This window comes from Hibiscus syriacus, unplaced genomic scaffold, assembly GCF_006381635.1.
Source record: "Hibiscus syriacus cultivar Baekdansim isolate YM2019G1 unplaced genomic scaffold, ASM638163v2 tig00112249_pilon, whole genome shotgun sequence".
NCBI lineage: Eukaryota > Viridiplantae > Streptophyta > Magnoliopsida > Malvales > Malvaceae > Hibiscus > Hibiscus syriacus.
In genome coordinates, this window is record NW_024063281.1 from 2,099,123 (window position 1) to 2,219,263 (window position 120,141).

The 120,141-nt window shown below is 35.2% G+C and overlaps 8 protein-coding genes, 2 long non-coding RNA genes, 1 other non-coding gene and 3 pseudogenes across 11 annotated transcripts; 5 read left to right on the forward strand and 9 right to left on the reverse strand.

The window, feature by feature from the left end:
• Positions 1-2,961: 2,961 nt before the first annotated feature.
• LOC120176471 (pectinesterase PPME1-like) lies at positions 2,962-4,772 on the forward strand. Its single transcript, XM_039182899.1, has 4 exons — positions 2,962-3,459; positions 3,995-4,201; positions 4,281-4,546; positions 4,613-4,772. Exons 1-4 carry the CDS (start codon positions 2,962-2,964, stop codon positions 4,770-4,772), a joined length of 1,131 nt encoding a protein of 376 aa, XP_039038830.1.
• A 794-nt stretch (positions 4,773-5,566) lies between these two features.
• LOC120176504 lies at positions 5,567-10,433 on the forward strand. The gene is made up of 3 exons (XR_005521332.1): positions 5,567-5,795; positions 9,547-9,552; positions 10,421-10,433. It is a non-coding gene; the product is annotated as an uncharacterized LOC120176504 (long non-coding RNA).
• An 11,279-nt stretch (positions 10,434-21,712) lies between these two features.
• On the reverse strand, positions 21,713-23,856 carry LOC120176624 (disease resistance-like protein DSC1). The gene is made up of 4 exons (XM_039183019.1): positions 23,758-23,856; positions 23,173-23,457; positions 22,616-22,966; positions 21,713-22,438 (listed from the first exon to the last, which is right to left on the reverse strand). Exons 1-4 carry the CDS (start codon positions 23,854-23,856, stop codon positions 21,713-21,715), a joined length of 1,461 nt encoding a protein of 486 aa, XP_039038950.1.
• Positions 23,857-29,068: 5,212 nt separating this feature from the next.
• On the reverse strand, positions 29,069-29,698 carry LOC120176625 (disease resistance-like protein DSC1). The gene is made up of 2 exons (XM_039183020.1): positions 29,258-29,698; positions 29,069-29,161 (listed from the first exon to the last, which is right to left on the reverse strand). The coding sequence occupies exons 1-2, from the start codon at positions 29,696-29,698 to the stop codon at positions 29,069-29,071; spliced, it is 534 nt and encodes a 177-aa protein (XP_039038951.1).
• A 3,877-nt stretch (positions 29,699-33,575) lies between these two features.
• On the forward strand, positions 33,576-34,786 carry LOC120176626 (ankyrin repeat-containing protein BDA1-like). Its single transcript, XM_039183021.1, has 3 exons — positions 33,576-33,756; positions 33,801-33,943; positions 34,055-34,786. The coding sequence occupies exons 1-3, from the start codon at positions 33,576-33,578 to the stop codon at positions 34,784-34,786; spliced, it is 1,056 nt and encodes a 351-aa protein (XP_039038952.1).
• Positions 34,787-36,583: 1,797 nt separating this feature from the next.
• Positions 36,584-36,801, reverse strand: LOC120176553. Its single transcript, XR_005521338.1, has 2 exons — positions 36,716-36,801; positions 36,584-36,622 (listed from the first exon to the last, which is right to left on the reverse strand). It is a non-coding gene; the product is annotated as an uncharacterized LOC120176553 (long non-coding RNA).
• Positions 36,802-37,452: 651 nt separating this feature from the next.
• LOC120176552 (disease resistance protein RPP2B-like) lies at positions 37,453-38,305 on the reverse strand. The gene is made up of 2 exons (XM_039182968.1): positions 37,759-38,305; positions 37,453-37,676 (listed from the first exon to the last, which is right to left on the reverse strand). The coding sequence occupies exons 1-2, from the start codon at positions 38,242-38,244 to the stop codon at positions 37,482-37,484; spliced, it is 681 nt and encodes a 226-aa protein (XP_039038899.1). The 5' UTR covers positions 38,245-38,305; the 3' UTR covers positions 37,453-37,481.
• Positions 38,306-41,508: 3,203 nt separating this feature from the next.
• LOC120176551 (pectinesterase PPME1-like) lies at positions 41,509-43,312 on the forward strand. Its single transcript, XM_039182966.1, has 4 exons — positions 41,509-42,006; positions 42,553-42,759; positions 42,844-43,085; positions 43,152-43,312. Exons 1-4 carry the CDS (start codon positions 41,509-41,511, stop codon positions 43,309-43,311), a joined length of 1,107 nt encoding a protein of 368 aa, XP_039038897.1. The 3' UTR covers position 43,312.
• Positions 43,313-49,163: 5,851 nt separating this feature from the next.
• On the reverse strand, positions 49,164-51,356 carry LOC120176550 (TMV resistance protein N-like). Its single transcript, XM_039182965.1, has 3 exons — positions 50,797-51,356; positions 49,658-50,719; positions 49,164-49,315 (listed from the first exon to the last, which is right to left on the reverse strand). The coding sequence occupies exons 1-2, from the start codon at positions 51,276-51,278 to the stop codon at positions 50,002-50,004; spliced, it is 1,200 nt and encodes a 399-aa protein (XP_039038896.1). The 5' UTR covers positions 51,279-51,356; the 3' UTR covers positions 49,164-49,315; positions 49,658-50,001.
• Positions 51,357-57,305: 5,949 nt separating this feature from the next.
• Positions 57,306-71,305, forward strand: LOC120176627 (probable LRR receptor-like serine/threonine-protein kinase At3g47570). The gene is made up of 3 exons (XM_039183022.1): positions 57,306-57,311; positions 69,899-70,626; positions 70,842-71,305. Exons 2-3 carry the CDS (start codon positions 70,065-70,067, stop codon positions 71,303-71,305), a joined length of 1,026 nt encoding a protein of 341 aa, XP_039038953.1. The 5' UTR covers positions 57,306-57,311; positions 69,899-70,064.
• On the reverse strand, positions 67,098-67,171 carry TRNAN-GUU. Its single transcript has one exon. It is a non-coding gene; the product is annotated as a tRNA-Asn (tRNA).
• Positions 71,306-74,321: 3,016 nt separating the features above from the next.
• LOC120176631 lies at positions 74,322-81,157 on the reverse strand (annotated as a pseudogene).
• Positions 81,158-82,985: 1,828 nt separating this feature from the next.
• On the reverse strand, positions 82,986-87,129 carry LOC120176675 (annotated as a pseudogene).
• Positions 87,130-107,836: 20,707 nt separating this feature from the next.
• Positions 107,837-110,450, reverse strand: LOC120176674 (annotated as a pseudogene).
• Between the last annotated feature and the right edge of the window lie 9,691 nt (positions 110,451-120,141).

The window sequence follows — 120,141 nt, forward strand, 5'->3', positions numbered from 1 at the left end:
TTTATTCGAACTGACGCTACGTAATGTAAGGCGCGAATGGTCATCCATCTACTATTTAATCTAAAATCTAAAATTTAATCTATTTAATTGAAAAAAGGTAAAAGTGAAATTGATAAAAGAAAAATAAAAACATTAAAAACTGAATTTATATTTTTTTAAAAAAACATATTTAAATCTTGAGAAGGAAATGACTTTATATTAAGGTAAATTACATGGATGACCATTTATCTATAGGGTTGTGTCAATATAGTCATTATTTTGAAAATTTCACCAATATAATCACTTAACTATTTAATTGGTTTTAATATAGCTGTTAATATTGATGGAAGTGCTGACATAGTAGTTAATAAGATTGGTATAGTTACATATTTAATCCTCAATAGTTACACATTCTATTAATGTATAGTCATAGTTTTAATTTAATTAAAAAAATAAATCATTTAATCAGGAGGTGTCACATGTCAATAAGTTATTTTAACACATTTTAATAGTGACATGTGTCACACCTTATTAGAGAGTTTTTTTAATTAAATTTAATATTTAATTCAATTAATTTTCCCACCAATTAAGTGGTGAGGTGTGACCCTGAAAGCTTGATGCATTTGGTTCAATTCCTCTGAACAATAAATGTTTACTCTCATTTTTCTCTTTAAATTGGCGGTGATATATGTCACCACCTAATTGATGAGAAAATTAATTAAATTAAATAACAAAATTAATTAAAAACTTCAATTAGATGGTTACACATGTCATTATTTAAATGTGTCAAAATAACCAATTGTATGACTTTCTTTTTGAATTAAATTAAAACTAAGACAATTTTTTTTGCTCGGCAATTATAATTTTTATTAATATAACTATAAAGACAATAGTCAATGAGAGTGTCTCGTTAAAAACCTCTCTAATTCTAAAAAGATGAAAAAAAAATACATTCTCCCCGACAATATAAAAAGAGTCAACACCAAACAACAAAATCACCCAACAAAACACAACCCCAAGCTTACAACACAATCAAGCATTGGAACAACGTTCAAAACAAACACAATCAAAATCTGCTGAACGTGAAGGCACCCTGCAACAACCTGCTGCAATCAATATACCTTGCAACACAAACAGAGATAACAGATTGCAACTAAAAACACCTGTAAACCCATCAAAACCTATTCACCCATGCCAACAGAGCAAAAACAAAACCCCAAAAAACCACCCTAAACCACTAAAACATGAAAGCAGAACCAAAGGTTAACTGCAAGTATTCAAATCAACCTCAACCAAAACCTAAAGCAGCCACAAACCAGACCATGAATCGCCACAACATAAGACAACGAACAAAAAGAAAATTCTTCAGAACCGTTCTCCCCACTTTCCACCACGCTTTGATTAATTCTTGTCTACAAAGACCCGCATTTGCAAGAAGATCAGCCATTGCAATTTTCGATCTTGAGACATGAACAAATTTCAAAGTATCGAAGCAGCATAAATAAACCAAAAAAGATTTTGCTTCTCCTCGCAATCGGACTTGAAAGCAGAATTCTAATAATTCATCTATTGTCCTAAGTTACAACCAAATCACCCGCCACCAAACTCTTGTTGACATGACCAATTTATTAACCACTCCCAGACAGTGTTTTTCTCGTTCCAGCAAGCATCTTGCAACTAATCTCCCATACAACGTCCTGCCAGCTTCCATTGCCAACAATTATTTCTACAACAACCAATTTCCTTTGAAGCATCCTGTACAAACGGGGAAAGACATATCTAATATCCTTAGAGCCACACTAACAATCCTCTCATAACATCACTGTTATCTCAGCTGAAGCCATTCATCCTCAACAAAACAAGGCGGTTCCTACTATTTTCCTGTCTGAACCATGTAAAATTCCTCCCCGCTAAAGGCATACCAAAAAGATCACACTCTGCAACGAACGTGTTGAAAGCTGCAATCTCAGTTTGACTAAAAGAGCAGCCAATTCTCTCACTATGGTTTCGAATGGCATTAAAGTCACCAGCCATGAATCAATTATTAATTAAATTTCCCCTCTCAACCATATTCTCATTCCATAGTGAGCCTACATGACAAGGAGCATAAGCATTCAACACTGAGCAATTCGAAAACTGTGAAGCATACCTCCTAATAAAAGAAAGAATATGTCCTTTAAAAAACGACTCTTATCCCACACAGTCAGCAGACCCCAAAAATTACCCACAGCTTTCGAGAATCTAAAATCGACAACATCATCGCACCAAAACCTCGCTATATTCGATTCAGTCAAATCTCTTTTTTAGTTACTTGAATCAAAACAATCACACTTATACATCCTAACAATCCTCCGCAATACAGAAATTATATTGGAGTCATTAAATTTTAATATTGCTTTAATTAAGGTTATTATCGTCATATGATATTTTATGTGTATTTTTCCTAGTAAGTTTGTATCTTTGGATAAGATAATAACACATGATATAATTAATGAACTATATATATATTATATATATATATATATATATATATATATATATATATATGATAGATTATGATGTAATTTGAACCTAAAATTCTAAAATTCTTAAGGAGAGTATAATATTTAATCATAAGATTATACATTATTATTTTAATTTTAATAAAAATATTATTTAAGTTAAAGTATAATTAAAATTAATTTTATTTATTCTATTTTATAAAAGTATATTAATTCTAATATAAATTACAAAATGATATAATAATATATTTTGAACATTCCAGAAGTTTTAATGCCGTGTGTCAAGTCACTAGTGGGACCATCTTAAAGTATTGATTTGAATTACACAACAAGCTTAATGGTGCATGCAAGAACTATAAAAAATGATAGGCGGAGCGAGGATCACTCTAAATCTCATGTTTACATATTTTTCTTCACAAATTTATCTTATAAATTAGAGTCACCGAAAAAATAAACACAATATCAACAATAAAAAATACAAATGACAGGAACAAAAGGAATCGAAAACGGTGGAGTTTATGCAGCAATATGCATGATTGTCTTTTTTGCTCCGATCGTTCAGTCTCAGAGTACACAGATACCAGAGGACAAATCCAAGGTAAATGATTGGTTCAGTAGCGTTATCAAGCCTCTCAGTCAAAGGGCTGGCACTTTAGACCCAGAATTAGTTCAGGCCGAGGCTGAACCTAAAATCATAAAGGTTAAGCAAGGTGACGGTGGAGATTTCGCTACCATAATGAAAGCCATTGACAGCGTTCCAGCCGGGAACAGCAAACGCGTTATAATATCTATCGGACCCGGATCTTACCAAGAGAAAATCACGATCCCTCGAGACAAGCCTTACGTTACATTGGTGGGGGACCCCAAAAACATGCCCAATTTGACATTTGATGCCACCGCTAAGGACTATGGAACTGTAGACAGCGGCACTCTCACTACCTTGTCTAATTACTTTGTGGGTGCTTATCTCAACATAATAGTAAGCTCCAGAATTTAACCAGCACATATGCTTATATTTTAACTCAAATTATAATTGATGTTTAACTTTATAGAGATAGTAAGAGAATATTTTGAGATATTTTAAATAAATAAATAAATATCAAACTTTAGTACACATGAGATATTATGTATATGTATCCTTAGCATGTGCATGTATATGTTATCTAGGGTAGACATTGAAATCTAAATTTCTTTAGATTAATTGTTTATTTTATTGATGATGTCTAATCTGAATTTTATTTGTATACGTCCATACAAAAATTTCTATTATTAATACATATGTACATACCCTAGAATATATTTCATGATGAACATGATGATCTATACGTTTATAATGGATTATTATTCTTTTCACCAGTAGAAATAAAAAAAATTGAACATCGTTAAATCTCATCTTTTACACGTATTACATGTTTATCGTTTTATTTATTTTCTCCACTTATAAATTCTTAACAACATGTTCTTCCTTGAATTGAATACATTGTTAACTTTCAATAATTTGTTATTATACATAGAACAGTGCTCCGAAGCCTGATGGGAAAAGGGAAGGAGCACAAGCGGTTGCCTTGAGAATATCCGGTGACAGATCGGCATTTTATGGCTGCAACATATTCGGTTTTCAGGATACAGTGTGCGATGACAGGGGGAACCACTTCTTCAAGGATTGCTATATTCGAGGCACCGTTGATTTCATTTTTGGAAGTGGGAAATCTTTATATCTGGTATACAGTTAGAAAACACATGAAATACGATATATATATATATATATATATATATATATATATAGATATGATATGCCAGAATTTGATTGGAAAGTGGGATGCAGGACACGGAAATATTGTAGAAATAGAACCGAAACTTACAGTAATCACGGCACATGCTAGAGAAAGTTCATCGGAGGACACCGGGTACTCCATTGTGCACGGAAAAATCACCGGAACGGCAAAGGGTTCATTTTTGGGGAGGGCATGGAAGAGCAGTCCGAGAGTTGTTTATGCTTATACTGAAATGACCGACGTTGTGAATCCTGCCGGCTGGTCTCATGACATGCAACCAGAAAGAGCCAAGTAAGTTGATGGTCACACACTAATCTTATTGATTAATTATGATAATGATAATTATTTTTTTTGTAGAACTGTTTACTATGGAGAATACAAGTGCACTGGGGTAGGCGCATCTTCCAGTGGGCGGGAGCCATTCACCAAGCAGCTAACCGAAAAGGAAGCCGAACCATTCTTGTCGCTTGACTACGTTGTTGCCACCAAATGGCTGCTCCCTCCTCCGATGATCTAATTAATCTATTGTTAGAGTATACCTAAAGACCAATCATATGATGATTATAATAATATATTTATTTACCGATTTTATTGAATAAAGGCATTGCCACTATTATTATCAGTTATGTCTGTGTTTAACAAAAACTGAAAGATAATAAAGTCCATATAATAACATTATTATTATTAAAAGTTTCATAGTCAAATATTATTATGGCATGAACAATAATAATACGCTTAAGACTAACATGTTATTTAAAACTAACAGTTAAAAAAGGCCATAAAGAGGTGCCTTGCTTTTTGGAGATCGAAAAAGATCTTGTTCGTGTCAGAGGAAGGAAGAGTAAGACTCCTTTGCACTATGTAAGTAAAGTTGCAAACCAGGACTTCTTTCTGGATAGGTTTCTAGAGGCTTGCCCTGATAGTATCCTGGATGTTACAACTCAAATAGCACTGCTTTGCATATAGCCGTGGAAAACAGAAGGCTAGATGTTCTCCAAGTCCTACTTAGGACACTTATGAAGACAGCCTATCATCGAGAAGTGGTGAATCGAAAGGATGAAAATGGCAACACAGCACTGCACATAGCAGCTAGCAGCAATGAGGCCCAGGTTTGACTCCTTAGTGTTAATAATTAAACTACATTGATTGTTTTGTACTTTATAGAGACGATTAATTGATTAATGTAGCTTTTTTATCTCAAACTATCAATTAAACAGATGCTTAAACTACTATTAAACTGCAAGGCTGATAAGCATGCCATGATCAAGCTGGTTTGACGGCACTGGGTGTTTCCCAACAACATGGTTACACAGAAAGCATTACTGGTTTGCGTGGTTGCTTTATTCAAGTTGTTTCAAAGTTTATACCTAAGTTGGAGAAATAAACCGCCAGTTATGTCACCAAAGCATCGTCACTGATTTTCCGTGATATGGATAATATATCAGGCGAGAACCGTAATGCATTACTGGTAATTTTAGGATTAATGCTTCTAACTGCAACCTACCAAGCCACACTTAGCCCGCCTGGTGGTGTTTGGCAGGTGGAAACGCCTCAAAGAAATTGGGGATATCTATCATGGACCCTTCCCAGTTTCTTCTTTTCTATATTCCGACCTATGTCGTCTTCATCGTAACCTTTTCCTAACACTATCCCTGCTTAAACCTTTTCCCTATGGTTTCAGGACAGCACTTCAAGTGCTACTTGCTTTTCTTGCAGTATGCTTTCACCAATCAATATCTTTCATTGTCCCAACCTCTTCAGCATCAATAATTCTCTCTCCTCTCGGGGATCGTTTCATCTTAATGGCGTTCATGTGTATCGCATATCAAGTGTCGAATTCAGTGTTTCGATAGTGGGATGTTGGATTTACCATTTCACTTCTCAGGTGCTGCAATTCAAGTGTTGTTTTTATTTGTTTTTATGTATGATGACTTTGACCCCATAAACTATATCATGCACCCTATAGAATCAATAGGATCGTGGTTAGTCTTTCATCTATGTCGATTCTGCATAAAGCGGAGCACTAAATTGTGTAACTATTTTAAACTTTAAATTTGTAATTAATCCAAGTTTAAGGTGACACTTCTGGTTTATAACGTATCTGCTTGAAATATGTTGAATGTTTTTGTATCATCTTTGTCGTGGAATAAAAGCAGATATTGTTCAAGAACATATTCCGAATCTCCTTGCAGCCACCATTGCTCCTATGAATAAAACCAAGCCAATTTCCTTCTTGGACGATCTATTTTATGTGGTTGGATTTATCACATCTCATGACATCAGTGATGGTGTCTTCACCTCCATATATTCTTCTTCATTGAATGTGCCATGTTTGATGCAGAATTGAAACGATGCCTCCTCATAATTCTTGTCTTCTCTAACCATATCCTTACCACACAGAATGTACACATGATCACCCATGCAAATACCATTCGTCCAATGCTTTGCCTCGCAAAATAACTCGCTTTTGTACTTTTCAAAACCACCGTCACCATCACTACCACTGGCGGCTACCAGTTATATTCACAGATAAATTCAAGATCTTTAATGCGACCGCTGTCAGTGAGATCGGCCACAAGACATATAGCAAAAACCAAGAATCTGCTCCCACTACGCCCACTTGGGGCTATCTTCAAATTCAAGGAAGATTTCATGCTATGATTCTCAAACCTATTTGCTGAAATTTTGTTTCCCGGGAAACAACAAATCAGTTTTGGTAGGGGATCCGGCGAGAACTCCTTATAATATCTTGATGCCCATTTCTCACTTAGGGATTGAATATTGAGCATGGCATTTGCCTCAATGTTATCAATTGAATCTTGATTCAAGCTGAAGCAATTAGAGAATATCATAAACATGTAATGAATTAGGACACCATCATATTTAAATTTACAATTTAAAAAGATAACATCCAATATAATCCTTATATGAATGCAAATTTTGCGAAGGATGCCCTCCTCTCAAGATTAATTAAAAAGATAACATCCAATGAATTAGGACACCATCACATTACTACCATAATAAAATAACATTATCTTATTTGAAAAAACGACGAGAAATTTGAGAAATTTGAAAAAACGTGGCTGTTGTGTGTCGTGACGTTGTTGATGTGGTTGCCTCACCAAAACGTTTTTTAACGTAACTCTTTGATGCTTAAAAAGCCAAAAACAACGTCGTTGTTTATGAAAAACTATACTTTTAAAGAGATTCAAACTAAAGACCTCTATGAAGTAATACTAAACACTCAACCACCAAACTACTTAAGAATTTATCATAATATTAACAAAATTAATATATGCTAAATAGCACCGATTCAGTTATATAACAAGAATAACACCTCACAAAAGATTTTACAAATTGAATTGTATCCTTTATTTTTCTATTAGTAGTTTGATTAGTTTATAATTAATTGGTCGTTACATAATATGTGAGAAATTAGTGAATAAAGTATTTCGGCGTTGTCCTCTCGAGGTTCAGTGAGAAATTTTTCTCGCTGATCTTATGGAGCTTCCTTTAGAGGAGTTCGATCTAATTCTTGGGATGGATTGGTTGAATAAACACAAGGTAAATCTGGATTGCGAATACAAGCGAGCTACTCTAAAGACTTCAGATGGTCGGACTGTTGTGTTAATTGGTGAACGGCGTGGCTATCTCTCCAATATAGTTTCAGCGATGGAAATTGATCGTATGATCCGGAAGGGATATGAGACTTTCATTGCTTGTATTTTGAACACTAAAGGTTCATTGTCCACGATCGAAGAGATCCGTACAATTAGCGAGTTTCCTGATGTCTTTCCAGAGGAGTTGCCTGGTTTACCTCCTGATAGAGAGGTAGAGTTCGAGATAGAGACTTATCCTGGATCTGCACCTATTTCTATGGAACCTTATCACATGGCTCCAAAAGAACTTAAGGATTTGAAGGTTCAATTGCAAGAATTATTCGATCGAGGATTTATTCGGCATAGTACTTCACCATGGGGAGCTCCAGTTCTGTTCGTGAAAAATAAGGATGGGTCGCTAAGATTATGTATTGACTATCGGAAGTTGAACCAGATGACGGTCAAGAATAAATATCCACTACCCAGGATTGATGACTTATTTGATCAGTTGCGAGGAGCTACTGTATTCTCTAAGATTGATATTTGTTCGGGGTATTATCAATTGAAAGTTAAAGGATATGATGTTGCAAAGACGACCATTCGCACTAGATATGGTCAATATGAATTCTTAGTGATGCCTTTTGGTTTGATGAATGCTCCTGCAGTTTTTATGGATTTGATGAATCAGGTGTTCCGACCATATTTGGATTAATTTGTGGTGGTCTTTATTGATGATATTCTGATCTATTCTCGTACTGAGGCAGAGCATGACTAGCATTTGAAGATCGTTCTGCGGACTTTGAGAGAGCATCGTCTATATGCCAAACTAAGCAAGTGTGAGTTTTGGCTTCAAGAAGTGTCGTTTCTGGGGCATATTATTTCTGCGCGAGGTATTCAGGTCTATCCAAGCAAGATTGAAGCTATTGTGAATTGGAAAAGACCCAAGAATATCTTTGAGATTCGCAGTTTCTTGGGCTTGGCTGGTTATTATCGACGTTTTGTTGAGGGCTTTTCTATCATTGCTTCTCCTTTGACAAAGTTGTTAAGGAAGAATGTGTTGTTTGACTGGGGTGAGGCACAACAAGAGAGCTTTGAGAAATTAAAGGCGGTATTGACTCAAGCACCAGTATTGATTCAACCAGAGTCTGGAAGGATTTTACAGTGTATAGTGATGCGTCACACTCAGGACTCGGCTGTGTTCTAATGCAGGAAAGTAAGGTGGTGGCTTATGCATCCTGTCAGCTGCGACCACATGAGTGTAATTATCCTACTCATGATTTGGAGTTAGCAGTAGTGATTTTTGCCTTGAAGATTTGGAGACACTATCTTTATGGAGAGAAGTGTTACATTTTCACGGATCATAAGAGCTTAAAGTATCTTCTGACCCAAAAGGAGCTTAATTTAAGATAGCGACGCTGGCTAGAGCTTCTAAAGGATTATGATTGCGTGATTGATTATCACCCTGGTAAAGCTAACATTGTAACGGATGCTTTGAGTCGAAAGGCGGTAACAGAGTTGAGATCTTTAATGGCCAGGATGAATTTATATGACGATGGCACTCTGTTAGCAGAATTACAAGTTAAGCCGACCTTGGTTGATGAGATCAAAGCTAAGCAGCCCCTTGATAGCTCCTTGCTTTCCATCTTTGAGAAAGTAGAGCAAGGGACAAGCTCAGATTACGCCCTTGATCAGGATGAAGTTTTATGCTTCAAAGGTCGGTATTGTGTGCCTGATGATGCTGAGTTGAGGCAGACTATCCTTACTGAGGCTCATAGTAGTCCATATGCTATGCACCCCGGTGGAGATAAGATGTCGGAATTGAGAGAGAGGTATCATTGGGTCGGCATGAAGAAGGACATCTCGAATTTTGTGGCGAGGTGTTTGACTTGTCAGCAAGTTAAGGCAGAACATCAACATCCATCAGGTTTGTTACAACCTATCAAGATTCCTGAATGGAAATGGGAGCGTATTACTATGGATTTTGTTACTGGTTTACCTATGACTCCTTCGAAAAAGAACTCAATTTGGGTGATTGTTGACAGACTTACAAAGTCAGCTCACTTCATTCCTGTACGGATAAATTATACGTTAGACAAGTTGGCGAGGTTGTATATTTCAGAGATTGTCAGATTGCATGGTGTTCCGTTATCTATCATTTCAGATCGAGATTCGAGATTTACTTCGAGATTTTGGAAGGCGATACATACGGCTTTGGGTACGAGATTGGATTATAGTACCTCCTTCCACCCACAAACTGATGGTCAATCTGAGAGAGTAATTCAGATTCTAGAGGATATGTTACGGGGTTGTGTAATTGATTTTCGTGGTAGCTGGGAGAACTTTTTGCCTTTGGCTGAATTCACTTATAATAACAGTTACCAGACCAGCATTCGTATGGCACCCTATGAAGCACTCTATGGGCGTAGGTGTCGCACCCCGATTTGTTGGACTGAGTTGCGTGATAGGAAGACTTTGGGATCTGAGTTAGTATGGGAGACGGAATACACAGTCAGATTGATCCGTGACCGTCTGAAAGAGGCATTTGATAGGCAGAAATCTTATGCAGATCAAAGGAGGAAGGATATACAGTTTGACGTTGAAGATCAGGTTTTTCTCAAGGTATCTCCATGGAAGAAAGTATTGAGATTTGGACGTAAGGGTAAATTGAGTCCGCGATTTATTGGGTCGTATCGTATTCTGAAGAAAGTTGGACCTGTTGCTTATCAGCTTGAGTTGCCTTCCCATCTTAGTCGTATTCATGATGTTTTTCATGTGTCTATGTTAAGGCGATACCGTTCAGATCCAGTTCACATCATTCAAGTTGATGAGGTAGAGCTGAGACCTGATTTGTCATATGAGGAGGAGCCCATCCAGATCTTAGAAAGAGATGAGCGAGTTCTTCGGAATAGGCGTATTCCAATGGTCAAAGTTCAATGGAGTAATCGAGGGCCCCTCAGAAGCTACTTGGGAGACATTGGAGTCAATGGAGGCTCAGTTTCCTCAACTATTCTCATAAGGTAAATTTCAAGGACGAAATTTCTTGTAGAGGGCCAAACTAACTTAAGAATTTATTATAATCTTTAAAAAATTAATATATATGTTAAATAGCACCGATTAAGTTATATAACAAGAATAACAACATTGTCGTCATCAAAGTTGAACCTTGTAGGACAGCGTTGATAATGGTATTTTTAAAGAGAGTAGCTGGTGATGATAATGGAAAGTAGGGAACCTCGGTTTCAAATGGAAATAGATTACTCTCTGACTTCAACCAAGTCTCATCGCATTTCCCAGATGGAATTTCTACTTCATATTCACACGTTTCTTGAGGATGATAATGGCCATTTTCAAGAGGATGATTCGTAGGAGGATGTTGTACTTTTTATAACATTTTCTGTTGTATCTATTATTTGTCGTTCCTTAACCTTAAATTAGTCAACCGTTACTTAAACCCTCCCAAATTTTTTTCTCTTATTCTTACACAAGAATAATTTATATCAGTTCAAAGATAACTCTCAACTTTTTTACATTGAACGCTCATATCCCTAACATTTATGGTGCTCGAACCCAAATACTCAAGAGGTAACAACAATTCTATTACTATAGAGGTCACATGATTCGTGCTTAAATAAATTATTTATATCATTATTAAGACTAGTGTTGGCATACTTGTATTTTGGAAATATATTAAGGTATGGTTGAGGTTTTGAGAATTCTTTTGATATAATAAATTATTTATACCACATTAAAGAAATTTAAGATTTTGGGGTTGAATTTCATTTTATATAAATTATATATGAATTTTTAATTAAAATTCTTTATGATTTCAAATCAAATTTTGTATCATCATAATTAATCTAAATCAATGAAGTTTTCGTTGTTTATTAATTCCAAAGTGTATTGATAATATGATGGCAATGCAATTCTCAAAGCCAACCTGAGAGATCATTCCTATCACAATGAGTCGCCCACGGATAGCCAAAGCATTAAGGCACAAATAAAAAATGTTACCATCAACACATTCGTACACAATGTCGAGTCCTTTAGGAAACTCCTTGAGAGCCTGGAAGACTACGAAGTCAGATGTTCCTTCCATGAAACAAGCCAAATGCAGAAATTATCAAATGACAGCATTACAAAGTCTTTAATCCGATGGCGGTCAAGATCTTAGTTATGCAAAATGTGGTGGGATCAGTCTCAGATGATGGGACATGGCATGGATGATGATAAAATGATGCCGACTAAGATCTTTAGTCACCTAAGTGGCATCGAGATTAATCACAGAAGTTAGGCTATGGGTGCAGATTAAAAAGGATGCAACAATTTAAAAACTAGCAAAGTAGGTTAAATAGACTAAAACACATCTTAATTGAGAGTTCAAATTTATGTTAGTCGGTTAAGTTGTGAGTATTGGATACAGTATCAAGTATGCGTCTACATGAAAAAAAAAAAGCAGAACAATTGATAAAAAGAATTTCAGATACAGTTTTGACATCTTCAAAAATTATATCCGGATAATTTAAGTAATTCGGATTCAAAAATAATTTGCATGATAAACAAATTCAGAAATGCATGTATTCAACAAGCTACCATCCCTATAAAATTAGAAATATCTCTCAAAATTTTAATCCTAAATACCTTTGCTCAGAAGAATCGTAACCAGCAGAATCGGTAAAATTGACGGGAACATCCGTATGATCAAAACTGTAGAGATCATTGCTAGTGACATCGAGGGTCTGATCGCTCATGCATTTGGCACGAAGATGGAACTAGACGGAGTAGAACTCACACTGCCCGTCACCGTCGCAAGTGTCGCAGTCACGGGAGAATTGCATCGACATGGCGCATTCGCTGGTGAGTGGAATGAGGTCGAGCCGATGGGCAATCAACTCGTCGTTGAGGACGGATGAGTTGCCTTTGATTTCGATGAGGTCGATTGCGATGGTGGGGACCTCGGCGATCATAACGCGGCAGAGGGCGTTGGCTATGGAGGCGTCGGTGTCGCAAAGCTCAAACTTCACATAGTCATCATTAAGCTCGGAGATCATAATCGCTGCTACGATGCTCCTTCCATTCAAAAACCCTAAAATGGAATAGACAAAGAGAAAGCTTTGACAATAGTGTGTGAGTTCTTAAAATCTGCGTTGGGAGGGTTTCTATTGGCTATGCATTTATAGCAGCGTTTTTTTACACAAACACCACTATATATCCGGCTGTCACGATGTTTTTATATAAACGCCACTAAACTACGCGTGTTTAGCGGCGTTTGTTGAAAAAAATGCCATTATAGATGAACCCTATTACGACATTTGTATAAAAAATCCGCTAAAGAACTACTCTGTTACAGCGTTTGTTGAAAAACACTACTATAGATGAACCCTATTGTTGTGTTTTTATACAAACACCGCTAAAGTACTACTCTGTCGCGACGTTTGTTGAGAAACGCTACTATGGATGAACCTATTGTGGCGTTTGTATAAAAACTCCACTATAGATGAACCCTATTACGACTTTATTGAAAAAACACTACTATAGATGAACCCTATTGCGGCATTTTTTATACAAACGCCGCTAAAGGAATACTCTGTCGTGACATTTTGTATAAAAAATGCCGCTAAAGTTACCATTTTGTGGCATTTGGAATGTAAACACCGCTATATGTTTAAAGTTAGTGGCGTTTACTCTCTAAACGCCGTAGTAGAACAATTTTGTTGTAGTGCTTAAGTTGTGTGCCTTATTGAAAACCTAATTTAAATGGAGAAAAAGAGTACAACACAACCTAGAAAAAGCTACAACTCAAAAAAAACAAAATCAGTATGGCTTGTTCGAGTTGTATCCGATAGAGGTATGACATACAATTTTTCCTCCATGTAGGATTAAGGAAGTTTTTTGATGAAGCACATATCTTTTGTCGTGTTTTGTATGCGCTCGCAACTAATAACATGTAGAACTCGCACTTTCAAAACAAAGGTGTAACCCCTTAGACCCGGCCTATGCGTTTCGACTAAGTCTAGTGGATCACATTATGATTATTAAAGACATTTTCCGAAACCGTTATTCCATCAATATAAAATCACATTATAAATAACATGAAATTATAAACAAATTATACTATCAAAATCCAACTCGTAAATATAGTACAAATAAATAATAATTTAATTTAAAACATGTCTTCAAATTCAAAATCACAATAAACCGAGCAGTATTAGCAAAAGAGTCATCATTATAAAATTCGATATTTTAAAATAAGGTCCATGTCACCAAAATAAAGTCAACTTGCAAGATAAAAACATTACAATCTGATTTACTTCAAGAGATATGTTGATCCTCCAAGTGCTCGAACCGAGGTATCTAACCAACAGTATCTGAAAGGGGGAAAACATTTTCAAAAGGTGAGCTAGGCTCAGTGTCCCAACATTTCCATAAAATCACAATAGGTACAAATCATAGTCCAGTAATCTCACAAATTCGTAAAAGAGTTTAACTTTTGGAAATCATAGTTTAAACCCTTTTCTGGTACACCATCAGTAGTTCTCAAAATTATTTTCCATATAGCTTACTTTATGCACATAGTAAAAAGAAAGCCGACTTAAGGATAGGCTCTGAAGCTTGTATCCTTAAGCCCAAGTCAATAAGTCCATATAGCTTACACTAAGCACACAGCAAAGGAAAGCCGACCTAATGAAACATCTTGGGGCCCTCAAGAGTCACATTAGGCCCAGTTAGCTTGATCAGAGCTATTCTATCGTAATTCAATTCCAAAATTCAATTGCACCGTGACATAAATTCCATAAATCCAAAACATGGTAATCATATACCATTTCAAAACAAAAATTAGATAGCAGCCATATTCCATAAATTGTCACATTAAATTGGTGCATCCATAAAACAATAACCAATAAATTCAGTGTACCACATATTAAAACCAATAAAAAGTTCAATAATAAGTATGGAACACACCTCGACAATAGATTCAAATAGCAAATCTACTGATTGCTGGTTTCACCACGCTCTGCTACAGTTTTCGAACGGGTGAATACTGGCACACATGGTTTAACTGATCTAGAAGAGCTGGGTCGAGCTGTCGAACGATCCGGAGAGTCTCTTGTACCTTCAAACAATATTTATCAGTCCCAAATCCTATTTAATTGTTCAAAGCTAAACTTCTTAAGTATATAAGCATTTGTCGGGTTTGACTATCAATTTGAGGTATTTCGAGTCTGAATTTGGCCAAACGGATTGCGGAATCGGAATCAGGGCGTCGAAAAACATAAATTATGACTTTTCCAAAATTCAAATTCTTGGTCAAAGTCAAAGTCAACCACTTTGACCGTTGATTTGGAGATCTTTGGGTTCGAATTTGACAAAACGGACCACGGAAACGGATTCGGCACGTCGAAAACTATCAGGATAGGTATACTCGGAAAAGATTAACGATCGTTTAATAGCCGGTCAAAGCCGGTCAAAGTTCTGGTCAAAGGAGGTCAACAAACTGTTGAACATTTTACACAAATAGCACCCCTTTTTTTAAATTTTTACCAAAATAGCACCCATTTCGAATTAATTACCAGAATAGCACCAAAACCAAATTATTTACCATAATAGCACCAAAACTGAATTATTTACCAGAATAGCATCAAAACTGAATTATTTACCCGAATAGCACCGATCAACGGTCAACGATCGGGTCGGGTCAACGGGTCGGGTCGTGACCGGTCAAACCGGTCAAATCCTTAAGAAAACCGGTTGAACCGGTCACTCACTCGCCCTACGGCGGTGCGTGTGGTGCGTGAGGTTTCCTCCGGGGCTCTAAAAATTACGGAAAAATTTCTAAAAATTATTTTGAGCGTTTTCGAGATACTTACAAAGCTCGGTTCAAATTTTTGAACGTCGGAGAGCTCAAATTCATCAAATCGGGAAGTTTGACCAGTTCACCTCCCCACGCGCCGCCGCCGCCGGAGAAAAAGGGGAACACCGGTGGACTTGGAACGGCACAAGGAACACGATGGTGCGGGAGGTGTCGTAAACGAAGCAACGATCAGCGGTGAATTTAAGATTTTCTCGGCGATAGAGCTAACAAAACTGTTGCTACTTTGACTGGAAATTCCCGACGTTTGGTCGCGTTTCGCTTCAATTAATTTGAAGGGTTTGTTCCTCGGTCGATGATGAACACAACGGTGGTTTCAAAACAACGATCGGAATTTGGACGGCTTCGGAATCGAGTTGGAAGTTGTGTGCGTGAGGAAGGATTTGTGAAATTGATTTCTGTTTTTCAAAACAGAAATCACGCATATAACAATTGCCTGCCGACACTCCAAGGTTAAATTCAGGGCTTGGTCCCTGAATTTTATTTAACTTTAAAACAAGCTCCAAGTTTTAAAATCTTTCAATTCAGTCCTAAATTTTCGCCAAATTTTCACAATTAAACCCTCCAATTTCAATTAAATATTATTTTGAAAATCGGGTTGTTACAAAAGGTGGTTTTTTATCTCAAAATTTAAACTAGGTTTTGAATCGGATGGGACATTTCTAAATTTAAGTCGAATTGGGTTGGATTCGGGTGAAGAGCTATGTTTTTATTGTCAAATTAGATTGATAAAAAAATTAATCCAATTTAACTTGTCATCATCTTTAAATAAGAAACTACTTTAAAGGTCCTGAGTTCGATCATCTACGTTTGTAAGGGGTGTGCGTTGTCAATGATTAAAAAAAGATTATAAACAGATACTATCTTGACCCAACTACTCGAATTTAGGACGATAACAATATTTTATTTTACTACTAAGGTCATTCGATGAATTCCCCTCCATTATAAATTTATTGTATAAGAATAATATTTTAACAAATTAGATCTTCATATCCTAAATATTTTGAACCATTTCTCTTGTTTTCATATAAAACAAAGATAATTAGATACCCCAAGGGGATGATATTTTTACTTCAAATCTCAGGAATCTATCAAAGGCAATAGAAATATTGGATTTATGCATAAGAAAAGCCCACATATGCGAGATTTGCATGCCTCTCCTCCATCATCCAATCCCATAACCCAATTCTCTTCTTATTTGTCATTTAGTTTTCAAATTTCACTCATATATATTCTTTTGATGATATCTGATATAAATGACTCAAATTTAAAATGATACATATATATATACACAAAAAAATAGAATTAGCTAGTATCATTTAAACAAAATTCAAAATTTCAATGAAAAGATTTACAATTATAAGCGTAAACTAAACACATAATTAGAACGTTTTTCTACAACTATTATACAAGAAACTAGCAACTTGAGTTCATACAAGGATAATAATGTATACACGATTAAATGTCAAGGGTGTGTATATATGATATTTTTAAAGAATTGATTTGAATCTTTTATGTTGAATATAATAATAATAATAATAATAATAATAATAATAATAATAATAATAATAATTTGACTTAGAATAAGCTCTGTTCAATCTCAATAACATCCTCAAGATTCTACGACAAAATCAAAACATTTCCATGCAAAAATACTAAGAATCTCAGTTGTTTTCAGCTAATCACGAACTGTCTCTTCTGATTTTCATCAAAATTTTAATAATATTACGATAATAACGATAGCTTATACAGTTGAAAGTCGGTTAATTAAGTTACGAAAGAATCTCTACAAAACCGACATTTCTGATTTGTCGGCGTCTGAGATTATTATTTAATATTTGTATTATAATTGTTTTTTTTTAATAATTCTTTAATTTGAGTTCAATTGCATGTTTGTAGCTTACTTAATTGTTTGACTTATATTAATTATTATTTTAATTCTAATTATAAACAAAAAGGGACTTGACAATTTGCCACGTGTATGACAGTTCAGTATATACAGGCCATAGAGGATTACATTGTTTTAATCAATTAATTTTGTTAATTTATTGTTTCAGTGCATTTAAGTGAGTGTTGTTGCAGTGAACTTAATGGGAACAGTTCAAGAACAACTAGGGATGGCAACTCAACCCGAATCCGACGGGTTCCGACCCGACCCGACCCGCGGGTCGGATTTTTTTAAAAAAATTCGGGTTCGTGGTGGGTCGGGTCGGGTTTTTTTTTTAAATGCACTGTTCGGGTCGGGTGGGTGGGGGGTTTAGGGTAAAAAAAATCGACCCGACCCGACCCGAAAAATATATATTATTTATCTTATATTTAGGGATAATTACAATAATATCCCTCCATATATATTTTTTTTCAATTAAGTCACTGTTTTCATTGAATTAATTTTTTTTTTTATTTCGGGTCGGGTCGGGTCGGGTTCTAAGTCATATATTCGGATCGGGTCGGGGGGTGAAACATTAATTTTTTCGGGTCGGGTCGGGTCGGGTGGAGAACCCTTTCTTCTCGGGTCGGGTCGGGTGGCCCAAAAACCCGACCCGACCCGACCCATTACCATCCCTAAGAACAACCCTGGTCGGTGAACAATTAATCTGGGTACATTCAGGTATCTGCTGGAATTTTCAGTTTTCGGGAGTCGATTACATGTGGGGAAGGGTGAGTAATTTTTTCGGGTCGGGTCGGGTCACGGGTGGAGAACCCTTTCTTCTCGGGTCGGGTCGGGTGGCCCAAAAACCCGACCCGACCCGACCCATTACCATCCCTAAGAACAACCCTGGTCGGTGAACAATTAATCTGGGTACATTCAGGTATCTGCTGGAATTTTCAGTTTTCGGGAGTCGATTACATGTGGGGAAGGGTGAGCACCCCACAACGCCCAAATTTTGGTACTCTATTATATGTTGTTTAAAGATTAAAAATTACAAACTTGAAAACATATTTAAATTACAATCCTTCTATTTATTCGAATTTATTTAAAAATGTAATTTCAAAGGCAACTAAAATAATAGATGTCACAATTCAAAAGATTAAAAAGACCAAAATATATTTTTATAGAATAAGATTATTTATTATTAAAAATTATAATTATTTTTATAATAGAAAAATACATCATTTTGTACGAACAATCCCTGAAAATACACTTCCTTTATTGTTAGGAGATTTTTTCATAGATTTCCCTCACAAAATAATGTTTCTTTAATTTTAGTTTTTTTCTCTTTTTTTTAATATATGATTTGGTGATCAAATTTAGTAGATGCATAATAAGAATTCAATAAAAAAAATAAAAAATAATGACGCCAACATGGGATCATAATAAATGTATGAGCATTGTCAAGTTTATATGGTAAACTACGCTTCATTTTTTATAGCATTGTCAAGTTTACTTGGTAAATACGCTTCTTTATTATACAAATTAAGCATTAGTTTAATTTTTAATATATGGTTTAATCCAAAAACGATTTGCAACCTTTCAAGTCAAAGGTTGCCACGTCAATAATAAAAAATAAGTGAACTATCAGAGTCATTTCGAACATTTTCAGGATCCTGAATGAAACTAAAAAATTGGTCCTTATAGAACGAAAGTATATAGCATTACTTTGAACAATTAATCTAATGTTACATTAATAAAGCATAGGAAAATGGCTAAATTAAGGACCTAAATTATAAAAATAAAATGTGAGATTAAAAAATTAAGGGCATCAATTATAAAGGTTAAAAGCTTCATAGTAGCAAAATTTTCAAGTCAAAGCTTAATACCTTCAAATTAGCCAACTATCACAAGTTATTGAACAAATTTCCCATTTTATGTAGAAGTATCACAAAAGTTTCCAGTTGCTCAAAATGGTACATTACTTTGTAAATGACAAGCAATTTATAATGCAGAGCAAGTGAGACTCATCCTGCTTGATTGCGTATACCACTAACAGGACGATTAACTTGCGGAGTTCTCGGAAATTACAGCAATGCTTCCAAACAGCCGAGGGTAGATACCTGCATGTAGAACGATTGCATATCATCCTTGATTGCTTCTTTGAGATCTTCCACATCCTCATCAGTAACAACGACATAGGTACTAGTGCCAGCAATGGCATGTTCAACGCCCTGCATAATGACATAACAGGAGATTAACTAATAATTTATTTGTGCAGGTATCAGATGCAATAGAGAAGCCAATATTTTGCTAAGTTTCAATCACCTGTGCAGCGGTCTTCGTACCCTGTGCCTCTTTTATCTCTTTGTGATGCATATACGGCTCCCTAGACCCTACAGTCATCCAACCAGAAAACCCCATGAAAGTTGTTTCCTGGCCTTACCTTGTGGTAATATCCATTCGTATTAAGAGAAAACGAAGGACATCATCAAATCATATTAACATCCATAAAGAGCAATACATAGGATGTCAATACAAGATATTTCTATAACCTCCATCCAGATAGAGAGTTTAAACAGATATGAGAGAGGAAACCATACTTTCACTCGGATCTCCTTCATAGGGTGAGGTGTACACGTTGCTTTTATATTGGTCACAATAGACCCCTGAAATAAGAAATAAATACTTGAGAATTTAACATCCACTAATCCCAAAAAAAATCAGCGAAATGAGAAGCTTAAATGCTTACCTGCAAACCATAACCACAAACCACAATTTGATCTCCTTCATGGTGAACACCGTTAACCAATACTGCATCAATACTTGTGAAATCAATCTCACCGTTAATGACTTAACAGGACGATAACGTGGCAGCTGTGTGTCGTGACGTTGTTGATGTGATTGCCTCACTAAAACAACGTTGTTTTAACGTGACTTTTTGATGCTTAAAAAGCCCAAAACAATGTCGTTTTGTTTATGAAAAACTATACTTTTAAATAGATTCAAACTAAAAACCTTTATGAAGTAATACTAAACACCCAACCACCAAACTAACTTAAGAATTTATTATAATCTTAACAAAATTAATATATATGTTGGATAGCACCGATTAAGTTATATAACAAGAATAACAACATCGCTGTCATCAAAGTTGAACCTTGTAGGACAGCGTTGATAATGGTTTTCAAGAGAGTAGCTAGTGTTGATAATTGTACTTAAAAGTAAATGTTAGTATAAAATTGACAACATTAAATACTTGATGTTATAATGAGTCAAGGCTTAAAGTTTACTAATATCTGTTGTAGTTTACCCTTAAAAAATGATGAGAAGTTTATGAATGATATCTGTGTCATGAATAATTAACAAAATAATATCTAATGAGTTAGGACATTATCACGTTAGCTAACGTGACACGATAACAATACCTTGATTTTTTAAATCACAAAAATAACTTTGTGATGCACGCCTTTATATTCATTGAAACACAAAAATATGTTAGTAAAACTATAATAATAATATAAACATGTTGTACCTAATGTAGGAAAAAGAAAATTAAATAGGTTACCTATCAATTAATACATGTGATTAAGATTAAATTGAGTAACTTACGAAATCAGAAGGGCCAGACGAGAATTTAACCAAAATAAAAATATACTGCGCAGATCATCACCAGGACCAACAACATGGATGCTAGTGCCAGCAACAACATGATCAATGCCCTGTATAATGATATAACAAGAGATTAACTAATACTAATTTATTTGTGCATTTATCAGATGTAATAGAGAAGCAAATGTATTTCTGATTTCCAATCACCTGTGTCCCTGTGCCGGTTTGATCCCCTTCTTGTTGTTTCTGCATCTGATATAACAAGAGATTAACTAATAATTTATTTGTGCAGTTATCAGATGTGAAAGAGAAGCAAATGTATTTCTAAGTTCCAATCACTCGAACCTGTGCCGCTTTGATCTCCTTGTGCTTGTTTCTGTAGCTGAATGGTGATGGGGTTCCATAGTATTAGCATCTCCTTGAGAATCAAAATAGAGGTTGGATTTATCACATCTCTTAACATCAGTGATGGTGCAACTCTCTGCATCCACGTAAATTACATGAACTCATCATTTCTTCGCCTTGAAATGTTCTCTTTTATTGTTAATGTACAATTGAAACGATGCCTCCTCATAATCCTGGTCTTCTTTAACCATATCCTTCCCACATAGAATGAAAACATGGTCACCCCTGCAATCCCAAGCAATACCCCCCAAAATCAATTCACTTTTGAACTTTTTAAAACCACCGTCACCATCATTACCACTGGCGGCTAACAGTTGATATTCACAGACAAATTGAAGATTTCGAACGGAAACATGGTCAGTGAGATGGACCACAAGACATATAGCAAAAACTAATAATCTTCTCCCACTACTCCCCCTTGTGGCTATCTTAAAACTTAATGAAGAATTCCTGCTCTGATACTCAAATCTATCTGCTGAAATTTTGTTTCCCGGAAAACAATATAACAAATTTGGTTCGGGATCAATCGAGAACTCATGATCATATCGTGATGCCCATTTCTTCGCTAGGAATTGAATTTGAAGCATGGCATTTGCCTCGATGTTATCAACTGAATCTTGATTCAAGCTGAAGCAATTAGAGAATATCATTGCATAGTTTCTTTCACCATCAAAAGAAAGAAAATTTCGATCAGTGAAGGATACACTTTCTAATGATATGCAACGTCGAGTATCCAAGTACTTCAGGTTTGATGGAAGCTCTGAGAGTAATTTGAGGCTCTTGCAATTAATCACAAAACTCACAGTTAAGTCTTTTGAGGTTGATGGCTCCTAATAGATTAGGGATCTTCCTTAACTTCACGCAAGCAGAAACGTCGATTTTCCTTAAATTAACAAGATCATGTACAAACGACATATAAAATAATTGTATTACTTGTAAGCATTATCTATTTACCTTAGTCGCATAACATATTTACTTGTAGATGAAGAAAGCATAAAAGCATATACCTCAAAATCTTCATTCCAAAGTTGTTCCATATTGCCCCATGATAAATTCAACACTACAAGATTCTTTGGATTAAAATTTAGTGGTAAAGATTTGAAGGGATAACCGTTCCACTCAAGATACCTCAACTCATTTGGAAGAATATTTGAAAGGTCTGAAGAAAAGGGAACTTCTTTTATTCCAGTGGACGATAAATTTAAGCGATTCAACATCTTTGGGAGTTCAGGAAGTTCGACCAAACTTTCACAAAACTTACAGTTAAGGATTTCGAGGTTGATGGCTCCTAATAGATTAGGGATCTTCCTTAACTTATCGCAAAAAGAAACGTCGATTTCCCTTAAATTAACAAGATCCTGTACAAAAACATATAAATAATTGTATTACTTGTAAGCATATTTACTTTAGTCGCAACATAATTAGAAATATTAGATTTGATGATCGTGAATTCACTAAACAAATTTTCTTCTTTAAAAGAAGTCGAATATATTTATTTTAAAAACCTTTTATACTTAATTATACATATTTTTTTCCTAGATGAAGGCAACATAAAAGCATATACCTGAAAATCTTCATTCCAGAGTTGTTCCATATTGGGCCCTGATAATTTCAACACTACCAGATTCTTTGGATTAAAATTTAGTGATAAAGATTTGAAGGGGTAACACTTCCACTGAAGCCACTTTAACTCATTTGGAAGATATGCAATATCAATATCATTGTCAATATCAATACGACCAAATTTGATATATCTAAGATTAGGCATGCTCTCAAAACATGTAGGACGTAACTTTAGGATATCACTATGAGACATGTCGAACTTTATTCCTTCAATTCGGTCAGTTCCCTGATATAAAAAACAATTTACCAAAGTATTAGTATAAGAAAGATTACATGCATTCTAGTTAAATCGTAAATAAATGCAATATAGGAAATGCTTACGCTAATTGGACATATAAAATGTTTGTTTTATTGTCTTTCTAAGGCATGCAGATATGTAACTAACCCAACAAACACTAGAAAAGATCCTATTATATTTTACATAATATCAAGTGTGTGTGCGTGTGTGTGTATATATAGTGTGATACTGAACCATAGGACATCAAACGAAAGGGCAAAATAAATATAAATATAAATAACTCTTTACTTTATTATTGATGAGCACTCGGTACACGTCTTCAGGATTCCATAGCCTTTTACGCTTTTCAGGGTATTTAGATTCTTGATCAACAATATCTTTACCCATTTCTTCAAGCATATCATGCATAGAAATCTGCCCATAAGAATTGATGTCAAATAGACACTTGTCGAGCAAGCTGCTTAGTCCACTCGCTGCACCTCTATACACGCAACTTAGAACGTTTTCTACTTGTTCCTTGGATTCCCCTTTAAAGAAGCATGCTAAGTCCAGAAATACACCCTTCTGTAACTTATCCAGCCCATCAAAGCTAATCTTCAAAATGTGTGAAATTTTTGGTTCATCGTGTTGAAAATTAATAAAACACATGGGCTGCTAAGGGGGGCTGCTAAGGGGGCTGCTAAGGGGGGGCTGCTGTAATTTTTTATTTTTTATAATAGGGTTAATTACAATATTAGTCCTTAAGCTTCAGCTATAAATACCCTAGCTCATTTAGCTTCAAAATCATCCCAAAAATCATTTCTTTCTCCCAATACTAGAGAGCTTTCTTGTGAGTAGTGAGTGTTTTGTAAACACCTGTAAAATTTCTCTCTTAGTAAAAGATCTGCAGCAGTCCGGAGACGTAAGCAAAATTGGCTGAACTCCGTTATCAATTTTTCGGGTATTATTTTTCCGATTTTATTTCGTATTCTCACTAATCTGGCTATAGGGAAATTACTTGTTCTCGTTATATTTCCTAACAACTGGTATCAGAGCTTTTGGTTGTGAATTTTGTCAATTTTCTGCGAGGTTACTATTCATTACTATTCACGTGAATAGTGAATTTCGTGAATAGTGAATTCGGTCGGCGATACGAGTTTGTCGACGGAGGTGTTCTAATACACGGCGGTTCGCAGAAATTGTCAGAAACGATCCAAACGAAGCCAGATTCGAGTGGGAGCGATGGCTGCAGACGAAGGAAGGTGAAAATTGAAAAGTTCGATGGTGCGGACTTTGGCTTTTGGAAGATGCAGATCGAAGATTTTCTGTACCAGAAAAATCTATATCAACCCCTCTCAGGAAAGCAACCAGAGGGCATGAAGGATGAAGATTGGGCTCTTCTCGACAGACAAGCCCTCGGAGTTATCCGACTGACGTTATCCCGAAATGTTGCTTTCAACATAGCAAAGGAAAAGACCACGGCAGGTCTTATGGCAGCTCTCTCCAGTATGTATGAGAAGCCATCGGCCTCAAACAAGTTCACTTGATGAGGCGATTATTCAATTTGCGGATGACGGAAGGGGCATCAGTGGCTCAACACCTGAATGAACTCAACACAATCACAACCCAGTTGAGTTCTGTAGAAATTGAATTCGATGATGAAGTTCGAGCTTTAATTCTCTTATCATCTCTACCAGACAGTTGGAATGCTACTGTTACAGCAGTTAGCAGCTCGTCGGGAAATAGTAAATTGAAATTCGATGATGTTCGGGATCTGGTACTGAGCGAAGAAATTCGACGGAGAGAATCGGGTGAAGCATCAACCTCCTCAGCCTTGCACACGGAGTCCAGAGGGAGAACTTCAGAAAGAAATTCAAATCGTGGCAGATCCAAATCCAGACGGGAAAAATCCAGAACGGGAAAGAAAGATTTTACCTGTTATAATTGTGGCAAGAAAGGTCACTTTAAAAGAGATTGCCGAGCACTGAAGAAAGATACCGGTGCACAGGAATCTGCCAACGTGACAGAGGAGACAGGTGATGCCATGATTCTAAGCGTCAACAGTCCGATTGAATCATGGATCTTGGATTCAGGGGCATCTTTCCACTCCACCCCATGCCAAGAAATCATGGAGAACTATATCAGTGGTGATTTTGGGAAGGTTCATCTTGCTGATGATGAAACCTTGAAGATCGTCGGAAAAGGAGATATCCGACTAAAGCTGCCAAACCAGACCACCTGGAAGCTGACAGGAGTGAGACATATTCCTGGCCTCAAAAGAAATCTGATTTCTGTTGGACAGCTTGATGGAGAAGGATATAGCACAACCTTTTCAGGTTGTGAATGGAAGATTACCAAAGGAGCACTCGTTATTGCTCGTGGTAAAAAGACTGGTACTCTCTATGTAACCTCAAATTTAGAGAATATCATTGCAGTAGCAGATGCTGATGGAAAATCAAACCTATGGCACCAAAGGCTTGGCCATATGAGCGAGAAAGGAATGAAGATACTTCTGTCAAAAGGGAAGTTGCCGGATCTAAAGAATGTGGATGTCGGACTATGCGAGGATTGCATCTTTGGCAAACAAAAGAAAGTCAGTTTTGCAAAGATTGGCAAGGCACCCAAGGCAGAAAGGTTAGAATTGATTCATACTGATGTATGGGGACCATCCCCAGTTCCATCTCTTGCAGGCTCACTATATTATGTCACCTTCATCGATGATTCAACAAGGAAGGTGTGGGTTTATTTTCTGAAGAAGAAATCAGAAGTCTTTGATACCTTCAGAAAATGGAAGGCCATGGTGGAAAATGAGACTGGTTTGAAAGTCAAGAGGTTGAGGTCAGACAATGGAGGAGAGAACAGAGACAGTAGATTCAGAGATTTCTGCGCAAACAATGGGATTAAGATGGAGAAAACAGTTCCCATAACACCGCAGCAGAATGGCGTAGCAGAGCGCATGAACAGAACTCTGAATGAACGTGCTAGAAGCATGAGGATACATGCCGGATTGCCCAAATTTCTATGGGCTGAAGCTATCAACACTGCAGCTTACCTGATCAACCGTGGGCCCTCTGTTCCTTTGGATGGCGGAATACCAGAGGAAGCTTGGAGCAAGAAAGAAATAAACCTTTCATACTTAAGAGTGTTTGGTTGTATTTCTTATGTACACATAGACTCTGCTGAAAGAAGTAAACTTGATGCTAAGTCCAACAAATGTGCCTTTGTTGGTTATGGCGGTGATGAGTTCGGTTACCGGTTTTGGGACTACGAAAATCGAAAGATCATCAGAAGCAGAGACGTCATTTTCAATGAAAATGTGATGTACAAAGACAGGTCAACCGCAGAATCAAGTAATACCGAGGCTGAAACAAAGGAATTTGCTGAGTTCGAGGAGATTTCTGAAAATGATGTTCAGATCAGTCCTGAAGCAGTTCAAGAGGAAGAACCAGGCACACCAGAACTGAGACGCTCCTCCAGAATTCCTAAACCAACCCAACGGTATTCACCTTCTTTACACTACTTGTTGCTAACTGACAATGGTGAACCAGAGTGCTATGATGAAGCAATGCAAGTGGAGGATTCAGTCAAGTGGGAGTCTTCCATGAAAGATGAGATGGACTCGCTTATGTCAAATCAGACGTGGGAATTAGCTGAATTACCACCAGGCAAGAGAGCGCTCCATAACAAGTGGATTTACAGGATCAAAGAAGAGCACGATGGGAGCAAACGTTACAAAGCAAGATTGGTTGTCAAAGGCTTTCAGCAAAAAGAAGGTATTGATTACAATGAAATTTTCTCTCCAGTCGTGAAACTGTCTACAATCAGACTGGTGTTGAAAATTGTAGCTGCAGAAAATTTACATCTTGAGCAGTTAGATGTAAAGACAGCTTTCCTTCATGGTGATTTGGAGGAAGAAATCTATATGAGGCAGCCAGAAGGCTTCATAGAGGCAGGCAAGAAAAACCTGGTATGCAGGTTGAAGAAGAGCTTGTATGGTTTAAAACAAGCTCCTAGACAGTGGTACAAGAAGTTCGATAGTTTCATGGGTAGCAGTGGTTTTACCAGATGCCAAGCAGATCATTGTTGCTACATCAAGAGGTTCAACAACAACTTCATTATTTTATTATTGTACGTTGATGACATGCTCGTTGCAGGCTCAGACATGCAAGAGATTATACACTTGAAGCAAAAATTGTCGAAGCAGTTTGCTATGAAGGATCTGGGCACTGCAAAGCAGATTCTTGGGATGAGGATCAAGAGAGACACAAAGTCGGGGACTTTGATGTTATCACAGGCTGAGTACATCAACAAAGTACTCTCCAGGTTCAACATGCAAGATGCTAAACCAGTAAGTACACCTTTAGGTGTTCATTTCAGACTCTCCAAAGAACAGTCACCAAAGACGGAGGAAGAACGTGCACACATGGTGAAGGTGCCGTATGCCTCAGCAATTGGAAGTCTGATGTATGTCATGGTTTGTACCAGACCAGATATTGCTCAAGCAGTGGGAGTTGTTAGCAGGTACATGAATAATCCAGGCAAAATACACTGGGAAGCAGTCAAATGGATCCTCAGATATCTGCGAGGTACCACAAACAAAGCACTTTGTTTCAAAGGTGGAGATACGATACTGACAGGCTATGTAGATGCTGACTTAGCCGGAAATGTTGACATCAGAAGAAGCACTACAGGGTATGTCTATACTCTAGGAGGAACCGCAGTGAGTTGGGTTTCTCAACTACAGAAGATAGTTGCTCTCTCTACAACCGAAGCAGAATATGTCGCTGTTACGGAAGCCAGCAAAGAAATGGTCTGGCTCCAAAGTTTCTTGGAAGAGTTAGGCAAGAAACAAGAAAACAATGTCTTGTATTGCGACAGTCAAAGTGCTATCCATCTAGCGAAGAATTCGTCTTTTCATTCCAGGACGAAGCACATACAATTGAGATATCATTTTATCCGGTCTCTTCTGGAAGATGGGATTTTGAAACTTGAAAAGATTAGTGGAGCTCAAAATCCAGCAGACATGTTAACAAAGACGGTGACCACAGAAAAACTGAAGTTGTGTTCAGCTTCAGTTGGCATGCTAGAATAAAAGACCAGAAATGCTGCTGCATTGATCGAGGTGTGAAGACAGATTAAAATCAGTCTTCAAGTGGGAGATTGTTGAAAATTAATAAAACACATGGGCTGCTAAGGGGGGGCTGCTAAGGGGGCTGCTAAGGGGGGGCTGCTGTAATTTTTTATTTTTTATAATAGGGTTAATTACAATATTAGTCCTTAAGCTTCAGCTATAAATACCCTAGCTCATTTAGCTTCAAAATCATCCCAAAAATCATTTCTTTCTCCCAATACTAGAGAGCTTTCTTGTGAGTAGTGAGTGTTTTGTAAACACCTGTAAAATTTCTCTCTTAGTAAAAGATCTGCAGCAGTCCGGAGACGTAAGCAAAATTGGCTGAACTCCGTTATCAATTTTTCGGGTATTATTTTTCCGATTTTATTTCGTATTCTCACTAATCTGGCTATAGGGAAATTACTTGTTCTCGTTATATTTCCTAACACATCGAACTTGTTTACTTTTTCCACCTCACTTTTCCACTCTTCTATAGACTTTGAATATAGCTTAGCACCCAAAATCTTTAAGAGCAAGTGGACTGCCATGGGCTAACCGTACAAACTCGTAGGATAGATGTAGAAAATCAACAGAAGGATTCAACTGCTTAAATGCAGTAACAGAAAAAAGTTGAAGAGAATACTTCTTATTTAACTCTTTCACCTTATGTATTTGGGTAGCTCATCCATTCTTCAGCACTTGTCTATCTCTAGCCGTTAGAATAATTTTACTTCCATCACCAAAATGTTTAACACCCATCCAGTCTACTTGTTCTGGGTCTTTAACGTCATCGAGGACAACAATTACTCGTATATTGTTCAGCCTCTCCCTGTAAGGGTACCCTATGGAAGGGGTGTCTATACGAATTTCTTTGTCCTTTAAAAGTATGGAAATAAATTCGTTTCGCACGGATTCCTTCCCTTTTTTTTCTATTTTCTCTCTAACATTTTGAAGAAAGTAACAACTTTCAAACGTGTTAGAGACTTCCTTATAAACAACATCAGCAAGGGTGGTTTTGCCTATACCACCCATGCCCCAGAGTCCTATTACTCGATTTTGCTTAATCAGCTCCAAAATCTTCTTTTTCTGATAATCTATTCCGATAAATTCTTCAGAAGCACTTCCAGAATAACTATTCATCAACTTCTTTAATACATATTTAACGATATCATTAATGTACTGGTATTCAGATCTGGCAGATAATAAGAAAAATAAAAGTTAAACCAAAGATAAAGTCAAATAAAGAAGATGAGTAAGAATATAGTTTACCTGTCAAATTGGATATGCCACCCTTTTAATTTACCGGCTTCAGCAAAGGCAGCTTTCCATCGCTCCACTTCACGAGGCCTATCTGATTCATGGACAACAAAGGATGCTTTGAAACTGCCACCAAAATTCCGAACGTCAGAGGGATCAACATGATAAAAGATGGGAAGGACAATTTGACCATGAGTTTTCTTGCGGTTCATGATATCGGAGAGTTCAGCCAAGCATGATTTTGAAGAAGCATAGTCTTTAGACAAAACGATGATGGAGAGTCTCGATGCTTCAATTGCTCGAGAAAGTGCTGGTGATATAGGCTCCCCTCTTTCCAACTCTTCTTCATCGAAGAAGACACCAAATCCCTTCCCCTTCAAAGCTTGGTGTAGATGAGAGGTGAAGTTAAGACGTGTGTCTTCACCCCTAAAGCTCAAGAAAACTTGATACTTCATTGGAGGAGAAGAGGAAGAAGAAGCCATGAAAGAGTTCCATCTTTTTTTTATGGGCAAAGCCATGAAAGAGTACTGACTGTGTGATTGAAGCAAAAGAGAGAAAACAACAGGGGCGCTTGGGTTGGCTTTTTTTATTCTGGCATGAAAATAAGAGTAACATTAATATTGGTGCCTTTTATTGACCCTGAAAGAGACTGGACTGTGACAGCTGTCTCTTCTTCAACCTTTCCCCATTCTTCACCTACAAAATAAATGAGCGGAGGTCTTTAAATTCTACCATATATACGTAGAGAGAATTTTAATAATATACTTTATATATTATTTTTTAATTAAATTTATATCTTTATTTAAAAAGTTTTATAAATATATTTATTTCAGATCATTTAACTACTTAATTGATTTTAATATAACTACTTAAGTTAATATTTTATTGAAGTGTTGGCATGGTAGTTAATAAAATTAGTATTATTACATATTTAGTCTTCAATAGTTGCACATTCTATTAATTTAGTCTTATTTTAAATTTTATTCAAAAAAATAAATCATCTAATCAGGAAATGTCACATGTCAACCAATTATTTTTTATACATTTCAATAATGACATATGTCACTATCTTATTAGAGAATTTTTTAATTAAATTTAATAGTTAATTCAATTAATTTTTTCACTAATTAGGAGGTGAGGTGTGACCCCGAAAGCTTTATACCTGAAGTAAAATGGGCCACTGATGAAGTAGATGCTAGAGGTTTTTAGCTCAATAGGACATACGAGTAAATTATTTGGGAAAATATGATAAGTAGGAGTTTATTTTGGGATCTAAGATATTTTTTATAGTGTTTATGAAACTAGGCACGTTGAGGTAATATTTTCAATAAAAAATATTTTTATTCAAATTCATTAAGTCGATGTGATAATTTTTAATAAAATATAATTTTTTATTATTTTTTATCAAATCTAAATAAAAATATTTTATATTGGAACTCAGATACAATAAAGAGGGATTCAACTGAAGTTGTTGCACGTGAGGGAAAACCAGACCACGTATCTCTTCTTCAACCTTTCTCCATTCTTCACCTCAGTTTCCTTGAAATTCACATGACTGTGACAGCACATATTAAGAGGTTAGAAATAAAGAAATTGATTGCAGTGGGGTTTCTAAGGTCCACACGCATATTGATTGATCATTCTCATGGTTTTCAGAATCGGATCGATTATCGAACCGGTCATGCTATCGGTTCACTGATTTAATCGGTCGAACTGGTCCGATCGGTCGGAAGAACTGGACGACTTCATAATTATTTAAAAAATTAAATAAAAATATCAAAAATATTTAATAAAAAATATTTTTTTATATCACAAGTCATATTCAAAGCAAGTCATAACATATATAAGTTAAAAATCATAAAATCAAGTGAAACAAAATGATTCAAATTAACTACAACATAATATTTAAGGTAAAAATATTAAATAATAAGTATAATTATATAATTATAATTAAAAAATAAATTTAGGGTTAAAAAAATCATAACAAAATGATATTGTTTGGTTTAATTTTTTTTAAAAAAATAATCCCACATGGCTAAGAAACATAGAAGAGCCTCCCAAAAGTCTAAAGAGTAAAAATATGAGAACAAAACAATCTCACATTGCTAAGAAACATAGATGAGCATCACAAATAACTTCTATAAATAATAGAGGTAATTTGGCATTCAAAATCATGGAGCCTTTTGGTGAACATTGAGTGAACTATTCTTTCACTTCAATCAAGCTCGAATTTTAAGCTTCAATCGAGCTTCTAAATTTTTTTGAGTTCAAGTTTCAATATTATATTTCGAGTTTGAGTTGAACTTGATAATTTTTAGCTTGTGAGTTTGAGTTGAGTTGAACTTACTTTTAAAGTTTTCAAGTTCGAGTCGAGCTCAGCAATACTCGAGTTCGACTTGGCTCGTTTAACAAACGACGTTGTTTGGTTTAATTTTTTTTTTTTTAAATCTCGATTTTTCCCGGTTTTTTTCGGTTTTCAGCCGGTCCTGTTCGAACGATTCAGCGGTTCTGGCCAGTTCACTAGTAGCGGTTCTGGCCGGTTCACTAGTAGCGGTTCAACCGGTTTAGATTGAACCAGACTAAGCAATGGTTCCCGGTTGAACCGGCCGGTCCGGTTTTCAAAACAGAGGTCCTTCTCAGTTTTGTCGATAAAAGCAGCAAATAAAAGGGTAAACTACACGGATAGTCCCCTATTTTTCAGTTTGATTGTCACCAATTTAAAAATTAAAAGGAAATTATCTCTAACATTATCTATTCGTTCGATTTTATTCCTTCGACCATTAATTTTCGTTAAACCCCTTTTGTTTAAGTCCCTTTGATCTAAGTCCCTACATGGCCAAGGGACTAAAATCAAAATGGAGTTAATGACAGAGAGACTAAAATCGAACGGATCGATAATGTTAGAGACTTAAATCGAACAGATCAATAGGGACCATTCCCCCTTAATTTTCAAATTGATGACCAAAGTCAATCAAACCAATAACATAGGGGACTATCTGCATAGTTTACCTAAATAAAATTGATTCTCTTATGTCCTCATGTAACAACTATCTTGACTCGTTGATAATGGCTAAGCTCAAGTCATCGCCAATGTTTAAGTCTAGCTAAAGAGTGAAAAGCTGGTTAAAGACTTTTCAAATGGATTAATTTCATGGCTCCACACGCAAACATCCGTCTCATAAAATATGTCGTCATGTACTACTTTATTAAAATGAGATCTATAAAATAGATTATAATAAAATAAAATTATAAAATATCAAAATTTAAGAAGATTGAAATTAGAATGAACATAAATAAGAATTTTTTTATTCGTTAAACACCATAAATTTGATGATCTTTTAGAAAGAATTTATTATAATTAAATTGTTGAGATAATAATAGAGAAAATTAGAATTTTTTTGGGTTAAATCTTACAAAGGAAATTTTTTAATCTAAGTTTGCATATTATTTTTTAAGTATGAGCCCCAAATTTTGAAGTCATATGACATTTCGCATTCTACACTTGCTAGTGAACGAGCTTGCACACGTACATGCACGATGAACATGTTTTATATCCCAATTTTGATCTTTTTGCCTTAACCACACAATCCATTCAAAGCTTTAACACAGAAATAACGACAATCTTGTGTAAGATTGAAACATTTGAGGATATATTTATTTACTTTTTACTAACTAAAAAATGTGTGATGGTACAATAGAAACATTTTCTTATTAACCTTAATTTCTCTCTTCCTATATTCAATTGATCCTACCTCCAGATATGGATGAAAGTTTGAAAAGTGCTGCTCGTATGGGAAATGCTAGTGATTTGTATTCACTAATTCAGAGAAATGGGAATGTGTTGAGGCACTTGGATGAGGTGGAGTTTATCGACACTCCATTACATATAGCTGCAGAAGAAGGATGCACGCGGTTCACAATGGAGATGATCAACCCTGATAGTATCCGGGTGTTACAACTCAAAATAACACTGCTTTGCATATAGCCGTGGAAAACAGAAGGCTAGATGCTCTCCAAGTCCTACTTAGGACACTTACGAAGACAGCCTATCATCTAGAAGTGGTGAATCGAAAGGATGAAAATGGCAACACTGCACTGCACATAGCTGCTAGCAGCAATGAGGCCCAGGTTTGACTCCTTAGTGTTAATAATTAATACTACATTGATTGTTTTGTACTTTATAGAGATGATTACTTGACTAATGTAGCTTTTTTATATCTCAAACTATCAATTAAACAGATGCTTAAACTACTATTAAACTGCAAGGCTGATAAGCGTGCCACTGATCAAGCAGGTTTGACGGCACTGGGTGTTGCCCAACAACATGGTTACACAGAAAGCATTACAGTTTTGCGTGGTTGCTTTATTCCAGTTGTTTCAAAGTTTATACCTAAGTTGGAGAAACAAACCGCCAGTTATGCCACCAAAGCATCGTCACTGATTTTCCGTGATATGGATAATATATCAGGCGAGAACCGTAATGCATTACTGGTAATTTTAGGATTGCTTCTAACTGCAACGTACCAAGCCACACTTAGCCCACCTGGTGGTGTTTGGCAGGGTGGAAACGCCTCAAAGAAACTGGGGACATATGTCATGGACCCTTCCCAGTTTCTTCTTTTCTATATTCCGACCTATGTCGTGTTCATCGTAACCTTTTTCCTAACACTAGCCCTGCTTAAACCTTTTCCCTATGGTTTCAGGACAGCACTGCAAGTGCTACTTGCGTTTCTTGCTGTATGCTTTCACCAATCAATAACTTTCATTGTCCCAACCTCTTCAGCATCAATAATTCTTTCTCTCCTCTCGGGGATCGTTTTCATCTTAATGGCGTTCATGTGTATCGCATATCAAGTGTCGAAATTCAGTGTTTCGATCGTGGGATGTTGGATTTTACCATTTCACTTCTCAGCTGCTGCAATTCAAGTGTTGTTTTTATGTATGATAAGTTCTGGAAAGGCACCATTGTAGTTGTAGGTTATTGTTTATCATTTGCAGTTTATGCTATGGTTGATGATGACTTTGACCCAATAAACTATATCATGTACCCTATAGTATCAATAGGATCGTGGCTAGTCTTCCAATAAACTAAATCATGTACCCTATACTTTCTTTATACTCTTTACCTACAAAATAAATGAGCTGAGGTCTTTAAATTCTACCATATATATGTAGAGAGAATTTTAATAATATCCTTTATATATTATTTTTTAATTAAATTTATATCTTTATTTAAAAAAATATATAAATATATTTATTTCAGATCATTTAACTATTTAATTAGTTTTAATATAACTACTTAAGTTAATATTTGATGGAAGTATTGATATGGTAATTAATAAAATTGATATAGTTAAATATTTAGTCTTTAATAGTTATATATTCTATTAATTTATAATATTATTTTTAATTTAATTAAAAAAATAACTTTAATTTTGACACATTTCGATGGTGACCGGAATCAACTAAGTTGTTGCACATGAGGAAAAACCAGACCACCTGTCTCTTCTTCAACCTTTCTCTATTCTTTACCTCAGTTTTGTCGGTAAAAAGCAGTAAATAAAAGGGTAAATTATGCGGATAATCCCTTATATTTTCAGTTTAATTGGTCACCAATTTAAAAATTAAAGGGAAATGATCTCTAATATTATCGATTCGTTCGATTTTAGTCCTTTGACCATTACTTTTCATTAAACACCTTTTGTTTAAGTCCCTAAGATGGTTAAAGGACTAAAATCAAACTGTAGTTAACGACTGAGAGACTAAAATCGAACGGATTGATAATGTCAGAGACTTAAATCGAGCAAATCAATAAAGGTAAGGACCATTCCCCCTTTAATTTTCAAATTGATGACCAAAGTCATTCAAACCAATAACATAGGGACTATCCGCATAGTTTACCCTAAATAAAATTGATTCTCTTATGTCCTCATGTAACACTATCTTGACTCGTTGATAATGGCTAAGCTCAAGTCGTCGCCAATGTTTAAGTCTAGCTAAAGAGTGAAAAGCTGGTTAAAGATTTTTCAAATGGATTAATTTCATGGCTCCACAAGCACATATGTCTCATAAAATATATTATAATAAAATAAAATTATAAAATATTAAAATTTAAGAAAATTGAAATTAGGATGGATATAAATAAGAATTCTTTTGTTCGTTAAACACCATAAATTTGGTGTACAAATATCACAAAAGGTTGCAGTTTCTGAAAATGGAACAAATATTTTTATCTAAGTTCACACATTTTAAGTATGAGCCCCAAATTTTGAAGTCATGTGAAGAAATTATTGAACAAATTTCCCATTTTATGTACAAATATCAAAAGGTTGCAGTTTCTGAAAATGGAATATCGCTTTGTAAATGACAAGCAATTTACAGTGCAGAGCAATTCAGATTCATACTGCTTGGTTTTAATTAAATCACTTCATTTTCTATTATAAGCAATTAACTTTGAGGCTGTAAATTTTATAATTAACAGTGGTAGCATACTCCTTTTTCCCTTCATTGTGTCTTATTTGTGTACAGGGCCTATATCGATACCAGTACAATATTTTTACTTCTGTTTTCATTATGTCATATACCTGCATGTACAACACTTTCCCACTTTTGTCAATCCTACTCATGACCAACGACATGGATGCTAGTGCCAGCAACAACATGCTCAATTCCGTGCATACGATATAACAAGAGATTAACTAATACTAATTTATTTGTGCAGTTGTCAGATGTGATAGAGAAGCAAATGTATTTCTAAGTTCCAATCACCTGTGACCCTGTGCCGCTTTGATCTCCTTGTTCTTGTTTCTGCATCTGATATAACAAGAGATTAACTAATAATTTATTTGTGCAGTTATCAGATGTCATAGAGAAGCAAATGTACTGCTAAGCTCCAATCACCTGTGATCCTGTGCCGCTTTGATCTCCTTGTGCTTGTTTCTGTAGCAGAATGGTGATGGGGTTCCTCAGTATTAGCATCCTCTTGAATTAAAATTGTGGTTGGATTTATCACATCTCATGACATCAGTAATGGTGCAACTCTCTGCATCCACGTAAATTACATCAACTCCACATTTCCTCATAATTCTAGTCTTCTCTAACCATATCCTTACCACACAGAATGTACACATGATCACCCATGCAAATACCATTTGTCCAATGCTTTGCCTCGCAAAATAACTCACTTTTGTACTTTTCAAAACCACCGTCATCATCACTACCACTGGCGGCTACCAGTTGATATTCACAGATAAATTCATGATCTTCAATGCGACCGCTGTCAGTGAGATCGACCACAAGACATATAGCAAAAACCAAGAATCTGCTCCCACTACGCCCACTTAGGGCTATCTTCAAATTGACAAGTCCCTGTGCAATGAGATCTTCCTTAACTTCATGCAATGAGAAAGATCAATTGTCCTTAAATTGACAAGTCCCTGTGCAATGAAAACATAAAATATGTATATTACTTCTAAGTATCATCTGTTTACTTAGGGCCTTATCAAAAATGTTTTGGTTGAAGAAAGTATGGAAGAATATACCTGATTATCATCTTCGTTCCAAAGTCGTTCAATGTTGGCATTTCGTAATTTCAGCACAACAAGATTCTTCAAATTAGAACTTGAAGATAAAGATTTGAAAGGATAATAATCCCACCAAAAATACTTTATCTCATCAGGTAGATACACAATATCAAGTCGGTTGGAAGTAGCTTCTTATTCCAAGACTTGGTAAAATAGTACCGAGGATGATAGAATTGGATATATCTAAGGTTAAGCATGTTCTCAAAGAAGGTAGGATGTATGTTATCAATTTCAATTTGAGACATGTCTAACTTTATTCCTTCAATTGATTCGGTCCCCTAATAACAGACAAAAAAACTTTTGTTAAGGTCACGCACAACACATAAGTGGTTGAATTTATATTATTTAATTAGAGCTTACTTTATTATATTTGAGCACTTGAACCACATCTTTAGAACTCCATAATGTCTTACGCATTCCGGGAATTTTTGGTTCTTTATGAATGATATCCTTGCCCATCTCTTCAAGCATGTCACGCATAGAAATACGTTGTGAAGGTATGATTTCAACAAGGCACTTGTCGATCAAATTGCCTATTCCACGCTTTGCACCCTTATAACAGCTACTTAGAATTGCTTCTACATCTTCCTTGGGTTCCCCATTAAAGAATATTGCAGTATCAAGGAAGATATTCTTCTCTAAGTCATCAAGCCCAAGAAAGCTCGTCTTCAAAAGCTTGGAGATTTCTGGTTGGGGATATTCCTTTTGCATATCCAACTCACTCTCCCAATCTTTTCTAGACTTTTTATGGAGTTGAGAACCCAAAACTTTAAGAGCATGTGGATTGCCTTGGGCGTACTTTAGAAATTCGTACGATAGATCCCGAAAACCAGCAGCAGGATTCATCAGCTTAAATGTAAATGTAAAGAATAGTTGAAGAGACTCGCTCTCGTTTAACTTGTTTACTTCGTATTAAATCTTGAGAAGGAAATGACTTTATATTAAGGTAAATTACATGGATGACCATCTATCTATAGGGTTGTGTCAATATAGTCATTATTTTAAAAATTTCACCAATATAATCACTTAACTATTTAATTGGTTTTAATATAGCTGTTAATATTTGATGGAAGTGCTGACATTGACATAGTAGTTAATAAGATTGGTATAGTTACATATTTAATCCTCAATAGTTACACATTCTATTAATGTATAGTCATAGTTTTAATTTAATTAAAAAAATAAATCATTTAATCAGGAGGTGTCACATGTCAATAAGTTATTTTAACACATTTTAATAGTGACATGTGTCACACCTTATTAGAGAGTTTTTTAATTAAATTTAATATTTAATTCAATTAATTTTTCCACCAATTAAGTGGTGAGGTGTGACCCTGAAAGCTTGATGCATTTGGTTCAATTCCTCTTAACAATAAATGTTTCCTCTCATTTTTCTCTTTAAATTGGCGGTGATATATGTCACCACCTAATTGATGAGAAAATTATTTAAATTAAATAATAAAATTAATTAAAAACTCTTCAATTAGATGGTTACACATGTCATTATTTAAATGTGTCAAAATAACCAATTGTATGACTTTCTTTTTGAATTAAATTAAAACTAAGACAATTTTTTTTGCTCGGCAATTATAATTTTTATTAATATAACTATAAAGACAATAGACAATGAGAGTATCTCGTTAAAAACCTCTTTAATCTTAAAAGGATGAAAAAAAGTACATTCTCCCCGACAATATAAAAAGAGTCAACACCAAACAACAAAATCACCCAACAAAACACAACCCCAAGCTTACAAAATCACTCCTGCAAAAAGGAATCACTGAAGTGCACGACAATACCCATTCTAAAAGCTCACCTAACAATTGCATGAAGCATAGAATAACTTGATGAGATCCTTTGCTAATGACCTTGCATGTTTCACATTGTGGTTGGGCTTATTATCACATTAAAACCCACAAGCTTGCTTGATCGTAAACAACTGAGATAGCTCTACAAAAGCCTTGTTTCATGCCAGAAAACTGCATTACACGAAACTCAAATCAAGCACGACACTCAACAGTTAACACGCCTCCTACAAATTAGACCTTCCAAAACGTTCACAGTTTTTTTTTTGCTCGGCATAAATATTTTATTGATAAAGTCAACATGTCCACGCCTAAACTGTGTGCCTCATTAAAAACCTCCTTAAACCTATATGGAGGAAAAGAGTACAACACAATCAAGCATTGGAACAACGTTCAAAACAAACACAATCAAAATCTGCTGAACGTGAAGGCACCCTGCAACAACCTGTTGCAATCAATATACCTTGCAACACAAACATAGACAACAGATTGCAACTAAAAACACCTGTAAACCCATCAAAACCTATTCACCCATGCCAACAGAGCAAAAACAAAACCCCAAAAAACCACCCTAAACCACTAAAACATGAAAGCAGAACCAAAGGTTAACTGCAAGTATTCAAATCAACCTCAACAAAAACCTAAAGCAGCCACAAACCAGACCATGAATCGCCACAACATAAGACAACGAACAAAAAAAAAATTCTTCAGAACCGTTCTCCCCACTTTCCACCACGCTTTGATTAATTCTTGTCTACAAAGACCCGCATTTGCAAGAAGATCAACCATTGCAATTTTCGATCTTGAGACATGAACAAATTTCAAAGTATCGAAGCAGCACAAATAAACCAAAAACGATTTTTCTTCTCCTCGCAATCGGACTTGAAAGCAGAATTCTAATAATTCATCTATTGTCCTAAGTTACAACCAATTCACCCGCCACCAAACTCTTGTTGACATGACCAATTTATTAACCACTCCCAGACAGTGTTTTTCTTGTTCCAGCAAGCATCTTGCAACTAATCTCCCATACAACGTCCTGCCAGCTTCCATTGCCAACAATTATTTCTACAACAACCAATTTCCTTTGAAGCATCCTGTACAAACGGGGAAAGACATATCTAATATCCTTAGAGCCACACTAACAATCCTCTCATAACATCACTGTTATCTCAGCTGAAGCCATTCATCCTCAACAAAACAAGGCGGTTCCTACTATTTTCCTGTCTGAACCATGTAAAATTCCTCCCCGCTAAAGGCATACCAAAAAGATCACACTCTGCAATGAACGTGTTGAAAGCTGCAATCTCAGTTTGACTAAAAGAGCAGCCAATTCTCTCACTATGGTTTCGAATGGCATTAAAGTCACCAGCCATGAATCAATTATTAATTAAATTTCCCCTCTCAACCATATTCTCATTCCATAGTGAGCCTACATGACAAGGAGCATAAGCATTCAACACTGAGCAATTCGAAAACTGTGAAGCATACCTCCCTAATAAAAGAAAGAATATGTCCTTTAAAAAATGACTCTTATCCCACACAGTCAGCAGACCCCCAACATTGCCCACAGCTTTCGAGAATCTAAAATCGACAACATCATCGCACCAAAACCTCGCTATATTCGATTCAGTCAAATCTCTTTTTTAGTTACTTGAATCAAAACAATCACACACTTATACATCCTAACAATCCTCCGCAATACAGAAATTATATTGGAGTCATTAAATTTTAATATTGCTTTAATTAAGGTTATTATCGCCATATGATATTTTATGTGTATTTTTCCTAGTAAGTTTGTATCTTTGGATAAGATAATAACACATGATATAATTTAATGAAAACTATATATATATATATATATATATATATATATATATGATGTAATTTGAACCTAAAATTCTAAAATTCTTAAGGAGAGTATAATATTTAATCATAAGATTATACATTATTATTTTAATTTTAATAAAAATATTATTTAAGTTAAAGTATAATTAAAATTAATTTTATTTATTCTATTTTATAAAAGTATATTAATTCTAATATAAATTACAAAATGATATAATAATATATTTTGAACATTCCAGAAATTTTAATGCCGTGTGTCAAGTCACTAGTGGGACCATCTTAAAGTATTGATTTAAATTACACAACAAACTTAATGGTGCATGCAAGAACTATAAAAAATGATAGGCGGAGCGAGGATCACTCTAAATCTCATGTTTACAGATTTTTCTTCACAAATTTATCTTATAAATTAGAGTAACAGAAAAAATAAACACAATATCAACAATAAAAAATAAAAATGACAGGAAAAAAAGGAATCGAAAACGGTGGAGTTTATGCAGCAATCTGCATGATTGTCTTTTTTGCTCCGATCGTTCAGTCTCAGAGTACACAGATACCAGAGGACAAATCCAAGGTAAATGATTGGTTCAGTAGCGTTATCAAGCCTCTCAGTCAAAGGACTGGCACTTTAGACCCAGAATTGGTTCAGGCCGAGGCTGAACCTAAAATCATAAAGGTTAAGCAAGGTGACGGTGGAGATTTCGCTACCATAATGAAAGCCATTGACAGCGTTCCAGCCGGGAACAGCAAACGCGTTATAATATCTATCGGACCCGGATCTTACCAAGAGAAAATCACGATCCCTCGAGACAAGCCTTACGTTACACTGGTGGGGGACCCCAAAAACATGCCCAATTTGACATTTGATGCCACCGCCAAGGACTATGGAACTGTAGACAGCGGCACTCTCACCACCTTGTCTAATTACTTTGTGGGTGCTTATCTCAACATAATAGTAAGCTCCAGAATTTAACCAGCACATATACTTATATTTTAACTCAAATTATAATTGATGTTTAACTTTATAGAGATAGTAAGAGAATATTTTGAGATATTTTAAATAAATAAATAAATATCAAACTTTAGCACACATGAGATATTATGTATATGTATCCTTAGCATGTGGTTGCATGTATATGTTATCTAGGGTAGACATTGAAATCTAAATTTCTTTAGATTAATTGTTTATTTTATTGATGATGTCTAATCTGAATTTTATTTGTATACGTCCATACAAAAATTTCTATTATTAATACATATGTACATACCCTAGAATATATTTTCATGATGAACATGATGATCTATACGTTTATAATGGATTATTATTCTTTTTACCAGTAGAAATAAAAAAAAAATTGAACATCGTTAAATCTCATCTTTTACACGTATTATACATGTTGATATCGTTTTATTTATTTTCTCCACTTATAAATTCTTAACAACATGTTCTTCCTTGAATTGAATACATTGTTAACTTTCAATAATTTGTTATTATACATAGAACAGTGCTCCGAAGCCTGATGGGAAAAGGGAAGGAGCACAAGCAGTTGCCTTGAGAGTATCCGGTGACAGATCGGCATTTTATGGCTGCAACATATTCGGTTTTCAGGATACAGTGTGCGATGACAGGGGGAACCACTTCTTCAAGGATTGCTATATTCGAGGCACCGTTGATTTCATTTTTGGAAGTGGGAAATCTTTATATCTGGTATACATTTAGAAAACACATGAAATACGATATATATATATATATATAGATATGCCAGAATTTGATTGGAAAAGTGGGATGCAGGACACGGAAATATTTGTAGAAATAGAACCGAAACTTACAGTAATCACGGCACAAGCTAGAGAAAGTTCATCGGAGGACACCGGGTACTCCATTGTGCACGGAAAAATCACCGGAACGGCAAAGGGTTCATTTTTGGGGAGGGCATGGAAGAGCAGTCCGAGAGTTGTTTATGCTTATACTGAAATGACCGACGTTGTGAATCCTGCCGGCTGGTCTCATGACATGCAACCAGAAAGAGCCAAGTAAGTTGATGGTCACACACTAATCTTATTGATTAATTATGATAATGATAATTATTTTTTTTGTAGAACTGTTTACTATGGAGAATACAAGTGCACTGGGGTAGGCGCATCTTCCAGTGGGCGGGAGCCATTCACCAAGCAGCTAACCGAAAAGGAAGCCGAACCATTCTTGTCGCTTGACTACGTTGTTGCCACCAAATGGCTGCTCCCTCCTCCGATGATCTGATCAATCTATTGTTAGAGTATACCTAAAGACCAATCATATGATGATTGTAATAATACATTTATTTACCGATTTTATTGAATAAAGGCATTGCCACTATTATTATCAGTTATATGTCTGTGTTTAACAAAAACTGAAAGATAATAAAATCCATATAATAACATTATTATTATTAAAAGTTTCATAGTCAAATATTATTATGGGCATGAACAATAATAATACGCTTAAGACTAACATGTTATTTAAGACTAACAGTTAAAAAAAGGCCATAAAGAGGTGGCGCCTTGCTTTTTGGAGATCGAAAAAGATCTTGCTCGTGTCAGAGGAAGGAAGAGTAAGACTCCTTTGCACTATGTAAGTAAAGTTGCAAACCAGGACTTCTTTCTGGATAGGTTTCTAGAGGCTTGCCCTGATAGTATCCTGGATTTTACAACTCAAAATAGCACTGCTTTGCATATAGCCGTGGAAAACAGAAGGCTAGATGTTCTCCAAGTCCTACTTAGGACACTTATGAAGACAGCCTATCATCGAGAAGTGGTGAATCGAAAGGATGAAAATGGCAACACAGCACTGCACATAGCAGCTAGCAGCAATGAGGCCCAGGTTTGACTCCTTAGTGTTAATAATTAATACTACATTGATTGTTTTGTACTTTATAGAGACGATTAATTGATTAATGTAGCTTTTTTATATCTCAAACTATCAATTAAACAGATGCTTAAACTACTATTAAACTGCAAGGCTGATAAGCATGCCACTGATCAAGCTGGTTTGACGGCACTGGGTGTTTCCCAACAACATGGTTACACAGAAAGCATTACTGGTTTGCGTGGTTGCTTTATTCAAGTTGTTTCAAAGTTTATACCTAAGTTGGAGAAACAAACCGCCAGTTATGTTACCAAAGCATCGTTACTGATTTTCCGTGATATGGATAATATATCAGGCGAGAACAACTATCACAGATTATTGAACAAATTGCCCATTTTATGTGGTTGGATTTATCACATCTCATGACATCAGTGATGGTGCACCTCTCTGCATCCACGTAAATTACATCAACTCCACATTTCTTCACCTCCATATATTCTTCTTCATTGAATGTGCCATGTTTGATGCAGAATTGAAACGATGCCTCCTCATAATTCTTGTCTTCTCTAACCATATCCTTACCACACAGAATGTACACATGATCACCCATGCAAATACCATTCGTCCAATGCTTTGCCTCGCAAAATAACTCACTTTTGTACTTTTCAAAACCACCGTCACCATCACTACCACTGGCGGCTACCAGTTGATATTCACAGATAAATTCAAGATCTTTAATGCGACCGCTGTCAGTGAGATCGGCCACAAGACATATAGCAAAAACCAAGAATCTGCTCCCACTACGCCCACTTGGGGCTATCTTCAAATTCAAGGAAGATTTCATGCTATGATTCTCAAACCTATTTGCTGAAATTTTGTTTCCCGGGAAACAACAAATCAGTTTTGGTAGGGGATCCGGAGAGAACTCCTTATAATATCTTGATGCCCATTTCTCACTTAGGGATTGAATATTGAGCATGGCATTTGCCTCAATGTTATCAATTGAATCTTGATTCAAGCTGAAGCAATTAGAGAATATCATAAACATGTGATGAATTAGGACACCATCATATTTAAATTTACAATTTAAAAAGATAACATCCAATATAATCCTTATATGAATGCAAATTTTGCGAAGGATGCCCTCCTCTCAAGATTAATTAAAAAGATAACATCCAATGAATTAGGACACCATCACATTACTACCATAATAAAATAACATTATCTTATTTGAAAAAACGACGAGAAATTTGAGAATGATACCCGCATATCACGAATAATTAATAAGATAACATCTAGAGCTAGGACACCATCGCGTTAGCTAACATGACCTGAGACCATTGTCTTGGTTTTTAAAAACACAAAAATAACTTTTTGATGAAAAAACATGTAAACACCGTTAACCAATACTGCTTCAATAGTTCTGAAATCAATCTCACCATTAAATGCCCTAGACAATTTAAAAAAAAAATTAAGTGCAATTATGTTACTCCGCCGTTAATGGTTTAACAGGATGATAACGTGGCTGTTGTGTGTCGTGACGTTGTTGATGTGGTTGCCTCACCAAAACGACGTTTTTTGACTTGACTCTTTTGATGCTTAAAAAGCCAAAAACAACGTCGTTTGTTTATGAAAAACTATACTTTTAAAGAGATTCAAACTAAAGACCTCTATGAAGTAATATTAAACACTCAACCACCAAACTAACTTAAGAATTTATCATAATATTAACAAAATTAATATATATGCAAAATAGCACCGATTCAGTTATATAACAAGAATAACACCTCACAAAAGATTTTACAAATTGAATTGTATCCTTTATTTTTCTATTAGTAGTTTGATTAGTTTATAATTAATTGGTCGTTACATAATATGTGATAAGCATTGAATGATTTTCATTTAGAATTGAATTTTTAGTCACTTTATTTCTTTAGTCATTGATGCCTAAAGTAAAATGGGCCACCGATGAAGTAGATGCTAGCGGTTTTTAGTCCAATAGGACATACAAGTAAATAATTTGGAAAAATATGGCAAGTAGGAGTTTATTTTGGGATCTAAATTTTTTTTATAGTGCTTATGAAACTAGGCACGTTGAGGTGTCATGTTTGAATAAAAATATTTTTATTTAAACTCATCACGTCGATGTGATAATTTTTAATAAAATATAATTTTTTTATTAATTTTTAATAAAAATATTTTTATTAATTTTTAATAAAATATAATTTTTTTTATTAATTTTCATTAAATCCCTTTTGTTTAAGTCCCTTTGATCTAAGTCCCTAACATGGCTAAGGGACTAAAATTAAAATGGAGTTAACGACTGAGAGACTAAAATCGAACGGATCGATAATGTCAGGGACTTAAATCGAACAGATCAATAACGTTAGGAACCATTCTCCTTTAATTTTCAAATTGATGACCAAAGTCAAGCAAACCAATAACATGGGGACTATCCGCATAGTTTACCTAAATAAAATTGATTCTCTTATGTCCTCATGTAACAACTCTCTTGACTCGTTGATAATGGCTAAGCTCAAGTCATCGCCAATGTTTAAGTCATCCATTCATCCTTGATTGCTTCTTTGCACATCCTCATCAGTAACAACGACATAGGTACTAGTGCCAGCAATGGCATGTTCAACGCCCTGCATAATGATGTAACAGGAGATTAACTAATAATTTATTTGTGCAGGTATCAGATGCAATAGAGAAGCCAATATTTTGCTAAGTTTCAATCACCTGTGCAGCGGTCTTGGTACCCTGTGCCTCTTTTATCTCTTTGTGCTGCATATACGGCTCCCCAGTCCCTACTGTCATCCAACCAGAAAGACCCATGAAAGTTGTTTCCTAGCCTTACCTTGTGGTAATATCCATTCATATTAAGAAAAAACAAAGGACATCATCAAATCATGGCTTAACAGGACGATAACATGGCAGAGGTGTGTTGTGGTAATACTAAACACCCAGCCACCAAACTAACTTAAGAATTTATTATAATCTTAACAAAATTAATATATATGTTGAATAGCACCGATTAAATTGTATAACAAGAGACTAGCTAGTGTTGATAATTGTACTTAAAAGTAAAAGTTAGTATTAAAATTGACAACATTAAATACTTGATGTTGTAAATGAGTCCGGGCTTAAAGTTCAACAATATTTGTTGTAGTTTACGCTTAAAAAAGGATGAGAAGTTTATGAATGATATCTATGTGTCACCACTAATTAACAAAATAATATCTAATGAGTTAGGACATTAACACGTTAGCTAACGTGACACGATAACATTACCTTGATTTTTTAAATCACAAAAATAACTTTGTGATGCACGCCCTTATATTCTTTGAAACACAAAAATACGTTAGTAAAACTATAATAATTAATAAATAAACATGTTGTACCTAATTGTAGGAAAAATAATTAAATAGGTTACCTAACAATTAATACATGTGATTTAAAGATTAAATTGAGTAACTTACGAAATCAGAAGGGCCAGACGTGAATTTAACCAAAATAAAAATATACTACACAGATCATCATCGGGACCAACGACATGGATTCTAGTGCCAGCGACAACATGATCAATGACCTGTATAATGATATAACAAGAGATTAACTAATACTAATTTATTTCTGCATTTATCAGATGTAATAGAGAAGCAAATGTATTTCTAATTTCCAATCACCTGTGACCCTGTGCCGCTTTGATCCCCTTCTTGTTGTTTCTGCATCTGATATAACAAGAGATTAACTAATAATTTATTTGTGCAGTTATCAGATGTGATAGAGAAGCAAATGTATTTCTAAGTTCCAATCACTCGACCCTGTGCCGCTTTGATCTCCTTGTGCTTGTTTCTGTAGCTGAATGGTGATGGGGTTCCATTGTATTAGCATCTCCTTGAGAATCAAAATTGAGGTTGGATTTATCACATCTCATCACATCAGTAATGGTGCAACTCTCTGCATCCACGTAAATCACATGAACTCCACATTTCTTCACCTTGATATGTTCTGCATTCTTGATGTAGAATTGAAACGATGCCTCCTCATAATTCTGGTCTTCTTTAACCATATCCTTCCCACATAGAATGTGAACATGATAACCCTTGCACTTAAAAAAATTCCTAGCAGTTCCCCGGGAAATTAATTAACTTTTGAACTTTTTAAAACCACCGTCGCCGTCATTACCACTGGCGGCTAACAGTTGATATTCACAGATAAATTTAAGATTTCCCACTACTCCCCCTTGTGGCTATCTTCAAACTTAATGAAGAATTCATGCTTTGATACTCAAATCTATCTGCTGAAATTTTGTTTCCCGGAAAACAATATACCAAAATTGGTTTGGGATCAATCGAGAACTCATGATCATATCGTGATGCCCACTTCTCCGCTAGGAATTGAACTTGAAGCATGGCATTTGCCTCGATGTTATCAACTGAATCTTGATTCAAGCTGAAGCAATTAAAGAATATCATTGTATAGTCTCTTTCACCATCAAAAGAATGGAAATTTCGATCAGTGAAGTATACACTTTCTAATGATTCACAACAATATGCATCCAAGTACTTCAGGTCTGATGGAAGCTCTGAGAGTAATTTGAGGCTCAGGCAATCAGTCATTATCAACCGTTGAAGATTATTTGAAGGCTCTAAAGAAAAGGACACTTCTACAATTCGACACCAGCTCAAATCCAATGTTTCAAGTCTGTCCAGATGCTCAAATTAATCAGGCACTTCTTTTATGTTAGTGTACGATAAATCTAAGTGATTCAACATCTTTGGGAGTTCAGAAAGTTCGACCAAACTACTACACGACGAACAGTTAAGGCTTTCGAGGTTGATGGCTCCTAATAGATTAGGGATCTTCCTTAACTTATTGCAAAAGAAAACGTTGATTTCCCTTAAATTAACAAGATCATGTACAAAAAACATATAAAATAATTGTATTACTTGTAAGCATTATCTATTTACTTTAGTCGCATAACATATAATTATAAAATATTAGATTTGATGATCGTGAATTCACTAAACAAATTTTCTTCTTTAGAATAAGTAGAATATATTTATTTTAAAAATCTTTTATACTTAATTATACATATTTTTTTCCTAGATGAAGGAAGCATAAAAGCATATACCTGAGAATCTTCATTCCAGAGTTGTAGGACTACAAGATTCTTTGGATTAAAATTTAGTGATAAAGATTTGAAGGGATAATAGTCCCACTCAAGATACCTCAACTCATTTGGAAGATATGCAATATCAACTCCATTTGTAGTTTGTTCCTCCGTCCGACTCCATGTAACTTCGAATTTGACATATCTAAGATTAGACATGTTCTCAAAACATGTAGGACTTAAATTTAGGCTATCACTATGAGACAACTTGAACTTTATTCCTTCAATTCGGTCAGTTCCCTGACATAAAAAAACAATTTACCAAAGTATTAGTATAAAAAAGATTACATGCATTCTAGTTAAATCGTAAATAAAATGCAATTATATTAGGAGATGCTTACGCTAATTGAACATATCATTAAACATGTTTGTTTTTATTGTCTTTCTATATAAAAGCAGTGCATTAGATATGTAACTAACCCAACAAACACTTGAGCAGATCCTATGCTATATCCTAAAACATATATTTTACATAATATCAAGTGTGTGCGCGTGCGTGTATATATATATAAATAGTGTGATACTGAACCATAGGACATCATACGAAAGGAAAAAATGAATATAAATACAAACAACTCTTACTTTAGTATTGTTGAGCACTTAACACACGTCCTTAGGATTCCACAGCCTTGTACGCTTTTCAGGGTATTTAGATTCTTGATCAACAATATCTTTACCCATTTCTTCAAGCATATCATGCATAGAAATCCGCCCATAAGAATTGATGTCAAATAGGCATTTGTCGAGCAAGCTGCTTAGTCCACTCACAGCACCTTTATACAAGCAACTTAGAAATTTTTCAACTTCTTCTTTTGATTCCCCTTTAAAGAAGCATACTAAGTCGAGAAATATATCCTTCTGTAGTTTATCCAACCCATCAAAGCTACTCTTCAAAATCTGTGAAATTTTTGGTTCATCAAACTTGTTTACTTTTTCCACTCTTCTATAGACTTTGAATATAGCTTAGCACCCAAAATCTTAAGAGCAAGTGGACTGCCATCGGCTAACCGTACAAACTCGTAGGGTAGATCTTGAAAATCAACAGAAGGATTCAACTGCTTAAATGCAGTAATAGAAAAAAGTTGAAGAGAATACTTCTCATTTAACTCTTCCACCTTATGTATTTGGGTAGCTCCTCCATTCTTAAGCACTTGTCTATCTCTAGACGTTAGAATGATTTTACTTCCATCACCAAAATGTTTAACACCCATCCAGTCTACTTGTTCTGGGTCATTAACGTCATCGAGGACAACAATTACTCGTATATTGTTCAGCCTCTCCCTGTAAGGGTACCCTATGGAAGGGGTGTCTATACGAATTTCTTTGTCCTTTAAAAGTATGGACAGAAATTCGTTTCGCACGGATTCCCTCCCTTGTTTTTCTATTTTCCCTCTAACATTTTGAAGAAAGCAACAACTTTCAAACGTGTTAGAGACTTCCATATAAACAACATCAGCAAAGGTGGTTTTGCCAATACCACCCATGCCCCAGAGTCCTATTACTCGATTTTGCTTAATCAGCTCCAAAATCTTCTTTTTCTGATAATCTATTCCGATAAATTCTTCAGAAGCACTTCCAGAATAACTATTCATCAACTTATTTAATACATATTCAACAATATCATTAATGTAATCGGTTTCAGATCTGGCGGATAATGAGAAAAATAAAAGTTAAACCAAAGATAAGTGAAGTAAAAGAAGATGAGAAAAAATATAGTTTACCTGTCAAATTGGACTCCAGCTATATGCCACCCTTTTAATTTACCGGCTTCAGCAAAGGCAGCTTTCCATCGCTTCACTTCATCACGAGGCCTATCTGATTCATGGACATCAAAAGATGCTTTGAAACTGCCACCAAAATTCCGAACGTCAGAGGGATCGACATGATAAAAGATGGGAAGAACAATTTGACCATGAGTTTTCTTGCGGTTCATAATATCGGAGAGTTCAGCCAAGCATGATTTTGAAGAAGCATAGTCTTTAGACAAAACGATGATGGAGAGTCTTGATGCTTCAATTGCTCGAGAAAGTGCAGGTGAAATACGCTCCCCTCTTTCCAATTCTTCTTCATCGAAGAAGACACCAAATCCCTTCCCCTTCAAAGCTTGGTGTAGATGAGAGGTGAAGTTAAGACGTGTGTCTTCACCCCTAAAGCTCAAGAAAACTTGATACTTCATTGGAGGAGAAGAGGAAGAAGAAGCCATGAAAGGGTACTGATTGAAGCAAAAGAGAGAAAATAACAGGGGAGCTTGGCTTGGCTTGTTTTATTCTGGTAAGAAAATAAAGAGTAACATTATTATTGGTGCCTGAAAGAGACTGGACGCGTTTTCGTTAGACTTGTAGCATTGGGAACGCCTTTCTTTATACTCTTATATCTAAAATTTTTTTTATAAATATATTTGTTTCAGCCTTTCTCTATTCTTCACCTCAGTCTCCTTTCTTTTCATTAGAAATTCACATCTTGACTGTGACAGCGGTGGGTTTCGAAGGTCCACACAGATATTGATTGGTTTTTCTCAGTTTTGTCGGTAAAAACGGTGGGATTTCTAAGATCCACACGCATATTGATTGGTTCTTCTCATGTCGGTAAAAACAGTAAATAAAGGGGTAAATTATGCGGATAGTTTCTTATGTTTTCAGTTTGATTAGTCATCAATTTAAAAATTAAAAGGAAATTTTCTCTCACATTATCGATCCATTCGATTTTAGTTCTTCAATTATTAATTTTTATTAAACTCCTTTTGTTTAAGTCCCTTTAGTCTAAGTCCCTAACATGGCTAAGGGACTAAAATCAAATTGAAGTTAATGACTGAGAGACTAAAATCGAACGGATCAATAATATTAAGAACTTTTCCCTCTTAATTTTTAAATTAATGATAAAGTCAATCAAACCAATAACATAGGGAACTATCCGCATAGTTTACCCTAAATAAAATTGATTCTCTTATGTCCTCATGTAACAACTATCTTGACTCGTTGATAATGGGTAAGCTCAAGTCATCGCCAATGTTTAAGTCTAGCTAAAGAGTGAAAAGCTGGTTAAAGACTTTTCAAATGGATTAATTTCATGGCTCCACTCGCACATATTGTCTCATAAAATATGTCGTCATGCTACTTTATTAAAATGAGATCTATAAAATATATTATAATAAAATAAAATATTAAAATATTAAAATTTAAGAAAATTGAAATTAGGATGGACATAAATAAGAATTCTTTTGTTCGTTAAAGATCATAAATTTGATGATCTTTTAGAAAGAATTGATTATAATTAAATTGTTGAGATAATAATAGAGAAAATTAGAATTTTTTTGTTAAATCTTACCAAGGAAATATTTTTATCTAAGTCCACACATTTTTTTAAGTATGAGCCCCAAATTTTGAAGCCATGTGACATATCACATTCTACACTTGCTAGTGGACGAGCTTGCACACGTACATGCATGATGGACATGTTTTATATCCCAATTTTGATCTTTTTACCTTAACAACACAATCCATACTTTCAAAGCTTTAACACAGAAATAACCACAATCTTGTGTAAGATTGAAACATTTGAGGATATATTTATTTACTTTTTAATAACTAAAAATTGTGTGACGGTACAACAGAAACAGTTTCTTATTAACCTTAATGTCTCTCTTCCTATATTCAATTGATCCTACCTCCCGATATGGATGAAAGTTTGAAAAGTGCTGCTTGTATGGGAAATGTTAGTGATTTGAATTCACTAATTCAGAGAAATGGGAATCTGTTGAGGCACGTTGATGAGGTGGAGTTTATCGACACTCCATTACATATAGCTGCAGAAGAAGGCTGCACGCGGTTCGCAATGGAGATGATCAACTTAAAGCCATCATTTGCTAAGAAGCTAAACCAACAAGGCTTGAGTCCCCCCCCCCCCACCTTGCAGTTAAAAGAGGCCATAAAGAGGTGGCGCTACGCAAGTTTTTTTCTACTCTAGCGCTACATATTATTTTTTTGTTATTTTTTACTTGCTTTTGTTATTTTCTTTTCCTTTTCTTTGTTACATTATTTTCTCTTATTCTATCTTTTATATTTTTTATTGTAATTTCTACATAATAAAATAAAAATTAAACAATAATATAATAAATTCAAGTAGATTAAATTGCAAGATAGATACAAATACATTGAAATTAGATAAATAAACATACTAATAGTTAAATATTGTGAATAAAGTAGAGTTGGTGGTCATGTAGAGATAGTGATGGAGATGAATTATTATTTCATCTTTAGAGTAGAGATAGAGATGCTGTAGAGTAGTGATGAGGGCTGGAGATGGCCTAATAGTGTCTCATTCCACTAAACCAATTGATTATTGATATTAGTTTTGATTTTTTAATCAATCATTAGTATCAGATTTATTGATCGACTAGTCCAGATTGAGTTTTATAGAAACTCATTATGGAGACGACCCTCCCAACCCAATTTGTTCTATACGCAAACGTCAGGATTTAAACCCCTGACATTTTTTAAGGAATCTAGTGCCTCATCCCACTAAATCAACTGATTGTTGGTATTTGTTTGATTTTTTAAATTAATCATTAGAATCGGATTTATTAATCGACTAGTCCATATCGAGTTTTATAGAAACCCATTATGAGGACTACCATCCAAACTCAATTTGTTCTATACACAAATATCAGGATTTGAACCTCTGACTTTGCTGAACGAATATAGTGCCTCATCTCACTAGACTAGCTGTTTGTCGGTATCATTTTTATTTTTAATTATATTATATACATTCCTTTTTTTTTATAAGGGAGGGGTATACGATTGTTTTGGAATTGAGTTTGAGACTCCGTTAACCAAAAACTTAATATCAAGTCTTTTGTCACTTTAGCTATAATTTAATTATCGAATTAAATTCGAGTGAATGGAAGTAACTTTTTTTTAGATGATATTGTTTTACAACTTTTGGAGAACTTGTGATAGTTTCACTGTCATAGGCACGAGGTGTTGGTATTCTTGCTATTTAGTAGGGTATTAACTGTGAAAGAACGTTTGGAATATGCGATATTCAATAATCTATTGGTTTTCTTAATAATCTAAAGAGATTACAAAATAATATCAATTCAGAATTTTTTTTTAACTATTGACAATGCATTATGCACACATACCTACGGATGCAGTTACCGTTATAGAACCATTATGTTGTAGTGTATGCATGGAATGGCCTTGAATGCATGGACCAACCCTAGTATTTCGTAGTGTATTAGTTGTAGAAGAATATTTGGAATATGTAGATATTCAACCACCAAAAAAAGAAAACAAAAACCAAAGGCGTTAGTGACTTGCCCATCATTTATCCACATTTTTCCAAATATTCCCATATTCTTCGAGGCATGAAAATAATCACTTGATGCTTATTGTTGGCATGTATTGTTTAATAAGTTTGGCATTAAATGTTTATTGATAGTGTTAATCTTTTTAAATCATTGGTTAAAAAGGAGTATTATTTTTTTATGCGTTATGGGATTAAGTAGTTATATTTATAGATTCAAATAACGGTTGCGGTCATATTTTCGGTCGTGTCGCATTTGTCGTGATTGCAGACATAGCTGAACGATCGTGGATGGCACTGCTATCGCTATATCGAGGGCACTATTGCGGTCGCGGACCGCTATTTAAATCCCCGACTATATTTGTGAATGTGAGAGTTGTCAATGATTAAAAAAAGATTCTGAATATATATTATCTTGTAATCGTCTTAGACTATTAAAAAACAGATTAATTAACTATGAAAATTCTTTATTTTTCTTTTTTTTTTTGATAGGAATAAAGATTTATTAAGATCAAGATAGGGAGAACAACTTATCAGCCTCATTAAAAACCTCCCTAATCTAAATGGAGGAAAAGAGTTCTAATAAGAGAACAAAACAAACAGACATATCAAAAGCGAAAATCAGGCCTACAAAGACAACAAAAGCGAACAGAGACAAATCCAAAAAAAAAAATATTCAAACCGACCAAACAAAACATCTACAACCAACTAAAAACTCATAACAATTCCAACCGAAGAGGCTTCGACGACTATCACAATCTGAACATGAAGAAATCAAAAGCTCCCTCAACGTGTTCCTTTCTTCTCGGCAACTCTGCTAGAACAGCGACGCCATGTCTGAGTTACTACAATAATTGGCAACCAAGCTTGATATGGAGACTCCTTGTTGAATATTATATCCAACTCCATGACTTATTCTCTGAAACGAGAAATAAGGAGCTTGGCAAAATCTTAAAAGGCAGCGATGGGCCCACATGTTGGGGAAGCTCAATAAACTAATCATAGCAAACAAAATTGAATAAATAAATTGCCTCCCTCGTCACTAGCGCACACAAATATGAAAAACTATAAGGTTGCGTGGACATGTATTCCATTGGAACTACCACCGAGATGTGACCACTAGGATCCTCAGAGAAGTACGTAGCTCGATTCCCACCCACCGCATATGCTCTTGGCTTGTGCCTATGGTTAATTTCTAAAAAGCACGGCTGACCACCCATCCTTCCTCCACTTTAGAGTGAAAAGCATCAAACCTCCACTATGCACAAAGTAGTGTATGTAGTTAATTATAAATTAGAATAAACTAACGCACTCGTAAATAAAATTACTCGAAGTCAACTTATTATAATACAACAATATTCCTTTTTATTACCGAGATCAATCCTTTGATTCTAATTAACTATGAACCTAGGTGAGATGGTAAGGAATAATTTTAAACTTTCATCCGTGGACAGGAAGGAGTTCAATCATCACCCTGGGTATGAAGCAATATTAAATCTTGTGACAAGTGTCTATAAGTGTTAGGCATGTGTTAGGTTTTTGACTGATCCAATTCGACCCGAATATTATATTCATCTAAACAACATTTGATTTAATTTGGGTTTAGAAAGAATCCATCAAACTCAAAACTCGACCCGATTTTGAAGTGAAAAAAATCACACTCTACCCAACACATGCACACACAACACATATAGCACATATGCATGCACGCAAGAACACATATGAGATAATATTCGTAAAACTAAGTTTTACATTGATTTAGGATTGTCACACACATATGACTATATGAGGTAGGATGCAGATACACAATGTAAAACTATAAAACTTTACATTGATTTAGGAATGTCAGATGCGTGATAATAGATTATTGGAATGAACACTAAGAATTGAGAAGATACTCAATGAGAAAAGAAAAAAGAAGAAGATAATATCAATTGTCTATTTAAACTCGTCAAACAATCTTAAATAAATGTAAAATTAAAAGTTTTTACAATATGCAAGTGAATCCTAAACATATATATGTATAATTCTTACTTTAATTCAAAAAAATAATTTAAATAAAAAATATATAGAAAATAGTATGATTATAATTATCTATAAATATATAAATAAATTTTTATTTATTTTTATAATTATTTTTAGCGTAAAATACACTAATGGTCCCTCGACTATAAGGTGGGTTTTTTAAGTCCTTCGACTATAAAAATTATAAAATAATCATCTGACTATAGAATATTACTTTATTAAATCTCTCGACTATTAAAAGTAACAAAATGATCATTGACTATTCATTATGATCCAAAATCGTAATTTTCTGTTAAAAATTAGTGGTTGTCTAAATTGGTCTCGAGATCAGATTTCATCACATCACAGTCAACATGTTAACGTTCAGCTCAGAATACCGTCGATATTTTAGCAAAAAAAGATGAGTTTGAAACATAATGAATAGTCAACTGACATTTTGTAACTTTTACATTATCCATTATAAATTTAATATTTATAATTTTATTTTTATTAGAAAAATGTAAGAATATGGGCGTTTCAATTAGTTCCATGAAATTTTGATTTAAAAATGATATTATGTAGATAAGTCTTCTGGTTCCCATCGTTTTTATTGCCCATCGAAGCTTCGATTATAGTGACCGAGTCGCCGCGTTCGCCGCCTCAAAACCACCATATCCGCCCGAAAGCCACCGTCTTTGATTGGGAACGCGTGTCCATATTTTATTGATTTTTTACGAGCTGACTCGAACCGTCATGCTCTCCAACTCAGCCACGCTTTGTCCGCCCAATTATCAAGCGCCCGCTACACGTGGTTCGCGTTTATTCCATGGGAGCATATGTGAATGAAAATACATTCCATTATATGTTTCAATAACAAAATATAGATAAGCATCTCTATATTTTAAATTATGATAAATCTTAGGTTAAAGTACATAAATTGTCCCTCGACTACAAGACGGTACTTTGTTCATTCTTCTAACTATTGAAAGTTATAAAATGATCACTGATTATAAGGTATTATTTTTATTGAGTCCCTTATTATTAAAAGTTACAAAATAGTTACTCAATTATTCATATGTCATAAACTTTTCCTTTTACTTTAAAAAATTGGTAATCCTATGAGTTGGACGTTAACCTGCTCAATGTGATACAATAAAATATGATCTCATAATTATTTGAGTTGTATTGTATGGACCGCGTCTTTATTTACATTATGTCATCGAGTCCGTGCTTGAAATATTATGTTGTTGAGTTAGTAATTGAAACAATGACGATACTAGTAGACATTATTAAAATATGATTTTATCATATCTCAATCACCAAGTTAATGTCAAACTCAAACCACCATCGATTATGTAACGAAAAGAAACGAGTTTGAAATATATGATGGATTTCTAGGGGTTCATATAAAGATTAATATAAAACAATACACATGTTTTCTTCGTATGGAAGGATGTTCACGAGGTGAATCACTAAATCAAATCTTTAATTAACTCAATATAAAAGTTAGTTATTTTAATAAATAAAGTATTAATATTTTCAAATAAAATAACAAATAGATGTCGTTGTGAACAAGAAAAAATAAATTAAAAAAACCATCTCTTAATAATATTTTATAAAATTTAATTTAGATTAATCAACTGGTGAATTAAATATTAATTATTATAACAAAAATCTTATATTATAAAATATAAAAATTTAGATGAGAAAGAATAAAAAAAGTGGAGTTAATATTCACTTATTTGTATATTCTTTGCTGTAAGGGTAAGCAAAGGCTTGCACTTAGCAAGCAACAAAATTTCTTTATTTATTTACTTCAGAAAAAATACTGAAAAATTGTTAAAAACATAATACGTCTATAAACTATGATTATATATTAATTTGAGTCCCTGAGCTTTTAAAAATTATAAAATGATCATTAGATTTATTGAATCATTAGAAAACAGTCATTATGACACTATTATAATAATAAAGTCGAGAAAATTTAATGAGTGTAATAAAATAATAATGGTAAGAGATTTGTGTTTGAGCTATCATGTTTTGTCGATTTTCTGTCTGGTTTTAGTTCCCATGCTTGCTAACCTGTCTCCTTTATCCAAAATTATCTTTGTCGAGTTAAAATTATATTCAAACTTATCAGTTATATTATCCCATTATCTTTTTTTCTTCGAAATCGCTGCCTTTATTTTTATTGTTTAAATATATATTAAAAAATAAGAAAAATTATCTGATAATTAAATTCTATTAACTCTGTTAGAGTTTATAAAAATTATATATATTTAAGGAGGATTATTCTACGCTCGACGAGAAGCGACGAGCGCTGCTAACGACGAGCGTCATTAATTTAATTTATAAAAATTTAAATTCTAAAGGATTCAACGTATAATTATAAATTAGTTAATAATTTAAAGATAAATTATTTAAAATAAAAGGTAAATTATACAAGTTACCACCTAACTATTGTCCCTTTTTATTTTGACTAATATTTTTGAAATTTTGTCAATCAGGTCACTCAATTATATGCATTCAATTATGCCACTTGCCGTTAATATTTAACAGAGAAGCCGATGTGGCAGTTCAAATATTTGGTATAGTAACACATTTTGTCACTGTTACTTATATATTCTATCAATTTGGTCCTAATTTCAATAAATTAAAATAAACTTAACCCTCAAATCAAATGGTGTCATGTATAATGAACCAAAATTCAGCTTTTTAATTTTATTTATTTGAACTTTAAAAGTTATGACATATTCTAAATTTATAACAAAACAAAATTTATAACAAAACTTTTTTCTAAAAAATTGAATAACTCAAGAAATAATTTTTATATTAAATTTAAAGCAAACTAAATTTATTGCCCTTTTGATATAGGTCAATCTCTTAGTGCAAAAATTTCCATGTTAAGTCCACTGAGAATCTTATCATTATAAACTTTTATCATTATAAATTTTTAAAATTATGGACATAAAAGGCTGTGTCAAATGTGAAAGAAATATATGTCACCTTTTTCTATTAGAAATTTATTGGATAAAAATTTCTTAATTTTATAGGTTAGACTATATCATCTTTTTCTAGTAGAATGTTATTTACAAATAGTAGTAGAATAAAAATTTTGTCTAGCAAACTTTATGTGCATGGGCTAATCAACTATATTTTCCTTAAAACTAAAAGAGAGTACGGTACCATTGATTGGATGCTTCTGAGAACCATAAAGGAACTTTTCAGTAAAAAATTAGTTTGAGTCCTTTAGAATATAGTTAGGTGGCTTAATTGAATGCATTTAAATAGTTGAGTGACCCAATTAACAAAATTTTAAAAATATTGATAAAAAATGAAAAGTGCAATAGTTAGATGGTCACTGATATAATTTATCCTTTATTTTAAATGATTTATCTTTAAATTTTTAACTAATTTGTAATTATACTTTGAGTCCTTTAGAATTTAAATTTTTTATAAATTAAATTAATTATGCTCGTTATTAGTGGTGCTCATCGCTGCTCGTCAAGCACCGTAGAATTTTCCTATATTTAAACTATCTAATTAAAACAAAGATTACCATTTCAACGGGAATAATTTTTTTTGTTTTGATTCTCAAGACTTTGTCAGTTTGTCTTAATTAAATTCAGATGACCTATGTCACACACCTGGTTTTGATGGATGAGTCTATAAACTGAGATTTTTTGTATACACAATGACTCGAACTTAAATTTTACTTGAATGCCATCAAGTTGCTTACCACTTAAACCAACTTTTTATTATAATTGATTTTTAGTATCGAATTTGAAAGCATTTTCGATTTCTTATGTCTTAAAATTAGGGTATTTTTAAAAGGCTTAATATAAAAATAAGTGACTAAATTATACTCAATTTTAGTGCCTAGTGCCTACCGTTAAAAGAAATAGTTAAATGACACGTTTCACGTCTAGATATTGTTTAAAAAATAATATTTTTTAAATATAGGCGTGACACATATCACTTAACCGTTTTTTAACAATAGACATATAAAAGTGTAGCAGAGAAAACTTTAGACACCTATATTTTACAAAAAATTCTTTAAACACTAATTTTTTTTTGAGACATAATTGAAACACTTATTTTTATATTAAACATTTAAAAAAATATTTTTATATTAAACATTTTTAAACATTTAAAAAAAAAAAAGAGATTTTCCTAGGAACATGTCCTAGGACAACAAAAATTTTAATATATCTTGGGTTGATTGTTTCATGCTTCAACAACCCAGTGATCTAGAAATTTCTTTTGAGTCAAAATTATCTAAAGGGAGACTTATCCAATTTTGAACGCATCTCTAGGTTAATATTGACCCCTTTAATTTTAAATTAATTTTTCATATAATTTTGAGCCAATCTATTAATGAGTTTGAATGGTTAATAATTAACACGAACTAAGCTACTTAGTAGTTAAAGGGATTAAAGGGATGATTGTAACTCTAAAAGTTCGGATTTAAACACCAACAATTGTAAAATATTTAAATCTTCATCGTTAAATAATTAGTTAAATTAAATCGAATCTAAGTTTAAATTAATAGTATAAAGTAAATTCAACGTGAGCTATGTTTAAACCTATCTTTAATAATGGATAGGCATGGAAGAGAAAATGGGTACCATTTGTCCACAAAAAACGAAAACAAATATAGTATTATGGGACCCAAGTGTTAGTGAAGAATTAGGCAAAGTTAGAGCCCATAAGTTATCACAACTTTGAACCTTTGTATGTTTTGCCAATCACAATTAAAGGAAAACGATTATTTTGTTTAATTAGGGTTTAAACGTAATTATATGCATGTACTTATTATATTTTACTTTTCAATGTTTTCCGTTTTCTTTTTATTTTTTGGTAAAGCACACAAATCATCATTAAATTATGTTAAAATAACATTTTTAGTCATTGAAGTTTTAGAAGGTACAAAATGATCATTATACATTATAAAATATTGATAAGTTCTATTTTATAATAGTTTGATATGTTTAATGACCACTTTGCTATGGTTTTATAATGTTTAGTGACTATTTTGTAATTATTAAAAAGTTTAATGACAATTTTATAATTTTTAAAACTTGAATTACCAAAAGGATTACTTCAATATAATTTAGTGATCAATTGTATACTTCATCCTTTATTTTTAAGGATTATAGTAAAGGATCAAAGTGTATTACTATCCCTCTTTGTTGTAATAAAAAAGGATAAATTACTATAGTGCATTTTCTAGTTGCATATTTAATTATAAAAGTTATAAAATGATCATATGTGTTCAATATTTATACTAATAAAAAATAATAAAATTATTTTTTTATTGAAAAAAATTATAATAGTAATAAAAAGGGATAAGTTACTTTTTTTTATTAAAGATGTAATGAGAGATGACTTAATAAAATTGATATACTAATAAATGTAACCATTAATATTTATACTTTGTTTTAATTTGATCTTAAATTTTAAAAAAATATAACCTTCACTATTTAGATATTATACTAATTTAATCTTTGTTATTGTTACAATTATAACGATCCGAGAAGAAAAGATAAAAGAAAAAATAATTTATCAATAATAAAAAAGAACAATTTAGAAATAAATACAAAATTTCTAGCAGATTAACGGATTGGAAACAAGATTAGGCTATAGCGACACAATTTCCTTAAGATAGACTTTTGACCATTTTTTGGTGCTCGAGATTGTCCTTCGTCTATCTCACAATATACAATAATTAGATGATTAGCATAAAATAACACAACCGTAGAGATCACAAACGATACTTTTGTCAGAGCTTATCACTGAAACTAGAGGAGAAGAACAGAGATTTCTAAGTTGTGTTTAACCTGGTAAGTTTGTATGGTAGTTATAGGGTTTCACGTAGGAGAATAATTTAAAAATAGGGGAAAATTTGCATTTAGTACCTAAACTATAAGTTTTTGTTCGTTTTACTACCTAAACTTTCAAGTTTTTTAAAACCACACCTACCATTTAGTTTTTGTTTAATATTAGTATCTTGCCGTTAAAAACTTAACGTCACTGTATTGTTTTAATGGGTAAATTACATCATTCATTACTCAACTATCTTCTAGCTCCTATTTCGGTATTAAAGTTTAAAATTTTTTAATTTTACTACTCACATTCATCTAAGAAACTCCTAGAACCTGCACGATTCAGAAGATTAAGCACCTTTACTGCAATAACTGCTCCACTCTCTTCAAGAATTCCTTTGTATACATAACCGAAACTTCCCAAACCAATCAAATTTTGCATGGAGAATTCGTCAGTAGCCTTAAGATGCTTCGGTATGATAACTGTAAAAGGGAATTTTCAGCAGAAGTTGTTGTTGGTTGATGCCTTTTCTTATTTCTAAACCACAAGATGAGGAGACAAGTAAAAATTAAAGCCACTCTTGGCAAGTGTAACACAAGGATGCCTCCACAGAGCTTGTTGTTTCCCTCGACAAACGTAGCACTTGCATTCTTAAAGTGTCCTTAACTTGGTATCACCCACTCAAAATCATTAAATGAGAGATTCAAATACTTTAATGCCCCAAAGATCACAAGTAATTCCGGAATAACACACGAAAGATTATGGTCATATACGTCCAATGCCTCAAGTCCTCTCAATGAACTCAAAGATGCTGGAATAGGCCCTTCAAACCAATTGTCGTTTAATAACAGCTTCACCAGACTTGTACAGCTACCAAGGTTGTTTGGAAGCAAACCAGATAGCCTATTTTGAGAAACATCCAATACACCTAGATTTTTCAGTTTTACTTCAAAAGGAAGCTCACCAGTCAAGTAGTTTGATGATTAATCTAGTGAAAGGACCAGTGATGTGAGTCCAAGTACTTGATGGGGTATTGTTCCTCTAAGATTGTTATGAGAAAGACCCAATCCATTCAAATTTTGGTAGTAACCTAGCCTTGAAGGAATGTTTCCCTTAAGATTGTTACCATCTAAATTAAGTCCAATTAGAACTGTTAAATTTCCAACAGAAGAGGGAATAGCCCCATAGAGAAAATTACTATGAGCAGAAAATATCTTTAGCTTCTGAAGCCTCCCAATCTCAAATGGAATGGGACCTGATATTTGATTTATTGAAGCCCATAGAATCTCCAAATTGATGAGATTTCCAATCCCTTCTGGTATTATTCCCAGTATTTTGCTCTGGTCTATTAGTAAATGAACAAGGGTGCTAGAAAAATTGCTAATGCATTTAGGAAAAAACCCTCCAAATTTATTATTTGAATATATACAACATTTCTAGTTTGGTATTATTGACTAAAGTACAGATAAAGTTTAAGTCACCTTCTCTTCCATATCCCAAATGGTTTATGCCTACATGAAGTATAACCAATTTATCCAGCTTCTCCAAGGAAGGTACATTTCCAGTGAGTCTGTTCCCTCCGATTTGAAGTTCGTACAGATTCGAGGCATTAGATATTGAAATCGTGATTTTTCCAGAGATTTGGTTTCTGCCTACAGAAAAAAAACTCAATATATGGCATTGTGATTGCTAAGTTAGAAGGAAGAGTACCTTGAATCTTGTTGTAGCCAATATCAAACACTTCAATATTAGAGAGATTGAACATTGCCACAGGAATAATACCCGAGATTGAATTTTCAAGAAAGGTAAACTGCAAGAGGTTTTTCAGTTGCCCCAAAGCATAAGGTATAGTTCCACACTTCCACTTAATCCATTTATGGACAAACCAAGTGTCTTCAGGGATGACAAGTTCCCCAAGGAAGGTGGGATGCTCCCTCTTAAACTGTTGTTGAAAAGGCTTAAGACTTCCAGGTTTGACAAGAGGCCTGACAAATCAGGTATTTCCTCTGTTAATTGGTTGCCTCTCATGTGAATTATTCTGAGCTTAGAACAAGCAGATAAATTGGAAGGAATTTCATCACTGATGGAGTTGGAATCTTTCCAGTTTTCTTAAACGGCCAATCTCTCGAGGGATCTTATTGTAGAAGCTATGCCCTCTAGATTCAACTCCCTGAGAAAGCTCAAGTTTCCGATGAATGGTGATAAAGATCCGGAGAGTTTGAGGGATTGCAGTTCCAGCTTGGTGACTCTCTGATGATTGCGACCGCCTGTAACACCACGCCACTGGCAGAAATGAAAGGAACTGTTCCACGGCTCCATAATTCTGAGCTGATCACCGGTTATCTTTGCTTCGAACTGGAGTAAAGCTTGTTGATCAGTGCCATTTCCTCGAATTACAGGGCTTGCGATTGCTAAACCAAGCAAGTTAAGACCCTGCAAGCTGAAGCATGAGAGGGTGATAACTTTAATGTAAACAAGGAAAAGAGAGGTGGATGCTACCATATGTGTTTTTGATAGCTCCATCAACATGAATCGATTTCTTAATTTTTGAGATTGATTAATATCTGAGAATGCTTTGTTCATCAACAAGAACCGGTGTGCAATTTATGTAGTTTTTGAACACTGATATTATCTAATTCAATCCCTTCAATCGGTTCCAGTTTTCTTGACCTTTGAAAGTCAAGTGGCTACTATTTCCATGGGCCACACGCATCGTTTTCACGTCAAAATAATTCTTTAATCCCAGAAGAAATATGAAGAAAATATAACAAAAGAAATATAAATAAAATATAAAAGGTCGATCCCACATAAACTCTACAACTGATTTAGTTATCTTCTTGTTTTTAAACGGTAGAGTTTGAATAGAGATGAAATTTAAGATAATAAATAAATAAATAAAAATATAAAAATAAAAGGTGAGATAAGAAAAGATAAATATAGGGTTTTAAAAAAATATTTGAAGATAAGATAAAGGCAAATAATAAATAAAATAAAATAGTAATTAGTGTTTGAAAAGAAGACTTATTGTAAAAAGTAGCATCAGACTTTCAACTTTGACTCTGTTTCCTTGATCATCGAAATAGATTTTACTTCAGGATTCATGCTGATTACTTGTCTACAAGGACAAATCCTTGTGACTATGCTTTGTATACCGAATATCCAAGTGTGATCTTTAATATCAGTTCGTGAATTGATCTAAGCAACAACAATGTTGTAGATCTAAAAACGTTGAGGCTCGAAAAGCTACCGACTCGGATTATGTTGTTTCAACAGTAATTTGTTCCGATTTCAGTTTCCTTTTAGCAAACAATTTTGCTAAATGTGCTCCCAGGAAGTCGAATGTGCTTCAATAAGCCGATTCTTCCTCCCACGTTAACCATAACAACATCCAGACCAACATCAACTTTTTGGTTTTAAAATTTGTTTTGATTTGAAAATAAGCCCAGAAAATAGAGAGAGCTATTCGAAGCTATTTAAGAACCTTACAATTCTCACGTTTGGAATTGAGTCATCGCTTTAGGCTTCGACTTAAAAGAAAATTAGCTAAGCATGACAAGAGTCATACTTAGCATGTTTAAAAATAAAACTTAAAATAAAATAAAAAAATTAAAACTTGAAAAGAAAAGATATAACTTTATAAAAATAGAAAGAAAAAGAAGAGTAGATTCTCAATTGTAGAGAGATTGTTTTTAGGCTTATTCTTAGTGGGTATTTATAGCCTTCAAAAATCCTAAAAACAAGGAAAATATAATTCCTAAAAATAAAAGATAATTCCTAAAGATAATTATTAAATATTTAAACTAAAATCCTAAAAACATGAGTTTAATTTGAATTTGAATTGTTGAAACGTACGGATCCATTCGTCCTTCTAGAAGCATTGACTGGACCTTATAGAAGGTGCTGACTCATCGCCTCGTCAGATGCGTCATGCCCACTAAGCCAGCTTTGATTCCGAATATAAAAAATTGCAGAATTCTGCCCTTTAAGTGCATTTTCCAGAATCTAATGTTCTACACAGAAAATGAATCAAAACGAACAAATTAGTTACAAAAATCAACAATTAAGTAGCAATTTAAAAGCAAAATAATAACCAAATTAAGCCCCTATCACAGGTTTAGTTAAACGAGTCTACTTGGGGGTTGGTTTTATGGTTGATATTTCAGAAAACATTAATTTCTTGTCTAAGAAAAGGATATAGGGAGACTTCTCAAGTAAACGCCGTATTAAATGGAGGAAACTCTCTCAGCAGGGTCACTGTCATTGGTCCAAATTTTCCAACTTCGAAAATGAAAGCCCTTTATTAGGTTCACGCATCATAGAAAATCAAGTAGATTTCTAAACCATCAGATTCTACTTTGACAAAATGTATTGGAAAGCTTTGAAGACAGATGCATCGAAGTCATTTCTAATCATTAAAGCTTTGGGAAAACATGAAAGCCTAAACAAAGGTAAGTTACCCTTGAAGAAATGCCACTTTTCGAGCAATGAATAAATCAGAAACACACATCTCCTTCTAAGCAACAGGCAATCAACTCATCAGTTTAGTATATTTAGGAATGTTGTGTCCCCCATTGCCATCTACCAAAGAGGAAGTGAACATTGTGATAAGTTTTAGCGAGCAATGCCCTATGGCTTTCCTTCACCTGAAAATGCCATGAAGAATACAAAAAACCAAGCATTTTGTAAAGAGTATGAAAAGTACCTTAGTTGCTTGCGTGGGAGTATTGATGTCAATACACTCCAAAAAATAGATATAAATATCCAAAAATTACATATTAATCATTGTTCGGATTGATATATACTCCGAGACCACCACCAACAAAAGCAGGAAAAAATTAATAAATAGATATAAATATCCAAAAATAAATTAAAAATTACAAATTAACAACGCTGGAAGAAGGGCTTGAATCTTGGACCTTGTGGTTAACAGCCACACGCTCTAACCAACTGAGCTATTCCAGCTTTAGAATTAAAGTTTGATATATCTTCTTTTCTGAATTTCTAAGTGGCATTGGCTTTATGTTAGTGGTGCATTGATTTTAAAGAGGCCAATGGTATGGTGGATTAGTAGCAAAGCATGTTCATGGCTTTGTGGTGATGGTTATATGGCACAGGACTCGATTGTCTTATATGGCTTCTCAACAATGTCCTACGGTTATCCTTCACCTCAGAATGCCATGAAGAATACAAGAAAACCAAGCACTTTGTTAAGAGTATGAAACGTATTTTAGTTGCTTGCGTTAGTGATCAATCAAATTCTTTTGTCAAAACGCCTTTCAAGCCCGAAATGCTGAATATAACATCCCGTAAAGTCTGGTGCATGTGTAGTTGTGAAGCAAACCATCTTGGTTATATGAGTGCAGTACACTCTTTGATGATATATTCTGCATCCCGAAGGAAGGTGTATTGATTACTTAATGAACCTTATTAAGGCTAATTAATGTCATGCAAGGTGCCATATTGACTTTTTCTACATGCAACAATACAAGCACTCAGCTTTGGAAAAGTATTTCCCAGGAATGACTAACTTGTGGGAAAAAAATCCAAACACCTATCTAAATTAGGTAACACATGACTTTCAAAGTTGGAAAACTTGAACCAATTGACGGGAGATAGAGCAAGAAAAATATCAGAGTTCAAAACCTACTTATATAGCACTCTAGTTCTTGATGATAAACCAAGAACTCTCCAATACAAATCAATCTCACCAATCAAAAAGCATATGGGAGCGTCCAGCTCTTTTTTCTCTGTTTACATTCAGGTTATTATTCTTCTCTCATGCTTCAACTTGCAGGGTCTTAACTTGCTTGGTTTAGCAACGACAAGCCCTCTAGTCAGAGGAAATGATACAGATCAACAAGCTTTACTCCGGTTCAAAGCCAAGATAACCGGAGATAAGCTTGGGATTATGGAGTCTTGGAATAGTTCTATTCATTTTTGTCAGTGGCGTGGTGTTACATGCAGCCGCGGGCATCAGAGAGTTACCAAGTTAGAACTGCAATTCTTCAGACTCTCGGGATCGTTATCACCGTACATTGGAAATTTGAGCCTTCTCAGGGTCTTGGATCTTGCAGCCAACAACTTCTACAGCCAGATTCCTCAAGAAATTGGCCGTTTAAGAAGATTGGAAACATTAGAGCTGACCAATAATTCCATTAGTGGTGAAGTTCCTTCCAATTTATCTAGTTGTTCTAAGCTTGCGTACGTTCATATCAGAGGCAACCAGCTAACGGGAGAAATACCTACTTCGCTTGGTCACATGTCGAACCTGAAATTCTTGAATTTTGTCAACAACAGTTTGAGAGGGAGCATCCCACCATCATTGGGCAACCTGTCATCCCTGGTGGAACTTTCTTTAACATTGAATGAGTTAAGTGGGACTATGCCTGAAGCTCTTGGACAACTGAAAAATCTTTCATTTTTCTCGGTAGCAGGAAATGCAATATCTGGTGTTATTCCCCTCACAATGTTCAATCTTTCCAACATTACAAGCTTTGATATTGGTCAAAACAAGATTCAAGGTACTCTTCATTCCGACTTTGAAATCAATATGCCACATGTTGAGTTCTTTTCTATAGCCGGTAACCAAATCTCCGGACAAATCCCTATTTCAATATCCAATGCCTCATATCTGAATTCACTTCAACTTTCGGATAATAGGCTCCATGGAAATGTGCCTACGTTAAAAAAGCTGGACAAACTGTATTCACTTCAAATGGTCAAAAACAATTTGGGGAATGGACAAGAAGGTGACTTGAACTTTCTCTGCACGTTAGTCAACAATACCAAACTAGAACGATTATTTCTAGGTGGAAATAATTTTGGAGGGGCATTTCCCAAGTGCATTAGCAATTTTTCTAGGACCCTTTTATATTTATCAGTAGATATGAACAAAATATCGGGAAGAATCCCAAATGGGATTGGAAATCTCATTAATTTGGAGTGGTTATCGGTATTTCAAAATCATCAGGTCCCATTCCCTTTGATATTGGGAGGCTTCGTAGACTAAATATATTTTATGCTAGTAGAAATTTCTTCTCTGGGATTATTCCCCATTCAATTGGAAATTTAACACAGTTAACCAAACTTACCTTAGATTTTAATGATCTTCAGGGCAAGATTCCTTCAAGTCTAGGTAGCTGCAAAAACTTGCTTGGGATGGATCTATCTCATAACAATTTTAGTGGACCAATACCCCTTGAAGTACTTGGACTTCCATCCTTGTCCATTACTTTAGACTTATCATCAAACTATTTAACTGGTGAACTTCCTGCTTCAATAGAAAATGAAAAGTCTAGGTGAATTCCATGTTTCTCACAACAGGTTATCTGGTTTGCTTCCAATCAACCTCGGTAGTGTTAGTCTAGAGTACCTACTCCTGGATGACAATGTTTTTGAAGGTCCCATTCCTTCGTCTTTGAGTTCATTGAAAGGTCTCCTGGCATTGGATGTATCTGAAAATAATCTTTCTGGTCGGATTCCTGAATTTCTTGTGAGTTTTAAGTCATTAAAATATTTGAATCTTTCTTTCAATTATTTTGAGGGAGTGATACCAAGTGAAGGAGTCTTTAAGAATGCAAGTGCTACATCCGTTGAGGGAAACAATAAGCTTTGTGGAGGCATCTCTGAGTTAAACTTGTCCAAATGTAACTCGGAAACATCAGTCGGAGGATCAAGCACTTCCCTTAGAATTGCAATTATTGTTGTGATTTTAGGGGTGGCTTTGATTTTCACTTGTCTCCTCATCCTGTGGTTTAGAAAGAAGAAAGAGCAGCAGCCAACAACAATTTGTGAAGGAAATCCGCTTTTACGGTTATCGTACCAAAGCATCTTAAGGGCTACTGATGGATTCTCAATGCAGAATTTGCTTGGTTCAGGAAGTTTTGGCTCTGTATACAAAGGAATTCTTGAAGAAAGTGGAGCAGTTATTGCTGTAAAGGTGCTTAATCTTCTGAATCGTGGAGCTTCCAAGAGTTTCTTGGCTGAATGTGAGTCATTGAAGAACATTCGACATCGGAATCTTGTCAAGATATTAACAGCCATTTCAGGTGTCGATTTCCAAGGTAATGATTTTAAAGCATTGGTTTATGAGTTCATGGCAAATGGAAGTTTGGAGGAGTGGTTACATCCATCTACCGAAATGAATGAATCGGAGATGATGAGAAATCTGAGCTTATTTCAAAGAGTTGATGTCGCCATAGATGTTGCTCATGCACTGGAGTATCTCCACCATCACTGCGAGCTATCCATCATTCACTGTGATCTGAAGCCAAGCAATATTTTACTCGATGAGGAAATGGTTGGCCATTTAAGTGACTTCGGCTTAGCAAAAATTCTTTCTGCAGATGGACCTAATCATTCTACTAATCAGTCGAGCTCCCTTGGATTAAGAGGAACAATTGGCTATGCTCCACCAGGTGAGTTCACTTTATTCATTTATTCTATTTTTACAAACATTCTTTACATGCTTCTATCTTTTCATAGCATAATCTGAAAAAGCAAAACATATAATCCTGAAGTGGTTTTTCATAGATTTAAAGCATGGACATGAGAGGCTTATCTTTATATATTTTTTTCCTGGGTCTACTTTTTTGATATTTTCTATATGTAATTTTTGATGCACAAATTGTAGAATATGGCATGGGAGGTGAGTTATCGGCAAAAGGCGATGTGTACAGCTATGGCATTCTTTTGCTAGAGATGTTTACCAGAAAAAAGCCGACTCATGATATTTTCAAAGAAGGTGTCAACATTCACAACTTTGTCGCGGCAGCTTTGCCTGATCGAGTGATCGAGATCATAGATCCCATTCTTCTTCAAGAGAGAGCTATTCAAGACACACTTGCAGATGTCGCTCATCTTCAGCACTTGAATTCTATATTTGAAATAGGACTCACTTGTTCTGCTGAATCACCTACCGAGCGGATGGATATGAGTGATGTTGTTTCCATGCTTTGTTCTATCAGAGAAAAGCTTCTTCATCCAACTCGCTTGCGTCGTGAGCACCAAACTTTATATGTTGCTCAATCAGAGGGTATACCATATAATGTCTTCTTGAGTTGCAGTAAATATGTTGCATTGTTCTTAACAAAATGATCAGTCACTACTTGACTTGAGACACATAAAATTGCACTACGTTTTCCGATAAATGCTATATTGAAACGGTTATGGTTACATTTGACGGAATAAATCTGATGATTTAGACATTTTCTTGATTTCATATGTTGCAGGTACCTAAGGTGCCATAATATCAATGGACTTGAGAGGCTCAGGTCAGTCAAAGTGCAGCTATTCTCTTTTATTCACATTGCGTTTGATATTTGTAGGACGACTATTTTCTGCTAAGAAAACCCCACTTTGAGAATACATATAATCATATAGTGTGTCTGTAATCTCTATGAAACATAAATCACATCCCTCTGTGGATCAAAGCTTTAGTATCAGTTATCGGTACAGTAGGACGACTCCGTAACATCAAAATCTACTATGTTGCTTCAGATTGTAGCCTCAATATTGAAGAGGATTATGTTAACAGCCACAAGTTCGAGGAAAAAAAGATTATGTTAAATACAGATTGCAGAGAAACTATATATAATTAGGAAATTAACATCGTAATGAGTTTCGGCGAGCAATGTCCTATGGTTTTCCTTCAACTTAAAAGGCCATGAAGAATAAAAAGAAAAAAACAAGCACTTTGTAAAGTGTATGAAACGCACCTTAGTTGCTTGCGTTCGTTATCAATCAAATTCTTTTGTCAAACGCTTTTGAGCACTAAATGCTGAACATAACATACCGCAAAGTCTGGTGCATGTGTGATGGTGAAGCAAATAATCTTGGTACATTGAACTTCAGATTTAATTTGTGAAAAAGCACAGCATGTTTGCAGTATCATGAATCCTGGTCTGATGACCTGCTAATACCATGTAGAATGTGAACAAAAGAGACAAGCCAACACCTTGTCTGACCTAAGTCTCTCATGTTCATCAATACGACACTTTAGATACCTGCAACTTGCAAACATGAAAATATCTTTTACTTCTTCATATGTCTAAACACAACAATTATCTCCAAAGTAGTGGAAATCTGCCTCAATTGATGAAATGAATGGCTAAGGTAAGAAGACAACATTACCTTCTGACTGTGCAGCTTATGAAGTTCGAATCCCACGATGTAATTGAGTTGGACGAAAAAGCTTGTCTCTAATAGAACAAAGCTTGGTAACAACATCACTCATATCCATCTGCTCACTCGGTGATTCAGCAGAACAAGTAAGTCCTATTTCCATCATCAAATTCAAGCACTGAAGATGTTTGTCATTTCTCTGCCTGTTTTCATTGAGAGTGATGTCTTCGATTGTTCCTCGTTGTACACTCTCTTGAAGAAGGGGATCTGCAATCTCAATCACTCGTTCGGGAAACGCTGCCTTAACAAACTTGTGAATACTTAAACCTTCTTTAAACCTTTCATCAGTCGGCCTTTTCCCCGTAAACATATCTAGCAGGAGGATGCCATAGCTATAGACACCACCTTCTGTTGACAACTTGCTTCCCATGCCATATTCTATGTAATAACTAATAAGAAGGGCATATAACTTCTTTAATCATCAAGGGCTTTGCAAATGATCTGGTTCTCCCCTAGACATCCGGCTCTCCGTTTTACATGGAATGCTCGCACCCTTGACATTCATGGTGGTCAAACCCGAGACCTCAAAAAATAACTACAATTCATTTATCACATATATCATTTGGTTCGTACATTGTTCATTCTAATGTGTATTTGTTCATTTTAATAAACTTAGATTTACACTTATAAAAATATTTTTAATTATTATCATTAAAATTAGTGGTTATTCCAGAAATTTATGAATGAGGTCCGAAATTTTAATGCTCATTTTCTTAAACAAAATGGGTATGCGAATATCTCATTTTTCTCGTTCTCTTAACACATTGAACTGAATTTAATAATTTATCTAAAATAATGGGTATTCACTTATCCGGAGCCAAGTGCATCCGTTATTAATTAAAATCTAATAAAAATATGTGCCCCACCAATCATATTAGAACGCGTGTAATAATACTAACCATCTCACCGAGGGAAGTATATAATCATTATTTACTTTCCATTTCAATGTTTTCTTTTTCATTTTTTTGTCGTGTAAAAAATAGGTCATTTACTATTTTCTTTAATAATATGTTGTCAATTTCAGATAATTTTTTTTGTTTAATTTATCTTTTTTATTACTAAATCATCCCTTATAAAGTTAAGGGTGCAATTAATTATATTTGTTTTTTCTTCTAAAATTTAAACGTTTATCAATAATTGTAGTTCTTAATTTAATTTTTTTTCAAAAATAGCTATAATTATGCTTTTCGACATTATGTGAACTTTTTTTAAAACTTTTTTCATAAATATTTCAAAAAAAAGTAATAGTTTCTGTATAGTTTTTATATAGTATATTTAACTTATTTTTATTTTTCTATATAGGATGGTGAACTTGGAGCTCTGAGAAAGCTCAAATCTAGTATGTTGCCTCGTGGAGAAACGAGACATTGCCACTCCTAAACACCTATGTTGAACTGATGAGAATACGGGGATGGATACGGGACCGGGACAGGAAATGACAATTTTTAAAATTATAGGGTACTGGGACGGCAAGAATACGACATATAAAAAAATTAAAATTATAAATAAATGTAAACATTCGTAAATAAAGTCGATACTTCATAGAAAATTAGAAAATAAAATCCATAAGTAAATCACAATATTAAAGTATCAAATCTCAAGACTCAAACAATAAACGACAAACATTGTTATCATCTTCCGAGATTAACTCGTTTTATATAAGCATGTTTAAGTTCGCAAATCAAAGCTGCATAGACTCGAAGACCACAAATAACAATAGAAAGAAAAACTATTGAGTAGCTATTATCTGAAAGGAAAATAGAAGCAGCAACAGCCCCTAAATACCAATCTGTAAACCACATATTAATCATTTTCCCAACTCTTGTACTGTAAAGCCGAGTCCTGAAAATTCCAGATAGGATGTGAATAAAATGTAATAGAAGCACTTTGCCTGACCTTAGCTACTCAAAACCGTTCATACTATGGAACCTTAGGTACCTGCAACATATGAAAACAAGGAAGGGTCTAAACCATCAGATTTACTATAACAGAATGTAATCAAAATTCATTTTGCTTGTTAAAATCATTTGAATTAAAGCATTTATCTGAACTCATGTAATGATTGATTATTCTGTTTAGAACAATGTTAGTTGTTTACCTTCTGATTTAGTACCATATAAAGCTTGGTGCTCACGATGTGAGCAAGTTACACGAAGAAGCTTGTCTCGAATAGAACAAAGCTTGGGAACAACATCGCTCATGTCCATCCGCTCACTAGGTAATTCAGCAGAACAAGCGAGTCCTATTTCAAATATTGAATTCAAGTGTTGAAGATGTATGTCACTGTGAGTTATACTTGAATTTTTTCCTTGAATAGCTCGCTCTTGAAGAAGAATGGGATCTATAATCTCAGTCACTCGATTAGACAAAGCTTGCATAACAAAGTGGTGAATGCTGAAACCTTCTTTGAACATATCATGAGTCGGCCTTTTCCCCGTAAACATCTCCAGCAAGAGAATTCCATAGCTATATACATCACCTTTTGTTGACAACTCGTCTCCAATGCCATATTCTGCAATTCATTTATCACAAATTATATAGTATCAAGATTTCCTCTCACATTCATGCTTTGAATATGCGAAGAATATAAAGAATGATTATAGAAGTTGAGGAAATGAATATAGAGAATCGACCTGTTGGAACATAACCAATGGTTCCTCTTAACCCGAGGGAGCTTGATTGATTAGTAGAATAGTTAAGCATGTTTGAAGAAAGGATTTTTGCCAAGCCAAAATCACTTAGATGACCAACCATTTCCTCATCAAGTAGAATATTGCTTGGCTTGAGGTCACAATGAATGATCGGTGTTTCACAATGATGGTGTAGATATTCGAGTGCATGAGCAACATCTATCGCCACACTTACTCTTTGTAAGAAGTTCAAGTTTCTTGTTGTCTCAGGTTCATTCATTTTGACGTATGGATGCAACCAGTCCTCCAAGCTTCCATTTTCCATGAACTCGTACACCAAGGCTTTAAAATTATTGCCTTGGTAATCAACCCCTGAAATCGTTGTTAATACCTTGACAAGATTCCGATGTCGAATGTTCTTCAAGGCTTCGCATTCAGCCAAAAAACTCCTCGAAGCTCCATGGTTAAAAAGATTGAGAACCTTTACCGCAATCAATGATCCACTCTCTTCAAGGATTCCTTTGTACACAGAACCAAAACTTCCTGAACCAATCAAATTCTGCATAGAGAATCCATCAGTAGCCTTTAGGATGCTTTTGTACGATAATTGTAAAAGCGAATTTTCTGCACAAGTTGCTATTGGCTGCTGCTTTTTTTTCTTTCTAAACCATAAGATGAGGAGAAAAGAGAATACCACAATCAGTCCCAAACTCACAACAACAATTGCAATTTTTAATCTTTTGTTCGATCTTTTTCTGTTACATCTAGATAGGTGTAACTCAGGGATACCTCCACAAAGCTTATTGTTTCCTCTACCGAATGTAGCACTTGCATTATTAAAGATTCCTTCACTCGGTATCGCTCCCTCAAAATCATTGAAAGATACGTTTAAATACCGTAATGCCCCAAAGCTCTCAAGAAATTCTGGAATCTTACCTGAAAGATTATTGTCAGATAAGCCCAATGCCATAAGACCTCTCAATGAACTCAAAGATGGAGGAATAGGTCCTTCAAACAAATTGCCATCCAAGAACAGATACTCCAAGCTTACACATCTGCCAATGTTCTTTGGAAGAAAACCAGATAATTTGTTGTTGGAAAGATTCAATGCACCTAGATTTTGCAGCTTTTCTACTCCAACACAAAGCTCACCAGTCAAAGAGTTTGATGATAAATCTAGTTCAATAGACAAGGATGACAGCTCAAGTACTTCACAGGGTATTGTCCCACTAAGATTGTTGTAAGAAAGATCTATTCCAATTAAATTTTGGCACTTTCCTAGACTAGATGGAATGTTGCCCTGAATATTGTTAACATCTAAAACAAGTTTTGTTAACATTGTTAAATTCCCAATAGAGTGTGGAATAGTCCCAGAGAGAAAATTCGTGTGAGCACTAAATATATTTAGCTTCTGAAGCCTTCCAATATCAAAGGGAATGGGACCTGATAGTTGATTTTGGTATGCCACTAGTGCCTCTAAATTGGAGAGGTTTACAATCTCATCCGGGATCCTTCCGAAGATTTTGTTCCGTTCTATTCTAAAATGGAGAAGGGTGGTAGAAAAATTGCTAATGCATTTGGGAATTACCCCTCCAAAATTATTTCTGTTTATGTATAGAAGTTCTAGTTTGGTATTATTGACTAAAGTGCATAGGAAGTTCAAGTCACCTTCTCTCCCATGTCCCAAATGGTTTACCCCTAGTTGAAGGCTTTCCAATTTATCCAGCTTTTCTAATGAAGGCACATTTCCAGTGAATCTATTTAATGAAAATTGAAGTACATTAAGGTCTGTGGCATTCGATATTGAAATCGGGATTTGTCCAGAGACTTGGTTTCCTCCTAAAGAAAAGAACTCAAGATATGGCATAGTGATTCCTAGGTTAGAAGGAAGAGTACCTTGGATCCTGTTTCCGCCAATATCAAAGACTCTGATCTTGGATAGATTGAACATTGAGACTGGAACAGTACCAGATATAGCATTTGTTGCTGCTGCGAAAAATGAAAGATTTCTCAGTTGTCCAAGAACTTCAGGTATGATCCCAGTTAATGCATTCCTCGTCAAGGCAAGCACCTCTAGGGATGACAAGTTTCCCAATGAAGGTGGGATACTCCCTGTCAAACTGTTGTTATGAAAACTCAAGTATTTCAGGTGTGACAAGAGACCCAACGAAGATGGTATTTCTCCTGTTAGCTGGTTACCTCTCATACCAATGATTGTAAGCTCGGAACAAGCAGATAAATTGGATGGAATTTCACCTCTGATGGAGTTATTGGTCAGGTCCAATATTTTTAGTCTTCTTAAATGAGCGATTTCTTGTGGAATCTGGTTGTAGAAGCTGTTTCCCCCAAGGTTCAACTTCCTGAGAAAGCTCAAATTTCCAATGTATGGTGATAAAGATCCAGACAGTTTGAGAAATTGTAGTTCCAACTTAGTGACTCTCCCATGCTTGCGACCGCATGTAACACCGTGCCACTGGCAGAAATGAATCGAACTATTCCAAGACTCCATCACCCCGAGCTGATCACCAGTTATCTTGGCTTTGAACTGGAGTAAAGCTTGTTGATCGGTCTCATTTCCTCTGATTGCAGGGGCTGCTGTTGTTAAACCAAGCAAGTCAATAACCTGCAAGCTGAAGCATAAGAGAAGAACTATAACTTCCATATGCTTTCTTGATTGCTCCATCAACCTGAATCAATTTCTTAATTGATGAAATTGATTCGGTTTCGAGAGTGCTTTGTTGACCAACAAGAACTAGAGTGAAAAAACAAATGAGTAAAAGCTGAATTTCGTTTAGCAACAATTGATGCACAAGTAAACGCTGAGGAAAAGCTGGATTTAGTGGATGACACTCACGGCAGTGTCATAATTGTGCAGCCATCGTTGACTATTGTCGTTTGAATGAAGAACATCAAAGCAAAGTTCAATAAAAATGGAAAATGAGGGGTTTTTTTCTCAACTAAAGTTTCAAAGTTTGCAGCTCCAACTTGACTTTAGTCCCATCAAGGAACAAGGGAACAGTTGACTTTAGTCCAAACTACTGCAACAATTATGTCGAAGTAGTGAAAATCTGCCTCGAATGGTGAAATGATTGAGTATTTCGTTTAAGGTAAGAAAACAACATTACCTGCTGATTGAGCAGCTTATGAAGTTCGAATTCCATGATGTAATAGAGTTGGACGAAGAAGCTTGTCTCTAATAGAACAAAGCTTGGTAACTACATCACACATGCCCATCCGCTCACTTGGTGATTCATGATTCAGCAGAACAAACAAGTCCTATTTCCATTATCAAATTCAACCACTGAAGATGTTTGTCATTTCCCTGTCTGTTTTCATCGAGAGTGATGTTTGGGATTGTTCCTTGACTTACACTCTCTTGAAGCAAAATGGGATCTGCAATCTCAATCACTCGTTCGGGCAACGCTGCCTCCACAAAATTGCGAATACTTAAACCTTCTTTAAAATTTTCATCAGTTGGTATTTTCCCTGTAAACATCTCTAGCAGGAGTATGCCATAGCTATAGACATCAACTTTTGTTGACAACACGCTTCCAATGCCATATTCTACAATTAAATCATAAAAAAATTAAATATAGAAATAATTGCGGAGAAAATATAGGGAACCTACTTTTTAGATTATATCTTTTGCTTTTAATAATGGAATAAATTAAAAAAGTGAACATACCAGGTGGAGCATAACCAATAGTTCCTATTAATCCAAGGGAGCAAAGATTAGTAGAACAGTTGAGCATATCTGCAGAAAAAAATTTCACCAAGCCAAACTCACCTACATGGCCAACCATTTCCTTATCAAGTAGAGTATTGCTTGGCTTGAGCTCACGGTGTATGATCGATATTTCGCAATGATGGTGCAAATATTCAAGTGCATGGGCAATATCTATAGCCACGCTTACTCGTTGGAGGGAGTTCAAGCGTCTAGCTGTCTCCGGTCCATTCTTGAGGACAGATGGATGCAGCCAGTCCTCCAAGCTTCCATTTTCCTTGAACTCGTAAACCAAGGCTTTAAAATCATTGACTTGATAATCGACACCTGAAATGGCTGTTAGTATCTTGACAAGATTACGATGTCGAATGTTCTTCAAGGCTTCACATCAACCAGGAAACTCCTAGCAGCTCCACGATTCAGAAGATCAAACACCTTTACGGCAATAACCGCTCCACTCTCTTCAAGAATTCCTTTGTATACAGAACTGAAGCTTCCAGAACCAAGCAAATTTTGCATAGAAAATCTATCTGTAGCCCTTAAGATGCTTTGGTAGGATAACTGTAGAAGGGAACTTTCTGCACAAGTTGTTATTGGATACTCTATCTTTTTTCTAAACCACAAGATAAGGAGACAAGTGAGAGCCGAAATCACTGCCGGAATCACAACAATAGATGCAATTTTTACTCTGAGAGAAGTGTTTGATGATGTTTTTGAGTTACATCTTGACAAATGTAACTTGGGATGTGACAAATGTAACTCGGGAATGCCTCAACAAAGCTTGTTGTTTCCCTCAACAAATGTAGCACTTGCATTCTTAAAGACTCCGCCGCTTGGTATCACTCCCTCAAAATCATTGAAAGAGATATTCAAAAATTGTAATGCCCCAAAGCTCACAAGAAATTCTGGAACCCATGAAAGATTATGTTCGATACATCCAATACCTGAAGACCTCTCAATGAACTCAAAGATGAAGGAATGGGCCCTTCAAGAAAATTGTCATCCAAGAACAAGTACTCCAAACTTACACAACTACCAAGGGCTTTTGGAAGCAAACCAGATAGCATATTTTTGGAAACATGGAACACACCTAGATTTCTCAGGTTTCCTACTTCAATGGGAAGCTCACCAGTCAAATGATTTGATGATAAGTCTACTAGATTAGACATGGAGGGGATACTAAGTATTTCAGGGGATTGGCCACTAAGATTATTGTAAGAAGATCCATTCCAAGCAAATTTTGGCAGTTACCTAGACTTGAAGGAATGTTGCCCGGAAGATTGTTAAAAGACAAAGCAATTTTGAGTAACATGGTTAAATTTCCAACAGAATGAGGAATAGTCCCAGAGAAATAATTTCTAAAAGTGAAAATATCTTCAGCTTCTTTGAGCTTCCCAATATCGAGGAATGGTACCGAAAGTTGATTTTCTGATACCGTCAGTCCCTCCAAATTGATGAGATTTCCAATTCCATCTGGAATTTGTCCAGATATTCCATTCTCTTCTATTCTAATTGGAGAAAGTTGCTAGAAAAATTGCTAATGCATCCAGGAAGTACCCCTCCAAAATTATTTAGCTATATCTAGAACTTCTAGTTTGGTATTATTAACAAAGTGCAGACGAATTCAAGTCACCTTCCCTCCCATGTCCCAAATGGTTTTTGCATGGATAAATATGACATTTTGTCCATCTTTTCTAACAAAGGCACATTTTCCACTGAGTTTGTTTTCATTTAATTGAAGTGAATGCAAATTTGAGGCATTGGATATTGAAATCGGGATTTGCCCGGATTTTGATTTATCGATATGGAAAAGAACTCGATATATGGCATATTGGTTGCATGTCATACGGAAGAGTATCGTGAATATGTTTGCACCGATATCAAAGGCCACCATATTTGAGAGATTGAACATTGCAATAGGAAGAATACCTGAAATTGCATTTGCTGCTACCGAGAAAAATGAACGATTTGTCAGTTGTTCAGGAGCTTCAGGTATAATCCCGGTTAAAACCTTTTTCTGCAAATAAAGCATCTCCAACGATGACAGTTCCCCAACGAAGGTGGATACTCCTCCAAACTGTTGTTGCCGAAAACCATGCGCTTCAGGTTTGACAAGAGACCCAACTAAGCAGGCATTTCTCCCGTTAGCTGGTTGCCTCTCATACCAACAAATGTAAGCTTAGTACAAGCAGATAATTTGGAAGGAATCCCACCACTGATAGAGTTATTGCCAATTCGAGTTTCTGCAGCCTTCTTAAAAACTGATTTCTTGAGGAATCCGGCTGCAGAAGCTGTTTCCCCAAGATTCAGCTCCTTTAGAAAGATCAAATTCCCATGTATGGCGATAAAGATCCCGAGAGCTTGAGGAATGGAAGTTCCAACCTGGTGACTCAACGATGCTTGCAACCGCATGTAACGCCACGCCCTGACAGAAGTGAATGGCACTATTCCAACTCCATAGTACTGAGCTGATCACTGGTTATCTTGGCTTTGAACTGGAGCAGAGCTTGTTGATCAGTGCCATTTCCTCTAACTAAAGGATTTCCTGTTGCTAAACCAAGCAAGTTAGGCCCCATAAGTCGAAGCATGAGAAGCATTATGGCTTCAATGTAAACAGGAAAAAAGAGGCGGACACTTTCCATCAACCTGAGAATTTTTTCTTAATTGATGAGATGTGAGAGTGCTTTGTTCATCAACAAGTAGTGCAATATAGATGTTTTGAACTCAGATATCTAATTCCATCCCTTCAACGATTCAAGTTTTCGGAATTTGATAGTCATGCATGAGGCTACAATTCCCCTGGGCAATCTTTAGTTAGATGCGTTTACTTGGGGTTGGTTTTTCATGGTCGATATTGTTTTCCATTTATTACTCTATATACTCGGAAACATTAATTTCTTGTACTATAAGAAAGTGATATAGGAGACTAGCTTGTCAAGTAAACGCTGGATTGTACGGATGAAACTCTCTGCAGGGTCGAAATTATCTATTCGAAGGTTTTCCACATAATCTTAGTGTCACCTTTATGGAGAAACTTGGGCATCGACAATTATGGCTGATATTGCCTGTAGGGTCACAATCAGGATAATGTTCAATGAAGTCATAAATCTCAAACATTTCGACTATGAAAGCTACTCTTGATGCATAAACGAAATCGAAAATTCCTCTCTCATTTTCTGTGAAATTCAAAAATTTCAAGTCCGAAAAAATAGTCTCAAACACTTCGGTTTCAGTTGTAACAATGAGATGAATAAAAAATTTACAAGTTTAAAAAAATTCGATGACAGATAACAATCTTTTAACAAACGACCTGATTTCAGTTGAAAGATTCATGCACATAGTTATTTTGATTGAGCCATGGTATAAAGGTTGGTGTTTCTCGATGTGATCCGAGCTATACGAGGCTTGTCTATTGATGGCGTCTTCATTACATTGTGATGGTAGACATAAAAGACGCTATTTTTCACGGTCGATCACGATAAGTTCGGTGCAGCTAAGACTGCTGAATACAAAAATATGTCGAGTATGAAGGACCAAACTGTCTTTTAGATCACTAGCTTTCCCTTGGGACTATGGATTTTTGGTGTATGGTCACTTTCAAGACCAAGTTGGAAGCCTCTTTTGTCATTCCATGATACGGTTGCAAAGGTCTATCTTCCACATTCAGGGATCTCAAAGTGTCTTCTCACATGCTAAGCATTTATGATGCATACACCAAGTTGCAGTGTGATAAAGACTTGTCCTTTGATTTTAATACCTACATTTTTTTCCCATTATGATATCTAATTATTATTTTTATTAAAATCACCCATAAGATGGGCTTTTTTTCAAAAAAAAAATTTATTACTTTTTATAAAATAACCTCCGTCCAAAATTATTTGAAAAATATCCCCAAATGGCCAATACCTCACTTTCTGCAGAACACGAGATCCATCGACGTGAAAGAACTTGGACGCGAGAAATACGTGGAACTCGCTTCTACAAAACACGATTCTGACCTCACTTTCTGCAGGTCTTTAGGGGTCATTTTTCCAAATAATGATGATTAGGGGTCATTTTTCCAATAAATGATTAGGGGTCATTTTTCTAATAAAATAAAAAGGTTATTGATTTTAAAAACCCATAAAATGAAACTGACCATTATAGGAGCTTAAACCCTAAACCAGTACGAACTTATATCCATTTTATAATACACGTATACATATGGGGAAATAGATGAAACCGGCCAAAAATCTGGAAATCATCTGGCATGCATGCTGGCAGGGGATAGACCACCTACATCACTGCAAATATCATCTTCTACTTCGTTCCCATTGAAACAAATGCCGTTGTTATTGACACTAAGCTCTGACTAGCATTGCTGCTTGTAGCAAGAGGGGAATCCGAGACACTATATTTCTGCTTCGCATAGGACCTGATCTCACGCTGTACAGATGATGCTGGAATATTTGTCATTAATGGCCGTAAATTACCAGGAATGCGTCGATATATCCTGATTAAGACAAGTATGAAATCATATAAGGAAATGCCACATCCCAACCTTCAACTTGTTAGTGTATTGGCTGACTCTTAGAACTTAAAAGTTGAGACAGAGGGATAAACGAGGGATAACCATGCTACCTACGAATATAGCTATTAACTAAATGATTCATGATACCTTGATAACTAAATGATACCGTGATAGCTTCAAACATATTTACTTGATAACTAAATGATTTGTGATACCTACGAATATAATTATTAACTAAAACATATCCTCAACTCCTATCAAAAAAAAAAAAAACATATCCTCAAAAAATTTTAGTAGATACTCACCATGCCTTATAGCCATATCCAATGACTTCTTTGAGAGCGTTCTTCCAAGCGAACTATCTGTGATGCTTCCCAGACAAGTTACCGTGAGGAGAATGTTTATTATCTTTCCAGGAGGCGCTAGTCTCCGCATGTTTATTACCCTCTCAAACCATTTTAGTTCCAATCACAACAGGGCTCACGTTGTCACTAACTTTTGAATATCCACGACTTATTGCAGGCACGGAGCTCCCACTGACATGCAGCATAGAACCATTAGGGGGACGTCCTCTCGAAGGAGAGCATGATTGCCGTCTTGGTCTACTGATAGGACCTGGTTCAACAGAAGAAGATCGAGAGCTTGGTGTCCAGGCCTGCCTCTTGTCGCTGAAAGTGGTCTATCAGGTAGTGTGTTGTTCGTAAATTTGGTGGACCATCAAGTGAGAAACCAGGCATTCAGAAGGCTTCCATGGCTTAGATTTCACCACTGGAGAGGCACCACGTGATGGAACAGAATTTCTGGATGCTGCAGGAGTTGGCTTTGCAACGATGGCGATGGTTTGATTGGGGCATAATTAGCAGCAGTTGATGGACGACGGGTTCGGTGTGGCTGCTCTTGATACAGGTTTGGAAGAAGACATAGAAGGTCTTGCAGTTGGTGTTGACGACCTTGTTGTTGACCTTGTCGGCGTGGCAGATCTTGCAGAAACTGTGGGTTTAGTAGCAGAAGATGCAGTCTTGGCAGCAGAAACCGTGGGCTTAGTTGTGTAAGTTACAGGTTTTGTTGCGACTTGGTAGCAGAAATTACAGGCTTTGCTGCAGATGTTACAGGCTTAGTTGAGGGATTTGATGGCTTAGTTGATGAATGTGGCCCGAGATGTGGGTGTTGACGATCTTGTAGGTTTAGATGCTCCAGTCAATGTAGTGCGCCCAGTAGGTTTGCTGGTCTTGAACCTGGACCCCCTGATGATGAGGGCCTGCGAACACCTGTAGAATTCGACCCAGGGGATAAAACCGGTTGCTTTGCTGAAAAGTTGCTCCTGGCAGCAGACTCTGGGGTGGGAATTCGCCAGCTAATAAAGCAATGAACAGATAGCTATTGCGAATAAGTTCATGAATCCAATTATCAGAACACTTAAAGGTCCAAAAACCAAACGAACCCATGGAAATAACCTTTGCAATTTTAGGATGCAAAAATATCTGAGAACATAGTCATCGATGATATTTTAACAGGTACACAGTTTTCATTACTTCTAAGTACTTAAATTTGGGGACCAGTGAGAGTTATTCCTGCTAAGCTGCCAAATAGTACCAATTGATATCTGATGGCAAGTCAGTAACATACATAGAGAAAGATAACGAGTTCCAAGATAACAGACAGACATCCATGTTTGTTCCTAGTTAAAAACGGCTCTTTAAACAGTTAATGTTAGTTACAAAAACAAAGAGCCTTCAGTTTTGCTGATTCTTGACCCACACGAATCTAAAGCTTGACAGGAATAATCAAATTTCACAGCAAATTGGCCAAAACAGGGCTATGTTTTGTTCAAACATGATCTTCAAGAAAATCCGACTCGTTAACAAATGTTGAACGGGATAAATTCTTGCTTCCAGCAAATACTATATAATGTACTTAAATATCAAACTTTTCAAAGGTATGCAATCCATATTATAGCATTAAGAAAACTTTTCATACCCTAGATTTCAGTGTAGTTGAGCCAGCCTTAGGAGCACCAATCTGACTCATTACGTCTTTTTGTGACTCCATCTCTAAGGAAGGAAAAGAGGAGTACCAGGAGGTGTTAAAGCCTGTAATAGAGACAATGCATGATAGAGTCATACTAAAAGAAATATTATCACTTAATTGCATCATGTGGGAAAAGGAAAGGATTAGCACAAGTGGATATTTTAACATCTTTCAATAGATTGTGGGAATTCATGAAAACTTCCGTTTAAAAGGTTTTGGAATCAAAACCGCATTTCAAAATCCTTTAACCATTCTTAACATCAAGGATTCATATCTTAAGATTCAACATAACATTACAGAAAACTTTGTGAAGCAAAGAATCATGTTTACTTTCCAAAGTTACAATAAATTTAGAAATTCTCCTGAATTTATCACAATTTGAAAGTCCACCATTCCTGACAGACCAACATATAAATGGATGTCAGAGTTCCAGTCCTTTTTTGGGATCAGTTCTCTGCTTATGGTGTCGATATTGAACAATTGGCTTGTTTTGGAAAACTAAACTTAACATTTGATGGCAGCCAACCTAGATTTACCCAAAGATACGCAGATAGAATCTACCAACTTTTCAGCCTCTTTCAGATAACAAGGAAAGGAAAACATGTAAAATGACAACATGAATCACAAGTAATATCTGAATCTAATAATAGGAACAAAAAGGATATAGAACCATGAGAATAAATGGAACCACTTTAACAATGAAATGTGGTTTAACTCAACTCAAATAGAAAGGAAACTGTAGTTTGAGTTCCCAGTACGGTACTGCAACCCTCATCAAAGGACACCATAACAAATCATCACCAATACTTTACTAGCTTCAGAGAAGACAAACCAAAAGTAGCCACCATTATTAGAGAATACAAGTGTTAATATACTTGCAGCTCTTGACCCCAGAGCAAATGTTAAAACTGCCCATCACAACCATCAAATTATTAACTTTAATGAAACACATGTAAACAATAATTATCATCCCACTTTCTTGTTCCTTTCATCTCTCTTCCTGTTGTTTTGGCAAACTTAAAGTAAATTAACCAAAACCTACAGGTAAATGATCAAAAGAACGTTAAAATGTTAAATAAGCTAACCGATACTACAATTAATTAAAAATAAAGAACTAAGCCAATTCCAACGTTGTTCTTCCGTCATCCAACATTTGATGTTAACTTCTAACTTGAAAGAGAGCTTCTTGGATTCTGCTTTCAGTTAAAATAATAGCAGATTAATAAATTAAATTAATGAGCAAATAAACAAACAAAGAAAGAAATTACCATTCATAATCGTTTTTTTTTCACTTTCAGAATTAAGAAAATCGTCAGCGCACCGGTCTTTTCCACCGCCGTAGTCGTCGGTGCCGAGAGATTAAATACGGGAGAAGTTCCAGGTTTTACTAAGATTTTCAAAAATACCAAATTTGACACATCAGCTACTAAAACTTCCAAACTAATCACGAAGAACAAAACCCAGAAAAATTCAAAAGAAAAACTTACCTAAAGGAGCATCAAAGTCTTCGGAAGGGTGATTAAGAAGCGTACTCTGTTCTTTCTCACGTCTACGCATCTCGATAAACAATGCGAGCTCATCTTCTTTCTCCTTCATCAACGAAGCTCTCAGCCGCTGCCGTTGTTTCAGCGCCGACGTTGCATTGCCGTTCTTGCTGAGCACTAAAGCTCCGATTCATCCTCAACACGGATCAAAAAGGAGCCCTAAACGCAGCGTTTTGAAGAGTTGGATTGAGCTTCGGAGCAACTGGGAATGCGAAACGACATTGAGGAGTAGGAGAGGAGGGAAAACGACAATAGCGGAAAGTGGCAGGGGAGTGTAAATAAAGGGAAGAAGGGAAGGGCAAAACGGGGAATTATTGAACGACGAGACTCGTAAGAAAACTAGAGCTCCGTTGTTTTTTTTTTGTTTTCTTCCTCACTTAAAAGCCACGTTTTCAGATTCCTGGTTTTAAGGGAATGGATAATCACGATAGTACCCTCCTTTTGAAATTTCCTTTTGGGAATTTTGCATTTTGCCATTGAACTCTTTAAATATTATCTGAATCAGCCATGAACCGTCTAAATTAAGGGGTTGTTTGTTTGGCTCTGAATGGAACCCATTCAGCGTTGAATGTTGAATCGTTCAACATTCAGTGTGTGTTTATCATCCTGAATGATTCAGTGTTGACTGATTTCAGCAAAACAGTGTTGAATGATTCAGCTCAAAGTACATTTTGAATCATTCAGAGTCATTATCAAACAGCATGTCACATTCAGAGCTAAGGGTTGTTTGTTTACTTCAGAATGACTAAGCGTTGAATGATTCAAATGTTGAATGATTCAGAGGCTCTGTATGAATTAACTATGAATGTGACATGTGTTTGATAATGGCTCTGAATCATTCAGAATGTACTTTGATACTGAATCATTCAGCACTGTTTTGTTGAATCAGTCAGCACTGAATCATTCAGATGTGAGAAACAAACACGCTGAATGCTTAACGGTTCAGTATTCAGCGCTGAATGGTTTCATTCAAGCCAAACAACAGCCTCTAATTCATACAGAGCCTGAATCATTCAGCATTTGAATCATTCAGCTTATATCGCAACCGTTTTTCGGTTGGGGCCTGGAATTGGGCTTCGACTTGAAAAATGTGGATTGAAGTCGCCACCGACCATTTATTTTATTAAAAATGGGTTGATCGGATACCTTATTTCTTACCTGATATGCGCTGTAAAAAACATGTCGGGTTCGGGTCGGTTACGGTCAAGGAAGGATTAGCACCCTTGAACCCCCTTTCGGTACTACGTAATTTCCAGTTGTCTATTATTTCACTCCGATTTTATACAATTACTTCGAACGTTTGTTTGCTTTTCGTGATTTTCTTGTGTGTAATCTCTGCTTGTATTCGTATCCTGTGTCCCCGTTACACTATGGATTACATGCTAGTTATAATATTCAAGCCACCCTATTTTGGGAGTTGATTCCTAGTAAAAACTAACATTTGCTATTGGTTTGCTGTTGAACCGAGATAATTGGTTGTGGGTTGTTATTGAAGGATCTTCGTGCTCTCCTTGCGCCGAAAGAGTCGGGATTGGTGGCGTGCAGCGTGGGGAACCTGGGTTACTTGAAGATGCGGCGCTGGTGAGAGAAAACTACTAGGGTTTGGACCGGGCCAACTTGTTTGGCCGCTGTTGGGCTATTTTATTTGATTTTGGGGCTGTCAAAAATTAAATAATAAATAAAATAATACTATATATATATATGTAATATTATAAAAGTGTGGAGACGAAATTATGTGTCTACAGCTGCCCCTCTTTGCTCATTATCGTGTACGAAAATAGAGCAAAGATTAAAAGACACAAATTTCGTCCTTATCGAATGCCCTCCGTCGTAGAGCTGAAATCCGTATTAAGACTGGTTTGTCATTACGAAATGACATCCTCGTCGTGAGGTTGAGTCAAAACTCGAATATTTTGAGCACGAATTCCCTCATCGTGAGGTTGAAAACGAGTTCAAAGCTCTTGGCAAGTGGTCTCTGAATCTCTTCTGGCTCAAGATACTTCGTCGTGAAGGTGAAACTTGACCTGAAGACTTTGGTGTTGTGTGTTACAGATGACTCTCTCGTCGTGAAGTTGAGTCAATCTGTTTGTGAAGTTGGAATTGGGAATTGTTATTGACAACCAGCGGTCCCTTCGTCGTGAAGTTGAACTTGTGTTGTCTGGGGCCCAATATCCTTCGTTGTGAAGTTGAAATTGGGAATGTTTATTGACAACCAGATGACTCTCTCGTCGTGAAGTTGAGTCAATCTGTTTGAAGTTGGAATTGGGAAATTGTTTATTGACAACCAGCGGTCCCTTCGTCGTGAAGTTGAACTTGTGTTGTCTGGGCCCAATATCCTTCGTTGTGAAGTTGAAATTGGGAAATTGTTTATTGACAACCAGCGGTCCCTTCGTCGTGAAGTTGAACTTACGTTGTCTGGAGTCCAATATCCTTCGTTGTGAAGTTGAAATTGGCTCTGAAATTATTATTGACAACCAGCGGTCCCTTCGTCGTGAAGTTGAACTTGCGTTGTCTGGAGTCCATATCCTTCGTTGTGAAGTTGAAATTGGCTCTGAAATTGAGAAATGTTTGTTGACAACCAACGGTCCCTTCGTCGTGAAGTTGAACTTGCGTTGTCTGGAGTCTAATATCCTTCGTTGTGAAGTTGAAATTGGCTCTGAAATTGAGAAATGTTTGTTGACAACCAGTGGTCCCTTCGTCGTGAAGTTGAACTTGCGTTGTCTGGAGTCCAATATCCTTCGTTGTGAAGTTGAAATTGGCTCTGGGTAAAACCTGCAAAGATATGCTTATATGTGATGTTATGGATGTCATGCTCTTAGGTATGCCTAAAATGCATATGCAACATATGTTATTCTGGGCTCTGGAGAGAAATCTCGATCTTGGGTGGCCTGTCGTTGTTGACTCTTGATTTTGAAAGCTTGAAGTTCCGATCTCTGATCTTGAATTCTTCAAATGTTTGAATCTGATGTACACATTCTTTTTTTTGTTTTTTTTTTTTTTAGGAGATGCTCCTCAACCATCTCAAGCATGTGCATGAGCCTTGATCGGCTTCTGGGTACCTGTACTTTTCAATGAATCTTTACAGTATACGATTATCTTTCACACAAAAATAAATAAATCATTAAGTTTAAATCTAATTCCAGATGCTCAAAAGGAATTAGAGGAAAGATTGTCTTTATTCATAAGGGAGGAGAAGAACAATAATACATGGCAAACATTCTAGAAAACGAATACCCGATGATGTGTAAATGTCTTAGATCTCGACAATGTGGGCACTTCTGAGCTGAAAAGCCGTTTGGTGACCTTGAATGCAGCCTTTGCCAAGGGATCTTTGAAAATGCGATAACGTTTGGGAGAGTGCAACATTTCTCCAATTTGTTGAGTTCGTAGAAGATTCATGTGCCGGGATGTTTCCACTGTTAATATCCAAATCGCCCTTTTCGGGTTTTCAACTTGGACCCATCCTTGGTTGCAAGACGCCCTTTGCGGGTTTTCATCTTGAACCCACCTTATTTTCTCTTCTTTTGTTCTTTTTTCCTCTTTTTCTTTTTCTTTTCTCAAATTAGGGCGCCCTTTCGGGTTTTCACCCTAAACGTTCTTTTCTTCTTCTTCTTCTTTTTCAACTTAGGACGCCCTCTCGGGTTTTCATCCTAAGCAAGTATTTCTTGACTGCGTCCGAGTTAATGGGATGTGGCAGTTCAGGTCCGTCTATTTCAGCCAGGATGAGGGCTCCTCCAGAGAAAGCCTTTTTCACGACATAAGGTCCTTCCCAATTTGGCGCCCATTTTCCTCGGAAATCTTTCTGGACTGGCCAAATTCTTTTTAGCACTAGATCCCCTTCGCGAATATTCTCGGGCGCACCTTTTTATCATGTGCCCGAATCATTCGTTTCTGATAGATTTGACCATGATGAATGCCTTTCAGTCTTTTTTCCTCTATCAGATTAAGCTGATCATATCTGGATTGTACCCACTCTGCATCGTCTAGTTTGACTTCTGTCAAGACCCGAAGAGACGGAATCTCGACTTCAATGGGTAGGACTGCTTCCATTCCATAGGCTAGTGAAAACGGAGTTGCCCCAGTCGAGGTTCGTACCGAGGTTCTATAAGCGAACAAAGCAAAAGGTAACTTCTCATGCCAATCTTTGTAAGTTTCAGTCGTTTTCTCCACTATCTTCTTAATGTTTTTGTTTGCTGCTTCTACTGCTCCGTTCATCTTTGGTCTGTAAGCAATGGAATTGTGATGTTTTATGTTGAACTGTTCGCAAGCAGCACTCATCATCTTGTTGTTCAAGTTTGTTGCGTTATCGGTGATAATCCTTTCAGGTAGACCATACCGACATATAATTTCTTTCTTCAGAAACTTGCAAATAGTGGATTGAGTGACACTGGCATATGACAGCCTCTACCCATTTCATGAAATAGTCAATTGCTACGAGAATGAAACGGTGACCATTCGAAGCCTTCGGATGGATTTGCTCGATAACGTCCATGCCCCACACAGAGAAAGGCCATGGTGACGTCATTACATGAAGCGGATGGGGGGAACATTTATCTTATCTCCATAATCTGACATTTATGAAATCTCCTACATAGTTGATGCAATCGCTTTCCAGTGTGGACCAAAATATCCACATCTCATTATTTGTCTTGACATCATATGCCCATTTGCATGTGCTCCACAAACTCCATCATGTACTTCTTCCACTATCATTTTGCCTCTTCAGCATCGACGCACCTTAACAGAACTTGGTTATGGCTTTTCTTGTATAAAACCTCTCCGTCAAGGACGTCCAGCTGCCAACCTTCTAAGGGTTCTTTTATCGGTTTCGGTGGCTTTTTCTGGATAACTCCGATGCTTGATATACTGCAGAATGTCATCGTACCAAGGCTTAGTGTCTTTCACTTCTTCAATTTGGTAACAATGACTGGGTACTCATACGACTGCATGTTTGGCATCATTTCAGACTCCCCACCAGCCCTGAATGCGGCTGCCAATATAGCTAAAGCATCAGCCATCTGATTTTCTTCTCTAGGTACGTAGTGGAAGGTGACTTCGTCGAGCTCTTCGAGTAGATCCAGCACTAGTCTTCGGTATTCTAACAGTTTTATATCCTTAGTTTCCCATTCTCCTCGGAGCTGATAGATTACTAAAGCTGAGTCACCATACACCCGCAAAGTCTTTATATTTTGCCCCAATGCAGCCCGAATTCCCAAGACGCATGCTTCATATTCAGCCATGTTATTGGTGCAATCAAAGTTTAGTCTGCTGGTAAATGGGTAATGACTCCCTTCCGGAGAGATCAGGATTGCCCCGATGCCATGTCCTAATGCATTTGATGCTCCATCGAAATGCATTCTCCAGGAGCTGTCTGTTGAAATATTTGTTTCTTCTAAAGATATGGCCATCAAGTTTTCATCTGGGAAATCAAAGTCCAGCGGTTCATAGCTCTCATCAGTTCTGCTTGCCAAAAAATTAGATATGGCACTGTCTTTTACCGTTTTTTGGCTCACGTATTCGATGTCGAATTCAGACAAAAGCATCTGCCATCGGGCTAACCTTCCGGATAGAGCAGGTACACCCATCATGTATTTTAATGGGTCTAACTTGGAAATCAGCCAAGTGGTGTGATACAACATGTATTGTCGGAGTCTTTTTGTAGCCCAGACCAGAGCACAACAAACCTTCTCCATAGGAGGATATCAGACCTCGCAATCGTGAACTTTTTGCTTAAGTAGTAGATGGCTCTTTCCTTCTTCCCGGACTCATCATGTTGACCTAGGACACACCCCATGGAGCTCTCGAATATGGAGAGATACAAGAACAGGTTTTCCTGGGATAGGGGATATCAGGATAGGAGCGTGGGACAGGTACTCTTTACCTTCTCAAATGCAATATGACAGTTTTTCATCCCATGTTCCAGGGCTATTTTTTCGGAGAAGGCGAAAGATTGGATCACACTTGCAGTTAACTGAGATATAAACCGGGCTATGTAATTCAATCTTCCTAAAAACCTCGGACCTCCTTTGTGTTCGTGGAGGAGGTAGACTCTGGATAGCCTTAACCTTATCAGGATCAACCTCAATGCCTTTTCTGCTGACTATAAGCCTAATAGTTTCCCGGATGTCACCCCGAAGGTACACTTGCTAGGGTTCAGTCGTAACCGGAATTTCCTCAATCTCTGGAAGAGCTTTCTCATATTCTCGACATGTTCATTCTCGGTCTGTACCTTGACAATCATGTCGTCGACATAAACCTCGATCTCTTGGTGCATCATGTCATGGAACAGGGTTACCATAGCTCTCTGATATGTTGCCCCAGCATTCTTTAATCCGAAAAGCATCACTTTAACAGAAAGTTTCCCCACATTGTGACGAAAGTGGTCTTCTCCATGTCTTCGGGATGCATCTTGATCTGATTGTACCCCGAAAATCCATCCATGAATGAAAAGTAGGCGTTCCCGGCCGTGTTGTCCACCAGAGTGTCTATGTGTGGCAAGGAAAGTTGTCCTTGGGACTTGCCTTGTTAAGGTCCCGGTAATCGACACACATGCGTACTTTCCCGTCCTTCTTCGGCACAGGCACTATGTTGGCCACCCACTCCAGGTATTTGGCTACTTGGAGAAAACCGGCATCAATTGCTTCTTGACTTCTTCCTTGATCTTAAGGAGCATTTCTGGCCGCATTCTTCTCAGTTTTTACTGCACAGGTTTGAATTCTGGTTTGATTGGCAGTTTGTGAACTACCATATCTGTGTCTAGTCCCGACATGTCTTGATACGACCAAGCGAACACATCTTCGTACTCCTGAAGTAAGACTATCAGGTTTTTTTCTTGCTTCAGTCGAAAGAGTTGTGCCGATTTTAATCTCCTTTCGATCTTCCTCAGTGCCCAAATTTAAGATTCGATCGCCTCCTCATGTGGCAGTATTTGCTTTTCTTCTTTTTCTATCATTCTCAACAATTGGTAGGCAAGTTGTACTCCTCTTGATTATCGCATTCATCAAATTCCCCAAGACAAATGGTTGATTCAAAATCCACCTCTGGATCAGGATCATCAGTGCCCACATTATCGTTATCTGGGAACCTGAAAAGGAAGATGTGCATGTGAGAGAGGATAATATCCCACACGAACGGTCAAGAACTAACTTTGAGAGTAACTGGAAATGAAGTACTGGAATGAAGGAGATAGCTAATGAATTCCAAAAATAAAAGAAAAATTTGTTTGCCATGGAAAAAAAATGCATCTTTTTATTAAACTTAAACAAAATGTTTATTCACCCTTACAAAAGATCACCTATTGCCCCGGGTATAGGCAAATAGGGATAGTTCTAATATTACTCTGAAAGATTCTTGTAAACTACAGGTAGTTCTTCCACCGACCAACTGCTAGGCACGAACCCATGTGGCAGAGGGCATATCCCGGATCTATCTCCGTTGTCAACATCTTCTGTGGTCACGGCATTAATGTTCAGATCTTCCAGAGCCGTTTCTAACTCGGTATGGTGGTCTCAAACATATACCACCTGACTTGAATGTTCTGAATAGCGGCGGGAATGTCATAGGCTTCCATTGGAGTTCGTTTACAGTCAATCTGGCCAATCTTCTCTCTCGTTCTTTTGAATCTCCTTTCTCTTTTCATGATAACTAGGCTGAAAACCGAGCCCAAATTGGTCTAATTTTGAGATGGGAAGGATAGGATTGATTTTGCAAATATTTCCCAAAACCTCTCCCGGTTCTGGCGCCTCGGCCCAGGGTTTGCTTGATCTCCATCCTTGTGCATTTGGAGAGTCGAGGTCTTGGGATTCTCTTTCCTTCCGCCACGAATGTGGCATTCACAAACTCCAAGGAGCGGAACGAACATTCTACCGCTTCCTCGTTTACTTCGATGTATGGAGCCTCTGTGGTCACGCTTGCCACGATATCTTCCTCAGCGTTGATAACTACTAAAGCCCCGTCAATAACAAATTTAACTTTCTGGTGCAACGTGGAGGGTACTGCACCTGCTTTTAATCCACGGCCTTCCCAAAAGACAGCTATAGGATGGCATGATATCCATCACAAGGAACTCAACAGCATAGGTGGCTGGTCCGATGGTCAATGGTACCTCGATCTTTCCGATTACCTCTCTTTTGGTCCCATCAAATGCTCGGACCACGTTCTGACAAGCTCTCATATGAGAGGTATCTATTGGTAGCCTCTTCAATGTAATCGAAGGCATCACGTTCAGGGCCGAACCATTATCGATTACACTTGGTAAAGCATGCCCCTTACAGTAAGTAGTAATGTGTAATGCCTTTGTTCGTCCTCTTCCTCCGGATGGAATCTCATTATCTGAAAACGAGATGAGATTATCGGCTTGAATATTGTTCACCAGTCGATCCATCTTGCTGACTGGTATCTTGTGGCACGAACGTTTAATTAAGGACATTCACCAGCGCTTCCCGGTGTGCTTCCGAGCTTAAAAATAGTGCTAGCATTGAAGTACGTGTAGATAAGTTGTGGAGCTGTTCTACAATGTTGTACTCGCTGTGCTTCAAGATCTTGAGGAACTCTTTAGCTTCTTCCTCCTTTATAGGTTCATTGACAACTAGCACATCTTCTTTGAACGGCTCAAGTGGCCTTTGCCCCACTTTGCTATTACATCCTCCGAAAGTACTCACTTGACATTCGTACTTCCATGGAACTTGCCGATTGTCCTTATATTGAAAAGGCCGAGGTGCTGAGATTACCACCTTGGCTGGTGTTGTTACTGTCAAACTGCCTTAGGGGTAATTATCAAAGGACTACCCCTACCAAATCTTCTGTCTGATGATTCTCCAGTGGCACAAACATCTGCTTCCAAGGACTCTTGAATTTCTTCGTAAACTCCAGCTCCTTTCGATCCATCATGAGCTGGACTAACAATCTGAACTCTGGGCAATCTTGCACTTTATGCCCTTCTTGGTTGTGGTAACAACAATGGTTACCATCTCCCTTTTCTGTTGTATCTGGGTATGGTGCAAGAAGCCCCGCCCTTACCATTTGGCTCCATACCCAAGCCAAGGATATTTAATTTCCGAAACTTGATTTAATTCTCATCCCCCCTTCAGTAGTAATGCATTGATTCCTGTCTCCTGATGATTGGGCAAGGGATTCTGGGCGACGTTTGGTGCTCCGGAGTTGAAAGTGATCCAATTCTTGTTCCGCATTCGTTGCACAAGTCTCTTGAATGCGAGACAACTTTCAATCGAATACCCCTGCACACCGCCATGGTATTCGCAGTGAGCGCTCTCGTCATACCCATTTCGGGTAAGGGGGACTTATTGGATTCATAGGATAAGGCGACACTGCATGAGTGTCAAAGAGCTGTTGGTATAATTCTTTATATGTCATGGGAATGGGTTCGAACTACTCCCTTTCCCTTTCCCTTCTTGGTTCTCTCTGATTCTGTCTAGAAGTACCGGATGGCACAGCTGCTGTGGAATTTGAGCTTGAGATCGTAACCCCCTTGCTGACGTTGTAGGTTTTTACATTGTTGATCTCTCGCTCTTTGTTTTTCACGGGAGGTTTTTTACTGGAGTCTCCTCCCTCAATCTTTCCTTGTTTAATGGCCAACTCGATCATTTCACCGGCCATGACTAAGTCTGAGAAACTTCCCGACGTGATTGCTACCAAGTGTCCGAAGTAAGGTGCCTTCAAGTCTGTACAAACACTTTCTAGTTTCCTTTTCATCCAAGGGTGGATGAACTTGCACAGATAAATCGCTCCATCTCTGTGCGTACTGTCGGAAACTCTCATTGTGTTTCTTCTCTAGGCTTTGTAACATAACCCGGTCTGGTCTCATATCGTTGATATGCTTATACTGCTCCAAGAAAGACTTGGCTAAGTCCTTCCACGTCTTGATATGAGTTCGACTAAGCTGGTTGTACCACCGAATAGCTGAACCGGACAGGCTCTCCTGAAAGCAATGGATCAGGAGTTGGTCATTCCCGCCATATCCTGTCATCTTTCGACATAACATATGATATGGGCTGAAGAGCAGCTGTTCCCGTCGAACTTCTCAAACTCAGGAACTTTAAACTTTGGTGGAAGCACCAAGTCTGGAACTAGGCAGCTCCATTGCGTCCAGTGGTTAGGATATGGCTTTTCCCAGCAGAGTCGCCAAGTTGTCGCAACCGTCTCTCGGTTGGGGCCCGGAATTGGGCTTTGACTTGAAAATTGTGGATTGGAGTCGCCACCGACCATTTATTTTATTAAAAATGGGTTGATCGGATACCTTATTCTTACATGATCTGCGCTGTACCAGAAAACATGTCGGGTTCAGGAGTCGGTTACGGTAAAGGAATTAGCACCATTGAACACCCTTTCGGTACTACGTAATTTCCAGTTGTCTATTATTTCACTCAGATTCTATACAAATTACTTCGAACGTTTGTTTGCTTTTTCGTGATTTTCTTGTGTGTATCTCTGCTTGTATTTCGTATCCACTGTGTCCCTGTTACACTAGGGATTACATGCTATTTATAATATTCAAGCCACCCTATTTTTGGGAGTTTGATTCCTAGTTAAAAACTAACATTGCTATTGTTTGCTGTTGAACCGAGATAATTGGTTGTGGGTTGTTATTGAAGGATCTTCGTGCTCTCCTTGCGCCGAAAGAGTCGGGATTGGTGGCGTGCAGCGTGGGGAACCTGGGTTACTTGGAGATGCGGCGCTGGTGAGAGAAAAACTACTAGGGTTTGGAACGGGCCAACTTGTTTGAGCCGCTGTTGGGCCATTTTATTTGATTTGGGGCCTGTCAAAATGTAAATAATAAATAAAAATTAATACTAATATATATATATATATATGAAAATTATAAAAGTGTGGAGACAAAATTAGTGTCTACAGCTTAATCATTCTGAAGTAAACAAACAGTCACTAAATCTATTATGTCCGATTGATTTTGGATCAGGTCGATTTAGATTCAAGTTAGTTTCCAATTCGATATTTTTTAGATTCAGATTATTTTGATTTCAAGACATTTGATTTCAAGACTGAATCCTTAATATGGTAGTAAAAAAATTGTAATCGACAAATTCTGATATGATCTTATAGCCGTAAAATAGTAAGACACAAATTATCATTTATGTAAAGGCTAAAATTTATTCATTTAATTAAATATTGTTATAAACAAGTTACTCCACAAAAACGAAATGAACAATTCGATAAATTTAATATTTTATATTTAAAATTCATCAATTTAATCATTTCGTGATCATGTCTGGCCAAGCAAGTCCATATGATCAAAGCAACAGTTGGATAACTATTCTATCATAAAACAACAATAAATTACTGATGAAAGTCCTACATCATAAATATTAGCTAATTATATGATTGAGCAAGCTCGACTTGAAGCATTAGAAAGTACATGTGTAACAAAACCATGGTAAAATTTGTATATTCGATATAATTTTAGTTTAATGGTATTTTGGTTCATGTAAAAATAAATATTTAAATTTAAAAAATAAAAAATTTATTAAATATTTATTCAAGTAGTGGCGAACTAAAGAATGATAAGTACGTGTTCTCAAATTTTTAGTCTAATTACAATTTAGGTCATTGTAAGTTTAAATATTAGAAAAATTAGAGGTTTCTTGTGAATTTTGTGTTTTTTATTATAAATTTAAGGTGAATACAATATAGTATATGTACAAAGACTTTCAACTATTTGACAATGAATGCTCATACCTCTACATACGCAGTGTTTGAACTCGAGACCTCAAGGATAACAACAATCCCCTTAATCACTAAGGTCGCTTGTTCATGTTGAATTTCGAGTATAAATATCTGATAAGTCTTTATATTTTTCTTAAATAGTCTAATATTTTGACCTCTGTCAATCTTTAATTTTGGCTCCGTCCCTGATTGATTATCAGTATAATTTGCACTCGATGCATCAAAAGCAACTTCAGTATAATTTGCCACAGTCCTAATGTTGTTTTATTGTTTTGTAAGGAATTTGATGTCTCGATGTGGCTGGTTGGGTGTTCTAGTCTATAAGGTGGGGGATTGTTTTAATGGCTACTTTAGGTTCTAGGAGTTTGGGGAAGTTCTACCGTGCGACAGTTTTAATATACAGTTAAGAAAAGATGGTATCGGTTTTATTATTATTATTTTAACAAAACCGGTAAAAAATTATCTAAAACATTATTTTCTACCTAAAACATTAATGTTTTTAACATTTCTGGTAAAGTGTCCAATAATAAAACCAGTAGAAAAATAATGTTTTAGGTAACGTTTACTAGATGTTAATAAAATCGGTAAAGCGCCCAATAATAACTAACCAGTAGAAATAATAATGTTTCCGGTAATTTTTTACCGGTTTTGTTAAAAAAATAATAACAAAACCGGTAGCGTCTTCCTTAGCCGCATATTAAGACTTGCCGCACGTGAGACTTCCCCAGAGTTTGTTGTTTGTTTTTGTTTGCTATCGCTTTGTTTTGTTCCTTCTTGCTTGGACAATGTACTCTTTTCTTTCATTTAAGACTATGGAGGTTTTTAACGAGACATTCTCATAGTTGATTATCAATAAAATCAAATCTTGTTAAGCAAAAAAGTTTGTGTTTATAAACTTTCAATTTTTTTAGAAAACCATACATAAAGTTTAATTTTTGTTTTATTTTAGTACCCTTTTATTGAAAACTTTAATTTTTATTTTATAGTATCATATTCAAATTTAACGTTAAGTTGAAAAAATTGAAAGTTTAAATTAAATGGACTAAAATTTATAGTATAGGTACTAAACGTGTTAAGTTTTTAACAGCGGATACTAAAATGAAACAAAATTAACAATTATTTATAGTTTTGAAAATGTCGAGAGAAATTATCTGTCCTGTTGTTGGGCACCACACCAAAACGGCCAATAAATTTGCGTAAAAACCTCACCATAAACCATATAACATAAACCATATAAATTCCATTTCATCTTCATCCTAGTGCATCACAAGCACAAAAATCTTTCTCATTCAGCCTATCCTTTCAAAAACAAAATGGTGAAGATTGCTTTGATTGTATTCTCATTGGCCACGGCGCTCTCGACTCAAATCGTCGCGGGCCAAGACGCAGCAGCGGCGGCAACAGGTCCGTCGTTGAACGAAGAACAAGCATTCTATTTAGCCGTCGGAATCGCCCTCGACCAAATGGCGGAAGCCGGAATCTTGGACGGCGAAGAACTCAAAGACGAACTCAACAAAGCCGATTTCCATAAAGCTTACGAATTGGCTAAAACCAAAGAAAACAATGGGAAAGCAGTTTTCGTCGCGTCGTTCTTAATCGCCATAGAGAAGATGGTGAACTCGGGATTGTTGGAGCGAAGTGAGTACGAAAAACTTTTCCCGGGGGGAGGAAAAACTCTGACGCCCGAGCTTGATTTACAACTGACTAAAGCCTACGAAGAAGCTAAACATTTTTCAGAACAAGACCTTGACGGTGAAAAGCCTAAACATGATCTCTAATTTCAACAAGGGACTCGTCCGTAATGTATTGAAAATATTGAGGACTGTTTAAGTTGATCAAAGCCAAAATAAAACTACTTTTTTGACCCATTTTAAATAAAGTTATTTAATTGAAAAAAAATTACATGAACAAATATCTTGTGTTTACTTTTATCATAGTATATAATCGAACTTTAAGTTGATTTCTTTAGCGTTTTAAAATAAGGGTAAATTACATAAATAAACAACATATTTTTTTGTTAAAAAATCGATGGTTATTTAAGTTCGACGTTAACATGATGAATGAGATATAATAGTCGTTTGAGATTCTGAAATCAGATTTTATCATTGTAGACACTCGTTTTGTCCGAGATTTTTATTTTATTTATTTATTTTTATTATTAATATGAATTTAATTTATTATTTTGTAGATTATTATAAATACCCAATCTAAGTCCAAACCCCAAGCTATGTTACAAGACCTATTATTCCCTGACCCAAACCAGTTGGAGGCCCATCTCAAGCTCAATGATCATCAGCACTTGTTCATGATTGGGATAGCCACGTCTTCAGTTGAAGGATCCTCAGCAGCTCTTGTAACAGAACGGTTATGGGTGAGGGGAGTTGGCATTAGAGGATAATATTTTGTAACAGAAAAAGAGAGGGGTAACAAAGATCACGAGGAGAGGGAACCAATATATTACAGAGAGGGAGGAGGAAAAAATATTTAGCAACACAGAAGATTCATTGTAACGAGAGAAAAAGAGTGCAAAAAAACAGGGTTTCTTCTTCCTCCATTCCTTCCAAGCTCACTGTCATTTTCGTCCTTCCTTATGCTTCTGAGTTGACCACCAAAGAGGTAGATTTTTGGGTTTTATTTTCAGGACGTTTTCGATTTGTTTTGGATTCTGTTTTCTGGGATTACGAGTGTGGAAATGAATATTTTATGATATTCTCTGATTAAAGGCGAAGTTCAAACCTTTATGTTGGGTTTTTTAGATTGAATGCCAATGCATCTTTACATCGGGATACTGATTCTGAGGAAAAATTGCAATCTCTAAAAGGCAGCCAATTGTAGTATAGAGTTGCCATGTAGAGAGTTTTCATATTGCCTTTCCTGATTTTCATTTAATTTTCAGAAACTGAGAATAGGTTGTCTTTTAGGCTTGTATTTGCTGCGTCTCCTATATCCCAAAAGAAACGTTGGAGATTTTCTTTTCGTATTTGTTGTCTCTTGTTCGTGCTGGTTTCGCTACTGCTTTTAGATAAAGAAGATAATGATCATATCAGACTTAATTGACTGTGATATCGATAGAAATGGCACTTAGAAGTGCAGCAACATTGATAACTGTTGTCCTCAAATCTGAGTAGACAAATAGAGAGTGAATGGTTGTATTTTTGTTACCATATGCTTTGTTCTTTGACTTGTGCATTTCCTCTGTTTGTCGTTAAGATATTCCTAGGTTTCCACTCATACATAGAGCATTTGTGATTGGAAAGCCGGATTTGCTTTTAGTCAGATTGTTGCTAGTAATTCAGTGAAAACAATAACAGATGAATTTCAGTTACTATTACTATATGATAATGATAAAGCCTATCTGTTCACGTTTTCTGTTCCACTACTACTTATCATGCTATAAACACTTTTATTTTCATAAGCACTTGCCTTGCTCTGAATTTTGTTCATTGAATGAAACCTTTCGTAAGTGGCACCAAAGATAATTGATTTCACCTCATAAATATAGATTGGTTAGGGTGGGAAGTGCTATTCTGAAGGATTGCTCCTAATTACCATAACAACCGTGTATCTATCATTCATTCTTGTGATAATGCTGATACTTTATCAAATTTGCTAATCGTTGCTGTGATTTGTTTTCAGTATACCGAACGTTTTTCTTCCATTCCATCTTTATTCTTTTCAAGAGGTTCCAACACCACAGCCCACTAACGAATATTATTCTCAAAATGGAAATCTGGTCATATGTAGCCCTTCATTTAAACTTGAGTCACTCAAGCAACAAAATGTACTATTAATTTCTTTTCGTGTATATACTACCTTTTCGTGCATAGAATTAGGTGAGTACTCTTGTTGCTGTTTGTGAAGTTTGAGCAATGGTCACTACAGCAGAAATGGTTTTTAGCGGCGGATGTAGCGGCCTTTTTACATCAAACGCCGGTAATTTTTTACATTTAGCGGCGTTTTGAATAAACGCCGCAAAATACTCTTACTTTAGTGGTAATTATATATAAACGCCGCTATAGACTAATACTTTCGTGGCGTTTATATACAAACGCCGCTAAAAAATCGTATTGTAGTGGCGTTTTAATACAAACGCCGCTATAAACTAGTATTTTAGTGGCGTTTTATACAAACGCCGGTATAATTATACTTTTGTGGCGTTTATATACAAATGCCGCTATATACTCATACTTTTGTGGTGTTTTTTATGTTCTACCCTTTGTCGGTTTCGGTGTGGGTTTGGTAGGGAGATGATAGGTTGTTCCACGAAACATTATTATAATGCCTGTAATATACATAAGTATAACCATTTTAAAATATTGAGAATCCACTGGCACGTTTATAAAGTAGATATGTATATATATATATATATTTGTATTCACATGTGCATGTATTCTTTTAAATGTATTATTTTTAGGTTCAAACATTTGTTCAGCACGATTTTAGTTAATATGTATGATATCTTTACGTGCATAACTCGACATATAATTACATAATCGGATTTAGGGTAATCTTTTAATTTAAAACTATTTTAAGGGTTTGTCTTAACTTATTAGAGAGCCGCTTTTGACGATTTTAAATTGAAAATGTATCCCAACAGTAAAACCTAAAAAAATGATTCCTTATTTAAAATTTGGGAACGAAAGAAAAATAAATATTAGGTTATTTAAATTTTTCGACAAAAGATTATTATAACTTATCTAAGGTCTAATCTCGATATTTTTAAATAATTGAATATCATTCTTCTTTCTAAAAAGGCTTGATAATTTTAATTTAATTTGTTTTGGGTGCATTTGAATATTATAATGGAATTATAATATTTCTTTATTTCGATTGGAGTAAGAATTGATTGCCTCAAGTTGTGAGGGGTTTGTTTATTCTCGATATGAAATAATTAAATATTATTATATTTCATTATAAAATCCACATTTTGTTGTTTTATGGGATCATAAACTAAATTAAATTTGAATTTATAAATTTCATTGCAAATACATTAATTAATCGACTAGGTACCGATTTAGGGCGTTGTGGGGTGTTAATCTTTCCTCATGCGTAACTGACTCCCGAACTCGAATATTGGCAATGCAAACCTCAAATTTATTTTTTTAATTAAAATTAACTTTTATTTCACCTTTTGATGAAATTCATATTTGCCCTCAATTTTGGTTTTTGGAATTATAATTAAATGATAAAAAATATAATTATCGATAAAAATGCCCATCATCAAATCAAATTACTATTTGAGTAAGTTATGATAGTTCCAATTGTCATCATCTCTATCAAATAATCTCAATCAAATTTACATTATGACCTAAATAGTTGGATGATGTGTTAAAAAATAATATTAGAGACATTATAAGCACAATATTAGTAAAAATAATATTCCATCCGTAAAGGTCGAATATATCCAGAGGAAAGGAAATGGTTTGGCTGATTGTTTAACGAAACAAGGCCTGTCCCGTTCCAACCTATTCAAAGCTTGGTGGAATTAATGTTGGGTGATGTTCGGGAGATTTAAAAGGGAGGATGGAGGTCAAGTAAGCCGATCGAGAACGAGACAATTTTTCTCAGGTGGAAGGCCGAAGTAGATTACGCAGTAGCAGCTTTAGCTGAATGGTGTCCTTTTTTCTGTGTAGAGTGGCTACCATCTATTTTAAGAGTCCTGTAAGTAATTGTCAGTTTCTGGGTTTTGTCCTACAGGTTGTTTAGAGTAAAGCATCTCCAGGGCCGATTTTTCTCATAATTTCGGGATGGTCTGTTGTTTGGTTGAACTTCTTGGGTTTGTTTTATGCCCTCAACAGTCGGGTCAGATCTCCTGTTGGAGAATTGGCGTGAACTCGATGGTATTTGTATTGCCTGTTGGAGAACACTTTGTAGCGTTGCCTTTTCCTTGTTAGGGTACTCTTTTCTTCCATTTAAGCTTAGAGAGCTTTTTAATGAGGTTTAAATTAAGAACATAGTTGTAACACCCCAAATTTAGTCAAAACTTTAAATAAAGAAGTTTGAAAGTGTAATTGAAAGGAAATAGTGGTAAATAAGGACTACTTTGAATTCAATGAAAGGTTTAAAGTCTAAAGGAGAAACTATATGGAAACCAGTGGCTTTATGTACAATTTACCCTTTTATTTAACTTTTAGTTTTATACAATTTTTATTACCGTCGGATAAGTTTTACCAAGTTTGAGAGAGCCGTCGTGCATGGCTCTCATGTAAAGGAATACGTACTGTTTGCGTGGAGCCAAGCGACATTTCATAGCATTGCAAGGAAGTGGGGAGAGCATATGTCCGTTAACGGTAAGACCTTGAATCCTAATTCGTTTGAGAGAGCGTTGTTTCAGATTATTACTGGGTGTGAAGCCCGAATAGAAGAAAGTGGTGAGCTGAAAGTGGGGCAGTATTTGTTTTCAGTTAGTGTGTCTGAGTTTAAAATCTAATATATTATTTATAATTCATTTAAGATTTTAATATTTTTAAATTAAAGTTATTTATTTATATTTATTTATTAATGATTATATATATGAAATTATATTTAAAATGAAATTACAAATTTATTTAAAACACATCCGAACTCACAAGCACAATTTAAAATCAAAAGATAAATTTATAATTTGAATCATAAATATTTTTTATGATAATAATTTGAATATTAAATATTTTTTAAATGATTTCATATATATAATTATTAAAAAATATGAAATAAAATAGTCTAAAAATATTAAAATCTTAAATCAATTATAAATAACCTATTAGATTTATTTTAGTGATTTAAGTGTTGTTATATTATTAATTGGTCTAGATGTAAGTTCTCACTTATCTGTTTTTATTTTTATCATTAACTATAATATATATTATAATATTATAATTGATTCCTAAATATTAAATTTAGCTTATTTGTTAAGGTTTGCTTGATGACTAATTCATTTTGAGTTCAAATCCTTTTTTTTTTTTTTTGCATAAATTTGAACAAGTTGTATAACATATGTATTATCTCAATAACAAACGTGATAATTAGCTAAGCGGTTACATGCTCAAGTTACCCTTGGGTGTTAAAACTTATCTTTATTTATTTTCACTTCAATTCAAAAGGTGACATGTGTCACCTTTTGACTAGATTGAAAATTTATTAAATTAATTAAATTCAAATTAAAAAAACCCTCTAATCAGATTGTGGCATGTATCACAATTTGATTAGAGAGTTAAATTTATTAAATTAAATTGTAATTATTACCTAATTAAAAATTAAGAATTAAAGTTAATCTTGGTGATCAAATTGATTAGTTCTAAAATCTAGGGGATTTAATCTATAAATTTAATGCATGACTAGAATAAAAGATTTTAAAGTTAATGCTCAAATTAAGGCATTAGACAAATAAAAAAACAGGAACAGGAACAAATTGCATCAAATGAAAATCCAATGAAACAAATCATATACAAGTAGTGACCAAAATGGAAGAAAACAAGTAGGTGGCCAGCGTCGCGAATACGTAACTTTACAAAGACCTACATCCTAATTATACTAATTTTTTAACTACCACATAAACACTTCCGTTAAATGTTAACGGCATGTGGCTATATTGAAATCATTTAAATAGTTTTATGGTCATATCGAACAAAATTTGAAAATGGTGGTCGTTTCTAGATCAAGCACATAGTTGGGTGGTCATTTATGTAGGTTACCCAATTTTTTATATAGTTAAAAGTAAAAAACAAGATTTCGTATTATAGAGAAAATAAACTGTAAATGTAACTTAAGTGGATAAAATATTCTTAAAAATTTTATATATACATATACAGGGGCGGGATGCACTAAGATCTCAGTTATATAATAAAAAATGTGAAATTTAATTTAATATATTAAAAAAATAGAAAAATTTAAAAAAATTGCATATCCATTATTTTTAAGAAAAGAATATTAAAATTTTGGACTCACATTCTTAAATTTCTAAATCTACCACTATACATATATACATGCAAATACAGTAAAAGTTTAAGGGTAAACTACTCGTATGACCACTAAATCATTGTTTCTTTCACTTTGATTATCTATGTTTCGATTTTGTGAATTACATCACCCAACTATTTAAATACTTCAATTAAGTCACTTGTCGTTAACATTTAATGGAATCAGTGGAATTTGCCCCAACACTTGCTACTCCTGCAACCGATTTAATTTAAGTGGAAACCTTTGTCTTGCATCTCGCGCTGTTATGCCAACAATCGAGGATTAATATCACGTAACAGTTGAATTTAAAATTTTCAAACTAGACATGTTCTCAGGGAGTTGGGAAAAGATTTCTTCCTTTGGTTCGTAACACTTTATTCTTGGGAAATTGTTGCACCTTCGTCATTGTCGCTGATGATTATCTTGGTAGTAATCGTCATGTAACAAGATTGGATTTAGTGATGTCTCGACTAATCAATATGATGTTTATTTGTTACTCTGATAATTTTCTCTACTTCGGATCCTTGGATTGGATTGATATTAATGTTTGCGTTAGTAGATAGTTTCTCACACCGCTCGAGTTTGACATGCGATTTTTCGAAGGTATTTCAATAGTTTTCATCCTTATTTGATCTTTGTATGATCTCAAATGACTAGGGTCTTGTGTTAATAATTATAGAAAAACCTTCAACTATGTGTTAATTTTACACGTGTATAATGATAAGGATAAGCAGTGGGGTTAACTGTAATGACCAAGCATTAGTTTATAACCCTTAATCAGTTTTTTTTCCTACTAATTCAAAGTCAAATGCCCTTACGTAGGCTATACCCCCTAACGTGGGCATTTTTTAATGTGCGTTTCGTTGAATTTTCCTTTGCTTTTGAGTTTTGAGGGACCATTTGAGTGAACGGATTTTGACAACCCCATTCTTTGGGTTGGAATTTCCAGCGAAACAACCTCGAAGCCTCCACTAACTACTCAATACTTTATAGTACTTTTCTTAAATATTTTTATATTTATATCCGATATTTATATTTAAAATATATTCGAACCCATCAAATCAAAATATATTTAGTGATAAAATAAAATATTATTCTTCCTTGAGTTTCTAGGTTCAAACAGTTACGTCTGTAATGTAGACAAAGATCTAGTTCATATTTTATTAATTTCGATTATAACTTTTCAAAATTTAACATTTCAATCCTATTATAAGGATAAAGGCGAAATCTATTGTTTACGCACTATACAAATTATAGTACAATAATGTAACATATGCAAAATATAGGGATTGATAGCATAATTTGACCTTAAACGAGGAGACAAAATGGTGAAAAAGCAACATTTTTCCTTGCTGTCAATGTTCAATATTGTGGGAAAACAAAATCAAAATTAATTTTTTTTAAAAATCTTTACAAGTCCAAATATAATTGGATAAATCATTGATGGTAAAAAATTAATAAAAGGAAAATAAATTTACTGTAAGTGAAAAAAATTCACTCTGAAACAATTTCGAATCCATCGGTGGAGATGCTCCCATGGCTGCCATGACAAACAGTCACAGCCCTTTCCAAATTACAAACAATGTCACTAATTGTTGGCCTTTCTTTCCCTTCCAAATTCACACAATGCATTGCAGTGTATGCCATCAGCTCCACCGCCTCGGCTTCGTTCATCTCCGGCGGCCCGACTCGAATATCCAAGACCTTAGCCAATTCGCCTGCCATTATCGCCGGCACTGCGAAATCGACCAAGCTCATCGGGTTCCCTCCGTTCTCTTCGTTCTTGAATATAGCTCTCTTCCCCGTTAGGAGTTCCAACATTACGACTCCGAGACCATAGACGTCGCTCTTTGTTGTTAGTACGTTTAGACCGTAGTACTCCGGATCGATGTAACCGACTGTTCCTGCGGCTTTCGTTGGCCTGTAATCTTGGTCGGATTCTGGACCCATCATCGAAAGTCCGAAATCAGAAACTCTCGCCGTCCAGTTCGCATCGAGTAGTATGTTGGAAGACTTTATATCCCGATGGATTATCGACGGGACCGCGTAATTGTGAAGATATTCGATCCCTCGGGCCGCATCCAACGCGATTTTGATCCTCGTTTTCCATGAATTCAGCAGGCTACTGGCTTTTTCGATGTTGTTCTTGTTGTGTAAATGATCATAAAGCGCGCCGTTCTTCGCCTCTCTTCCCTTTCTTGGCAATACCCAACAAGCCTAACCAAATGCTTGTGATGAAGCCTGGATAAGAAGGCGATTCCGAATCGAATGCCGTCTTTCTCTTGGTATTTCTTCGTCTTCTGGCCCGTTTCGCCTCGTTTGATCGCTACCTCCAGCCCGTCTAGCAACTTTCCCCTGTAAACGACGCCGAAGCTCCCGGCACCGATCTTGTTTTGGGGCGAGAAATTATTTGTCGCTGCAGCGAGCTCCGCCAAGCTGAATTCCTCAGCTCTATCAGCATGTTTTGATGATGTACCACTTCTTTGTCGCTTCATCGATCTTGAACCCTGACGTCTGATCGTTAACGACCTCGACGGCGGACCATTGTTCGATCCCGGACTTCCATTCGAACCGGCTCTAGTGATCGTCGGCTGAACAGAATTATGTACCTTCTTCTTCCCAAAACAAACACCAGTCCATAAACATAAACAATAGTACAAATCCCCATGAAGCCTCCTACTGATCCAACTATTGCAAACGCCATAACCCTCTCCTCAACTCTCTGGACGGCGTTTTCCGCTCGGACATCCGGTGTCGGAGACGGAGATAACGGAAAAGGCGGCGACGGGTTGGATAAGTTAAAACAGGGCGATGGTATGCAAATGTTACCGGAACCAAAACAAAGCCTGCTTGATTGAGGATATAACCCACATTGACTACAAGGAGAATCAATGCAAGGACCTGGTAAAATCTCCGCTCTCAAAGGTAACTCGTTAATGGAGGAATTCGAACTCGGTCCGGGCCAACCAGGACCCCAACAAAGCACCGAAAAATTCCTGGTGGTCAATCCACAAGTGAAATTCAAACCAGCAACAATCGATTCGAATTCGATTCCTTCAACAGCACTCTCGTTCATCGAACCCCAACAAACAACTGTCCTAATCGTTCTCCTAATTCCACAGCTAAAATCATCACCAAGAGCTAACCCTGAAGCGAAATCCAATCTTCTGTTTGAAGGGACATCGAGTTGACCCGTTGAGTTATCTCCTCTACAAAATAACTCACCGGCTGTGTTAACTCCACAAACATGGAAACCCCAGCTTCAATATTCGCCATTGACATGTTCCCGAATTGCCTCTCGATCTCTTCCCCCACTGAGTGCCCAACACGATACTGCTGTGTTTGACTCGGTATGATCCCGCACGAAAACCCAAACCCGATGTGATTTATCCATTGCCAGATTAACATTGGGTAACCCTCCGGTGTTTTTTCGATTGTCCCCGTCGGTTCTCCAGCAGTTTACCGCTGCGACGTCGCGCATATCCGTTCGTCGCCGATGGAGAGTGATTGAAGGAGGGCAGTGTTGTTATTGTATATGCGTTTAATGGGAAAAGATGGGAGGCTTGTACTTGTATCCCAACACAGAAGACTATATCCACCGAACCGGAGGGCGCAAAAGTTGGTTCTACCACCGGCGACGGAGGAGTACGAGACGTTAGGTTCGATGGGAATGACGGCGGAGGAGGACGCGGCTCCTGCTCGGTAGCAGATGATGCGCTGGTTCGGCTCCGATGCTACGATGGCGCATACAGTGGCGGTGCCGTAGACGACGGCGAGTGTCGAGCCGGATCCCAATGCATGAGTCAACGCCGGGAATAAGAAAACCGCGAAAAGAAGAGGGAAGCTTAGTTTCATCATCTAAAAGAATCAAAATTAACGGCGGGGGAAGTGGCGTGTCCGCCCGGCAGCTTCATTTGGCTAGAAGGAAATCAGAGAGGAAAAGAAAGGAAAGAGCTTTGAAAATGAAAATGAAAATGAAAAATCAATAGTCTTTCAAGAGAGAGAAAGTTTCAATTTTTAAGTGTGTTTGAAGAAGGGGACCAGATGATAATCAATTGATTTACTAATTACATGTAACCGCCATTTTTTACTTGCCATATTATGATCATAATATTATTTTAGCAAAAATGCAACAGAGCTCCCTGTACTTTAAAAAAATCTAATATGACATTCGTATTATTTTTTTCTCTTAATGTGGCCCTCTAACTCATAAAATAAACTCAATGTGGCCCTTTTACCAATGTTTTTCGCCATTAACCGTTATGATGTTGATGTGGCAGTTCATTGTACTGATATGGCAGTCCATAGTGTTGACGTGACAGTCCAAGATGGTTGATAATATGGTGGATAACATGACAGATGGACTAAATTAATAACTCAAACAGGGCAGATGGATTGCTACGTCAGTACGGAGGGCTATCATGTCAGCATCGTGAATTGTCACGCCAGCACCGTAACGGTCAACGATGGAAAAATGTTGGTCAAAGGGCCACATTAGGTTTGTTTTATGAGTTAGAGGGTCACATTGAGAGAGAAAAATAATACAAGGGTCACATTGGTTTTTTTAAAAGTACAGGGACCTCTGATGCTTTTTTTACCTATTATTTTTGTTCTTGTTGATGTATGTTTCAAATACTTATATTTTTTATATATTAAATATTTAATCTCTTCACATATGTTCAAAAATATAATTTTCAAGTTTTAAAATTAGAAAAACATAAATTTAATTGGAAACAAATTAAAATCTCCTGTTGATCCTGAGCTAGATTTGTCAAGGATCTGTAGACTTATTTTAAATTAACATTTTAATCAAGATCTATTATAGTATTAACAACTTAAACTAATTAACTATATTATAAATTAATTAAACAATTTTATTAAATTATAGGACTAACAATATTTAAAGTAATTTTATTTAATGACCAAAATAATAATTTAATCTTTTTTTATTTTATTTTCTTCAGATGAAATCTTCTAATAAAAGATTCATTCAAATATTGCGAGATGCTTTGAGATCTAAAAGTTATTTCCAGATTTGGTTTCCAAATTAAAATTTGAATTATTCAAACTTTTTTTCAAATTATATTTTTAAAGTAGTTTTATATATATTTTAAATACCTTATATATATATATTGAAATAATAATAAATAACTTTAAATTTAAAATTTGCTCTTAAGAATGCTTCTTTATACACTTTATCTATACTTGTATATTTAAATAATGGGTAAAGTACACAAATGGTCCCCGACTATAGGATACTACTTTATTAAATCTATCGACTATTAAAAGTTATAAAATGGCCCTCGGACTGTAGAATGTTATTTTGTCATGCCATCGACTATTAAAAGTTATAAAATGATCACTCGATTATTCATTATGTTCCAAACTCGTTTTTTCCAAAAAATTGGTTGTTGTCTAAGTGGATACTAACATGATAATTGGGATATGATAGTTGTTTGATATTCTATGACCATATTTTATCATATCATTGTTAATATATTAATGTTCATCTTAGAATACCATCAATTTTTAACGGAGAATGATGAGTTTGGAACATAATGAATAGTTGGTTGATCATTTTGTAACTTTCAATAGTCGATGGACTCAACAAAACAACACTCTATAATCGAAAGACTATTTATAACTTTTAATAGTCGATAGACTTGATAAAGTAGTACATATAAGCGAGTGACCATTTGTATAATTTACCCTTAAATAATACTAAATAATTTTAAATTTTTAAATTTAAACTTTTGCCCTTTTCGGGTGCTGAAATAAAAACATATTTTGGAAAAGCCAAACAAGTCATGCTATGGGAATTGAAGCTAATAAATAACAAACCCCGCAACGCTTGTTACTCGCCGTATAAGACGACCACGTGTCTGAACATGAAACGACTTCACGCGCGTACGAGGTGAAGGCTCCACGCTTGAATGGTCAACGGTCGACACCTGGGACACGTGGACACGTGTCGTTGTATTAGTGAAACATGTTACCTAATATTGACCAAATTGGTCTTTCTTTCCAAGGCATGCATTTCTCGATATCAAACAAATATGATTTAACTGCTAAAATTAATAGTTTTTTATACTTCATTTTAAGAGTTATATCGAATATAGGAGTGTGAAATTACATTATTAATTAAATATAAAGAAAATTAAATGAGTTGATTTAGTAAGACGAGATATTAGATTAATTAAATAAGATTATATGTTCGACTTTTAATATTTGTCAATGTAGTAAATTAGATTAAGAAGGTTATTCTTATATTGACCCTTTGTAATACTCGACTTGAATTAGTCAAATAATAAATTAAATATTAGTGATTATACAAAAAAATAAAAATATAAAAAAAGTAATTAAATTATGTGAGAATTTAAAATTTAAAAGAATATCACGGTCTCTGACATCCATTGGGTTCATCTTTGATTATTAAGAATGGTTTTTTTACTTGGATTCGATGGGTTTCGACCCAACTCAACCGGTTCAAAATTTTATTTTTAAAATTTAGGTTCAGATCAAGTCGAGCTTTCTTAGGCTGTGATCGGGTAAGGTTATATATTTTTATATAATAATCTATATCTAATTAATCCATTACCAGAAACTTCATAGTAAGAAAATTTTTATGATTGCCTAACTTTTTAATTTATTAAATAATTACATTAAGCAAATTACGTTTCATGTTCTAAAAGTTCAAAAGCAAATCAAACTTTGAGTCTAAATTACTCACTCAAACAACATGAAATTTACGAGTACTTTTCGTTGAGAAAGTGATGGAAAAGACGATGATGAGGGGACGGAGCTCCATTAGTCCCAAGGGTCTGACATGGTAAAATTTATATTTAATATAATTTTGATTTAATAATATTTGTTTTATGTAAAAATAAATATTTAAATTTAAAAATTATAAAAATTTATTAAATATTTAATTAAGTATGGGTCGAACTAGAGAATGATAAGTCCGTGTTATCAAATTTTTTGTCTAATTACAATTTAAGTTATTGTAAGTTTAAATATTAGACAATTTAAAAGTTGTCATTTGAATTTTAAGTTTTTAGTTTTTTTTTTAATTTAGAATGAACACATGATAATATATATACAAAGACTTTTAATTATTTGACAATGAACGCTCATACTCCTACATACATGCTTGAACTTGGGACCTCAAGGATAACAACAATCCCTTAATCACTACGGTCGATTGATTTATGTTGAATTTCGAGTTTAAACCTAACAAATCTTTATATTTTTCTTAAACAGTCTAATATTTCGGTCACTTTCAATATTTAATTCTGGCTTTGTCCCTGATGATGAAGATGATTTATTATTATATTTTTTTTTTTTTATTTTTAATTGAATCAATATTCGATTAATTCACTAATATTTACTTAGTTAATAGTAAGTATATAATGAAATAATACCAGCCACCTTTGATTATGTATTTACATTTCAATAAAGTAGATTAGACATCTTAATTATATAATAAATCATCTTCACAACCCAAATTATACACGCTAATAATTAATTATTTCTTATTTTATTCAGAAATCAATAGACAAAGATTATAAAATATGCATGCGTAACCTGAACCGTGAATATAATAATCCAAAGCAAACACAAACTCTGCATTATAAAACTTCAACAAAATATTATTTTGGGTAAATTACAAATTTGGTAACTAAACTTTATTCTCATATTTCCCCATTATACTTTAAATCTTTTCAATTTTCTCATTAAACTTAATATATTGAGTTTTTTTGGTCACTCGGTTGTTAAATAGTTAACGTCGTTAAAACGGACTGTTATATATATGTAAATGATGTCGTTGTGGTGAAAATTTTATTTTATTTAAAACGGCGTCGTTTTTAACACAATTAACTCTTTAACGGCGGAGTGACCAAAATAAGAGAAAAGTAAAGTGAAGTGACCAAAAAACCCTAATGTATTAAGTTTAGTGAGAAAATTAAAAAAATTAAATTTCGGTGAGCAAAATAATTTGAATGATGAAATTTATAATTTACCCTATTATTTTGTAATTTAATATATAAAAAGTTAAGAGGACTGTAAACAAAATGGTTGGGTGTGGCTGCTGCTCGTATTAAGTTGTTCTTTTTGAATAATTTGACGGGCAAATTAATTTATTCAATGGAATATAGTTGTTGACCATAGACTTCTCTCTTTCTTAGAACTTCAAAGGGTAGTTGTAGTTGTTATAAAACGATGGAAACATTAATTAATATTCATTATTATTTTTATTATTATATATTAATTGATTCTATTTGCTTTCCCACGGGGGAAAGATTATATGATTTTTATTAAAAATTGATTTTTAGTGATATGATGTGCAGGGATGGATCGAGGGGACGGGTGAGGGAAATAACCTAATGAAATTTTAAAATTACCTTATATTTTAGATTTTTCCTATATATTTTCTATTAAAAACTGTTTTCATCCCCTAGACCCTGGTTTGAATAAAGGAATTGTTATTCCTTGAGGGTCATGGTTTGAGCACCATAGATGTTAGGGCTGTGAACGTTCAATGCGAAAAGATTTAAAGTTACTTTGAACATATATTACCTTATACTTACTCCAGATTAATCATATATATATATATATATATATATATGAATAAAATTTAATTTAATTTTGTAAAAAAATACACATTTTTATTTTGAATTGTTTCAGTTATTCAAATCAATTCAATTTTTATTCAGATTTTGACTCTGCATTTGTGAAGTTTAGGTAATCGAAAAACCATCCAGCTCAGTTGGTAGAGTACAAGGTTCTTAACCTTGAGGTCGTGGGATCGAGTCTCATGGAGGGCATTTCATAATTCGGAGGTCTCCTACAGACCCTGCACCCAACCTAGAGTTGGGGGCATCCTACTATCTTACCTCCCCCTTATCCCATTACATATGAGAACAAGGAACAACCATTTTAGGTAATCGAAAAACCAAACTTTAAAACGATATCCTAGTCATTTGGTTGTATTATGATTTGATGCTTGATTTCCTTGTTTCTTCTGCTCTTTATTCATTTAGTTCGTTTTTAAACAATTTTGGATCACACATTTTCTGTCGCAATAGAATATCATGTAACTTCAATTTAAAATTTTGACGATAAAATTCATCTCTTTAATTTTATTTAATTAACTTCTTTAATTTAAAATCATTAGATGATAAAATTAAAGGCTGAGATTAACTATATTTTTTTTTTCAGTAAATATCTTCACATTTTTTTGCTATTAATCTCACCCTTTTATATATACATTTTATTTATATAAATTTTGATAATTTTTCATAGTATAAAATTTGACATCAATCAAATCTCTAACATAAAACATATAATGTAAATATACGTTAATTTATATTATATTAACAGCATATGGGACCCTAAACATGTTAAGGGTAATCATAGCTGTTTCACAATGGTATAAGAACATTTGTTTTAGGTAATAAAATTATTTAAAAGAATGTATTTCCCTTTGGTGGTTGAAAAACAATAATAATCTATGGTTTCACACTATACATTATTGAGTATTGTATGTAGATCCTGTTGCATACTTTAGCATCAAATCTTTATTACAATAAAATGTAATAATCTTATATGTCTTCTCCATGTGAGATGTTCCAATTCCTTTTAATCAAAGCCTTATTCTACACTGTCCCATTGGTATGCTGATGATCACTCTGGTAATAGATCTGTCCAGGGATGGATCCAAGGCGGTTTAGAGAAACGATCATCTTTTTGAAAACTTCAAATTATTATATATTTTGGATACAATTTTTTATTTTTTGAATGATATGTTTTAGCCACTTATAATTTTAGGGTAAAGTACACATATAGTTTTTTGGCTATAAGATATTACTTTATTAGTCCATCGACTATTAAAAATTATAAAATGATCCTCCGATGATAGAATTGACTATTAAAGTTATAAAATAGCCATCAAACTATTCATTATAGTTCATCAATTTAAAAACTTTAGTTATCTTAATCAAATCGACTTCAGAACATTAGAAAAGATTGTCCAAAATCTAACTAATAAAATTGTACTTTTAGAAGAAAAAAAGGTGACATATTTGCAACCAAACTAATAACTAAGTGACATAATATGTAATTTAACCTTAATATTGCGCTATTCAATTGTCAGGAAACCAAAAAGGTAAATAGGAGAAGGGTAAATTATGCATTTAGTATCTAAACTATAAGTTTTGATCATTTTAATACCTAAACTTTTCATTTTTTTCAAAACTATGCCTAACGTTTAGTTTTGTTTCATTTAGTACCCTATTGTTAAAAACTTAACGCTTTAGTACTTGAACTATCAGTTTTGATCCATTTTAGTACCTAAACTTTCATTTTTCCCAAAATTTAACATTAATTTTGAATGGTGTACTAAGATAAAACAAAATTTAAACTTCATGTATTGTTTTAAACAAATCAAAACTGATATTTGGAAACCAGGAAAGAGTACAAGGCAGAGATTTTTGTGAACACAACTTAATTACCCACCATATGCATGAGATTTGAATCATTATACTCAAAACTAAGCCACCAACTACGAGTATAAGATAACGAACAAGCCATACTTGAAATCTTCCTTTGGGTTGATTAGCTATGGAGATGGAACTTGAGTACTCTAGAACATGTGGTTTGGGAAGAAAGGAACAAGAGTGATAAGTACTTAAAGTACTTAGTGACATAACACTTAATTTATTATTAGACGTTTCCCATTTAATTAACTTTAACGTTCAATTACATTTTGGTATCCTGAGTCACTATACAGTCTACTAAATTCACATTCAATTTAAAACATTCCAAATTAATCTCGCATCAATTTCAAACAAAGAAAATCATAATCATATACATGTAATTTAGCAATCAATCTAACCAACTAATCATACATTTCAATCCTTCCTCCATTCGAACTAGAAACAATTCACCACATATGTATTCATGCAATCTATATGGAAATCGGATTAAACAATTCAATATGTATAATATCTTCCCTTTATTCGAACAAGAACGTTTCAGCACATATGCACATACATTTATAATCGAAATATGCAATTCATGTATTTATCATAATTCTTCTGATTTAATCTTATCATTCAATTTAAGCCTTGGTTTATAGTTCAATATAGATAATCAAGTCTCCAACCAAGTGTCGCCCTACACTTTAATTGCACCGTAGTGCTGGTCACCCTCCTACTGTCATCAAAGATCACATACGTACCCTCTGTTGTCGCCATCAGCGTCGTAGTGTTGGACCGTAGTCCCCCATACACAATTGAGCTCTAGACTCTAAGGCATGCCCTCATATCTTGGACTAACTATTAACCAAGGAGATTGAATCTTATTTGCCAAAAATCATTATTTCTTTTTCGTAACATAGCCTCAAGGATTATTCCATGTCAAGACTATTCATTCAATTTCAATTTGATCATGGCAGCAGGCAATATTTGTTCATTCAAGATTTCAATTCAATCGAGTTCGATCTTTCTAACATGCAATAGTTCATCATTCAACTTGATTCGATCATGGTAGCATGCAATAATTCACCATTCGATTCAGTTCAATCATGGCGACATACAATAGTTCATCATCCAACTTGATTCGATCATGGTAGCATGCAATGATTAATCATTCGATTCAATTCAATCATGGCAGCATACAATAGTTCATCATCATTCAACTTGATTTGATTTATAGCAACAATTGTGACTAGTTTCACTCTAAGGCCAAATTCTTAAATTTTATTGCATTTGCTCTTGTTTAAAGCTTAAATCTTCAATAAATTTAAATTTCCAGCACTTTATCCTACATATATTTTTTCAATTTAGTACACAACCTTTCGAATTTCTTAATTTGGTCACATGCATGCACAATATTTCGGTTATCACCCTTAAGGTGATAACCCATAATTTACCCAACTTAACAAGGTTCTTGATAACTCAAATCTAATTCATCATGACCACTATAATCTCTAGTATCATACAAGCCAACAATTTAAATTTTATTCAAAAATCAAGCTTAGCAATTTCTCAAGAATTAACTCAATTAAATCCTTAAAGTTTTGAATGGAAGGAGAAGGAAAGACTTACTTATTAGGCTATGTAATTTTCCCTAGTTAATTCAGCTTGAACTAAGCTTGCATGGTCGATCCTCTTTTTTTGTATTTTCTCCATCTTTTTTCCCTTGATTCTCTCTAATTTTTCTCTCTTAGTCGTCACCAAATGAGATGAAAAGGTGATATATGTCATCCTTAATGGAGGTGGAAATGTCCAATTTAGCCTCTCTTAATGCTTAAATAATAGACTATTCAAGGTAAATTTGGAATTCATGTATTTGGCATGCAATCTTATTATTTGTTACTTATTTCAATCGGATCACTCTAATTTGGTTAGCACTTCATCAATCATTCGATTAGTTCCTTATTTAATTCAACTAATTTAAATTCCAATTCAACTTGGTGGTTATCCTAGGCATTCGATTGGGTCCTTTTTCCAATTCAATTAATTTAATTTTTCAATTCAATTAGATCTTTATTTAATTCCATTAATTGAAATCTTTGTTCAATTTGGTTTTACCCTAGGCAATGCAACTTAATTCTCTTAGGCTAGGATTTTGGGTGTTACAATTAGGGTCCAAGAGAATAATATGAAGTCTTGAATCTCATATCAACCTTATATTAAAGGTTAGGTCCACGATTTAGTGTAAGTATTTAACTTTGATTTTAGGTTCAATTAAAGTATTATACGGTTAAATTTAAAATAAGATGGTGACCTGATAGTTTCCGTGCTGATGTAGAAACTAAAAAAAATTATTCCATCTCACCATCTTCATCAAAGTTACAGGTTTTACACTCATTTCAACCATCACTGAAAATTGTCATTGTCTGACGTCTTTTGCGGTCATCCTAGATATCAATGAACTCGCACAATCATCCTTTATCAATTTATCAGTTTAGACTCTCTTAAACTTCTTAAAACTCGCTAGATTAAAAAAATGTCTAACATTTTTCGGGGCTTCGCGTGCTCATTTGAAATTAAATCATAAAATCAAACAAGAAAAATCTCTTTCAATTGCGATTAGAGCTTAGAATGTTTGTTTGAAAATGAAATGTGAGAAGTATTCTTTCGTGAAGACGAACAATATATCTCGAAACTAGCCTTATCAAACAGTCATCAAATGAGATCAAAGTATTAGATCATCGAACCATTAGATGGATTTTTTTCAATTTTGGAGTGCGTTTCATGAAAAACCATCCAAATAAAGAATGATGACGAATATGAATGTTTTGATATTGATCTTACCACGACTAACAACCGGTGATGAGAGATGATAGTTTGACAATGACGATCGAAAAGTTGATAATTTTAAGAAAAATGAAGAAGAAACGATCACCCTCGTCACAACATTAATGATTTAACATCCTAATTCCTTATTAAACTCGAAACCAAAATTCAATACTAAAATCTATACAAAACCTAAACCAAATGTACTAAAATTACAAAGAGAACTGCCATTATAAAGACCCTTGGGATGTCCTAAGAGGTAATGTCGACTTATATTTACTATGCTGCTCGTTAGGTTTCCTAAAATATAAGTGTTCTATCTTTAGCCTCAATCGTACTCGAGAAATAAATGCTAACAGGAGGGAAACTAATAGTTCT

What these genes read in the sequence shown, in the direction of transcription:
- LOC120176627 (XM_039183022.1), top strand. Translation starts at nt 70,065, where the DNA reads ATGCAGAATTTGCTTGGTTCAGGAAGTTTTGGCTCTGTATACAAAGGA. An exon ending in AATTGGCTATGCTCCACCAG is followed by an intron (nt 70,627 to 70,841) that starts GTGAGTTCACTT and finishes CACAAATTGTAG; the next exon opens with AATATGGCATGGGAGGTGAG.
- LOC120176625 (XM_039183020.1), bottom strand. Translation starts at nt 29,698, where the DNA reads ATGAATAGTTATTCTGGAAGTGCTTCTGAAGAATTTATCGGAATAGAT. An exon ending in TAACGGCTAGAGATAGACAA is followed by an intron (nt 29,162 to 29,257) that starts GTGCTGAAGAAT and finishes GCATTTAAGCAG; the next exon opens with TTGAATCCTTCTGTTGATTT.
- LOC120176471 (XM_039182899.1), top strand. Translation starts at nt 2,962, where the DNA reads ATGACAGGAACAAAAGGAATCGAAAACGGTGGAGTTTATGCAGCAATA. An exon ending in GTGGGAAATCTTTATATCTG is followed by an intron (nt 4,202 to 4,280) that starts GTATACAGTTAG and finishes ATGATATGCCAG; the next exon opens with AATTTGATTGGAAAGTGGGA. An exon ending in ATGCAACCAGAAAGAGCCAA is followed by an intron (nt 4,547 to 4,612) that starts GTAAGTTGATGG and finishes TTTTTTTTGTAG; the next exon opens with AACTGTTTACTATGGAGAAT.
- LOC120176626 (XM_039183021.1), top strand. Translation starts at nt 33,576, where the DNA reads ATGGATGAAAGTTTGAAAAGTGCTGCTCGTATGGGAAATGCTAGTGAT. An exon ending in GGAGATGATCAACCCTGATA is followed by an intron (nt 33,757 to 33,800) that starts GTATCCGGGTGT and finishes CTTTGCATATAG; the next exon opens with CCGTGGAAAACAGAAGGCTA. An exon ending in CTAGCAGCAATGAGGCCCAG is followed by an intron (nt 33,944 to 34,054) that starts GTTTGACTCCTT and finishes TCAATTAAACAG; the next exon opens with ATGCTTAAACTACTATTAAA.
- LOC120176551 (XM_039182966.1), top strand. Translation starts at nt 41,509, where the DNA reads ATGACAGGAAAAAAAGGAATCGAAAACGGTGGAGTTTATGCAGCAATC. An exon ending in GTGCTTATCTCAACATAATA is followed by an intron (nt 42,007 to 42,552) that starts GTAAGCTCCAGA and finishes TATTATACATAG; the next exon opens with AACAGTGCTCCGAAGCCTGA. An exon ending in ATGCAACCAGAAAGAGCCAA is followed by an intron (nt 43,086 to 43,151) that starts GTAAGTTGATGG and finishes TTTTTTTTGTAG; the next exon opens with AACTGTTTACTATGGAGAAT.
- LOC120176552 (XM_039182968.1), bottom strand. Translation starts at nt 38,244, where the DNA reads ATGAATCCTGCTGCTGGTTTTCGGGATCTATCGTACGAATTTCTAAAG. An exon ending in AAGTGCTCAAATATAATAAA is followed by an intron (nt 37,677 to 37,758) that starts GTAAGCTCTAAT and finishes GTCTGTTATTAG; the next exon opens with GGGACCGAATCAATTGAAGG.
- LOC120176550 (XM_039182965.1), bottom strand. Translation starts at nt 51,278, where the DNA reads ATGGCTTCTTCTTCCTCTTCTCCTCCAATGAAGTATCAAGTTTTCTTG. An exon ending in GCTGGAGTCCAATTTGACAG is followed by an intron (nt 50,720 to 50,796) that starts GTAAACTATATT and finishes ATTATCCGCCAG; the next exon opens with ATCTGAAACCGATTACATTA.
- LOC120176624 (XM_039183019.1), bottom strand. Translation starts at nt 23,856, where the DNA reads ATGGGTAAAGATATTGTTGATCAAGAATCTAAATACCCTGAAAAGCGT. An exon ending in TCTGGAATGAAGATTTTCAG is followed by an intron (nt 22,967 to 23,172) that starts GTATATGCTTTT and finishes GTTTTTGTACAG; the next exon opens with GATCTTGTTAATTTAAGGGA. An exon ending in TTTGGAATGAAGATTTTGAG is followed by an intron (nt 22,439 to 22,615) that starts GTATATGCTTTT and finishes CTAATCTATTAG; the next exon opens with GAGCCATCAACCTCAAAAGA.